Below are 124,941 nucleotides of genomic sequence, written 5' to 3'. Positions count from 1 at the left end.
CTTGACTAGGTGCAACGTTTTAAATTTCAGTTTTAAATGGGAATTCTCTCTCAGTTATTGAAAAAAATAATGGCCAAGCTAAGTACGAACTGTGACTTTCGTATGTACAATCAGTATCTGTAACTCCTACTCTATGAAGGTTTGGTGCCACTATTCTGTTAGCTGCCAGTGGTCATTAATAATGCAGATACGTACTTTAGTCCTAAAAATACTTATTGTTTTCTTTATTTTTGCTTGTAAAACTGTTTCTAATCATGATTCTCATTATCCTGTGTTTGAAAGAATCCTAAAAAGACGACTTTTTAGATTAAATGGCATCACATCTAATTATATGCAGCGTTAACAAGTTTATATTACATTCATGTAAGCAACTGCATACAGCATTAAGCTTTAAATACCATACAACGCTTGTTTCGTGCTCTGTTAATTCAGAATTAGAAATATACTTAAATTGATAAACAAAACACAGGGCGTGTTTCTTTTGGTTTACAAATGTTTCACTTATGAAAGAAACAGATGTGTTCTCAGAAAGCTAATTCTACTAATTCTACTGATTAAACATTTATTCACTCAAAATATTTTATTCGACCAGTTTTCGAGACAGTTTCAAGAGTGTACTCAACAACTTCATGATGTGCTGCTGTAAAGAGAAAGTCCGCACGACGCTAAATGATGCCCTCTGTCGGTATTTGACGCTCAGCTCGTCAGACAGTTTGTTCGGCCTGACAGGTTTTCTTTATTTATTTCTCGCTGTTACCATACTTCACATTCTAACACGAATGATCAACAGACTGAACATGAAACAAATTAGACTGGATGACGCTAGCAAGGTTTCTAACATGGATTTTCGTGGGAACAATTCCAACACAAATTGTCTATTTACTTGCATAATTTGCCACAAAACTAATTCGTATGCACTGGGCAAAATGTACATTATTATGTAACAAGTTGGACAGAATAGAAAATTGTTTCCCATATTTAATTGGTCAATTTGACGAACATTAGCCTGTTACGATTATAATTCTAACCGTTTCGTTGTTAATTCAACAATCAAACCGTTGAACTTTTATGATAATAGTAACTTAGTTAAGAATGAGTATTGTCTATTCACAGTCCATAGAAAGTTCATCAACATGAAAGCGTACCAAAACCAGAAGTTGAACTTAAATTAGAACTAGATCTAGAAAAATCAACCTTCCGATATTACATCCCGCCATTATTTCTCTACGTATGCGAAGCATGTACACATATGATATCCCATGGAAATTTGAAATGTGTATGTTGGGAGACATGAGGAAGAAACAACCATGTCAGTCAACGCATGGTGTTTATACTTATAAAGATGCTTATAAAAGTTATAGCCCCAACTGTTATAATTAGAAATCAGTCAGGTTTAAATCCATACGAGACAGTCCACAGTTCAATTGGCTCCAAAACAATAAAATGCACAATGATATAATTTTACGTCACAAAAGCGTTTCGTCTTTAGAGGGCGCATTTCGTCGTGTTTGACATGAGACCGATGTGACGTATGCAAGGTGTGTTGATGGAATGACAGCAGTGTTTAAAACTTGTGCATTCACCGAACATTTAATCTAGCTTGTTTCGCCAGCCGTACAAGTCGCGCCTCGATGACTGTTGTACACAGCTGTTTGGCTACGAAAATCGTTCGATATTTAGCAAAGCATTCTAATCCAGCAACCAATCAGCGATGACACAGAATACTGTGCCGACTATGAAGTTACGTAGCGATTCAACAAGGTCATTTTGGGGTGTACAGGTCTGAATTCCAGGTCATGCATGCAGACAGTTTAGAATCGAAACTGCCGAGGTGATGTTTACGTTTACACAGCCTGTACACCCGTGACCAATGATACCTTATATCATGCTTCAGATCAGACACACGTGATTAGTATTTGTACACACAACACCATTTTCAAATTCTTCGTGGTAGCACCTGTATATATATATATAACTATGCACATGTGTTTGTTTTATGTCAAGAATACCGAATGGTGACAATTTTCGTGCTTAAAATTCATCGAAATTAAACATATCTTTCATCCCGAAACCTAATCTCAGTCGTGCATATTTCATTCGAACTTAGTATCTCTGTGAAAGAAAATGAGTTTTTGTTGCACGTCACGATCCGGTGTCCATACGCGCATACATTTAATACTACTTCCTGATATTCCACGACTAAAAAAATTACGACTTTTTAATACGTTAAAAATAGATAACATTTAGGAGTCATTGTGAGCAGCGGATTTGTCCACGAGGTTAACAGTGTCAATTGGGGTGTCCGTTCTGCACCGAAAATATGATACTTTCGAAAGACAGTATGCGACTTTCTATTTAATGCGAGTGTGCACTGAGAAGCTGCATCATCATTGGTGGACTATTGTGCGAGAATTGTGTTGAATACGAACTTAATCGGTGCAACCTTCTGCTCTACGGACCCGCGGCGATTCTTAGCCCGAAACTCCTCGATGACTTGGGTACACTATTACAGATTATGATAGTAAATGCCACTGACGTGGTCAGTATTATCAGGCCCGTAGCCAGCACTTTTGAATTGGGGGTTCGAAACAACAATAATATATTTGATGTGAAACGTGTGAATTTTATAATATTCAAAAAGTGTCTTTGAGCTCTGTTACATACATCTTTATATTCTCGGTTTTAAATTCAATTGGTTTACTTTGTGTTACGTTGGTAAGTTATTTTACATAACATCTTCGAACTACTTTACTATTTTAGAGAAGGGGCCCTGAGCCATTCTCCACCCACAGACAAACACACCCACACCCTTGATCTACCACGGCAAAATGTTGTACACAAACAAGACAAGACTGTACGTATCTTAGGATTATTGTCTAAGCATTTTAAGGTAGAATGCTACTCACGAGGTTTTTCGCTCTTCGCAGATGTTAGCGCACATAAAAGTGACTCGATTTCATATCGAAATCTGTCTACAATTATTCATTTTAGTATTAGTCAATTTTGTATTATGTAATTTTATTTCTGTAAAGGTCCTCAGCCCATCATACAAAATGTAATGGGTAGAAAAGTGCATAGCACGTTTTAAAAACAATACAACATCCATGTAAACATATGGTACTAAGTTAAGCTGGATTCATATTTATCTCGTCGCTTGAAAACTTTTAAAAGATACAGAGCTAGTTGATATATGGTGTGTCAGTTTGTGTAGCGACGAAGTAAGCCCAGACTGTCAGTATTTCCATAATTGCATAGGGTCGTTGACAAAAGATCAGCCCTTAGATCATTATATAATGGACATATAAAAACAAAGTGAATTTCATTCTCTACCATGCTAAACTCAAACGTATCACTGCAAAATCTACAAATTTATTGATCAAACTGTATTTGTGTGTGTCTGCTTAATTCAACATTATGTTTATGGCCAAAACAGCGGAAACTCGTCAGTATATATTTTAGTCTATAATTGCTTGCCAATAAATCTCCCAGGTTATAATACTACATTGATTTTTTCGAAAGTACACAGCCTGGATGATTGTGAAATTGAGGCATGCCATTCTTTCTGACAACATTTTTTTGTTCTTTGAGTAAATATCTCTAAGAAATTTGCAGTATCTCCAACTTGTTTTTCAAACCAGACAATGCCGAAACCATATTTGAACAGGAGATTTTTATGTGGGTTTCCCAAGTAAGTCTGCCAATCTTGTCTAATCATTTAAGCATGATATAACATGTTTTGGGGTTCCAGCTATTTTTTACTTCAAGTAATTTCAACCAATATGAGATACAACGCTTGAAATAACCACAGCATAATGGCAGCCTTCCACATTCGTCCATATTGTTTGCACAACCATCAACGCTAGTAGATATCTGCAAAATGTTGTCTGTACCCTCTCGGTTTCCGAATTTGTGTACCCCCATATCTCTACCATAAGAAATAGCTGGCACAATGATTACATCAAACAAATTAAATGCACTAACCAATGGCATATTACCAAGTTTCTTACAGTATGTAAATTTGTTGGTTCACTGTAAATCTGTTTTTAAAGGGCGGTAAAATAATATGCATATAGTGGTAGTTTAGCAGCGGTTTCAATAGACTTCAATGACTACATCTCTTGTTTATGAACCCACTAAAATATAGTAAATTTTCTAAGACATCACAAAAAAACGTGTTTGAAAAATATGATTCATTGCACAGTTTCAGTGCTTAAGCAACACTGTGGGTAAATTGTTGGCTACAGGAAGCTCTTCGACCTATACAACTCGTGATGATAAATCTTTTTTTAAATCATTTTTTAATGATCTGTTCAACCCGTAGCTGTACACTATTGTCCAATAACACAGGCTACACGTACTTACAATAAGTTGAATACATTAGACTGATACACTTAGAACAAAACAGTATATATGCCATCATGAACTTGAAGAATACAAAACTAATGAACCAAACTAGGAAAGTACAGTGTCGTGTTTTCGTGTCTATCCCGTTCGATCTCCACACTTCAGTAACTGAGCGAACACGAGCACATGACAAACGGCCCTATTCAGAACCACTACATCCTTTACTGAGTGACTACCATTACATTATTGTTTCAATGTTGTTTTAATACTTAACATCAGCTGCTTGAACGCGATCTTCATTACACCATCTCGGAATCACCGAATCAAAGCTTTCCCGTTTATAACATTTTTTTTATTTGCTGCTGTTGAGCTGAGACGGCGTAACTTCACGATTGACATTTAAAGCCCGTAATTACTATAATACAATTTCGGCCGAGTCTGATAGTCAAGTGATTTAAACGATGATAAATACTTTAATTAATACTGTTTGTTTTATTATGTTCTAATCTACGATCATAAATCTATTCACTTCAACAATTTAAGGGGTTCTACTGAACCCCCCGAACCCCCCCCCCCCCCCAAACTACGGGCCTGATTATATCAACACACTCGGCCTCTTAGCTATTCGTATTTTAATAAAATCACCATATTGAAAAAAACGTAGGAAAGAGTTCATTAGAGCCACCTCATCTCATACTAAACCTTAACACCTAAGGAAATGAAATTGATGTGGTTGGAAGCCAGAATTACTTGGGAATAGTATTTACATCAAATTGAAAGTTTTAAATTTGCTTGTAAAACTCTAAAAGAAAAAGCAATGAAGGCAATGTTTATACTATGTTTAACAAACACTCAATTCTGTCTCAAACCTCAAAATAAGCACTGTCAGCTTTAAATCTATTTGATAAATTGATAGCTCCCATCATTAGCTATGGGTGTGAAGTATGGGGAGAGGAAGTCACTAAAAATAGCGATATTAATGAAAATGTTAACTATTCTTTTTGCAGATTACTCTTGGGGAGTAAAAAGAATGCTACTAAGCCTGCAATCTTAGGGGGATTGGGAAGATACTCTCCTGCCATAACAATTAATATACAAATAATTGAATTTTTGCTCAGATCAAAACTCCCAGAGACGCCCAAGTTAATAAAAGGCACCTTACAATACTTTAGGATTTGTTACCAGTGTGTTCTGCATATAATACATTGTGGGCATGAACGAGACATTTACTTTGCTTCCAAGATAACCATTGTTCGGTGTTTTGTACATCGTGAGTCCCGGCCTCTTTGTGGCATTTGGTAGTTGCCAATTTAATAAAACCCCGATGAAATACGCCTACATTACAATATTCAGCAGCATGCAGAGGCACCAATCAGCGTGGCTCTCTTCCATTACTAAGAACTAATCAATTCATTTGTAGAAACCGGAGAGTTGTGCCGTCTTCTAAAACACGCACTGATTGGTCATTTGCTTCCATGAAGTTTACTGATGAATATTGAAATCACAGTTACTAAAATACAGGCCTTGTCGCTTTACTTTGCCATAGCATGTTTTTAGTGTGGTGAGTGGACTGGGCTGGACTGGGCTGGGCTGGGCTGGGCTGGTGGAACATACTCTGGGCGGTATTTAGAAAGTACGGGAAAAATTTGTTTTGACACTGGCAATTTAGTCCATGCTCCAACAGGGTGTGAGATTGTATCCGCCATTCCCTGTGATGTGCGTTTTATTTCAACGTGCCTATTAAACTTTGTTAACATAAATACAATCAATACTCATTTGTGTACATTTTTAATTTCATGAACATTTACCGTCCCAACATTTCAAAGAACGCTAAAACCGGTGTTAAAGTTAGTGTTTCAAGGCATGTATCTTGTGCCACAGTCTGCACAGTCCGTGCCATATATACACAACCCATTGTCGGGACCGCCGTCGTCACATACACCGTCATACGACGATCCACAAGAATTCCAGCATATGGCGTCAGCTGAGCGTGACCCGCAGTCTCCGCAGTCCGTACCATGTGAGCACGCATTCGCCCCGTTATGGCCGTGTCCACCGTCATCGCATAATCCATCGTTGGCAGCGTGACAGTCGTCTGTGCAGAAAACACGTCGCGGCCCGCAGTCGCCGCAATCCGTGCCGAACGTACATACATTATAGCTGCTATCTTGACCGCCGTCGTCGCACGCACCATCGTAAGCCCAATCGCAGACATCATTACAAACCATGGATACAGGGCGCGGTCCACAATCACTGCAGTCGGAGCCATATGGACATACATGATGACTGCTGCCTGGCCCACCGTCATCGCATTCTTCGTCATCTGGCCACGAGCAGTAATCAGCACATACCGCTGGCGTGGGTTCTGGTTCTGGTGTTGGTTCTCCACAACAAATAAGAGAGCTACATGTATCTGCAAGAAATACAACACAAATCCGTTAAATATAATGGGCAAACCTTCCCGCGAAGAGGCGCCCTCTAGTGATGAAGAGTTGGTGTGACGTAAATGGCTGATAAAACGTCGATATACTAGTAGCTTGATCTGCAGTTGTCACTCAAAAAATTAAAACTTTTTCTCTTAATAAATGTGATGAATTCTCAGTGGCAAACCGTTACACTGCCATACGCACTTGTCTGTATGAATGACATTATTTACGTCCATTTCATGTGATGACGTTACAGACGCGCTTCGTCCCTCAAGAGCCAGACTTAACCAATGAAATTGCGGCCAGTTGTACCCAATACATGGGTGTTTTGTTTATGCTTGATTCTGGTTTATCCGATTTGCATTACATTTGGCCATGGACTTGTATGTTAAAGTGCGGTGGTCGTCGCGCAGCGCGTGTTTGAATTTCATGTAAATAAACAATGTATTTTACACGCGTTGTATACGTCGCTACGAGTCCCATATCGAACACGACGCGACACGGCGACTGCCGCCCTTTAACCCACATGCCAAAATTCCCAAGGAAGGTAACAGACAGCTTTTACAACAGCCAACTCACCGATTATACTCTGTAGGTTTTCTACAAGATATTTCAACTTGTCTTCACATTGACTTGGAGCTGGAGCCGCAGTGGTCAAAGGTGGTTTCACAGGCCGTTTTAACAAGTCGGTGCTACCGTCTTCATGTATTCTATCTTGTGCCGGGTAAATCCCTAGAACTAGCATAGAGAACGTAATGTAATATTCTATTATCACCGTAAAGAAAGTTTGACATTCATGTTTTGATAAAATTGTTATTACATTGCAACAAAGCAAACCTGTTGATCCATGCAATAAACATACAGTTCACCAGTGATGTATACATTGTTTCCGTGTATCACTTTAACTAACACATTACCACACAGAACTTGTACATCGGGTATCTATACATATCGACATTTCCTGCTAATATTTGAATACAACTTTGGGATCACGCATAAAAGTATATCGTAGTTGGCAAAGACACTTTCTACATTGAAGTCCACGTAACTCAGTTGAAGATGAAATCGATCCTCAAAATTGTTCAGAAAAATAACATATCATTACTTAATAGGCTCGTGTGTTTATTTTTTTATAGTGGTCTTTGCGAAATGGTGTTGCTTTCCCTACGACCCAATCATGGTTGGTTAGCAATCAATCAATCAATCATTCCAATCAATATATCTATCAGTCAATCGATCACCACGATACCGGCAAAGAAGGACAACGTGTGATCTGAGTTTCTAAATTTACTTCAGTTGAGTCATTGTCTACTACATGTTTCTACTCACATCGCATCGTTCGCCATGCATACATTGTACTAATTATACCTACCTCGTCTTTCAGTGTCCGTGATTCGACTCTTTTCACCCGAACGGTGGAAATGTGGCTCAACGTCGCAGCGATGTTCTTCTTCGCTAGCCACTGCGTGCACCGCTGATACACAGAATACCAACACCATCAGAGCACAGTTTAAAGTACTCCACATTGTCTGCAGAAATGATAAAACGTGTACTCGGAAATAAAGGAGACCAGATAACTACTGCAAAGAGAGGGCGTGTTACGATAGTACTGCATTCATTCATTCAGTCAGGTTACATTCCAAAATTCATCGACAGGAGCAACAATCACACCGACTGGTCCGATTCAATCACGTGATAGAGCAAGCAGTTTCAAAGGTGCTTATTCTCGATTACCCCATCTAAACAAAAATCAATTTGTTGTCAAGTTATCCTCACCTTTGCTAATTTCAACGCCACGTTTTGATGAAATGCTAACGATTATAATTTCCATGCCGGTGTTCTATTGGTCAACCACTGTGACACAGATGTTTGCAGTGTAAGTGTATGCGTCTCTGTTACAACGCCCTGGATTGGTTGCCGTTTCAGGTAGGGGAGTTCAGTGGCCAATTGACATCTAACTTACACAAGTTCCAATGTCTAGAAATATTTAATGTTGGTCCTTCCGTCTTACGTTGGGTGCAATGCTTTTATACTGACCCGGTGAGCTGTGTAATGAACAGGGGTGAATCAACTGGATTTTTCGGCCTTTCTAGGGGGGTTAGACAAGGAGACCCCTTATCACCAATACTGTTTATTTTGTCTCTGGAGTTTTATTACTTAATCAAAAACACAGTGACGGGATTAAAGGAATAACTGTTGGTGGACAACAAATTAAAAGCTCAGCCTATGCCGACGATCTTACCTGCTTTGTCGCAGATGTAAAATCGGGCGAAAATCTTCTCTCTCTTTTTAACAAATTTGCACTGGTTTCAGGGTTAAAGGTCAATTATGACAAAACTGAAGCAATTTGGTTGGGCAGATGGCGCTTCCGTCAAGACAGACCGTTCGGGGTGAAATGGCCTATGTCTCCTATCAAAATTGTGGGTGTCTTCTTTTCCTATGATGCTAGAGCAGCATATGAAATGAACATAAATATACCAATAAAGTGCTTAAATAGTGTGTTGCAATGCTGGTCTAGACGTAGTTTGACAATTATTGGCAAAATTCAGATTATTAAAACTTTTGTTATTCCAAAATTACTATTTATTTTCAACCATATTCCAATTCTACAACGGGATATTAAACTCATAAAAACTAAAATATATACATTCATATGGCAAGGACACGATAGAGTAGCACGCAGCACACTGATAGGAGACATAGGCCAAGGAGGTTTGGGTATGATTGATATACATGCAATGCAAAAAGTCATTAATGTTGGGTGGGTAAAACGATACCTATCTCCTAAATTTCACCCTTGGAAATTATTTTTTACCAATTACCTGGAATATGTGGGAGGAGATTTCATTTTTAAATGTAATTTTTCTGTTGACTTACTCAATGTTAAACTCCCATTATTCTATTACACTTTACTAAAACAGTGGAGTGAAGTTGGGCCTAGTAAAAACATCTCGCATGAATATGAAATCATATGGAATAACAAAAATATCCTCATTCAAAATAAAAGTATCTTTTACAGAGCGTTTTTTAATGCAGGAATAATTTATATTGCAGATATATTTGACACAAATGGTAAAATTAAAAATTGGGCTAATCTCCATGTACTAGGGCTCAATTATGTTCAGCTACTTCAGTGGTATGGCATTATCTCTGCACTGCCATTAGACTGGAGGAATAGCCGTGCAATTTGTGTACGTCCAGAGCCTCCTATTAGTCTAGTCACCGGTGAACAAATAATTATACTTGAAAATACCACCCAAAAGCAATTACGTAAGCTGTTCACCTCCCATGTTTTTACAACACCCAAAAGTCAACTCTTTCTTAATACTTTGTGTAATCTGGATAACAAGGATTGGGAATTTCATTATTCCATGCCTTTTTTGGTAACTCTATGCAGCAAACTACGGGAGTTTCAGTGGAAATTAAACCACAATATCCTGTACACAAATGAAATGTTATTCTACATGAATTCACCATTAGTATCGTCAGATTTATGCTCATTTTGTCATGGTACCACCGAGAACCTAGTGCATCTTTTTGTTGAATGCGAGTCTATTAAAGTCTTCTGGACATCAATTTCTAATCTATGGGGAACAAAACTAGTATGCCCAAGAACATTGTCAGCAAAACAGATTATATTAGGAGACAAGGACTTCTCCCCTCTACTAAACCATATAATTATAATTGTTAAAAGAAATATCTATACGTGTAAATTAAAAAAGGAACTACCATGCTTTAATCTCATAAAATCTGACATACGTTACACGCAAAAGATAGTTAGAAATTTCAAATAGAAGACATACAATGTCCATTTTCCTGGACAAGTGGGGAGACTTCAATTGTTAATGGGTATTCAGTGTCTATTTTGTATGGGTTATACTAGCTGTGACATTTGTTGTATGTTGACATTGTGCTGTAAAGAATTTCTATTGTATGGAATAAAAGATAGTTAAACCAAAAAAACAAAAAAAAAACAAGTTACACAAGTTTTTGAGTCATAACGTGGTTTATTTTTTTCTGAGATGCTGTCAGATTCACCGTAGCGATACTCTCCCGTTTCGAACGATTGTCAGACATGTATTGATTTAAATTAATTTAAATTAAATTTTAGTTGTGTTGTACAAAATGAAGTGCAATATTTCATGGTTTCTGATGTGCCTTGTGAGGCGATGGGTTGCATCCAGCGAGTTAGGCTGAAGGTATAGGATTCATACTACACTTGACTACGCAGAATGACGTCTGTTAAGGTGGTTGGCTACCATTAAATGATCGCATATCCCCGAGAGTACACACTATAATAGTCTTATTTTATGCTATTGTGTGAAAATGACAAAACCCATACAAAAATATATAAATTGTGTGGTTACATATAGTGAAACAATTATATGTAGTTTATGATGACTAATTATATGTTTCAGGAATTATTAGTACATTCTGGTGATTTATTTTTACGAAGTTACTGTATTGACTTAACACGGCTCCAAAAAATGACTTCTTATTAATATTGTTCCAACAAATTTAATATATGCATATATTTAGGATGTTTTCTTCACAAAAATACTTCATACATAGCCTAGGAAAATTTGAGAAGTAAATTCTTGAAATTTTGAAACACAAACAAAAAATGAGATAAATTCTTCACTGTTGTTTATTAGAGCGAATACCCGCGACCCACCTTAATTAAAAATCAAGACAACCTAGATTTATGAGCGGGTTCTTAGCGAAACCCAATCGGCTTGGAAATGACAAACTGTTATAATTAGTGCTCGGCTAGGTTATCGTTTCTAATATTGACAGAACAAGTGTGGTAGAAATCAGTCTTGGGGTGGGGTTTACTCCTACCACGACGTTGTTTATTATTATTCTCGACATAGCACTATTTTATTTAGTTGCGGGTACTTATTGGCCTTATTGACACCATGTGTAAAATCATAGTGGTCATGGTTTTTAAATGTTTACATTGCCATCTACTGGGAGTTTAATTATGGTATAACACTTGCTGTTAGTTCAAGTAGGGAACAAGGACTCTGAGAATGATTAACGACAACTTGTTAGCAAATCCAAAACAGGTTGATTGCAGTGACCCGAAACGGCAGATGAGGCGCCAGGATGAGGCGGTGCTGTCATGAATTTGTTTTCGCGTATCTGTCGACCGACTTAATTAGCTGATTATTAGCGAATTGCTGTGTTATGTCTGTCATCGTTTAGGCCTATTTGAAGTTTTGGACGGAACTTGGCTCAGTGATTTGGAACTAATTACGAGATATCCGTCGCGATTCTGACAGTTGGTATTCATAGTTATTAATGTAGTGAACGATTAATCAAAAGATATGACGTATTCAGTACTTAGTGTGATTGGCTTTATGATTGAAGTTTACGCCCTAGAGTCTTTTTACTGCATTGTAATTGGTCAGAGTTTTGAAAATGAATAAAGAGAGTTTGAGTTGGTCTTGGCGAAGACTCCACGACAGACGCAGTCCGAGAGAGTCCAGGGGCGAGCCTTGAGGCAGTCCAGTCTTGGGCGAGTCTTGGGTCAGCCTTGCGAGAGTCTTGGGGATTTTTTCCCCAGGGCGCTGTGTCTTATAGAGTGCTCGATTGATCGACTAAGACGAGAGCTGAAACGTATTTCGTTGTGTGTGTCTTATTTGACTGTAAAGTATAAGTGACATTCCCGATCCCGTACCTCAAGGGGACGAGATAGAGAGACGAGACGAGTTTCCCCCTGACAAGTGTGGAGAACCCGAGAGAAAGAAGTTTTCCCCCTGATAGTGCCTTCAGATTTAGCGAATACATGTACTACTAAACGGTTTGAATTCGAGTGCAGAGTCAAACACAGCTTTCCAGGAAGAGAAGAAGCTAAATACAACTGTAATTGCCGAAGAGGTATATTGTAGACATTCAAATTCGCGCAATACCAATGAAATAGTCAGCAGAACAAACTTAGCGGTTGGCCATAACGTAAACTCAATGTAATAGAAGGGGGCAAGGGGGTTAGCTGGTACAGGATACAGGAAATAAAAAAAGACATTTTACGTTTTAAGGGAAATAAAATGAAAATTCAATTTACAGTAAGAAATATTTTTTTTTATATTTTACAGATAAAGCAAATTCCTAATTACGTGTTTATAATATATTTGATTTGTATTTAAGAATCATAATTGGGATTTGCTTAAGAATTGCGACATTTGACGTGGAAAATGTGTTTACATATACACTTAGAACAAATAAGATCGCTGTACAAATTACGGATGCATAAAATTATAGCTGATCACATTTTACACCTTACCCATGTCTACGAATTTACGTTTTTTTTATTTATTTAAGTTACATTATTACGAAAATAAAAAAAACAATTGATTACAGCTTACGAAAATATCCCTTGCCGACCCTCCTAATAGTCTGTTGGTTAATAATAATAACTCTGTGCCGGCTAATACAATTAAATTAAAGCGCGGTAGTCGTCGCGCTGCGCATGTGCCACATTTGTGTTGATAAACATTGATTTTCCCACAATCCAATGCGCTCTTCAAATGGAAATCACAAGTATGAGATTTGACCTGGGCGCGACTTGAACTTATTACCGTCGGTTACTCCTTCAATGCCTTCCAATAACATGAAAATTACTTAATTAAAGCTTGGAAACGTCTCAGTTCGCCATCTTTGTTTATATGAGACCCATATATCTCGCACATGCGCTGCGCGACGACTACCGCGCTTTAAGTTTATTACATTCTAACCTCTGCTTGCCTAACAATCGGATGTCATAGAAACACGCATGCTCGGGATTATGGTTTTTGCACTAGTATACAAATGTATCGCCAAAATTAGGGGCTGATTATTGCAAACTCGGGTGAGGATGGGGGCAAATATTGTTTCCCTTCACTTTGGTTCAATGTAGATTTGTTAAGGATAGTGTTGTTTGTTTTTTCTCTATAAAATGTATTTGAGGTTTTATTAATGAACATATTTTTTCTATAATCCCCCCTCGAAATGTTCTTGTTCTCTCTATGCATTTTTATCAAAATTAACCCAATCCAAGTTTTCCGATTGGAAAACCCCTTAGTTAAAGTTTCGCAAACTCCATCACATCAATATAGAGATAGGTTCTGTGTCCTATACGATTTGTTTTTCGAAATTTGCAGTGCCGGACCGTTAAAGCCGGGCATGAATGGCATTCATTGCTGTTTTCGCCTTCGAATTAAAGGCTGCTTTTAAAGACAGTTTGAGACTCGCATACTTTTCTTAGTATGGTCGCAGAATTGTTGTCATTAAAGTCCTGTATTTTTTTTGTTTATGGGTAATAAAAAATATTTATCACGCGCGATATATATATATACATCTGTTTAATTCGTTTAAAAGATTCCTCTCATTAGTAAATAGCGCCCTCACTCCACAATATTTAGAATGAGTGGTTGGTCAAAAGTTTGATGAGTCAGGTGCATCTATTGGCTAAGCTCAAATGAGTATAGGAACCATTAATGCTGTAGGGTGTACTGGGAGGGGTGGAGGATTTTATGTTTGTAATGACTGGTTGTAATGCGGTATCTCGTTGTTTTCAAGATGCAGCCTGATATTTGTTGCTTTCTTGGTTGTTCAATTGTGGCTAAAATTTGTGTGGTGGGTGGAAGATGTGTTTATTGTTTGTTGAGTCATTGTTTAGACACCTTGCAGCTTGAATGGTATGGTCCAAATCCAAATTCGATATGGCGGTGTTGAATATCTGTGCGATATGGCAGTGTCGTCTAAAAACCACGCATCAAAATGATTTCTGTTTATTTATTTACTGTTGTAGATCCTGAGAACTAGCCATTGAATATGGTGTCGGGAATAAATGGTTTTCTGAACAAGCTTTATTAATTATTGCTGGCAATACTCCAGTATGAATTGGGAGCAAAATGTGACACCAAATCTAGTCGTTGTATTGTTATGCTTCTAAAATATTTTGTTTTTAAATAAAATAAATTAAATAGAAATATTATGTGTATTTTTGTATGTGGAAACATGGCTGGCCCACTCAAAAATATAAAGAAGTGTGGTCTGCAGTTCTTTTTTTTTAATTTTTTTTTATTTGTGAAAAAAAACTGGTATTTTACAGAGTGTAAACAATAAAACACTCACAGTGCAAGGCTAGTTCGCCAACATGTCTATTCTTTTGCTTGAGTGTAAAAGTACATGGTTTAGTAACTACCTCTTATATTTTCAAATTTTAGAATCTCTTTTATTTGAGAAGGTTCTTCTATAAAAATAGAACAGATATATATATATATATAGGCTGCAAAATTATCTTGATAAGCAAATTTATTTTCAAGAGCACAGTTTGGTTTTCGAAAGGATCATTATTATCAGATTCAGAGACAGGACTCCAAAATAGTATTAACAAATTAAACAGTTATTGTGAAAAGTGGAAATTACAGGTAAATATCAATAAAACTATAATCATAATATTTAATAAAAAGGTAGAATCATGGGTCATTATTTTAATTTTTGTTTAGGTAATAGGCAAATACAGATAGTTTCCACTTATACATACCTAGGAATTATCTTTCATAGCAGTGGAAACTTTAAACTAACAATAGATAACTTAGTGATGAAAGCACAGCGAGCCCTAGGTGCACTAAAACAGACACTAAACTTGCACAATTATACCATTTCACCAAAGAATGCCATACAACTATTCAGAAGTACAGTTCTGCCAATCATATTGTATGGATCAGAAGTATGGGCAGCTTTTAACTTTAAATTATTTAAATCAAAAAATTGTAACATTATTGCAAATGATTCATTCATTCAAAAATTATACAATGACAAATTACAATTTGAACAACTGCACATCAAATTTTGCAAGCAAACACTCGGTGTACATAAAAGGTCCAGTAACATTGCTTCTAGAGCAGAGCTTGGAAGCTACCCAATCATCACTGATATATGTGCACAAATGCTAAAATACCAAAGGAGAATATTAAATTCAGAATGCAGCCCTTTGGTTCAATGTGCTCTCAAGTCAGAAAGCAAACTAAATGGCAACACCTGGACAGCATTTGTGAACAAATTACAGGAAATAACAAATGTACATGATAATGCAGAGTTCAATAGTATACAAACAAAAATAAAATTACAGAAAACCTATATTAATAACCAGTGGTTGCCAGCCCTCTAGAAAACAGAAAATAATAAATTACGTATTTACAAAATATGAATTTGAGCCATATCTAGAACTTGTAAAAAAATATTAGTCATAGAACAAGTATAACCAAATTTAGAATCTCTGCTCATACACTGCCAATTGAAAGGTTAAGATACAAAGGCATGCCTTCAGAGGAAATAATTTGTAATTTGTGTGAAGACAAGGCTATTGGTGATGAAATACATGCATTATTGGTTTGTAAGAACCAAAGGTTAATAACTAGTCGTACACAATTTATTAATATTTTGTCATTGTATAATGATAGTCTACTAACATTGTCAGAACAAAACATGTTCAAACAAATTTTAAGTTCAAATGATGGTTTCATTACCAACAGCCTGGGAAAATTCATCAATGATATTTTAACAGAAAACAAAAATTAAACTTTTAATATTTAACATTTTTTTCTAACATTTATTTTATATTTTTACAGTGTTTGTTTATTTGTTTGTATGTTTATAAATGTATATTGGCCATAGATTATGTAATTTCCATGCATTTTTTTTTGTGTCAAATAAAATATACTATACTATATCTTTCATGAATGGGCTCCTTCTCGTCCCACGTGACTGCGTGTCATCCCCGATGTACGTCAGAGAAGCGCTGTAATGTGGAACGCTGTAATGTGAAGAACCATGACCACACTAAAGATTGATCCTGCACAACGAGTCACGCATACGTGTCTTTCTGCCTAAATGTCCCCGGCAGAACCAAAATCGTGCATGTAGTAACGTGTCTGTATCAATTATATGTTCATTTCAAAAATGCGCTAAAATTCAAGCTATTTTGCGTCATTTCCGAAGACCATTGGATCCGGAAAGGGAGGTGAAGTGATGTCATGGAGTTTGAGCATTGCACAATTCTTGATTGGACCTGAACAAATTATTTTGCCTGTCTAAGTTGCTTGAGCACAGTCATTTGGGGCTGAACTTCTCAATAAATCGATCAGTACTATTTTTATATTTTTTTTCCTGATTCTTCATCGCATTCACTATAATATGTTTTGTATTTTATTTAGCAGGGTAATTCTATCTAGGGAATTATGCTGCATGGCACATTCCAATGATACTCCACGATAAAAACAAAAAAAGGTTTCTTCTTTGTTGTACCAATACTTGTTACAAGTACAATTTAAATATGTGTAGACAAAACGGCAAATTTTTAGTCTTGAAATGTACATTGATGGTTCTGATGATGTGTCACACATTACTGGTAAGTTAATTCATTTCAGAAATGAACACATCACGAACTTCTGACAGGAGCTAGTTAATACATTTACAAACATCCTTCAGTAGATAGCAATCGTACGCTTACAAAGTTTTGTATCACATCTCCACAAACGCTTGACTATACCTTGAAATATCAAGATGAAGAAATATGAGAAAACCAGACAGTGCAGCATCAAATATTTTATTACAAACCTATATTATTTATTTAAATGTAGATGCAGAGAATTCAATGGACGGATAAGGCAGGCACTAAAGTCTTTAACACAAAGTATATACATACAACACACAAAATCTGAAAAAAGCATACAAGATGCGAAAAAAAACAAAAACATTTGTACTACCAAAATATTATTTTGATGTATTTTTCTACAAATTTCTTCAAATATTTTGAAAAAGTGTAGCACTTTCTCGGATTAAAAATAAAATTATCGCTAACAAATTAAAAGTCTCTCAAAATGAAAGTTTACATGGTAAGCAGGTTTGTTTACAGCGGCCATTTTGGTTCACACTGGTGATTTGCATTTTACATTTTAATTTATATTTAACTAGCACTTACATGTGGAATGCAGAATATACATATCAAACAATAATATAAACTAAGAATGCACAGAGTATTAAAGTTACAAAAACTGTAAATAATTGATCTGAAATTAATTGCATTGTAAACATTTTCCTGAACAAATTTTTAAACATGTTACATTTTAAAAACAGTAATATTCAATCATGATTGCCAATTATGAAAACATCTTAATACAACTCAAATCAAGACTTTAGACTGAAATTTGTAATTATTTGTTGAAGTTTGAAAAAACTCAATTGTCTTGCATTGTTTTTAAAACATCAAACTTCAATCCTTGAAATCTTGATAATTTTTGTTATTGTATTCTTGTAGCACACACTTAATATATAGCACAGCAAGACAAACCAAAGTACTGTATACATAGCTATAAGTACACATAATAATACTGTGAAGGTAATATATTCTGCCACTGGAAAATACATATTTTCAAAAAAACATACAACGCACTAAATACAGTACAGTTTGTGGGTAACTTTAATCCCAAGATGGCTTTCTGATTACTTCAGTTTGCATTTATTTTTATTCTATAAAAAGTCAAATTTTTTACAGTATCCTTGTCATGAATATTTCTAACATATTCTTTGTAGTATTATTTACGTACATATAGTGTATTTACATAATTATTTACATATGCTAGTTTTGAGTACAAGCTAAGCTGTATTCAAGTCAGATGAAAGCCAGCTAAAAGTTACACTTAAATTGTACAGTACTCCTTAGAACTGTTTGCATAGACAGATCAACTGAAATGCTGATACCATGACCCAAGTCATAACATTTTGGTAATGTAATTGTCAATGTACTTATTATATACATGTATATTAGAATGGACGGTAAATTCTCTATGAAATCTTTGGGTGCATTATGCTGCAACAATTAAGTTCCAGCTGTTATATTACAGAATGCTACATCAGTCACCACCATGTTACAGCGTATATAACGCATGTAAAACACATTGTATATATACACAAATTTCAAACACAAGTACTGCATGCAAACTACAGTAGTTTAAATATACTGTAAAACCATTTAATTTCACTATTTTGATGTTTTGAGCATATTCACTGTGTTTTAATTTCACAAATTTGTCAAGAAAACGATGAGTTTTATTGTTATTTTACATGATTTAATTTAGCGGATTTTACTTATCAGCAAAAATAATTAAATTAAAACCCAGTCAATAACTAATGCATTTACAGTACTCAACCTTATTCCATGTACATAAATTTACTAATCTACCATAGCCTACTGCAGAAATAATTGAAATAAATTGAACAGTATACCCCACCCCAAAACAATCTGCCCACCTACACACACATCCATCCACACATGTCTTGGTGCAACATTTTGTACTTTCTCAAATATTTTTCCATTCTTTTTTTCTCAATTTTAGACCAATGGGTTTGATTACAATTTTCTGAAAAAAAAAATATGGAAAAAATTGTGGAAGATTATTATGTGAAAGGTAACATAAATTGGCTATCACATTTTGTTGAAGAAATCTTTATAAAAAAACACAACATTATAGCTATAAAAGAACTACAAGCCAAAATCTTTTAAATGTTTAAATCTCCAAATGCTTATATTACTAATAGTACTAATGAAACCATCTTATCTCTGTATACAAGTACACTGTAACATTAAAACTATCATCTCAAGTTTTATAAATCTATAATTTCCCTAGAAACAACACAATTGAGAATGTAAACGACTAATTTGCATAGTAGTCAATCAATATGCAGACAATAATTAAAGAAGGACAGCATATTCCTGGATCTTTACAAATTCTATCAATCAGTTTCCAGTTCTGGCAAAGGGGTATGTAACAGACTGTATGCACAAACACAGCAACAATATGGGTAGAGCTTGAAATCAAACCCAATTACACACATTTTTTGGAGATATTGAAATAAAAATTCAATTATTTCACACTACCAGCATGGCCCCATTTACTAAATTTATGCAATTCATCTGTAATTCAGTATCAATCAACTAGAAAGCAATGGAAAACAAGATATCTTGTTCTGCAGTTAAATCTGTAGCTATATTTTCTGAAACTTGAGTTGAATATAACTGGTATCCACGGTGATGATGAGAGGATGTGAAGTGTTCATCACTAGTCTTGCAATGTTTCAAGATGCACTTTATTCATATTTTGTGTTTCTTGAACACTATTCCCATTCTTTCGTGATGTTTCACAATCACTTGCTCTATAAAAAAAAACATGAAGTAGAAGTAACTGCATTACATGGTTCATAATAATAACAATAATAATAATGAACTGACTGAAAAGTTGTCCAAGTACAAAGACCTCAAAATTGAAATCAACAAAATGTGGGAATGACAACTAGAACAGTGCCAGTACTGATTGGGGAACTAGGGCTCATAAAGAAGGGCCTGGAAATTTACACCAGCAAAATTCCTGGAGATATTAACATCTCGGAACTCCAAAATATTTGCATCTTTGGAACGGTCCACATACTAAGAAGAGTACTATCAACATAACATTTTCCATTTTTCATTTTTCCATATACATATGCATCCCAAGACATGAGTGTGTGTGAAGTTTGAATGTGATCAATCAAGCTATGTCTAAGACAGGGAGGAGGATGCGCACACACATGAAGGCAAAGTCCCCGTTTTCAGACAGTAGTGGATGTTTTAACCCATAATAGATTACTCACCAATTAATTTCCTGTTTTTCCACTTCCTTAAGATTTTAAGCAACTTCTGGAATAAATTAGTGTCATAGAAGTTCTTGAGGCTCCAAAGGACCAGCATTTCATAACACTGTTTCTCAGAGTCATCTGCATGATTCTCAGCAATGCACTTAATTTCATAGTTCAAGATGTTGAGTTTTTTGGCCAACGCTGGCCACTTCATGTGATATTTCTTAGCAATTACTAAGAACACAGCAGTCAATAATTCTCCCTGGAAAAAAAAAAAGGAATTGCAAAAGTTATTAAAAATAAAATTATTAAGTGTGAGCAGTGATTTTTTTTTATACAAAAATAACCCTTTTCTTATACATCTGTAACATTGTTCTGTTTTATTAGCTTTTACCCTACAACTTAAGCACAACCTCACATACAACTAGTAAATATAGTTGTAGAACCTTGTCAGCAGTGAAGTAAACCTCAATGAATATTTCATTTTTAAATTCACTGAAAGCTATTTCTAACATTAGTTTAGAACGCAGACAACAGCAATGATAACATACGCTTTCCACATCATCGTAATTATGGTTATATTATGACTCTATGTTTACCTGTGCTTCCTTGGCGACATGGAATATCTTTAATGCTCTTTGTCTGTCTTTGTCAGTTTTATACTGTGGTGATAGTTTAATTAGCTCTCTTGCAGTGATCCCATCCTACAGGATTAAATGTATGTCATTACTGCAGTACAATTGATATCATACATGTATATTCTCCATCAGTACAATTGATATGATACATGTATATTCTCCATCAGTACAATTGATATCATACATGTATATTCTCCATCAGTGCAATTGATATCATACATGTATATTCTCCATCAGTACAATTGATATCATACATGTATATACTCCATCAGTGCAATTGATATCATACATGTATATTCTCCATCAGTACAATTGATATCATACATGTATATTCTCCATCAGTACAATTGATATCATACATGTATATTCTCCATCAGTACAATTGATATCATACATGTATATTCTCCATCAGTACAATTGATATCATACATGTATATTCTCCATCAGTACAATTGATATCATACATGTATATTCTCCATCAGTACAATTGATATCATACATGTATATTCTCCATCAGTGCAATTGATATCATACATGTATATTCTCCATCAGTACAATTGATATCATACATGTATATTCTCCATCAGTGCAATTGATATCATACATGTATATTCTCCATCAGTACAATTGATATCATACATGTATATTCTCCATCAGTACAATTGATATCATACATGTATATTCTCCATCAGTACAATTGATATCATACATGTATATACTCCATCAGTACAATTGATATCATACATGTATATTCTCCATCAGTACAATTGATATCATACATGTATATTCTCCATCAGTACAATTGATATCATACATGTATATTCTCCATCAGTACAATTGATATCATACATGTATATTCTCCATCAGTACAATTGATATCATACATGTATATTCTCCATCAGTACAATTGATATCATACATGTATATACTCCATCAGTACAATTGATATCATACATGTATATTCTCCATCAGTACAATTGATATCATACATGTATATTCTCCATCAGTACAATTGATATCATACATGTATATACTCCATCAGTACAATTGATATCATACATGTATATTCTCCATCAGTACAATTGATATCATACATGTATATACTCCATCAGTACAATTGATATCATACATGTATATACTCCATCAGTACAATTGATATCATACATGTATATACTCCATCAGTACAATTGATATCATACATGTATATACTCCATCAGTGCAATTGATATCATACATGTATATACTCCATCAGTACAATTGATATCATACATGTATATACTCCATCAGTACAATTGATATCATACATGTATATTCTCCATCAGTGCAATTGATATCATACATGTATATTCTCCATCAGTGCAATTGATATCATACATGTATATTCTCCATCAGTACAATTGATATCATACATGTATATTCTCCATCAGTACAATTGATATCATACATGTATATTCTCCATCAGTACAATTGATATCATACATGTATATTCTCCATCAGTACAATTGATATCATACATGTATATACTCCATCAGTGCAATTGATATCATACATGTATATACTCCATCAGTGCAATTGATATCATACATGTATATTCTCCATCAGTACAATTGATATCATACATGTATATTCTCCATCAGTGCAATTGATATCATACATGTATATTCTCCATCAGTACAATTGATATCATACATGTATATACTCCATCAGTGCAATTGATATCATACATGTATATTCTCCATCAGTACAATTGATATCATACATGTATATACTCCATCAGTGCAATTGATATCATACATGTATATACTCCATCAGTACAATTGATATCATACATGTATATTCTCCATCAGTGCAATTGATATCATACATGTATATTCTCCATCAGTACAATTGATATCATACATGTATATACTCCATCAGTGCAATTGATATCATACATGTATATTCTCCATCAGTACAATTGATATCATACATGTATATTCTCCATCAGTACAATTGATATCATACATGTATATACTCCATCAGTGCAATTGATATCATACATGTATATTCTCCATCAGTACAATTGATATCATACATGTATATTCTCCATCAGTACAATTGATATCATACATGTATATTCTCCATCAGTACAATTGATATCATACATGTATATTCTCCATCAGTGCAATTGATATCATACATGTATATTCTCCATCAGTACAATTGATATCATACATGTATATTCTCCATCAGTGCAATTGATATCATACATGTATATACTCCATCAGTACAATTGATATCATACATGTATATTCTCCATCAGTGCAATTGATATCATACATGTATATTCTCCATCAGTACAATTGATATCATACATGTATATACTCCATCAGTGCAATTGATATCATACATGTATATTCTCCATCAGTGCAATTGATATCATACATGTATATACTCCATCAGTACAATTGATATCATACATGTATATTCTCCATCAGTGCAATTGATATCATACATGTATATTCTCCATCAGTGCAATTGATATCATACATGTATATACTCCATCAGTACAATTGATATCATACATGTATATTCTCCATCAGTGCAATTGATATCATACATGTATATTCTCCATCAGTACAATTGATATCATACATGTATATACTCCATCAGTGCAATTGATATCATACATGTATATTCTCCATCAGTACAATTGATATCATACATGTATATACTCCATCAGTACAATTGATATCATACATGTATATTCTCCATCAGTGCAATTGATATCATACATGTATATACTCCATCAGTACAATTGATATCATACATGTATATTCTCCATCAGTGCAATTGATATCATACATGTATATTCTCCATCAGTACAATTGATATCATACATGTATATACTCCATCAGTGCAATTGATATCATACATGTATATTCTCCATCAGTACAATTGATATCATACATGTATATTCTCCATCAGTACAATTGATATCATACATGTATATTCTCCATCAGTACAATTGATATCATACATGTATATTCTCCATCAGTACAATTGATATCATACATGTATATTCTCCATCAGTACAATTGATATCATACATGTATATTCTCCATCAGTACAATTGATATCATACATGTATATTCTCCATCAGTACAATTGATATCATACATGTATATTCTCCATCAGTGCAACTGATATCATACATGTATATACTCCATCAGTACAATTGATATCATACATGTATATTCTCCATCAGTACAATTGATATCATACATGTATATTCTCCATCAGTACAATTGATATCATACATGTATATTCTCCATCAGTACAATTGATATCATACATGTATATTCTCCATCAGTACAATTGATATCATACATGTATATTCTCCATCAGTGCAACTGATATCATACATGTATATTCTCCATCAGTACAATTGATATCATACATGTATATACTCCATCAGTGCAATTGATATCATACATGTATATTCTCCATCAGTACAATTGATATCATACATGTATATTCTCCATCAGTACAATTGATATCATACATGTATATTCTCCATCAGTGCAATTGATATCATACATGTATATTCTCCATCAGTACAATTGATATCATACATGTATATACTCCATCAGTACAATTGATATCATACATGTATATTCTCCATCAGTGCAATTGATATCATACATGTATATACTCCATCAGTACAATTGATATCATACATGTATATTCTCCATCAGTGCAATTGATATCATACATGTATATTCTCCATCAGTACAATTGATATCATACATGTATATACTCCATCAGTGCAATTGATATCATACATGTATATTCTCCATCAGTACAATTGATATCATACATGTATATTCTCCATCAGTACAATTGATATCATACATGTATATTCTCCATCAGTACAATTGATATCATACATGTATATTCTCCATCAGTACAATTGATATCATACATGTATATTCTCCATCAGTACAATTGATATCATACATGTATATTCTCCATCAGTACAATTGATATCATACATGTATATTCTCCATCAGTACAATTGATATCATACATGTATATTCTCCATCAGTGCAACTGATATCATACATGTATATACTCCATCAGTACAATTGATATCATACATGTATATTCTCCATCAGTACAATTGATATCATACATGTATATTCTCCATCAGTACAATTGATATCATACATGTATATTCTCCATCAGTACAATTGATATCATACATGTATATTCTCCATCAGTACAATTGATATCATACATGTATATTCTCCATCAGTGCAACTGATATCATACATGTATATTCTCCATCAGTACAATTGATATCATACATGTATATACTCCATCAGTGCAATTGATATCATACATGTATATTCTCCATCAGTACAATTGATATCATACATGTATATTCTCCATCAGTACAATTGATATCATACATGTATATTCTCCATCAGTACAATTGATATCATACATGTATATACTCCATCAGTGCAATTGATATCATACATGTATATTCTCCATCAGTACAATTGATATCATACATGTATATTCTCCATCAGTACAATTGATATCATACATGTATATTCTCCATCAGTACAATTGATATCATACATGTATATTCTCCATCAGTGCAATTGATATCATACATGTATATTCTCCATCAGTACAATTGATATCATACATGTATATACTCCATCAGTGCAATTGATATCATACATGTATATTCTCCATCAGTACAATTGATATCATACATGTATATTCTCCATCAGTACAATTGATATCATACATGTATATTCTCCATCAGTACAATTGATATCATACATGTATATTCTCCATCAGTGCAACTGATATCATACATGTATATACTCCATCAGTACAATTGATATCATACATGTATATTCTCCATCAGTACAATTGATATCATACATGTATATTCTCCATCAGTACAATTGATATCATACATGTATATTCTCCATCAGTACAATTGATATCATACATGTATATTCTCCATCAGTACAATTGATATCATACATGTATATTCTCCATCAGTACAATTGATATCATACATGTATATTCTCCATCAGTACAACTGATATCATACATGTATATTCTCCATCAGTACAACTGATATCATACATGTATATTCTCCATCAGTGCAATTGATATCATACATGTATATACTCCATCAGTACAATTGATATCATACATGTATATTCTCCATCAGTACAATTGATATCATACATGTATATTCTCCATCAGTACAATTGATATCATACATGTATATTCTCCATCAGTGCAACTGATATCATACATGTATATACTCCATCAGTACAATTGATATCATACATGTATATACTCCATCAGTGCAACTGATATCATACATGTATATTCTCCATCAGTACAATTGATATCATACATGTATATTCTCCATCAGTACAATTGATATCATACATGTATATTCTCCATCAGTACAATTGATATCATACATGTATATTCTCCATCAGTGCAACTGATATCATACATGTATATTCTCCATCAGTACAATTGATATCATACATGTATATTCTCCATCAGTACAATTGATATCATACATGTATATTCTCCATCAGTGCAATTGATATCATACATGTATATTCTCCATCAGTGCAATTGATATCATACATGTATATTCTCCATCAGTGCAATTGATATCATACATGTATATTCTCCATCAGTGCAACTGATATCATACATGTATATTCTCCATCAGTACAATTGATATCATACATGTATATTCTCCATCAGTACAATTGATATCATACATGTATATACTCCATCAGTACAATTGATATCATACATGTATATTCTCCATCAGTGCAATTGATATCATACATGTATATTCTCCATCAGTACAATTGATATCATACATGTATATTCTCCATCAGTACAATTGATATCATACATGTATATTCTCCATCAGTACAATTGATATCATACATGTATATACTCCATCAGTACAATTGATATCATACATGTATATTCTCCATCAGTGCAATTGATATCATACATGTATATTCTCCATCAGTACAATTGATATCATACATGTATATTCTCCATCAGTACAATTGATATCATACATGTATATACTCCATCAGTACAATTGATATCATACATGTATATACTCCATCAGTACAATTGATATCATACATGTATATTCTCCATCAGTACAATTGATATCATACATGTATATTCTCCATCAGTACAATTGATATCATACATGTATATACTCCATCAGTACAATTGATATCATACATGTATATACTCCATCAGTACAATTGATATCATACATGTATATTCTCCATCAGTACAATTGATATCATACATGTATATTCTCCATCAGTACAATTGATATCATACATGTATATACTCCATCAGTACAATTGATATCATACATGTATATACTCCATCAGTGCAATTGATATCATACATGTATATTCTCCATCAGTACAATTGATATCATACATGTATATTCTCCATCAGTACAATTGATATCATACATGTATATTCTCCATCAGTGCAATTGATATCATACATGTATATTCTCCATCAGTACAATTGATATCATACATGTATATTCTCCATCAGTACAATTGATATCATACATGTATATTCTCCATCAGTACAATTGATATCATACATGTATATTCTCCATCAGTACAATTGATATCATACATGTATATTCTCCATCAGTGCAATTGATATCATACATGTATATTCTCCATCAGTGCAATTGATATCATACATGTATATTCTCCATCAGTGCAATTGATATCATACATGTATATTCTCCATCAGTACAATTGATATCATACATGTATATTCTCCATCAGTGCAACTGATATCATACATGTATATACTCCATCAGTACAATTGATATCATACATGTATATTCTCCATCAGTGCAACTGATATCATACATGTATATACTCCATCAGTACAATTGATATCATACATGTATATTCTCCATCAGTGCAACTGATATCATACATGTATATACTCCATCAGTACAATTGATATCATACATGTATATTCTCCATCAGTGCAATTGATATCATACATGTATATTCTCCATCAGTACAATTGATATCATACATGTATATACTCCATCAGTACAATTGATATCATACATGTATATTCTCCATCAGTACAATTGATATCATACATGTATATTCTCCATCAGTACAATTGATATCATACATGTATATTCTCCATCAGTACAATTGATATCATACATGTATATACTCCATCAGTGCAATTGATATCATACATGTATATTCTCCATCAGTACAATTGATATCATACATGTATATTCTCCATCAGTACAATTGATATCATACATGTATATTCTCCATCAGTACAATTGATATCATACATGTATATTCTCCATCAGTACAATTGATATCATACATGTATATTCTCCATCAGTACAATTGATATCATACATGTATATTCTCCATCAGTGCAATTGATATCATACATGTATATTCTCCATTAGTACAATTGATATCATACATGTATATTTTCCATCAGTACAATTGATACCATACATGTATATTCTCCATCAGTACAATTGATATCATACATGTATATTCTCCATCAGTGCAAGCTATTCACATCATTATATTTATTAGTGGATGATATACAGTGTTTGAAATTTGTCAAAATAGTTTACCAGAGAACAGGGCGGGTAACTTTAAAAACTTGCCTGCCCTGCTAACAATTTACCAGCATTGTTTATGTTTTCAATGTTTTATTTACTTTCAATCGTTTCCCTATACATGTATTTAATTTAATCAGTGTCACTGCAGTGGCTTTCATTTAAATAAGAAAAATCTGATTCATAATCAACTCTTGCATAGTGTGAGAGATTGCTAAATCATGTATAGTGTGAGAGTTTGCTAAATCATGTATAGTGTGTGAGTTTGCTAAATCATGCATAGTGTGAGAGATTGCTAAATCATGTATAGTGTGTGAGTTTGCTAAATCATGTATAGTGTGAGAGTTTGCTAAATCATGTATAGTGTGTGAGTTTGCTAAATCATGCATAGTGTGAGAGTTCGCTAAATCATGTATAGTGTGAGAGTTTGCTAAATCATGTATAGTGTGAGAGTTTGCTAAATCATGTATAGTGTGAGAGTTTGCTAAATCATGTATAGTGTGAGAGTTTGCTAAATCATGTATAGTGTGAGAGTTTGCTAAATCATGTATAGTGTGTGAGTTCGCTAAATCATGTATAGTGTGAGAGTTTGCTAAATCATGTATAGTGTGTGAGTTTGCTAAATCATGCATAGTGTGAGAGTTCGCTAAATCATGTATAGTGTGAGAGTTTGCTAAATCATGTATAGTGTGAGAGTTTGCTAAATCATGTATAGTGTGAGAGTTTGCTAAATCATGTATAGTGTGAGAGTTTGCTAAATCATGTATAGTGTGAGAGTTTGCTAAATCATGTATAGTGTGAGAGATTGCTAAATCATGTATAGTGTGAGAGTTCGCTAAATCATGTATAGTGTGAAAGTTCGCTAAATCATGTATAGTGTGAGAGTTCGCTAAATCATGTATAGTGTGAGAGTTTGCTAAATCATGTATAGTGTGAGAGTTTGCTAAATCATGTATAGTGTGAGAGTTCGCTAAATCATGTATAGTGTGAGAGTTTGCTAAATCATGTATAGTGTGAGAGTTTGCTAAATCATGTATAGTGTGAGAGTTCGCTAAATCATGTATAGTGTGAGAGTTTGCTAAATCATGTATAGTGTGAGAGATTGCTAAATCATGTATAGTGTGAGAGTTCGCTAAATCATGTATAGTGTGAAAGTTCGCTAAATCATGTATAGTGTGAGAGTTTGCTAAATCATGTATAGTGTGTGAGTTTGCTAAATCATGTATCGTTCATGGATTGTTGTGTTTATACTTGTTTTAGACCTCTAGATACATGATTTTGAAAACACTCTTGTAAAAAGTAATATTTTATCTCGAAAAATCTACACAACTACAGGGCTAGTAATTTGAAATTGTCACCAGCACGACTGAATAGTTACCCATACCAGACTTCCAGGTGGGCAGTAATTTGTTTTCTTGTTACTTTTGGAGAAATTATATATGCATGTTTATTTTGTGAAAGGCGACAAAATGAAATTAAATGCAATCACAATAAAAGTGCAATTCAAAATTTATTTTCAAAAGCTAAGGGTCAATTCGATTAACCATGTACATTATGCAATTTTTATAGGTTTAATGTGCCACACACCGTCTAGTTTGAATTTTGTGTAAACAGTTTATTTTGCATGCATGGTATATGTCACATGTGAACCATTTAGATACTTAAGGGCATGCTTTAATGATGTTTAATTGTATTTTGATAGATTTAGAAAGATTACTATAATATAACTACTGGGGTCTCAAGCAGCATACATACATGTACTGCTATGAAAACACATATATATATATATATATATATCATAAAATTGATCTTCACAGGTAATATACCAAATGTTTTGATAAATTATTAAATTTATCTTACTTGGTAGTATGAGCTAAAATAATTTGGAATGGAATGTAGCATTACCAATAGTTACAAAAATGTCTGCATATCGATGATATTTACTGTAAAATACTTCATTTTAGTTGGAATTAATTTTTGCTGAAAAGATTTTTTGGGTGTTTTGTATGTAATTTATGTTCACTGATTTTTGACAAGTTTAAAAGTGACAAGTGTAAAATATCATTCCTTCAGCAAAAAATTAAATCCAAGCAAAAATAAACTATTCTACAGTACACTGTAGGTGTCATGTGTTCAAAAACATGCCTCAATTAGTGTTTATGATGTAGTGCAATTTGTAAACTGACTATCAGTAGTATACTTACGCAGTTAACAATATTGAGTTGGCAACCATACAACACGAGTATTCGTATTATAGCCACATTACCAAACATAGCAGCGAGATGTAATGGTGTGTCTCCATCCTACAATGAAGTGGATATTATATGAATAATAACACTATCAATAACAAGCCATGCATGGCATAGTCCCTGTTAGTTATCAAACTTAAGATATATAGTTTTGTTTATACATGCAGTAATATACCATGGTTCAAACATAAACATGTCAGAGATATGAATCCAGAAGCTGATGCTTGCTTATGATGATTTTTTAACATTGAAAGATTGACATTTGATCGTCAAATGAGTACTAGTCCATATTGGAAGATATTGTTCCGGACAGCATTAATTAAAACAAAATGGCCACTGGTCGGCCATTTTGAATACATCTGTATATCTATAACATGATGTATAATAAATATATAAAATTTGAACATAATCAGTCAAATCATGTCAGAGATACGGCTCTAGAACCACATTCATTGAAACAAAATGGCCGTTAGTCAGCCATTTTGAATCCAATTTGAAAAAAATAAAATGACATGCATCAAGGTCCCGTAATGTCCAACGTATGTACCTAATTTGAACAAAATCCTTCCATAAATTCATGATTTTGATGATTTTTGCATTTTGAATCAGATAGTCAAACCAATATATCTGTATACATGTATCTATGACATGATCTATAATGAAAATATGAAATTTAAACATAATCAGTCAAAGCATGGCAGAGATACATTGTATGGCACTAGAACTGCATTCAGTAAAACAAAATGGCCACCAGTCAGTCATTTTAAATCAGATCTGAAAAAAAAATGACATGCATCAAGGTCCCGTAATGTCCAACGTATGTACCTAATTTGAACAAAATCCTTCCATAAATTCATGATTTTGATGATTTTTGCATTTTGAATCAGATAGTCAAACCAATATATCTGTATACATGTATCTATGACATGATCTATAATGAAAATATGAAATTTAAACATAATCAGTCAAAGCATGGCAGAGATACATTGTATGGCACTAGAACTGCATTCAGTAAAACAAAATGGCCACCAGTCAGTCATTTTAAATCAGATCTGAAAAAAAAAATGACATGCATTTGAACAAAATCCATCCATAAATTCTTGATTTTGATGATTTTTCAGCACAAAAATGGCTGCCATTCAGCCATCTTGAATCAGACCATGAAACAAATTTTGAAAGTTTGAATGTAATCAGGCCAGGCATGTCTTAAGATATAAGAGTAGGTCTAGATACACACACAAACACACGGACTGCATCCAACAGGGACTAATAATCACTACTAGTAGGTTTTAATGGGACATCATTGTCATAACTGTTTATTAAGTGAGAGTTTGTCTGCTCTTAGGGTTGCTGTCACCTGCATTAAATACAGTGTAATACAGGTTATCACGAGATATCGCATACACAAAGGTCACAGCAATCCTGTACTGCCTAAGTGTATACTTTGAAAAATTATTAATTAATAACATATTATCACAATACAAACTGTTAAGATTAGCTAATCAATTGAAACATAAAAGTAACTGCAAACAACACAGACAAAAACACAGAATAAAATAGAATCAATGCCACAAAACACCATTTACCAGGTATTTGCATATTATTATCATAACAAGCAGCCTATCGGCTGAGATAGCTCCGCTGTTAGCAATGCACATTTCAATTAAAGAACTGAAGACATCATTAGAAAATGAACAATATGTATAGTATCAAAGCAATCGGACTTACAGTTTTTAACAAGAAGTCGAAAATATCACTTTTTACCAAAAATGACAAAAATATTCACCAAAATTAGAGAATTGAAGATATCATCACAAAATGAACAAATCTGAGAGAGGTTCACATGTAGTACCTATATATGTAGTATCAAAGCAATTGGACTTGCGGTTTTTAACAAGAAGTCGAAAATATCACTTTTTACCAAAAATGATAAAAATATTCACCAAAATTAGAGTATTAAAGATATCATTACAAAATGAACAAATCTGAGAGAGGTCCACATGTAGTACCTATATATGTAATATCAAAGCAATTGCATTTGCGGTTTTTAACAAGAAGTCGAAAATATCACTTTTTACCAAAAATGACAAAAATATTCACCAAAATCAGAGAATTGAAGATATCAACATGAAATGAACAAACCTAAGAGAGGTCTACCCAAGGTACATATACACCAAGTATCAAAGCATTCAGGCTTGTAGTTTTCAAGAAGAAGTCAAAAAAGTAAAACATTGACACGGACGACGGACAATCACTCATATGATAAGCTCCGCTCGACAAAGTCGACAGCGGAGCTAAATATATGCAGTGTTACATAACATATCACCAAATATGTGTTTTATACTTGTTAGGTATTGCAAATTAAGTAAGTTTGGATAAGAATTTGAAAATGAAAAAAATACAGCTCATGTGTGTTTCACAGCATGCCAATATACTGTAAATTGCTTTAATTTTGCAAGAGATTTTTTGCCAATTTCATATTAAAAATCTGTGAAAATCATGAAATTTTGGAACATATTTTTTTCATGAATGCCATAAAATCATCAAATTTCAAAAATTCCTTGCAGTGAAAAATAAGCAGTCTACAGTAGATGTGTGATTATATATAATACATCAGATAGTTGAAGAAAAGAATACAATGAACAAAATGTTAGTTTAAAAACTGTTAATAAAGAGATTATCCATGCAAACATTTATTGAGTTTTATATTCTAACCTTGTTTTGTACATCCGCATATGATATTAGCAGAGGAAATATGTCTAATACTAATTGCTCTGCAAAGTTATAGCAGTTGTGAGCAGCTGCCAAATGCAGCATAGTGTTACCATCCTGTAATGAGTTATTTATAGAAAGATGTTGATTGGTTAAATGTGATTGGGTTAATTTGAATAATTTATGCAGTGATTTGCATATTATTATGAATGAAGGGCAGTGCAGTGCAGTGCAGCATTGTGTTACCATACTCACGGTTACTAAAAAATTTTTTTATTAAATGTGCCATACTGAAAGAGCGAGGCTATTTATTGAAAGATTTTGATTGGTTAAATGTGTCATATGATATGGTTAATTTGAATAATTTATGCAGTGTTTTGCTGTTGTGTCACCATCCTGAAATAACAAGGCTATTTATTGAAAGATTTTGATTGGTTAAATGTGTCACATGATATGGTTAATTTGAATAATTTATGCAGGGATTTGTATATTGAAGGTACCGTAACAAGGTTTGGAAGGTTTGGTTTGGTTGATTCAAGTCGATCAGTTCACATCTATCTGGTCAGGTAAATTCAAGTCAGGTTTGTGGTGCTATTAAACATTTTTTTAATTATTTTTTCCATTTTTTGTTCATCTGTGAGTGAAAAAAATCATTCAATAGAAAAAAATGCTTGTGTGTCTGCAAATGTTTTCATTAGTAACCACATCCTTGGTTTTTTTTGGTCAGATCGTGTCAGTTCAGGTCAAGTTGGGTCACTTCATTTCAGGACAGGTCAGGCACAGATGTGTTTATAATAAAACTGACAGCAGGACTCATATCGCATGGGAATATAGATGTTAATGACAGAAAAAAAAACTTGTACCTTATTTTCTGAATCAATTCTTGCATGATGTTTAACCAAGAGTTCAGCCACATGTTCATGTCCATGGACGACTGCTAAGTGAAGAGGTGTTTGATCATGCTGAAATGGAAATATTCAAAAACAATCACATTTTAATGTTTGTTAATGTTTATAATACTGTAAAATACTTTATTTTAGCTGGAATTAATTTTCTCTTAAAAGACTTTTTTGGGTGTTTTGTATGGAATTTATTTTCACTGAATTTTGACATAGGAAGTAAGGTATATTCGCTGGATTTTATTTTCACTGAATCATTCCTTCAGCAAAGTAAAGTATTTTACAGTACCTTTTGTAACTGAGAAGTAATGTTAATTTAAAGGTTTGTATATAAATGGAAGTGACTTTAGGAGAAATTTTGATAAGATTAGAATGTGCTGACTGTGCTTATCAGCATTTATGTTTTAAGCTTATTATGGTTGAATCAGAAAATCATTAAGCAAGCAATTAGAATATCTTTGATAAAAATAAATAAAAATATAAGTCAACAGCTATAACATACCATATCATTTCTGACCTCTACATTAGCACCACAGTTTATAAGCACTTTACATGTCTGAATATGACCATGGAGAGCAGCTCTGTGTAATGGTGTGTAGCCATACTGTTAATAAAACAATACAATGTATCAATTAGTGAACATTATGTGTTCAATTCAACATCCAATCAAGTAACAAAGTAATGTGTCTTCTGTACATGCATTGCATTATGTGGAAAAGACTATATAAACAGACCTGCATCATATCTACTATTACCGGTAATCACAAGATGCTTGATAATGAATAGTAATTGCCAATTAAACCTCATTTGAGGGCAACGTGTTACCGGTATATCATGTTATCCTATTTACTCTCTCCAACAGAAGCACACATCTGCAAAAATTGGGTTTATTGTGTACTGTATCCTTAACATACAAGACTTATTTTGTGACATAAGATCATGTATTACTATCATACTCGTCTGAATTAATGCCCACCCGACTAGAACAGGAGTGTACCCTGGGTGCAATATATTTCAGCTATTAAATATACCCCACCATGAAAATAATGAAAAGTTGAAATTATCATGTTTCATTTGAGTGAACATCTAATACAAGATCAGATATTATTTCTATTGGCCAAATAATAAATAGTATTCAAATTCTTCATTTATAATATTGTTTAATACCTTGTCTTGGGCATCTATATATGCATCATACTTCAGAAGGACATCAGTAGTTTCGTCATGGTTACTATTGGCAGCAATATGTAGTGGTGTCGCCCCATGCTGTAATTAGACAGCAAATAACAGATTATACAACAAACCCATAACTGTTACAAAGGTGGAATTGACAGTTGTCCTGGACAACCACATTTACCAGATATTTTTTTAAGTCTAATTAATCTTTGCAACATCGGTGCCTATGCCAAGTAACGCAATCATCAACCACAGAACTAAAAATAAGACTCAGATTTTGTAGAAGTCTTCAGTCAAAATTGAATTAATAACAATTATTAACAAGTCATTGTCAATGACACGTCCCCGTTCCGTTCATATTTGAGTGACATATACATTCAAAGCAGATCATGACCGAAATGCACCTGCATATGTACAACACATTGTGCTAAATCTGAACAAAATCCATCCATGCATGACTGAGATCCGGTTCTGGAATTGTGAAAATACGTGATTTTGATGCATTTTCGGCCTTAAAATGGCCATCATTTCGCTATTGTTAAGCAGATCATGAAACAAAGGCACATATCTATTTGTGACATGATGTACCATGTGTGTGTGAAGTTTGAACTTGATCAATCCAGACATGTCTTGGATACGGATCCAGAAGTGAATTCTTTAAAACAAAAAGGCCGCCAGTCGGCCATTTCGAACTTGATCCGAAAAAAAAAAGACGTGCATCAAGGTCCTATTATGTTTAATGTATGTACCAAATTTGAACAAAATCCATCCATGCATAACTGAGATACGGGTCCGGAATGGTGAAAATGTGCGATTTCAATGCATTTTCGGCCTTAAAGCGGCCGCCATTTGGCTATCGTTAATGAGATCATGAAACAAATGCACATACATATTTGTGACATGATGTACCTTGTGTGTGTGAAGTTTGAACTCGATCAATCCAAGCATGTCTCGGATACGGATCCAGAACTGAATTCTTTAAAACAAAATGGCCGCCAGTCGGCCATTTCGAACTTGATCCGAAAAAAAAAATGACGTGCATCAAGGTCCTATTATGTTTAATGTATGTACCAAATTTGAATGAAATCCGTCCATGCATAACTGAGATCCGGGTCCGGAATGGTGAAAATGTGCAATTTCAATGCATTTTCGGCCTTAAAGCGGCCACCATTTGGCTATCGTTAATGAGATCATGAAACAAATACACATACATATTTGTGACATGATGTACCTTGTGTGTGTGAAGTTTGAACTCGATCAATCCAGACATGTCTCGGATACGGATCCAGAACTGAATTCTTTAAAACAAAATGGCCGCCAGTCGGCTATTTCGAACTTGATCCGAAAAAAAAAATGACGTGCATCAAGGTCCTATTATGTTTAATGTATGTACCAAATTTGAATGAAATCCGTCCATGCATAACTGAGATCCGGGTCCGGAATGGTGAAAATGTGCGATTTCAATGCATTTTCGGCCTTAAAGCGGCCGCCATTTGGCTATCGTTAATGAGATCATGAAACAAATGCACATACATATTTGTGACATGATGTACCTTGTGTGTGTGAAGTTTGAACTCGATCAATCCAAGCATGTCTCAGATACGGATCCAGAACTGAATTCTTTAAAACAAAATGGCCGCCAGTCGGCCATTTCGAACCCGATCCAAAAAAAAAAATGACGTGCATCAAGGTCCTATTATGTTTAATGTATGTACCAAATTTGAACAATATCCGTCCATGCATAACTGAGATCCGGGTCCAGAATGGTGAAAATGTGCGATTTTGATGCATTTTCGGCCTTAAAATGGCCGCTATTCGGCTATCGTTAATCGGATCATGAAAAAAATGCATGTGCATATGTCCCATATAATGTGTGACGTATGAGTGAAGTTTGAACTCAATCGGTCCATGCATGTTCGAGATACAGGTGATCACGGACGCACGGACGCACACAGGGCAAAACATAAGTCCCCGTTTTCGGACTGCGTCCGAACGGGGACTAAAAATTAAGCGTAATTGTGACTGATGAGGAAAGAAATATTTAAACTGATTGTATGTGACTGTCAGGAACTTTTGAAGGCACTAAACTGTTGAGGAACCATCATTGGTGCCTATGCCAAGTAACACAATCATCAACCACGGAACTAAAAAAAAGACACAGATTTTGTAGAAGTCTTCAGTAAAAATGGAATTATTAAAAATTAAGCATAATTGTGACTGATGAGGAAAGAAATATTTAAACTGATTGTATGTGACTGTCAGGAGCTTCTAAAAGCACTAAACTGTTGAGGCACCATCATTACCTTTTTTTAACTTCATGAATACAATGTGAATTTTTATTTTCCCAAATAACTAATTTCATAACAATAATAGTAATAGATGTTTGTTCAGGTATACTGTATTAACGTATGATTGTCTGTTGCATTATTGGAATGCAGGTGACAAGCATAGTTGGTAGTTGTGATTAAATATATCAGTCACTTATCAGATATTAACTGATGTGAAATATAAAATAGAATTAATCACAAGTCTCAAACAGTAACACATCTTATAATCAGTAGTTTTTCAAATGAGTCACCCGTTAAACTACTTCTTAATTTTTTACTTACCACATAGTCTCTAACTTCAGTGTCTGCGTTATTTTTTAACAGTGTCTTCACTGCTTTGGTGTGTCCGAAATGAGATGCTCTATGCAGCGCTGTATAACCCCACTGTAAAAAAAGAAAACAACTCTCAGTGTATCATAATGACTTTGGCAGGTGTTTAAAGCGGGAGGGTTGTCACCTGCGCAAACGACGATAACAACACACGCTAACAATGCAAAGGCTTATGGGTAAATGCTTGTTCGTAAACAATGACATGCTATGGCAATCTAATGCATGCGCATGTGATGACTCCCCCGCTTTAACTCTAAAACTCAAAGTTTTTGAAAATCAGAAAGAAGTGGTTTCTCTAGTTCTGATACCGGTATTAAGTTTCAGAAGTATTGGGGCAGCAATGTTAGCTAACTTAATTGCTCACTTATTTGCCAACCACTTTGGTTTTGACTTAAGAGGACAATCTACAATTTGAATATTATACCCTTCATTCTGTTACCATTAAATGCAAGTAATATTTTTAAAAAAACAGTATTTTGAATAAGTTTTTTAATGTGTGCAAAATTGTTTGCGGTGGTCAAATCTGCTTTGTCAAAACTAATTCACTGATAACTTTAGTAAGTAAACAACATCAATCACAGTACTTGACTTTTTCAAATTTTGACCTAAATTTTGGTGGAACTTTTTTCTCATCTTTAGGTACATTTCTTGTATTTTGTTGTTAATTAATTTTGAACCAAAATAGACATTATTTCCTGTTGCCCACAGGTTTTGATCAACAATTTTTTTTTTTAAATCTAGAAAAATGTCATATATATTTTCCAAAAATAAAGCAAATTTAGGAAATGCATATCCCCAGATGAGTATTCACACTAAATATGTCAAACTACAATTTCAAAACCACAATTTCCACATCCCACTGATACCAAACTAGATAAAACAGTGAATATAAAGTGAATATAATGTATTTTGGTGAAGAAGGAATCAGGAATGTCATACTTGTGGTGTCTTGACATCGACATCAGCGCCATTATCTATTAACACATTAATGACATCACCATCACCTCTCTCAGCAGCTTTATGGAGCGGAGTCTGCTTGTCACTCTGAATAAATAAACAAGATTTAGGTCAGAATTTTTACCATTAAATTATCATTGTTTGAATTTGTTGATTTGATGGCATTCATGAAGACAACATTTCACAACACTCACTCACACTCCATGTTGTAGAAATAATTTCACTGCTAAAAAATCTTATTTTCTAAATAATATATTTTTTATAACTATTTTTTTTATGTAATGCGCTGTATAAGAATTTAAAAAAATAATAATATTATGTGGCCGCGTACTGTCTCAGTGCATATTTTAGTATCATAGTATCCTCGTTATTATACATCTTTTTCCTACAAGGATACATCATTTTTGACGAAATACAAAAAGTTTATACCAGAATCAGCGAACTTTTTTGTTTAGAGTCCAATCAAACCCTAGTGGTAGCCATGTTTGTTTTTATTATTAGAGGACGCTTACGTGCGTAATCATTCCATATTTGGAATACGTATTTCCTTATACCACAAAATTATGGCACGCTGTAACTTATAGTGTTACGGTGACAGATGTACCAGGGTATAATAATAAGGTTACTACGAGAATATCTCAAAGTAAGTATCGAGTGAAGTGGAACGGAGGTTGATGCGCAGCGTACTGTCTGAGTGCATACTTTGACGTATTCTCGTAACAACCTATTATTATACATCATTATACATACTTCCAAGGATACACCATGGGAATGCCGAAATCCAAAATGTTTAGAACAGAATCAGCGAATTAGAAGACGCTTACACGCGTAATCATTCCAAAATTTGAATTCGCACTTCCTAATATGTTAAGATGAAAATACACCATAAAATACCGCAAAATTATGGAACGCTGTAACTTATGGCGTTATAGTGACAGATGTATAATAATAAAGATTATCACAATCATACATACATGTATGCACGTAATCATTCCATATTTGGAATTCATTCGCATTTCCTTATACCGCAAACTTGTGGCACACTGTCACTTATGGCGTTACGATGACAGATGTATAATAATATGAGGTTATTATGAGAATACTGCAAAGGATGCACAAAGGAAGTACAGTGATATCTCATAAACTGACATGCAGCGGTGGTTGATGCTTTTCTGTACTGCACTGTATACTTTACTGTATTTTCATGATAACATTATTATTACACATCTTTTCTCTGCTTGTAGTAATAATTTAATGAGAGATAAGAGCTGAATATGGCAATGAAGAAATTTTTTGCACTGTGGGAATGTTTGCGTTCAGCACCAGAATCATATTCCCCTCCTGCCACTGATAATGCTTCTGAGTCTGAAGTAAACAAAGAAAATGTTTGATTGTGACAGAAACATGGCACATATAATTTCCAAATATGGAAGTCATTTGAATGTATTCAGCTAAATTCAATTGTTTTCAGTGTTTCATGCAAAGTATGCACTCAGACAGTATACAGCCACACTGACCTCAGTTACACATCAGTCGGTACTCCCACTGTCTTCATGTATACTTTGCAAAATCCGTGCAATAACCAAATATACTACAAGTATATAGGTGGAAATCAACCTAATTTAATTAATCCAGCTTCTTACGTCATTTGTATTTTCATAATCCACTTCTAGCATAACATTGACACCATCTTTTAAGCCTGAACTGAATTGTTTGACTTGATGAACGTCTCCACTTGAAGTTGCTTCATGTAATTTCTGCCAAGAGAAAAAATAAAGTTTATTAATGAAATAAATCCATTGCATTAGATTAATACTTAAACATTGCATTCCCATTGGTATCATATAAAGAATCTGAACTTTGAAAAATCAATTGGTTTGGCCAATCCTAAAATATTGGAGCATTAAAGCTAGCCTGCACTTAATATAGAGTTAATTTGTCATTGTTGCAATCACTCAAAGCTCATTTGATGCATTTTAGGCATCTCTTCTAAATTTCATTTCAGGATTCTGTTGGATAAGAGTTTTACAATGCTTATAAGATCAGTGAAATGTTTTCTACAGAATATACTTATAGTGGGAAGTAGAAGAGCAAGTACTAACTCCATGGCAAGTAGGCAATAATGGGATCCAAGAAGGATGCACAGGCTTCAAATAAAAGGAAGAAATAGTGGGATTGCAACTTTAATAAATGACAGTAAACTTTAAGATGATCCTATCAGTGTTTTTTGTTATCATAATGCATCAAATATTTAGATGTGATCTTGCATGAATTAAAGAATTAATTCTTGTCACATCAAAACAAATGTACAATTCGGTGAAACAACTGATTATTATTCAACTTGCAATTAAATATGTGAATTTGAATATATATGTTGATAATCTTCATCATGAATTTTCCAGCTGAATGTTCCAACAAAGCACTCCACTGTCACATTGAAGTATTTAACTAGGACTAAGTGCATGTGTACAAATGTATGTGACAGTGCCCTCACAGTTAAGAATCAGTTTATCAACAGCCAATCTGATTGCTTCATGTACTTGGCAAAGCAAGGATGTTGAAGCAATACAGCGGCGATATCAAGACAAATCAGATGTTCAAGTATCCGTGTGATGAATGAACATGTGTTGCGGACCAATTAGCGATTGACACAATTAGCCATGTGATGGCAGGGTTTTTAAAGACTGAGACAGCGTGGTGCTCGGTTGTTGCTGCTGGAGATCTTGACTAACATCTACGCTTTGTACGACCCTGGAAGCGGCGAGCAGTACCACCACATACTACCATAGTCGAACCCGGCGTTGAACACCAGTCTGAAGTCTAACTGGGAAGGAAGCCTTGGCGCTGTGGACGAGAAGGGAGAGTTCAAGTCGCTAACTACCATCGCTGGCTTCTTATAATTCACCAGGCGACGCAGCTGACTGACACTTTTCGACACATTCCTACACACCCACTAGTTAGTCTTGGGCTTTAAGTTATTATATTACCTTGTTAATTACTAGAGTTGTTATTTTCCTGGCCAGTTTATTTATGTAACATTTTAAGAGTGCATGACACTGATAAACGTGACTAGTAGGGTACGCCGTTCCTTCCCTGGTCGTAGGGTAGTTACCGACTTTGCCGTGGTGTCTACAGTGCGAAATATCGTAACCCCCACCTCTTACCAACAACATAGTTGCGTTGGTGCGTGGTGAGGGCCGCGTGTTGTGCTGTATCTCTGCAAGAGCGGGCGATACTGACGGAGAGACTGTAGCAAGTATATGTTTTGTGTACCTAATAAACTATGGTTTCACATAATTCATGTGTAGTGTCGTATGTGTAAGACTGGCTGGTGTGCATTATTGCTGCTTATATGTGCATATAGTCATATTGAACTCCACTGGAGCCCATCAGTCTAAATTATACTTGTGTTACACGAATTGTGTAATTTTATATTGGTTAAGAACCCGCACACGAGATAGTAAACGTATTGCATACTATTTGGTATTTTGGCTAATATTTGACCCAGTGACCCATTTCACCATACATGGTAATAAAAATTGCATAATTTATAAATCCTCGCAAACATATATTCGATAGTATGAAATATGCTGTTTAAACCTCTACATAAAACTAAAATTAATGGGCTACAAAGTAATGGGCTACAACTATTTTTTGTGGTTTTGAAATGATGGTTTCAATGTCAAGTTTTGTCACACTTCATGAAATATAGTATAGAGTATTTTTTGTCAAGGTACATGCTTATACTTACCATGACCTTGTTGGCTGAATCCAGCATTTTAATGACTTGCGCTCTAGTGGATTTGGATTTATATTGGTTAGACTCCCTGGCAGTGTCCTGAGGTGTTCTTGCATACTGAAGTGAAAGAAAACAAAGCATTGTGGGAAACAAATTTCAAGTGAATGCAATGAAAAAATATTATCTCATTTGATAAATTTAAATCATTTTGTGAGATCTTCTGTGATTAGGTTGATAAATGAGTGTGTCACAGATCATTTTCTATATTCTAAATTCTAAAAGTTTACGCCGTGACCTTCAATTAATTTGAAAAATCTATGAATAATAAACAAGTCTGGAGGGATTTGGGCGGGCCTTAAAGTACGAGTCAGTCTGAAAATTCCCATGGTAATACACTGAAGTCATGGAGACAGCCAATCAGTGATGAAGGGCACGGTACTCTGAATCTTTGGATTCTAAACGATAAATAATCACACTATCATTGTTGTCCGAGTATAAACCCCTGCTCGAGTATAACCCCCCTCCAAATTTACAGCATTTTACAAGTCATTTATCCGATTATAACACGTTGGTATCATCCAGCAATTTGATTGGTTAATTAGCGATTTGACCTATTAGGTCAACTCTGCAAGAGAAAGAACATGGTAGATATCCGACAGCATTGAGCGTTTATATGCAACCGGAATCATTTGCCTATGATGAAACTAAGTTGAATTTTATTTGCATTTCATAATAATTCAACGAATTTATTTTTTGTACGCTATTATAATCACTACCGAGTATTAATCAACAATTGTGAAATGCAACATGACCGGATTGCGCAACCGTGATCTTTTGCTGCTACGCAATACAGTTATGTTAGTTTTTATTTGAAACTTTGTTTAGAATATATTTTCGATACCCCAAAATGTACAGACCAATATTCATGTGAAACGCAGGGTCGAATGCTGTCCCACTTAGTAAACGCACCCACGAGTGATTAGTGACCCCGGGGCGTAACGGCCGATCCTCAAGTTAATTTGGACGATACTAGTTGATGAAGACACTCATGTACACACGACATTTTTTTTATGAATAAGTTAGCATTAAGTATCGTTCGAGAGAAGTTTTAACTTTTATCCGTTTATAACCCCCCCCCCCAATATTTCGTCAATTTGCCATTTTACGGGGGTGTGTGTACTCGGACAACTACGGTAGTTATATAACAGCACATGTTGTTACTTGGGAAGGAAAGCGTTGTTTATCATGTGATTTTGAATGTTCTAAACCTGCTAAATGTGAGGTCTCATTAGAAGCTCATCATATCATATCATGTGACTTAATATCATATCATGTGGGAATTAATTTTCGCTGGAATGACTTTCTATGTGTGTTATATGGAATTTATTTTCACTGATTTTTGGCGAGTTGAATGTAATATATATTCGCTGGATTTCATTCTCACTCAATCACTCAATCATTCCTTTAGCGAAAAAAGCGAAAATCAATTCCAAGCGAAAATAAAGTATTCCACAGTATTTTACTCTAAAACAACTTACAAATGTATTTAATACACATTGGTATATAGAAGTATGCACATTAAGTTGGAAGGGGGTGGGCATTTTCAAAGTCATTGCTGAATAATTTTGGTCCAAAACTTGCAGTTACAGTACCCAATGAACACAAAATTAAAACTTGAAAGAGTCAATAACTATATTCAAGTGCTGATATAAGCCACAACTGACCTTGTTTGTGACTGTGAGATCGGCTTGTTCTGATATCAGTAGGTGTACAATGTCTGGATGACCAAACCATGCAGCAACATGTAATGCTGTGTTACCACTCTGAAATATAATAAAATATAGTGAAACCAATACAAAAATTACTGAGCACCTTTATGTTGGTAAAAACAACAACTGAGCACCCCTATGTTGGTGAAATTTAAGTTACCTTGTTCTTAGCATTAATATCAGCACCATATTGCAATAGTAATTCAGCCGCATCTACATCACCGCTACTAGCTGCAGCATGAAGTGGAGTGGCTCGAACCTACAAGTATTTAAAACAGTTTGATTATGTGATAAAAATGTGTGTCTAAAAATATTTCATTGGCAATAAATCAGACACGTATTTGTTACAACAGGTGAAACTTCAAAAATTTAATTGAAATACAGAACAAAAAAAAAATACAGAACAACAAAAAGTCAATGTACCATCACTCAGAATATGCTCTGAACGCATCCCAAACAAGTGACATGGCAGTCAAAATATTTCTACTGTTCTACATTGCTGTAGCCAAGTTGAGCAACGCACACCCATAAAAGAAAAAGCGGGTAACTCACAAAAATGTAGTTTGTGTGTAATGTAACTTCATCAAACAAATTGTTCCCAAAAATAATGCACACCTCAAATATCAAAGCAGTCGAGTTGGTGGTGCTCAAAAAGACAAAATATTCAATTATCAAAATATACCATTGGAGATATTGTCATGAAATGAACAAATGTGACAGAGGTCCACCCAAGGTCAATACATACCAAATATCTATAACTATTTAAGCCAGGTGAAAAACATGGATTTCCAGTTGAAAAAGTAAATTTTCAGAGAAAATGGACTGAAATAGAGATGGTACATGTGTGTTTCACAGTGTAAATATATGACCGTGACATAGTTTTTCAACTCCCAAATTATGAAAATATTACGCTATAGCCAAAGATAATTCGGTGTACTGCGACTGTGCGTTTCAAACGTTCAAAATATGTACTACCTTCTGGCTTGTTGGCTCCAGGTCAAGCAATATGCGCCAATGCATGATGAACGCGCAAATGCTATCAATTCGGGAACTGGGAATTGAAGAAATTGTCCCAAAATGAAGAAATCTGACAAATCTGTATCAAAGCAATTGAGCTGGTAGTTCTCAAGAAGAAGTCAAAAAGGCAATTGTTGATGGACAACGGACGACAAACGAACGACAACGGACAATCACCTACATGAACAGCTAAAAAATAAAAAAATTAACTCACCTCAGAGTCCCTTGCAATTACATTGGCACCCTTATCAATCAACAACTCAATGACTTTACAATGACCTCGTGCAGCTGCCAAATGAAGAGAAGTCTGTCCTTGCTGAAAAAAAATGCACCAACAAAACTTTGATGATAATCATTGGTTACAAGTACAAAAAGTATACATCAGACTGTTTTCCCATAATGCATTGCTGTATGCTACAGTGGAGTAGAGAATCACCCAACTAAATTTTGAATATTTTTAGTTGACCTTTAATTAATGATTGGAAAGTAATAACTAACAGCCTTTCTCAACGCTAAAATGCTAATTTTTTGACCATTAAAGGTCACACTGATACAGTTTCACATTTGCCAAGAATTGATTGAATAGCAAGATTGATCACCAGCACTTCAGTATAAACTGAAATAAAAGCTGAAGTTTATTATTGTATATTTCCTACAATTTGTGCATATTCAGAATATCCCATAATAATCCCTCAACCTCATTACAACTCTATGAATGCACTCAGAGTTCAACTTTAAGAAAATTAAGCAGAGCCAAGGAAAACTGATAAGCTGGCAACCATAACAACTATTAAATTGTTTTTGTTATGATCAAATAATGAACAGAATAAATTTCCTTCCACATAGTGCACAGCAATCACATGGAAACAAGTCTCATATACTGAATAATAAGAAACAAAAACAAATATTGCAATAATGATGTACACTACACCAAAACAAATAATAACACATATTTACCATTAACAGACTATACATGCATGTTGACATTTACAATAAAATGTATTACCAGTTTGTTGGCATATGAATTATCACACATTTTATACACACAAAAGCTAATATTACAATAATATTCAATCCCAGCATGCATTTTGTTTTACTGCAGCAGCAGCAGCTATTATTAATATTGTGCAAATTTCATTTTAACATGCATAGGTTAAAGTCTACCAATTTAATGTGAAGCCACACACGCGCATCATGTGAAGCCACACACGCGCATCATGTGAAGCCACACACGCGCGCGCGTATCATGAGAAGCCACACACGCGCGTATCATGAGAAGCCACACACGCGTATCATGAGAAGTCCATGCATACCTAATTTCTAAGGGCAATTAACACCTGACTTTTGCCTAAATCCTATCAAATCCATAAAATGGTCTCAAGACTAAACAATATATTGCAAGTAAACTGTTGAACCTTTGACAAAATAATAAGTTAATTACTTTAACATAAATTTTAATCAAGATTTTATATGTCCATTAGATCCAAAATTAACAACGAAATTATGGAAAAAACACATGAAATTGTGCAAAATATTTGTGGGAAAGTTTATAGTATTCAAAGATAGCGATTATTTTATATTTTTTTCAAAATTTTGTGATTTATTCCATTCAACATTGCAGATTAACCATGTTTGTTTTGATGTTGATAAATTATAGGGATACATATACATGTACAATGTATATATATCATCATAGACCCTTTGTTGAGGGTCTATGATATCATAGACCAGATTTGAGAACAACAAAATCAACTTTTCATCTGCAGTGTTTTTAGTCTCAATTAATGCTGTTTTGAGGAAGACATTAATGTGTAAGCTCTAATAATGACTTTACATGAAAGTTTAAATATTGCATCTATCATAATACAATAAATACAATGTTTGTGGTAGACAATAGATAAGAAAGAGTACATGTTAGCTCCAGTTCTGTACATCTTGGTTTCAATTGATCCCAGTCCATTTTTGTTATCGTCCACCCATTATTATCATTAGTCATGGCCAGAAATAAGACAATTTATGAATCAGTTCAGGCATGATTAGCAAGCTTTCTACAATTGATGGTTTAGCAAAACTAATTTTTCACACACGTCATTTGAGTAGGATGCTCTAAAATGATTGATTACTGAACCAAAAATGGTGATAATTGCGCCTATACTGTTAGTTTAAGTGAGATGGTTGCTATCTTGAATATGGTATTATTATATTACATATCTTTTCACTGTTTTGTGTTTTGGGGGAAGATAATCAATCCATTTGGGATATCTCCTCCTCATTAGGTACAATGTACATGATGAATTAATGTTTGAACCCATCAACTGTAGAAAAGTTACTAGTTGAGGCTAATCAGAACAATAAATAGCCATCTATCCGAAACAAGTTTTAGATAGCACGGTAACAGTATTGTTATGGTATAGTCTTGTATTGTAGTTCTATGGTTTTGTGAAATAACCTTCTCAGCACTGAAACCGAGTTACAGTGAAACAGAACTTCTTTAATAACCACACATGGTGATCAATCTAGTTGGATCCCATTAAAAATTAAAATGCTTGTGTTAATCATATCTGTTTGGACCAATAGCATACGTGCAGTTAATAGAATGTGAAAAAACAGATTAGTTTATTCTAATGTGTTTGTTGTGACTTCTTGTGATCAATGAAATCTTCATCTCATATGTCACAATAGTTACAAGCTCTTATTTTTAATCTACCCTTGATTCCATGCAAGATTATAAAAACATGCATTTATTTATTTTTACAATAAATTACTTTTTTAATTTACAATGTACCACAGCTCAATATAAACATGCATAACACAGAAAGCACGAAAACAAACAATTTAAAAACTTTTTTCGATTAATATTCATACATTATGCTAAAAAAAATACATGTTTCTAATCTGCTTTAATATTAACATGCATGTGTGTTTTGTTTCAATTAATTGTTTTATTAGCCATTAGTACAGTGCTTTTATTTTGATTTTCTATGAAAATTGAATTTATCTTTTCAAGTTCTGACAAAATAACCTAAAAAAACCTGTGACAGGCACAGTTTTATACACATATGCATGCAGTGATCAGAAACATGAATGTTTCTTTCTCTGCCTTATACTATAATCGTGCAAATAAAGTGAGTATAATATATATGTGAGAAAGCACAGCATAGCAGTGAAGGATTGTGGGTATTTTAATCCTTTGAGTTCCAATTTTTTTTCGGCTTAAATTTGCTCACATTTTCTGTAATTTTCACTGAATTCAATCTAAATTTTGAACCTAACAAACAAAATGAGACATTACTTCTAGTTTTGATAAAAAAATTGAAATCTACATAACATTTCTTGTGGAAAATAGCAGATTATAAATATATATTGCCTGAAGCTGGCTTTGGTGCTCAAAGGGCTAAGGAATTATGGGTATTGGAAGGGAAATGGGAAATTACCTTGCTATCGCAAGCAGTGACGCTAGCACCATGTTTTAACAGTGTTCTGACTGTTTTATGGTGACCATACTGAGCAGACCATAGCAGTGGAGTAAAGAAATACTGTGCGAATAAAGAATAGTATCACATGACTAGGATTGGCCAATAGGAGTGGTAACTTGCATGGTGAATTGTTGACCTGATTAAAATCGGGTGTAGATACAGATTCTGGTTATATTTTAAACATTTTCACTGGTGTACATGTACGTCTACCTTATATAGTATAGTATGTATAGTATGCCAAAGTTTATAACAAGTTAATTCCTAGTTCCTTCACGCCATTGTGTTCAAGAGAAGACCTCCTTTTTTTGGCAGCGTTCATCTGAATTTTAGCTTGAGGAAATATTTTTATATATATATAATAAATAAATGAATAAATGAATGAATGAATGAATGAATGAATGAATAAATGAATAAATGAATAAATGAATAAATAAATAAATAAATAAATGCTCACGTCTATGAGATTGATGACAGTATTTTGTCATATCCAAAAGCACTGCATGATGGGACATTTAAAAAAGGTATATCATATTTAAGGTAAAAGACGACATATAAATGAAAATACCCAGAATTTATCTACCGTATTTTGTATTTTGTACCAATAAAGAATGTTGATATAAGAAAAGTTTGGAGTCACAAGCTTTTTTTTTTGTGATTGTTTTTTTTGTGAATGATAGCTGTTTTGTCATTAGAGCACTTTTATGTTTAGTTTCTATGGCAGAGATATTATGCCATTTTTCAAATGGTAGGATGGCGACTTAAATTATACAAAAAAATGAAATAAATTATCAAAATGTTAAAGAATGTTAAATGTTATCATGAATTGTAGATACAAAATCTGGGTAGTAAAAAAACAAAAACATTTAGTTGTTTTAACATTGTACTCTCAAAATTTTAATTTTTTAATAATATTTGACCAATGTTCTCAAACACACACAAGAAAACATGTAACTATATATAGCTCCATGATTGTACATAATAAACCAATGAATATTGCTGCGAGTTACTCAATTGAGTGGGGAAAAAGAAACAATTTACAATTGGTGAAATTAGATAAAATGTCTAACTAATGACTGATCATTACCTTGGTGTCTCGTCCTTCCAGTGAAGCACCATGCAAAAGAAGGTATTCAACAACATCGCTGTGTCCATTGATAGCCGCTTCATGAACTGGCATCAAACCGTGCTAAATTAGGAAAATATGACGAAAAAAAAATAAGATTCAACTGCGAGGGCAATGTTTTACATTTTAATATGAATCATAAGTAATATGCAAAGAATTAATAATTATGATTAAAATGTACTACAAACAAAAAGTGAAATATGTCTTTAACTTACACGCCATATTTACAAATTTCACTATAAACTTATATATGCACAACCAAACATTGCCAATAAACAAATGCAAATTTAATGACGTCAAATAAAATGAATCAAGCGTTACCAGAAACTCCACCTACAATATTCTATAAAAAAAAATTATTTCATACAAATTTATTATAAAGGTTATAATTATTTAATTAATATATATTGAAAATTCAACTTATAAATATTATTTTTATCCATCATTTTTCATATACCGGGTACTATGATTATATAGCCTAAGCTCCTTTAATAGCAAAAAGAAAATAATTAGACAAGCCTGCCTATCTTCCCACTATTTTAAACCAGTTATTGAACACATCAAATTTGTTTAATTTTGCCTGAATACGTACATGTATTTACCAAAATGAACAGATTTTATTCATTTCGTGAATATTATAGAAATTTCACATCAAATTTATATTTTTGTGTAAAGAAAACTTTTTTACTTTTTATCAGAAATGTTTCATGGTTTTCGGTATATAACAACTACATGTAAAGAAATGGTACACTTTTTTTTAATGGCTTGACTTTAACCGAAGTAATATTATGTATGACAATGACTGTATGACATGCATGGCCAATTTACGACACTTTCACTCTTGAGGTAAATACTCATACTCATGAAGACCAATTTGTTTGTTAGGTTTTGAAAGAAATAAAAATACGCTATAAAGAAAAAGCAACAATGACATGTTGTTCGTCACTACTATTGTTCTCATGTAGGACTTAACTGTATAGACTGAACTAAGATTTGTTTCATATATTGGCTTTTTTTAACTTTTGTTCAATGCTATTCATTTTTTTTTTTTCGCTGTAACAAATTATATATTATGATTTTTGCGATTTTTGGATTTTTGGAATTGAATTAAAAAAATTTTAAAATATGACTTAAATAAGAAAACAATCCAAAAAAGAAACAATTAAAGAATAAAATGAAAAAAAAAGCCACCTAAACTTTGATTTTAAACAGATTGCTTGCAAAAGGGATTTAAAAAAAAAAATCTTCTATTATAAATTGAAGCACTGATAATTCACCTCAGCGAATGTCACTATGCTTTCAATATCTTACAAAAAAGACCTCACATTGTCACAATGTGTTATATGTGGAATGAATCCAGGTGCAATTGTTTGTTGTTGGGGAGACTCTTTGTTATAAATACAACAAAGCTTTTGAATTGTCAGAGCTGCCGAACAATGCAGTATATGTCAAAGGTTTACTAAAGTGCATGTTTTCATAACAAAAAGATTTACAACGACAATACTTGTGAAAAGTTAGGGATGAATACAATAAAAAAACGTCGCATTTTATAATTACGGTGGCAGGAATTTAACTTGACAATATAGCTACGTGCAGTTTATAGCGATTCGTAAACTGTATTTAAATTCAGGAAAAATTATTTCTGAGCGTAATATGTATTTATTTTGATAATAAAGTACACATGAAGGCAGTAAGGTGATAATGTGTATTAACACAGAACTTATGATGTCTGGTCTAGAAATGACCATTGATTTGAACTTCAACTTTGTACAATATTGTTTCTCACATGTACATCAAAGAGTGTGAAAGATATTCCATAGACATCTAAGTGATTAAAATCCCCCTCCAACTTTCCTGACTAAGTAGTAAAAATCTGAAAATGACTGATGTTTGGATATCTTGAAGTCAGTTTGTGCATCTGCATGAATGGGTCCCAAGTTTTTATTTTCAAATCTCTGTTATTTTTTCCATAGTGGGTGAATTCTGTGTGCAGTTTCGTGTTCTGAGCAGTGTGCATGTTTATTGTCTAAAAGAATTATTTATTTATTCATGATGTGCACTTTTTGAACAAATTTGTGTTTGTTTCCAAACCGGTCTATCGACCAACAATTAAGAGCTAGAGGTTGATGTGATCTTGTACTGCCTGAAGGCATGCTTTGATGTATTCTCATAATAACCTTTGCAGCATACTTTGCAGTATCCTCGTAATAACCTCATATTATTACAATTTTCTTTCTGCTTGCATAACAATAATTTAATGAAAGATATTATCAGCAACAAATATTTTACCAGAGCAACTGTTTGGGTTAAATTGATGCATTCTTTTCGCTAAATTATATATATTGTTTTATGCTAGAATACACAAGATACATGTAAACCCTGATAATATTCTGCCTGCTTGTTGCTATGGCAACACATCAGTGACCATGCCATAGAAAAGTGTTAATTCTCCCCAGAATGTGGTGCTAACAAATGTTATACTAATACTCTAAAATACTTGGACAACATGCACTTGTTGTGTTATTAGCTAGACCAGTCTGGCAGTAAAAGCAAGCACTGTGACGATATCATGTATATTGTACCACAATGTCTTGCCAGTAAAGTTATTTATGCAAAGTCTTTCCAGCATGTTCAAACATTAATTCTAGTGTTTGTGTTTTTTTTAGCATTGTGAATTATCATTAACTGAAAGCTTGGTCACCATAAAAAAAATTGTCAGATTTCACTGAAATTTATCATGTAGTTTTTAGTGCAACAAACCTCCAGTCAGAGACGCTGAATTTATTTGGACAAATTATAATAATGTTTGAGAATTTCCATCACTGCATGACTTTAATCCAAATCCCTGAAACAGCAGTCAATATGTCACTATGAGTATATAAGGGGGATTTAGATATAGGGTAATTGTATGCAATTTATGTATCGAAACATGGAGTCCACAGCAACAGAGCATATACTGTTCTTACATTCCATAATCACTATGACTGGGGCGATACAATTTCAAAAGAACTGTCAGTGCATAAGTAAATAAAATCATGTTATATTTTGCTTGAATGCCCCGAGGGGCAAAGTTTGTAACTTAGAAACTGAGAGTTGGTACTCTGAAATACTGTAAAATACTTTATTTTAGCTGGAATTAATTTTAGCTGAAAAGACTTTTTGAGTGTTTTGTATGGAATTTATTTTCACTGATTTTTAACAAGTTGAATGTAAAGTATAGGAAAAAAAGTATATTCACTGGATTTTATTTTTACTGAATCATTCCTTCAGCAAAAATAGCGAAAACAAATTCCAAGCGAAAATAAAGTAAAACTGAAATTATTTTTCTGTCCCAAAGCTACTGAAATAAGATTATTTCTTACCTCTGTTGTCTGTGCATTGATATCGGCTCCACTTTCCAACAATAGCTTCACTATTGATAAGTCACCCTGGCTAGCTGCCCAGTGAAGTGGTGTACACTGATCATAACCCTGAAACATTGAGAAAATTATAATAGTAAACATGATTTTTGAAAACAGACACAATAAATATGTTTGTTTAACTCTGTGACATATAAATGTACAGTGAGAAAAATACTGTAAAATACATTATTTTAGCTGGAATTAATTTTTGCTAAGAAGATGTTTTATGTGGAGTTTTCACTGGTTTTTGATGAATTAAATGTAAAATATAGAAAAAAAAGTTGTATTCGCTGGATTTTATTTTCACTGAATCATCCCTTCAGTGAAAATAACAAAAATAAATTCCAAAAGATAATAAATAAATATATTTTATAGTATAATGCTAAATCCTTGTTTGAAGATTGTGTTAATAATTTACAAAACTAATCCAATTGCCATTGTTAAATTAAAAACTACAATCCACAAATATGAAGTCAATGGCATTCTGTCTATTCTATCCTCTCGACGCATGCATCTTTTTTAATGCTGTCTATTTCTCTATTTGACATCAAATTTTCACCCAATATGTTTGTAACATTCAAGTTCAAGTTCTACTTACATTTTCAGCAGTGACAGACATATTAGCATGCTTAGCAATCAACTTGTGTACTTTCTCTGTATCCTTGGATACGGCTGCTTGCCATAGCGCCTGCCAATAAAAATGAAAGTGTTGTTTATCATTCAACAACAAAACAACAGATAAACCTTGCAGTGTTTGAAGCTATTTTAAAGCTGCAAATATAAGGACTATTTAAATGGTGGAGTTTTTTTAAAACATATCTGCACCTGGTAACTGCAGTTCCAAACTTTGAATGTCACTGTTACTGACTCCTTTACATTGCAAGCATATTCAGTGCTCACAGTACATACATTTCACAACAGAAACTACCGGTATATTGTGACTGACCATCTTTCTTACAACCAGTGACTTTCCTGTAATATTCTATTAAATTTGTGAATTGTTTAAATTTTGCAATTCCATCAAAATTTGTTGAAAAACACCAGTAGGTATTTCTTCATTTAATACTGGTATTATTTTTGCAGGGGCTTTTATGATATAAAAGCTCATCACAACTCTCACCTCTGAAAAATTGTTGTCACTTCTTCGTTTCTGCTTTCTTGAACTCATAATGGTAACAGCACAAACTGATTGTGAGTTTAATAAATTTATTCACACAATCTGAGGGGAAGAGATTATTGATAATGTAAATTAATCATAATAATTGTCAATATTTATATCCAAAACAATATACATTTTTTCTTTGATTTTAATGTATTGACCAGTAAATGTAGCCCTATCCTAAAATGGGAATGAATGAAAATTACACAAAATGTCATATCACCAGTAGATCAACCACCACCCTACTTCAGCCTTTCTTGAGTTCCATATTTTCCGTTGTATACCGTCCAAAACTTCACCAAGGCTTTTATTCCTACAGCGTATATATGTTGGCCTGGAGCTCTGACTGAAGCCAATTCACATGGCTGGTTTTTGACCTCATACTTGCCCCACATTTATCACCCCAAAGGTGTGGAGCGTACACATTATGGTGTACAATTTTTGAATAACGATCAAAGCAAATTTGGCATTGAGCTGATTTCTCCAGAAAAACAAAGTAATATTAATATCAAACATTAACCTTTTCACCACCAGTTCCCTTTTTTCGTCACAAAATAGTCCAGTTTACAAAATGTATATATTACTAGTATATACTTTCCTTCAGAAGATTGAAACAAAAATAGTCAAATATTTTTTAATAAAAACTAAAATTTGTTGGCTCCAAATTTAAAGTTTATTTCCAGAAATATTGATGAATATAAGAAACAAGTGCAGAAAAATGTTGGCACAAAAGTCTGGTGGTGAAAAAGTTACCGGTACAGCACACAAGTTTGTAAATGATGATATGGTCATTCACTTCAAAGTTGTGCTTAGATGGGACACTGTTTATACACATGTCCGAACTTTCTTATTTTTAATATTGCTGTATATGCATTATTTATGCCTTATTTTAAAGAACTCACTGAATAAAATATTAAAATGCAGCTGACTCTACCCCCCCCCACCAGTTACATGTGTTAGCCCTTCGAGGTAATATTTTGCTCAACGCTCAATACCTACGACAATAAATTCTTTGTCTGATTCGCTCATCGCTTACTACTCACTATTTACCTAGTCATGGACTGTTGGTCTAAAGTAAGTTTCGATTATCGTCATGCACCTGTTTCTCATTTTTGATTACTATCGGCTAGTTCCCCTATAATCAACTGCCAGACTCCACAAAAAGGCACTTGTTTTCAGAGAACCTCAGGCAAGGTAGGTGTAACCTGGCGATCTCATACACAGTACTGTGCTAGCCCGGTCATGCAACACTGAATGTGCGCGTCGAATATTCAGCAGGGTGACGATGTGCACGTTTACAAGTGAAGCGAAATGGCTCCGTATGATCCCAGAGGCAACTCAGGGCAAACATCAACTTAAAGACTGACTCCCGCGTAAACCTACCTGAGACATTGACTGAAGGTTCCCCCTTGGCGAGAACTCAGATCGCAACAAATAATTCCAATAAAGTGGTGGTATGTTCTAAACAAGTTGACAAACAATCCAAACAACTGTTGCGCTAACGGGAAGGAGGAATTTTACAGTCTTGATTTACAAATGGCGATTTCCTTGGCTACAAGGCGATTCCACTTTACAGTGGGGTTGCGGCAAATAATTCTCACAATATAATATTCTTTTGTTCAAAAATTGAAAATGTACTTTAAATAATCTTCATAGTTTTGTTGCGTTGATTAATTTATTCGCTTCTATCTGCTGCTCGATACGGAAAAAGTTGTCGCCCCTCAGCTACCCATAAAGAAGTCGGATCATACCATTTGATGTTCATTTCCCTTTGTAGGGAAACGCATCAGTAATACATTCGGGTCCACCTCCACATTGTTATTTAATTTATTTGCTGCTGCCCTTTTTTTAAAAAAAATAGGGGGTCGCTATTTTTGTGAATTATAATATCTCAAGTATTTATTTTAGTTAGGCAATGGCTTCTAACAGGATGATTTTTTTTTCACTATTTGGACGTGTACATCACTATTTCGCAAAAGTCGCCAAACCGATTTAAAAAAAGTGGTTAATAATTTATATTAAAGCGGGAGTGTCGTCACCTGCGCAGGAATTGAGTCCCAAGTGATGATAACAACACATGCTAAGAACACAAAGGCTCATCATGGGTAGACGTTTGTTTGTAAACAATGACACGTTATGGCCATCTGACGGGGTTGCTAAGTGGGTTAAGGGTGTGAAGCCTACCTCTCGTAAACATACTCACTTCTAAACTATTTTTTTTTTTATTTATATACCCACTTCTAAACACAAGTGTTTTCAGCAAAAAAAAAACACCCAGCTCACAACTTTCGCAACCAGTGAGCGCACCCGGCAATGCATTTTATTCAGCTTTTTCCGGTATTTGGCTTTGAATATAAGAACCGGTAAAAAAGTAAATAAATGCTACACACTTCTAAACCAAAACATTGATAAATGACCACCCACTTCTAAACAAAATAACGTGAAATGGCACCCCAGTATACTCGTATTGCACTTCTATGCAAGTAAGCCCCCCCCCCCCCGGCCTGACGCATGCGTAGGTGACGACTCCCTCGCTTTAATAAAATAACTTCCTCAACTGAAGCCAGTTAATTTTTATAGGCATTGTTCAATCTGGTTACCGATAAAACTTCTGTACTTTACAAGAATTGAGGTACAAAGTACCCCAGCAGCCTCCTCTGCCGCCTGTTTTCTCAGCTAGTATATTTTTTTGGTAGCGATGTGCAGAAAACTGACGGAGACTGCTGGGGTATGTGCAAGGCCACATTTGATTATTATATTTTCAGTCAAGTTAGAGGGTCGTCAAGGGGTATTTTCGTAAGATGTAATCTATTGTTTTTATTTTCGTAATAATGTAACTTAAATAAATAAAAAATGTAAATTCCTAGACATGGGCAAGGTGTAAAATGTAATCAGCTAATTTATTCGTCCGTAATTTGTACAATGATCATATTTTTTGTAAGCGTATAAAGCATTTTCCACATTAAATGTTGCAATTCGTATGCATTTTCCAATTTTGATTCTTAAACACAAATGTAAAAGGGAATTTACTTTATTTGTATATTTTACTGTAAATGGAACTTTCATTTTATTTCCTGTAAAAACGTGAAATGCCTTTTTTATTTCCTATAACCTGTACCAGCCATTCACCCTTGACCCCCCGCAAGTTAATTTCATTAACCGGTAACAGTAACCTAACATTTGTTCCACCACTGTCACGTCATGTCAGCCGTTTCATTTGTGACTTACAAGTCACATCTTTAGAACCCCAGTGAAATGTTACTGGTACAAATCAGTCCCTACAGGACTGGGGGATTGTGTACAAATATACCGCAACCATTTTAAGACTACCACCAGTTTGCAAAGATTTACTGTGGCAAAATAAAGCAGTTGACATATGTTGTACTTGCGTGCAGTTTGTCGCTGGATTTTTTTTCAATGACTTCAATGCAAGGGACAACTCTGAATTGATCAAAAAAAAGATTTCCATAACTCACTTCCAGTTTTCAAATGGGTAACTAAACAAGCTTATCGCAATTTCATGGAAAAATGGAATTTTTAGAGAGTATAACTTACTTCATTTGGTATAGTACCTATGTTACCAAGAAACATTTAGGCAGATTAATACTCTACACAAAGGTCTTTGTTGAAGACACGATTCCATGATTGTCGCTACCACTCAGTATTACATGACCCCTAGGGAAATATTCACCGCTACAAACTTTTGCCATTTTCATGAAATAGTGAAGATTTTTCTTCTGGGAAATTAAAGAGTTTCACAGGATAGGCAGTCCATGGCATATGGTGGCCATTCATTTATTCTATTGCATAGTGCGTTATCAAACTTGAGATTAGGGCTAAATGTCAAAATCCTAATGTCGAAAACGGTGCACAGGTTTTCTATAAACCAATATTTTGCCGTTTTATTTATTACAAGATAAGCAACTTTTGAAATTAACACATCTGGTGGCCAATCACAATAGACTTATAAGAGATTCAAAAAAGTAAAATTCTAATGATGGTTAATTACTAGTATAATGCATTGATTGCAAAGTGTACAACCTGAAAATAAAATTTGGAAAATTCTTTGCAGCAACAAATTATACAATAAAATATACAAATGGCCACCATATTCCATAGATTATACGCTTACAAGAAAATATTAAAGCACCAGTCTCTGCATAGCATGCATCAAATTTTGTGTAAATAATCACAATTTACTTGTGTTGTGCACTTCCAATGGGTCCAACATTGAACATGTGGCATGATTGACGACTTTGGCACTTTCAGCCAAACTGTTTCTGGTCAAATAAATTTATGTATTCATGTTCTTTTATATACATTATACAGTTTGCCGTTTGCTGAAGAATGACCACAATAACCTTTGATTTGTACATCAGTATCTTGGGAAAAACAACAAGATTTCTCTCATTTCCACCTCAGAGGGCGCACTTTAATTAAATTTTTCAATGAATAAAGTTGAACACTCATTGATCCTTTAAACCTTTGTGTCAATTGGCTGTCACAATGACAAGTTACAATTGTAGTAGTGTTTTGAAGCCAACTGTAACATACAGGCTATTATGTATACAACTATTGCAGTACAGGAAGGGCAACTAACTTGTCAACTCATGAAATTCTAATTTTATTACAACTATACGAGGCAACTCATAATCTGAATACAACTACTGACTAGAGAAAAATTGACAAACAGTCAGCAGACTAATTTTGGAAAATTAATTGATAATCAGGAGAACGATTCATTCAGTCATTTATACAAGTACGAAATTGAGTAATTTAATTAATCCTTTTACTTTACTTTAAAGTACACAAATTTTGTGGTGGAGATGGTGGGAAAAAAATAGATTTATACAAGTCTTCAAATTAATACATATATAAATCCACATGTCCTGTAATATTTAGCAGTTTTATTTCATCTGGGCATTGTATGCAATTCAAGGCATAGCAGCTGAAAATGAAAATTAATTTGATATATGAACATTCTTGAGTATTGAACTTTTTGAATAGACTATTGTATCCAGTTTTTTTTATTATTCTGCAAACTTATTTTCCAATTTTCACAAGCCAGTTGATTCACATCGCATTGTAAAATGAAAAAAAAATTATGTACGATTTTTAGACTTATAAATCTCGCCAAGTATTGTAGATGTAACACTGAAAGTAATTCCAGTCATCCCTAAAAATAATGGAGGAATCCAATTATAACACTAGGATCAGAAAAAATACTGACTAAACCATTAACAAGTGAGGGATGCAGATATAATTCACAGGGGCTTGTTTTAAGAACTACCACTAAGGAATTCCTTGATCTTGTCAGAGTCGCGTTCTAACCACTTTTTGTTTAGGCGTATGTTTTCCAATGATTGCTGAATAGTACGCTCAGCAGCAGGTGCAGAGTGAGCCGCAAAGAATGTCTCTACTTCCTTAGCTTTGTCTTCAGTTGCAAATCCTTCTGTGCAGTTCTGAAATAAAACAGAATACAAGTTAGGAAATATATCTGTCAGTGGATTTGCAACTCCAGTTTATTTTTCTCGTATGTTGAGAACAATCCAGTGATTTTAGATATTTAATAAAACACACATAATTTCTCACTTTTGTATTTTGAAGCAAAAAAAAAAAAAAATTGATTCCCTTTTCTTTTTACGAATTCAACAACACAAATTTTTGTTGAATCTATGTTTAACTGGAGAAATCTAGAACAATTCTATTTGGTCCTTGTGGTATTTTATTGAATATTTTGGGAGTACAAATTACTTTGAAAAGTATACCGCTACAAAATGCCATGATTTTCTCATGAAATTAAAGCATTTTATATAGAAAACGACTGACTTCATCCGTGATACTTCAGTTACACCCCACTAGGCTGATCTTACTTCTGGAAGTTGGCACATCCAATCAGACCTTGCTGATTTCAGAGAGCTCAGTTACACCCCACTAGGCTGATCTTACTTCTGGTAGTTGGCACATCCAATCAGACCTTGCTGATTTCAGAGAGCTCAGTTACACCCCACTAGGCTGATCTTACTTCTGGTAGTTGGCACATCCAATCAGACCTTGCTGATTTCAGAGAGCTCAGTTACACCCCACTAGGCTGATCTTACTTCTGGTAGTTGGCACATCCAATCAGACCTTGCTGATTTCAGAGAGCTCAGTTACACCCCACTAGGCTGATCTTACTTCTGGTAGTTGGCACATCCAATCAGACCTTGCTGATTTCAGAGAGCTCAGTTACACCCCACTAGGCTGATCTTACTTCTGGTAGTTGGCACATCCAATCAGACCTTGCTGATTTCAGAGAGCTCAGTTACACCCCACTAGGCTGATCTTACTTCTGGTAGTTGGCACATCCAATCAGACCTTGCTGATTTCAGAGAGCTCAGTTACACCCCACTAGGCTGATCTTACTTCTGGTAGTTGGCACATCCAATCAGACCTTGCTGATTTCAGAGAGCTCAGTTACACCCCACTAGGCTGATCTTACTTCTGGTAGTTGGCACATCCAATCAGACCTTGCTGATTTCAGAGAGCTCAGTTACACCCCACTAGGCTGATCTTACTTCTGGTAGTTGGCACATCCAATCAGACCTTGCTGATTTCAGAGAGCTCAGTTACACCCCACTAGGCTGATCTTACTTCTGGTAGTTGGCACATCCAATCAGACCTTGCTGATTTCAGAGAGCTCAGTTACACATTTTCACAGATGAAACTGTGCAAATTCATACAAAGCTGACAATACATTAATTTTGATGACAAATGATGTATGACAACCAACAACACATGGGATGGACGATGATGTTTATTACCAACGACTTCCAGCTGCAGGCTGGCTACCTCAGGGCTCTAGATCAGCAAGACAGTAAAGCATTTTTTTCATGCTTGAATTTTGCCAAATCTGTTCACATTTTCAGTAATTTTCAGCAAATTAAAAATTAATTTTGAAACAAACAGACAAAATGCAACATTGATTCTAGTTATTGCTAAAAAAAATTTGAAATTTTTGCATCACTTGTTGTGTTAAAGAGCAGAATATAAATAGAAATATTTTGTTGATGGTGTTGATATAATAAAGACATAATTTCTGTAGAGTTGTTAACATAAAAATATGAAAATACAAATACATATTATACCTTGACAAGTCGGGATAATAAAAACCCTCCTTCATAACGGCGATGAAGCACATCCCATTTCTCTTGTAAAAATTTCCACGCCATTTCTAGCCCGTCCTTGGAACCGACCACCCCTGTGAGAACAAACACCGTGTCTTGTGACCGAACCTCGTCCTGAAATACAAAGGAAAATGTACAAATAATAGATTGATTGATTCCCAGGAAAATTAAACATTAGGTCATAAAAATAATTTGTTACTCGCATTGGCTATTGTGGCGAATAAGGCAGCGCTAACATAGAAGATATTATATGACCAAATTATAACATCTCTGCTGAATTGTGACTGTACAATATATTGTTTGGAATGACAAATGGTATGTGTCACTGACTACTGTGTAGAAATTTTCATAAACAAATCACACACCATTACTAACCCAGCTTTATTGCATAACAACCAGCAGACTTACACTAAGTGAGAAATCCAGTACTTGTTTAATGAGTGCAGGCTCTTTCACAGCACCAAGGGCTCTCATGATTCGCTCTTTTTCTTCATGCAGTTCTTGTTCACGGAAAAACTGCAACGAATGAATATATTATATAGTGACTCATGTGCCCTCTTGGCTGACACAATGTGACTCAGAGATTTGCTGCAACACAACAAGTTATGCTAATTCACTGAATGACTATTACCACAACAGAAAATCATACATAGATATAATGATCTTGAAGAAAACCTCACTATAGTTACACAATTTATGATTTGGTAAAACAAAATTCTTGTGTAAAAATGAAGGAAATCTTTGGTCACAACACACTACTAACAGAGCAAATTGGTATCTGAACTAGTATTTTTGCGTCTGGTGTAAATTATGAACACTAGAAACGGAACTTACTTTCAATACTGCCTTAAATGTTTCTTCATCAGCGTGGGCCAATACAGAGTGATATACCTAAGAAGTATAATAAAAAATGTATGTATGTATGATGTATGCGATGGTGAAAAGCAGTACATTTTTCTTGGTCATGACTGAACTGTTTCAGCTGGTGATTTCAAACTTACCGAGCCTCTAAGATCTGCTGGAATGGTTTCTTTTCCACATGTATGGTCATTAAACTTAACTTTAGCTTTTGATACTGTGTCTGTATGGCTGAAACGACCCAGCCGGAGTAGCACCATACTTCTCAACAAGGAGTCCAGGTGACCTACAAGAAGTGGATGAGTAAATATCATTATTAATGCAGGAACATAAAACTTCAGATTTCATCTATTTATTTCATAAAAGATAAGGCCAGACTTTTATTATCCCTTGCGGCTGATCTGCACTGGCTCGGAAGATGAATTCTGATTGGCTAAAAAAACAAAAAAACTTGTGGCGTTGAATGCACGTTCATTGTCAGTATTGTTATGCAAATTCAAACTAGCTAATCATTTACAACCTTCCGAGCCAGTGCAGATTAGCCCATCCCTTGTTTTGCAAGCACACCGAATGAACAGGAGCCGAAAATGAAATAAAAATAACATTTTATTTCACCGTAATTTCTCGCACCCGCCAGCTTGTAAATGCAAAAAAAATTATTATTGTTATCTTCATTTTTTCCGCCCGCCGCATAACAAATCCAAGTTGCATTTTCATGGGAGCATCATGATCAAATTACTGAAGTCTCGCGCAGATCTATACTAGGCGTTGGTTGACAGTGAATCTCGGTTATTGACCTCTATGTGAGCTGCTTGAGACTACTAGGCGAACATGGCAGCGGCGTGGTTTGTGGTGACACGCCGCAAAACTCTGTCATCAAAAACCGAGAAATCCCTCATTAATGCTGAAAATTGTGCCACAATTGGCGAAATTGCCAACCAGGTTATACATGGAATGAAATTTTATTTCATTTCCTTTCTCCAATCAAATGATCTCACTTACAATTCTTTGAGAATCACACAAATCTAATGTAAAAAAAAAATATTTTATTTTTTTTATTTTTTTTTCCACTTTCTCAAAAAAATTAACTTTTAAAAACTTGAGAAACAAGGAATAAAAAAAGTCTGGCCTAAATTATACGACAAATTATTATTATTGTCGCAGATAAAATTTCTCAAGTAACTTGTGCTTTGTGAATTCCCTTTTATAGTAGTGAAATTTTAAGATTTACCGAACTTACCTGATCATACAATGTAAGCCCACCCTTCCATTTTTAGACATTTAACAAGTTGAGGGCATTCCCAATTAGAGACCCAGGGTGTTTTTACTGGACTGTTGACATCATTTATTAAAATATGCATGTAAAAAAAGGGTATTTCATTGCAGATAAATTGTGATTGGTATGGTAGTTTGTTTCATGTTTCTATGAAAAAACTTGCATTAATTTCTGAGTGAATGGCACATAGTTCACACCCTTTGTATTCTGTTATTTACTTTTTGAGTGCTAGATTTCGAAATACCAAAAATGTGACCGCCAAGTTATGAAGCCTGGTCATTGGACATTGTTTTAATTACATTGTAAATAATCAAACAAATTCCTCAGTACGACACATTATTTTGATTGTTAATCAAGGACTTGACCTGTTGAGACAAATTGTGTTGAAAAACAAGGTGGAAAAACATTGCTTTGCATTGAGAGTTTGCAGACGATTGATCAAAAACATCCCATCCCATCCCATCCCATCATGGTGATCGAAAGATCTCATTTGGATAATAGTTTGTGGGTGGTAAGTTGTTTACAATGTTAAACTCAAAAAAATCATCTTTTCTGAGGTGGTTCTCAAGTACAAGTCCATCCTTTACTTTCCCTGATTTTACATGTTGAGGCCCCTTGGCTTATGATCAGTGAAGTATGGTAATTAGAAAAAAAATTCTTAGTATGCACAATTCAGTGACAGCATTGAAAGCTTCATAATGGCAACCATTTTGGGGGCAAAACATAGTTTAGCAAAACTCTACATACTATACAATACCGACCAAATATGGGTGTTCATGTTTGAGTGCACAAACATCAATATTTGGAATATAATATCTTTATTACATGCCCCTCCAAAAAATCATATACAAAAAACCAGTCAAAATTTGTCCAGCACCTTGAACAGTCTGTACAAATGGTCAATACACTGTTTCTGGATGTTCCCAATCTTTTAATTTGCATGATATGAAGCCAAATATGCATGTGACATCACTGGGCAGAAATCAGCTTATGCAGTCAGTATTGAGAAATATGTGTCAGAGAACCAAAATGTGCTAAATCCTTTGAATGTCATAACTATTCTACCAATATTTTTCGCATTTTAATGAGTTTTTGTGTTAATTCTGGAAATAATTTAATACATAATGTTGAAAAAAATATTCAAAAAATAATCAGCAGCTTGATGCATCATATAGACTGACACAGTTCGGGTGATTTCTTTCTTTTTAAAGTTAAATTAAATAAAAATATCGCAAAACGGAGGTGTTACTGGGTAACAAAAAAACCTGTAAATGTGAAATCACCCAGATTGGATGCAACTGCAATATTAGCCGGTATTGCAATTAAATCAACTTTCTTTAAAACTACTGTGTCTACATACTGTGTGCCTACATATCACTAACGGCTAATAAACTAATTTAAACCTAAAAACTACTACACTTCCTAAAAGAACTGGAAAGTACATTTTGCTTGGATGCTTAATGTCTGCAGACAAATGCGGAAATAGCTGACAAAATGACCTTTAACCTGACCCACAATGTTTACCTCATGTTTACCCCAATTCTATTTTTGTATTCATTCAGTGATGTCACTGCATATCCTGAATATCTAATAGCAATAGATAAGCTGCAAATAAAGACCAGTCTGTGGTGGTTTCATGCTCACCCCAAATTTCGCAAAACTATTATCTTTCCAAGTATTTTATTATTATAATTTAACTGAAAAAAAAATCACCATAGCTGTGCCAGTCTATGAATCAGTAGTTTGCACTGACAAACAACAAGTCTCCTGATTGGCTTAATGTTCAGGTGTTCAGATTGGTCAGCAAATCTGTGACAAGGTTACAAAACCCACCTTCTCCTTCTGCAGCCTCCCATCCCAGTTTATCAGCAATGGGAGATAGGAGATTTCTGCCGAACGCTTTCAGATTATCATGATAATCAGTATGTAGTAACAGGGCAGAAAGACTTCCCAAAGTGCTGCATATGTCATTCCACACAGTGTAGTTGGTTTCATTCTTGTATGCGTCTATTAAACGTAGAACTTCAACTGTGCTCACTTCCCCTGCTTTAGCCTGCAATAAGAAACGATATACCATGCATTGATACAAGCTCAGATTTGATTGGTTGAAAAATGTCACTAGCATGATTGGCTAAACTGAGATTTCTCAAACATGAGCAATCTTGTACAAAATCCTTTTCTAATACCGAATTCACTATTGAAGTATGGCAATGTGATTACTGTAAACTTTGAAAACTTCTCAAAATTCTTACTTCGGAATCGTTCATGAAAAACAACTTTGTATATGAAGACATTCAATCAAGACAAAGAAGTAAACTAAAATAGTGACAGATGTATAAACATGTTATGGTATTGATGATGTTGCAAGGGTGACAGTGATCAGGTGGTGAACATTCCTGGAATGCATAATAAATCACTGAAATTTTTTTGCAAAAAAGCACAGTTGAGGTGAAAGATACATGTAACTTACCAATGCAAACATGTCATTTATGAGTCCTAGTCTGTCTCTTGGTGGCAATGATTGGTCCTTAATAGACGGCAGTAACAAATCCAACATCTCTGGTGTATACTGTGTTCGGTAGAAACCGACAGTTCCTGGGTTCAACTAAAAATATGAGAAAACAGGTAAACTACAAATGTAAGAAGAATAATGCCTGTTGTCATACTGTGCCATGTTGATACTGGTCCCATTTTAAGTTTACAACGTGTGATAAATGTATCGTTTATCCAAAATATCAACTGCACAACAGCGCTCAAATTATCTAGTCAAACAAGAGTTTGATACTAAAGCCTTATAATGGCAACAAGGTTATATGGGACTCACCTTAATCCATTGGTCTGCGGATACATTTTCAATGGTAACTGTAGTTGATGGTTTGTCTAACATTATTTTGACGGTGGCTTTATTAGGATCTGCACTCGTACTGATGGAGATTGGAACCATCCACAGGGAATCACCTGAAAACCAAGCATGTCAATGACAAAAACAAAAATATGGAATTCATTGCAAGATGACCTTGTATCAAATTTATCAGCTTTAGAGAGAATTTATCAAAAAAAAACTCACATATAATTTTATCCAATTTCACATAACCTATTCCTAATATTTGTTAAGGAGGCAAAAGATGAAAGTAATATGTCGTGAACGAATATGACGACAAAAAAGATCTTCCGTCATATTTGACCATGAAAGAAACTGTGGTGAATATAGAAGCACATATACTAATAAAGTAGAATATTGAATCATTGTTGAAAATTGAATCATTAAAGAGTATACTTATTTTTACCATGAAAATACCTTTGTAATTTGCATAAGCACATGTGCTACCAATCGAGCAAATACTACACTAACAGATATAGTATAACAGGTTAAACTCCTGTTACCAGATACAATTGACAAAAAGTTGTAAATGGATTATAAAAACAAAAGGCATGGATTCTTTTGTTTTTATGGGACAATTTTGGTTTTCGGTTGTGCATTTTCTACATCATGCTGTGCATCGGTTGATACTCCCGCTGTACTGTCTTAGTGCATACTTTGCAGTATCCTCGTAATAACATATTAATTGTGTGACTTGTTATAACTATACAGTGTTATTTTTCTGCTAATCTAGGCATTAGGAAAGTTTGAGTCACTTGTGAATCAGATTCAGAAGAATGCCGCAGACATTGATCAAAGATTAATAGTGATGAATAATGCTGATTTATTCAGAGAACTATCAGTTATGTTTACAGATGTGCTGCCTAGTGCTAAGGTATGGTCTACCATAGGTTTTAAAATGGCAGATAATATGTACACTACATGATTGGAAATGCTTATTATGAACAATGCCATACCTCCAGCACTCCCATCAGCACAGAATTTTCTTTGCGTCAATGTCAACTCTCTGTTGTTTCCTTTTTGTTCAGCTGTAACTTTTATAACAGGGAAACCCATCTGCTTGGTCCATGTCGACATGACATCATTCACTGGTTTACCACTCGCTTTTCCAAGCGATTCCCACAGGTCTTCAGTGAATGTATTCTTATATTGATGCTTAGATAGGTAGTGATTCATCCCATTCTTGAAATCCTGAAAAGAAAGATATCTCACAATAATATCATTTAGAGTCTTTAATCTTCAACTTTTGAAATCCATTTTGACACAAAATCACGCCAACCCTAACCATATACCCCTAACAACACACCACATTAAACTATAGTATTCATCCAAAAAAATATTGGAATATTCCCTTTGCCCTGACAATATACTGGAATATTCCTTCAATCCCCATCTCCAACCTCATCACAGATACATTCATATAACAATCAAATCACTACACTACTTCATCTTTTCTCTACCCCAACAAGATATCAAAATCTCCAACCTCATCACAGATACATTCATATAACAATCAAATCACTACACTACTTCATCTTTTCTCTACCCCAACAAGATATCAAAATCTCCAACCTCATCACAGATACATTCATATAACAATCAAATCAACTGCACTACTTCACCTTTTCTCTACCCCAACAAGATATCAAAATCTCCAACCTCAGCACAGATATATTCATATAACAATCAAATCACTACACTACTTCATCTTTTCTCTACCCCAACAAGATATCAAAATCTCCAACCTCATCACAGATACATTCATATAACAATCAAATCACTACATTACTTCACCTTTTCTCTACCCCAACAAGATATCAAAATCTCCAACCTTATCACAGATATATTCATATAACAATCAAATCACTACATTACTTCACCTTTTCTCTACCCCAACAAGATATCAAAATCTCCAACCTTATCACAGATATATTCATATAACAATCAAATCACTACACTACTTCACCTTTTCCCTACTCCAACAAGATATCTAAATCACTTACCTCATCACCGATATAGTCGTGTAACATTCGAATCACAGAAGCTCCTTTACTGTAAGATATTAAATCGAATATTTCGTCTACTTCGGATGGATGACCGACAGCAACCTATGAAATCAATCAAGGTAACAAAGAACAAGTCATTCATACTAAAATATCAAAATAAGACCATCTGATGTAAAAAGTTGCTGATATCTTGTTGAAAGTCAAATAGTGTTCCCCCCCCCCAGACCAAATTTCCCATTTTCTCCTGCTGAGCGAACCTCCTGTACCTCGCAAGTGCTTGAAAGCTACCTAATTCTGTTTTTCTCAATGGAACATACAAAGTGTGCTTATGCACAAGAGATAACTAGTTCCAAGATGAGTTTATGTGAAGCAATGGGTCTGAATTAGTTTTAATAGTGATTACAGAGTTCTTTGAGAAACAACTTGGAACTCAATTCACTACATGCTAATTTTTAGCCTTTGTACCTCAATAGGGTGACTGTTCTTCAATGCATCCAGCTCCAAGGCTCTGGTATAATCAGAAGTCACAAACTGAGTCCATATGTCATAATCTTTAAAACAGAAATCAACACACAGATACTCAATCCAGGAAGCAAAGCCTTCATTCAACCAGAGATGGGTCCACCATTCCTAGAGAGGCAATCATAAGTGAAAAACATGACATACTAGTCACTAGAAATTACTCCAAAAGCAAAACATTCTGTCTCAGCTGCAAAGTACTTTACATTAACTATCTGGCAATGGTAATGAATGCATCCAAAAATTCTCATGGCAATTGGATCTAGTGCTTGCCCACATAAACCCTATATAAAGGAGCTCATGAAAATCTGTCCAAAACTTTTTGAGTTATTCTGCTCATGAAAAACAAACCAATACTGGCAAAGACATTTTAATTTAGTTTTCTTAATAATTGAGATTTACTGTGAAGTTTGATTTTTGAGTCTATCACCCCCTTTTCTATTTTGTTCATTGTAGAATGTAGCTACAGTATAGGGGCTTAATTGTTATCTTGGTTTTATTTTCCCTTATTTACCTGGGTATCATATCTAAATAAACTAAAAACCTGTGAAAATTCAAATTTTAAAACAGAATGTATACAAGTCATGCAGTTACCTTCACAAACCAGTAAATTTAAACTGAGTAACTATTCCAATGATTGAATTAAACCTTGTGAATACATCTTGTACAATAATTGCATTACAATCATAAATATTATCTGACAAATTTATACATATATCTAATCATGAAAACTGTATTTGCAAATGTTGATATGTTGGAGCTGGTGGTATGGGAAAATTACAGAGAAGATATATTGATTGTTAAATAACAGCTTACCATGGTTACAAGATTACCAAACCATTGATGAGCTAACTCATGACCTGTAAAGAAAAATCAAATGATTTTTACTCGAAGCAGCAAAGAGAACTTTTCACGTGTAACCAGTACTAGTGTGCCCCAGTCAGTGTTCACATGAATGCTGAATGAATGCAAGGCTACTACCGGTACACAAGTTACTGTAAACCATTGTCACTGCTAGAATGATTTAATAGCTTTTACAAAGACATAACTTGTGACACTTGGTATCGCAGGAACCATGCTGAGTATACAATGCTACAAAATTTCAATGGTTTGTGAATATTTGTCCTATGACTAATTTAAAAATTCGTAGAAATAACATGTACACTTACCAACAACCAATGCCACCCATTGTTTGGCTGAGGCTGATGAGTTCTTAGGATCCACCAGTAAAGCTGTTTCTCTGAAAAGTATGTCATGTAATTACCTCACAATTTGTGTTCACTACCAGTTCCCTCATTTCACCACAAATTCACAAAATTGTGCCATTCATAATCTGCACTTTTTTTCAGAAGATTGTGATAAAAATAGTAATTTTTTTTGTAGTAAAAAACTGAAAACTGACTCAAATTTTGTCTGTTGGCTTCATAATTAGGTTTCCTTTTCAGAAATATTGAAGAAAATAGAAAAAGGGCAGAAACATTTTGGCAAGGAAGTCTGGTGGTGAAGAGGATATGGCAGTGTGACAAACTTATCATATTACAATTGTGGTAATACTATAAATGCTCAAACATTTCAATCTTTTCTGGCACCTAAATTAAAAATCAAATTTATTTTTTACATAGTTACTGATGTCTATTCAATACTACAATCTTTATCGTGACTAGGGTGAATCTGGTGAATGGTTAAATATAAAATGAAGTGTTAAATGGTTCTTCAATACTTCAAAAATTAATAATTTCCTGATTATAAAAGTCGTGCCTTTCCCCATCAAAATCAATGCCGAAAAATCGTACTAAAATCTCTGTTGTGTTCGTCAACCACTGATTAACATATTTGAACGAGTTATCATAATAGTAATTCAAATACTGTGGCACAATCCAGCTGCTGAGTGATCAGTTTAAAATCTGCTTAACCTATCAGCACAAAGATCAGTTTCAACTTGTGAATAAAAAAAAATACTGATGCTGTATCGCATCAAGCGTTTGTACTTGACCGAAAGCATTCTCTTATGACAAAACTAGTTTGAATTGTACGTGCAATTCATAACAAATTAATGAATTCACTTTTTGTGCATTATTTTAATCATGAACAAGTAATAATAAACATTTGCAACAATTCAAAAACATGTTATTCAGTTGTGAAACACAGTATGACTTACACTACCATGATCATTTGCTACCAACCAAGGCATTCATCTTTGTTTTTATTTGAAACTTCCTCTAAACTTTTTGTTACCAACGAAATTTAAACCAAAGCTTATTACATCAAAATCAAGTATTTTTTGTTATCGTGTGAAAATACCACATGATAACATAACAAACTATGACAGTTTGTGATGCCCAATTTCAGAACCAAATTAAGGACTTCTACTTTTCCCTGTTGCCTAAATTTGATTATTTATGGTATATGAGGTTAAAGTTGCATTCCTATTTAGTAAATTTACCTGTACGTAACCAAACCCCAGTTTTCCATTGCTCCAGCAGCAAAATCTGGAATAGCTATCAGATCAATCTTTGGCAGAGGATACGCGATGTCAAAGTAATCTTTGTAGAATGGCAGAGTCTTTACAGCCACCTATAAGTATACATCAATCACATTTTAGCTATAGTTGACGTAAGTATCGATACTGTAGGATTATCACCTGATATCACTTATTTGTAAAACTCCTTGATACAAGACATCATCAAGACATCATGGGCTAGTAATATCCACAAACTGAAGGTAATAATGTCACAAGTATCAACCACCCGTACGAATAAGTACCGTACTCGACCGCGTTAGCGCCCAGGGGCCTCAACTCAGAAAATCACGATTTTGTAGGGGTGGGCGCTTACCCGAGCACCCCCCTCGAAAAAGAGTGTAAATGAAAATTTTGATTCATCAAGTGACAGATTACGTCTTTGAGGGAAAATCAAATTACTAAATTAGTTGCGTCGTCATTGATTTTCACAATGAAGAAACAGAAATGATCACAAAAAATACGCACATTTTATTACAATATTAATTACATACTACCATAATTTACGGAATTAAACACATTTGAGTCTGTTGGAACACAGTCGAAGTCAAAATTGTCAGATTTTTTCCACTGACGAAGTTGTTGGATCGTGCGCAAACTCTCGATGAAAATCACTTTCCGCCATGATGCAATTGCAGATTTGACCTACAGCAGCGTCCTTTGACCTAATGGGTCAAGTTGGTTATTAACCAATCAGAATGCTGTGTTGTACTGACGCAATTCTTCGGAAATTCCCGAAGACTTTCCGGTAACGCAATGCGGAAGTGAATAATCGATGTCGAAGTACGATCTGTTGAAATTGATTTCAGTGAATAAACGACATGGTTTTTCCAAAAAACTAGTAACTAGCCATTTTTGAGAGGTAAACTGAATATGGCATGAAATATTTACCACATTTTACTTTTATTAACAGGTCATTGTCGAAGCGTAGTTTACGCACAGTTACCGTGTTCTACGCATTCACAACATGTTCACAGCGATCGATATCCACGCTGTATCATATAAAAACAATTACCAAGATTCGTTACGCAAGACCAAGTTTTAAATTAGTTGCATTTAAAAGGGGTGGGCGCTTTGCCGAATGTGACCCCAAATATAATCAAAGAAAGCTTAGAAAGAACTCCCATGTGCTGAGAGTATTGGAGACACATTAAATATAATTTGAAATTACTTAGCTGAAAACTAATTATGCAAATCAGAAAATTAACATGAACAGATTTGATTATAAAACTAATGAGGTCTGCGCAATGTAACAAAAACTCTATGTACCAAGTTTAATTGAAATGTGATTAGAACCAAAAAATTATGAATTATTATGCTAATTGGGGAAATAATATGAACAGAGTTTTACCCCAAACTAATTAGGTTTGTACATTGTCCTAGAGCATCTTTGTACTAAGTTTCATTAAAATGGAAATTAGTACTTTAGATATCAGTGTGAAAGCTTAAAATTGGTTAATTATGCAAATTGGGTAATTAATATGTACAGATTTTAACCCACAATTATCCAGGTCTGTCTATTGTCCTACAGCATCCATGTATAAACATTCATTGATATGTGATGATTACCTGAGTAGTACCTGAGATATCAGTGTGAAAGTTGGAAATTGGTTAATTATGCAAATTAGGTGATTAATATGCACATTTATTTACCAAAAACTAATTGGGTCTCTGCATAATTTTAGATTCATTGAAATGTGTACTTTAGATATCAGTAGAAAAGCTGAAAATTAATTATGCAAATTAGGTAATTAATATGCACAATTATTTACCCTGAAACTAATCAGGTCTCTGCATAGTCCTAAAGGATCTATGTACCAAGTTTCATTGAAATGCGATGATTAGTACTTGAGATACCCGTGGAAAAGCTGAAAATTAACTAATTATGGAAATTAGGTGATTAATATGCACAAATATTTATCCGAAACAATCAATCTCTGCATAGTCCTTGAGTATGTAAGTACCAAGTTTCATTGAAATGTAATGCTCACTACTTATATCAAAAGCTGAAAATTAATTAATTATGCAAATTAGGTAATTACATGTACTTAGGTAATTAACGAGCATGGATTTTAACCAAAAACTAATCAAAACCTAGCATTAGTTCAGAGCATCTATGTACCAAGTTTCATCAAAATCCAATGAGTGGTTCTTTAGATATCAGTGGAACAGTCATAGAACAGCTAAAAATTAGCTAATTATCATGCAAATTAGGTAATTAACGAGCATGGATTTTTACCAAAACCTAATCAAATCTGCGCATTGGCCCAGAGCATCTATGCACCAAGTTTCATCAAAAACCGATGTATGGTTCTTGAGATAGCAGTGGAACAGTCGGACACACATACACACATACACACACACACACACATACAAACACACTAACTACAAAGACTCCCATTTTGTGCTTCGCACATGGGAGTCAAAAATTGCGCAAAAGTGGGGGGTGGGTGCTTGCCCGGGCATGGGCGCTAACGCAGTCGAGTACGGTAATATCAGAATATCAACACAAATAGAGAAATCATGATTTTAGGAGCCATTCTCACAAATAATATGCTAATTTAGGATAATAGTAGGGTGGCACATTTACAGTTTCAACCACTGATGATTTTTAAAATCGAAAATATTATACTTTCAGTCATTAATAAGAGTTATTGTTATTGCACTATTCATATCCAGAAATTCTCATACTGCAGCGAAAGAAATGGTACTATTGCATGATTTTTTTTGTAAACTGTCCAAACACACAGACTGATACATTTAGTGAATATTTTTAACTCCCATCTAGCAGGAATGGCATTCTGAATCACCTATAGAGCAGAGCTGACTTCATCTTTCAACCCACATATCATGTTCAACTCACCTCTAAAGCAAAATCTCCTTGTTCCTTCTTTCCTAATGGCGTGTACACTCTGACAAGAACACCATCTGATGAAGTAGCTTCAACATAATCAAACTCGCCAACAATAAACGCTAAAAGATATGTTGACATGATTGGTGTTTTGCCATATTTCACTTCCACCAAGTCTGCGTCTTTTTCGCATGGTTTCTTCTCTGTTACTTGCTGCAAATATAGTTATATATGATGTAATATTTACAAGGTGCTGACCAAAAGTATGCCTTTTTAGTAACTGGGAAATGTGTAATTTTTTTACCAATTAAATCCAACCTTCGTGTAGCAACACATGAATATGTGATGCAAAACTAACCATTTCCTGTACAATAAAAAAGTAGTACGACCCGGTGAACGATGCAAGCCATTGTTGCCTGTGGGGTCATGGAAGGTAATAGAGGTCAAATCCGCGAATGGATGTGTGATTCTCGCTACCCTGGATAAATATTACGTGAATGTACATGTAATCTCAGACAATTGTACAGTTCTTTTAGTTGTCTGAGGTAGAAAGCAATCTTGAAGAAACCATTGCAAGACAGAATGGAAAACAACCGATCGTTCAGAGACCAGGTAGAGCAAAATACAGCCGAAAATATTTATTTACTCCATGCAACAAGGTTTATGTCTATGAATATATTTATTGAACATTGCAGCATAGACCACGTCACTCAAGAAGGATTGAACTGCGCATATACTGTACCAACTTGAATTTGAATTCCAAAAAGCCACCTCGTTACCAGAAATTAATTGTTTAGACCTTTCACAGCTCAGATCAGTAACTATACACTTACAGTACAGTTCTCACGGAAGCTTTGGCTTTTGTGGCTTCATTGTCGCCTCAGCATCGCATCATTGTGGCATCAGCTTCGCGTCATTGAAAATTGAAGCTGTGTTCGCCTCTTATTTTGTGGCATCATCGTGGCCTCAGCTTCGCAGTCTCATGGCATCAACATGGCATCAGCTTCAAAGTATTGTGACATGAGTATGACCTCATTATTTTCACACGGAAAGACAGTAGAGAAAAAACACATGTACAGAAGTTCGATATGTAATCGATTTGAAATTCAAAGCGATAAGGGAAATAAAATAATATGACCAAGAGTAAAATGACATTTTATAAAGATATCTTGTTTAATTATTTAATGTTGCGAGTATTGGGTACCAAAAACTATGTGAAGTACATTGCAATCTGCAAGGTGACGAGTGTCATATTGACTGCAAGGAACAACACAATTTGCTATACGAAATGCAACTGTTCTTGTTATAAAATTACCTTATTTCCGTTCATTTTATTTGCTGGTAAGAGAACAGATTCAGACTCCTCATTTTGGTGGTATTTTTCTGTGTTTCGTTTAGTTTTAGCCGAGTCCGATCCCATGCCCGGACTACTAATACATGCAAAACAAGCGAACGCCGCCTGGCGTTGTCGCCTGCCATCTTGATACAAAGTTCCAAAACAAGTGCGTACATTTCCAACTATGATTGGATGGTTGTGGTGGCGTCGGTCGGGTAAAATTTTACATCCAATTTTCAAAATTAAGTCACGATCAGTGACCTGAGCTCGATCTATACGTACTTTAAAAGTATTCTCACAAAAAAATATTTTCGAATAAAAACGAGCCACAGGCCTGGTAAAAAAATCGAATAGCACTTGACGTGCAGAAATAATTTATTGGGCTTCAATAAAAAAGTGTTTATTTAGTTGTAGCCGTAAATATTTTGTGACCAGTCGATGAACAATTTGAAACTCTTTATACACACGGAAGTCCTTCGATACTGAATATCATCGACTCCAATCTGGTTTACCTTATTTCCCAACTTGCAAAACTGATTTGTATCTCAGCCCAGTTTTTCTTTTTTCTTTTTTTGAACTGAGGTCAAATCCCAGCCGTTTGTCAAAATATACCAATGTTTTTCAGTGAATGATTGTGAAGCCTGTCACAGCACAGTGAATCGACGCCGGAGATTGGACAGTACGACGACCCTTCAATTAGCGTCAAATATGCTTTGTTACAACATCATTGATTTCCTGAAAGTCACCTGATCGGAGCACGACCTGGGTCACAGAACCATATTTGTCTGTATTATCAACGGGAATTTGCGAGAGTACCACACCCACATTTTCAACCATTTTTAGCGCGGAAGTTGCCAACCAATGTCAAAAAACTCGTGAATTTTATGAATTTGAATAAAATAAAGCTAGCGATTGGTAAGACTGGTTAATAATATATCCCCGATGCTCTTCGAATTTTTTTAATTTTATTTCAAAGCGAGAAATGGATAATTGAAGTTCCATCAATTTCAAGGCGACTGTTTCACCGTGACAACTCTACGCTGTGTTGTAGTTTCACGAGGTAAAAAAATATATACAATAAATAATACATGTTTAATTATTTGGTTTTACAGCCCGCAAATTACGGGACATGATCCCCATGAATTACGATAAATAAATGCTGATTGTGTTGAATAATGGACGTCGGGACCGTTTGGAGAAACCAACAGGGATCGATATTCCAAACAAATTATTGGGACACGGTCGGTAGACATTTCAAACAAATTAAATTATTAACGAAAGACGAGATTTTTCCAAATATTTACGAACATACTGTCATATCAAATATATGCAAAATTGACAAATACACACAGAGATATTAGGTTTTATTTTAGCCTTAGAAATATTTTCTTTAACTCAGTCCATGCGTGGGACTTCTATTTAGCTTCATGGTCCTTCGACTTGTGTTCTCCTTGGGGAAATAACAATAATTATACAAATCGTAAACTCAACACAGTCAGGAAAAGAAACCCGGACAACCATGTCGTACTTCGGTTGAAATACATTTTGTAGTAGTGCGTCACGTCAGAATATTGTTTAATATAGAATAGTCAATCCCAGCCAAATCTAGGTCAAAGGGTCAGATTACGTGCATATAATTATAGATAGTTAAAACAAAAAGTATTTGAACTTTTGACGGTTGTTTAACATCTATGCACGGTTACTAAACTAGTAACCGGGATCTATGAAAACCAGAAAATTGTTAGTGGTCCGAATTTTTGCACAGTCGAAAATAAAGCGGAAATTCAACAAGCGGTCGCAAAAGCGAGTTCTGTACTTCTTTGTTTGATGAAGCGATGCTGATGCCACATTGTCGCCATAATGAGGCCACAATGAAGCAAAGCGATAACCACCTAAGTTTTTAATGTCGCGACACTGAAGCCATAACAATGCCATAATGATGCGATGCTGAAGCGAAGGTGAAGCTGAAGTGAAGCCAAAGCTTCCGCGAGAACTGTACTGTAAACGAGAGATTAGCACAGACGTCCACTATCTGCATACAAGGAACGATTGACCGTTGCTGTAGTTGTCCCACAGGACATAACTGTCAGCCTTTAAATAACATCTTACCATATTTGAGAGAGCGATCCTGTCTTTAGGTGCCACCAATGTTATTTCAAATGTAGCTTTCACAGCTGGCTCATCCCAACAAGGAAATGCACGGCGGGCATCAGTGGCCTGAAATAAAAGATTATAATCCAATGAAGTTGAAGGTTATACTGTATAGAATGACATGCACAAATTAGTAGCTTATCCTTGCCATTGTCTTATAATATAACATGGAATTAAATATACATGTACTGTTATTGATATGAATCCTAATACTAGTACTACAAGTAGTAACAAAAAAATTCAATCATTGTCTCCATGGAAAAAAGTTCAGGTAACCCAACTTTACATTTGTTCATTGTCAATTACGAAATAAAACTTCTTACTCAGCAAAATATCAACAATCTGCTCATTTTTTTTACTAGAGACATTGCCCTCATAAATGTCACTGACACACAGTGTTATACATCACAAGAAAAAATATTCAACACTACAAAATTTAGGAACTTAGGAAATTCATGCAGATTTAAAAGGTTTACTGGAGATTCAAATTGTATTACTGCTGTAGGACACAATAAGAGTAACACTAACCTCAAACTGAGTGCAAGCAAGGTATCTTTCCTCTCCATTTGGTGCTTTATATTTACTACGATAGAAACCTTTCATTTTATTATTTAACTCTCCGGTAAACTCCAGAGTCAAATCACCAGTGCCAACACTAAGTGCCTCTGGGAATGTTAAAGTAGTCGTCTCTTCTTCCTTGTTGTAAGTGATAGTTGGTGTTAAGCCTATTGTGATTATGCAAATCATCTTATTAGTATGCATAGTTAAACAAATTATCTTGATGGTATGAATATATATGCAAACTAATTCAACAGTAAACATAATGAAGCAAACTATGCATAATTATGCAAATCATCTCATTAGTATGCATAGTTATGTGAATAATCTTGTTGGTATAAATAAATATGCTAATTATCTCAGTGGATAGGATACACTATAACTGTATAAAATATTGCCCAGTTTGTCAACAAATATACATTTGTACAGATGTTTGCACATTTAAAGTTAAAAATAAAATTTCATGAAATTAAAATTTGCACCAATGGGCAACGTGTATCAGTATTGCTTACAGAAAATATGATATGATCATGTGCAACCACAAATTTCAATGTCTGTTTTTGCATCAAATTTACGTTTGAGTATCTGCAAATTCGTATGTAGAATTCATTATTCATTATAGCACAGGCATTAAAAGTCTGTTTCTCAGCAATTAAGTCCCATCAAATTTGAAAAAGTTTTATTCAAAAAACTCACTTTTGTCAGCTGCAGTGTACGATGCCATGGAGATTACAATATCGAGGCAATTCATAACAATTTTATTGGTTGCTTCTGTAACCTGCAAATATGCAAAAATACAAATTTGTTAAAATTGCATTCCTAATGTGCGCACAGCAGAAAAATTCTCACTAACCCCTGTAAGCATCATAATGGCTTTTTAGATTGTGTACAGTTCATGAGAAATATTTATCGACAGAATTCAAGAAATTAGCAGGGATTGAGCAAGTACAAAAATGAAAATTCAAAACTATCTACCCATTTACCAATTTGCTAAAAGTGAAATTTACTGATAAGATGCTAAATAAAATCAAAGAAAGCATAGAAAGAACTCCTGTGTACTGAGTGTATTGGAGGCATGTAGTACGAAAAAGGAATACTGTATTTACTATATTAGAAGCAAAAATTGTGTTTATTGCATGCAAAATCATTGAAATGCGTCTCATTTTGACCATATACTTTCTCCTTTATATTTACAGTAAGCACATGTGCTTTTAATAGAGCAATTACAGCAATGATTAGGGTACCATGTAGCTACATTGTATGGTTTTATTAACAATTATAAATATTTTAGAAATAATGACCATATATGATAACTTGATATTTTGTTCATACAATATATATCTTGTGAGACAACAACCTTATAGTAATGGTTGAATCTGCAACTTAGAGTACTTAGAAAATTACAGTTATGCATATTGAGGACACATGAAACTAATAACAGGTAATCAAATATGCATGGATTTCAACACTGAGGTAACCAGATCTGTGGATTATCTAAATCATCAATATATACATGTACATTTGTATGTACCTACATGTAGTTTCATTTAAAATTTGATGAGTGATATCTGTGGAGCACCTATAAATTGGTTAATTTATGCAAATTAGGAGATTATTAAGCACAAAATTTAACCACAGTCCCTCTATCCCCGGTCTGGAAACGACTAGCGCTCTTTTGTCTCGAACCGCGGTGTGGGTAAACAAACATTGCTAAACAAATCTTGTCAAAATGGTGTCGTTCATGTTAACGTAGTCGATCGAAAAACCTGTGATATTTCTGATTCTTGGGGGGTTCATAACAGTTCAAGTCAACTATAGAACAACTAATGACTTTATTCTATGCAAAAGTATATAACAATGCTTCAATGTTTGTATAGAAATGACTTTTTTTGCACAGAATTGAGTACATTGTCATTTCAAAACGTCGCCATTTGCATTTACGATCTAAAAAGCATCCATAAAAGTCGTTCAATTTAGCATTAATAAAAAGCGGTGTGACAAATTAAACAAATCAGCCCACCAATTTGTAATGATATGTTTTGATCATAAAATGTCAAAATCGAAGACAAATATTGGTTTCGCACCGAGAAGTTTGGTAAATAAAGTAGAGTTCATTTCAATCACCCCAAAATCAAAAACGACAAATATCTGGGTAAAGGTATGAAAATTTGTTGCAAAAATGTGTCGCTGCTGGTAAAATAGATAAATTAAAGAATTACTCGCCGGCTAAAATATGACCTTATACAGATATCCTGATTAAAAAATTATGTGAAAAAGCACAAATTCTGGAATAAACAACTAAGTTGTAAAAAAATACATAACACTGACGATGTCAAAAATAGTGACCGGCTGTGTACTGATCATGTGACAATGTTTTGCCCATGCCCGCAATGCGCCTTTGCCAGGGAAGGAGGCCAATTCACACCTAATACAATGACTGTTTTCAGACCGGGGATAGATGGACTGTGGTCTGAACAGCATCAGGGCTCATTTTAGATAAACCTTTGATTGGAGCAGTTTATTATGAGCCAAATTATTAAAAAATTGTGTATCAGCAACGTTTGACTGCTAGATACTTTATCCCGCACAAAATTCAGTGCAAATACTTCTACATTTTGTGAACTTGTCACTAAATTTTTCATCATTTTGAACGAGGTATTTCAGATATTGCTTTTAGTTTTTGAACAAAAGGTTTATCAACATTTCACGGAAGGAGCAGACTGTACACGAGTATTTATAATTACAATTATTTTGTCAATGGTACCAAAAGTTGACAATGACGCTAAAGGGTTAACATCCTCACTTCGTGCCTCGGTTACATAAATGTATCCATGTACATGTATACCACTGGGAGAATGTATTTAATAGTGGGGAAATGATGGTCGCTTACGCACAGCGCGACGCGACGTTGCCACCCTTTATAACAATAGTGGATTTATCTTTAAAAAAATTAAACACTCAATTTAATTGACTTTTCTGTTATATAAACTGTCAGTTTTCATTATTGTAATAATTCCACCCAGTACATGTTTTTACATGTACATTGTAGCTCTACGAATGTTCAGGATATGTACGAAAGTGAAAGTAATATTGCATGACAAGTAGAGCATGATATGAAATAAAATCCTGGCATAACAGCGAGTGATACATGTACATGTACATGTATGGGGGTGAAAATGTAAAATTTAAGACATAGTACTTAAATAATCTAAAACTTTGATTTGAAATACTGTTTAATTTTTGACATTATTGATTTGAATAACAAAATTCTATGAGACTACATGTATATTTTCGAAAAATATGAATGAACAAAAATCTGAATGTTTTAGAGTATAAATCTGTTATTATTCTATAGGTTTTAGCATAAAGAAAACAAATGTTTGACTGAATTGTATAAATATATACCAGCATGTAATTCATACTATAAATAATAACAGGCTTAACCAAAGAGACCATTTATTATAAACCTCAATCTCAGGGTGATGTCAGAGCAAACGTTTCACTTTATTTGGTACCAGAATAATATACTCAGTTGTGCATTTTGCTTGTCAGTTGTGCCAGTAGATTTTAGTTCAGGGAAAATTTAGTTTTTCTAATTGACTACCCCTGGATCCATTGCTTGTCAGAGTATTATTTATAGTCATTTGTCGACTGCCCACTCAAACACTGCCATGGAGGCAGCAACAATGTACAATATATACAGAAAAATGAGGTGAACGTTCAAAGCAGAATGCACATAATATGCATGCACCTTTATGAAACACTTATATAAAAACTATAGAATTTATATGGATTATTCTATAGAAGTAAATAGAATTTTATAGAAATTAGATAAAATTCTATATAATTTAACAGAAAATTGCCACCTTTCTATAGAATTCTATAGAACTCTGAAGTTCTATTGAAATTCTATTCAGAGAGTACCTAATTAGTCCCCGTTCGGACGAAGTCCGAAAACGGGGACTTTAATATAATTCGGTCTCCGTCCGTGTGTCCGTCCGGAGTCATACATGTATCTCAGAATCCCTTGGACCGATTCTGTTCATTCTTTGCATGTGCCTAGTACTTTATCTGGGACATATGCACATGCAGTGGTTTAGCAATTCGATTCAAAATGGCCGACTGGCAGCCATCTTATTTTTTGAAAATGTTGTATTTTGGACATGCTAAAATGTCAGTTTTCATTAAAATTTGGTACATATATTATACATGTTAGGATACATGTCCATGACGATTTATTTCACAATTGGATCAAAGATGGCCAACTGGCAGCCATCTTGTTTTTTGAAAATGTTGTATTTTGGACATGCTTTGTCAGTTTTCATTCAAATTTAGTACATCGATCATACATGTTAGGATACATGTCCCCGACCATCTGTGAGTTCCTGAGTCTGTCTGTCCGTCCGTCCGTGCGTCAGTCTATCAAGAGTAATATTTCAGAATCCTGTGGACTGATTCCGTTCATTCTTTGCATATGCCTAGTACCTTATGTGGGACATATGCACATGCAGTGGTTTAGCGATTCGATTCAAAATGGCCGACTGGCAGTCATCTTGTTTTTTGAAAATGTTGCATTTTGGACATGCTTTGTCAGTTGTCATTCAAACTTTTTATTCAAATTTGGCACATACATGTACATGTACTTTATACATGTTAGGATGCATGTTCATGACTATTTGTTTCAAAATCTGGTCAAGGATGGCCGATTGACAGCAATCTGACTTTTTGGCCTTACTACTATATTTCCACAATTTATGTACCATTTTCATTCGTATTTGGCACATACATCATACATATCAGTGTGTTTCATAATCAGATCAAAGATGGCCAAATAACGCCTGTTTTTATTTTTGGCCATACATGTATTACTACTACACGGAACACGTATTTTTATGTAAATTAACAATCTGTTGTATACGCCACTTGGAACTAAAGTTTCAAGGACACACTCGCAGGGTCTGTGTATATTCTGCACACAAATCAATGTAGCAACAATTTTGGACAATAGTTTTCAAGCAATATTAATATTAATCACTTGGCTTTAGTTTATAGGGAAAATCAGCTACATGTAAAATAAAATGCATACAGTATATGAACATGCAAAGTTACATGTACAACAGAAATCATTTTTTTTTCTAGAAACCATGTGAATTTTGAAACTTAGTACATAAGTTAAAGGATTAAATTATGAAATTAAATACTGGTGAAAATAATTCTTTTACAGTACTTAGATCGTCAAGACCCTTCACATTTTACCACTCGCATATGTCGTTTTCACCATACCTCTATTCTAACCCTAAAGTGTCAAATACAAGTTGTATATGGGTGCAGTGACGTAAAACTAAGATTCGGTCATGTCGTAAATTGAATAATTTACTAGTAGTATCACGACAGAAAAATAACATAGCGAAGGACAAAACGAAAGTAGTCTAATATAACATGTCAGTGAAAAAAACCACGTGTTTAAATTGCACAGTCATACCTCAATGGTAACTACTTCATTGCCGGCGAACGTGAAAGCCTTTAGGTCGGGTTGCAACCGCAGACTGTAGTTCTTGGGCACCACATTTTTAGGCAATCGCTCGAACGTTTTTTTCTCAGACATGTTGATCGCAGACGACTGGCAGTAGGCACGAACTTGTCCCTGGAGACGAACACGGAAGTGGATACGACTGACAGCAAATAGTTTGTTGGTTGTGTCTTTTCTCAGCGTCTGTTTCAGGAAAGCGTAACACGAGCGCGAACTGTGAAAGCTGGATGTGAATAAGCGACTGTATAGCATGCCAGTATGAAACTGTAACTTGCATATACTATATATTCATTCGACAGAAATGTCGACGTTGAACATATAGGCGGAAAATTACCGATGAATTTAACAGTGTGCTGAAGAGACATACAACCCCGGGGATACAACCCGCTCACAATAGAGCGCCATCACACGACATACTTTGATTCGCCTACTTTGTCATGGCGGAAAATACAAACATATCAATTTACTGATATTCGATAGAATATAATTTTATTTTTCTTGTGTGTGGAAAGTGTAGTAAACATGCATATGACAACCGAACTATGTATTAAAGTCAGATTTCTGTAAAATGCAAATACGAAAAATTTTATCGCGGACTACGTTTTGCAAGGTAATTGTAGTAAAAAAAAACGCCCTGTTTACGTATATAGTTGGGAACAAAAAAATAAAGGGCGGTAGTCGTCGCGCCACGCATGCGCGAGATATATGAGTCTCACAAATACAATAATATAATAATGAATTTATTGCCACCGCGTAAAAAGATTTACATTGAATATGTACAACTGTTTTTACAACAAAAAGTTTTAAAATAATAACAAGATATATGTAAAAATAATATAAAACAAAAATATATAAACAAAGATGGCGATTTTGACTGTTGCGCAGTTCAACGAGTACAAACTGAGAGGCGACCAAGCTTTAATTAGGTAATTTTGTTTGAAGGTATCGAATGAGTTGCTGGCAGTAATTAGTGCACGTCACGCCCATGTCAAACCTCATACTTGTGATTTCCATCAGAAGAGCGCATTGGATTGTGGGAATATCAATGTCCATCAACACAAATGTCATGCGCAGCGCGACGACCACCACCCTGTAAAGGGATTTCCTAACACGTCCGTTCATAATGTTGTCTGGCGAATATTGCATTACTATTTCTCGCTTGAACGGATTCAATTCTCAGCGTCTAACAACCATATAACAGTCTCGAGCCCCAAGTAGTCCGATAAAGTAGTCTGGCAGACAAGCTGACCAACCCGAATTTGGAAACCATACATAATGTTTTGATGGATTTTAGTCCACTTGATGAACGTCCAGTATGTCATAACTGTGTACTTGTGATTAACAATGTTGCGATGATACACAATGAACACTACGATAAAGACTTTCCGTTTTCGACATTGTGAAATTCTTTCGTTTTGGGGGGAGAAAAACCCCTGCAAAAATTGATTTTTACAAGATAATTCAGAAATTTATATTAAGAATACTTCATAACGAATTGTATTTCCTATGCAGACATCAAAATTTGCAGTAGTTATTTTGACCGACGAGTAGAGCTGTCTGAAGTTGATGGGAGTTTTGATGGAGCTAAGGACTTAGTGATGAGAGATCTATTGATGAGTACTTTTGGTTATGAGTTGTCTATTTTCATAGGTGAAAGGTCATCTTAGTCAGTTAAGGAAATGGCTGAATTAGCTGATAAGTTTAGAGATGCACGTGGACAGACAGGTGGTAAAAATCAGAAATCGAGCCAGTTTCAAGGTGCTAGTCAGAATCAGAAAGGACAGTCCTGGAACACAAGTCAGAAAGTAAAATGACTGGGTCGATTTGGCCAGTCTAATCCAAGTCAGCCTGTTATTTTTGTGGTGATCCAAATCACTGTACTGTCAGTTGTCTTAAGTGGTATAACAGTTTCAAATCTCAGGTTAAGTCAGCTGCTATATTGACATGTGAATAATGGTAATGATTCACAGTAAATCAGTGCTACTTGTGTAGTTCACGAAGTCACAAATGCAAGTAGGCATCCATGGTTACAGGATGGTGAGTGGTATGCCTGTTGTTCAAGGCTTTATTGGCAGTACTGTGGTAGAGGTCCTTCGTGATAGTGGATGTAGTTCGGTTGTAGTACATAGAGAGTTGGGAGAGGATAGTCAATTGACTGGGGAGAGTCGTACATGTATGATGATGGATGGTACATGTCGGAAAGCCCCATTAACTAGACTATATATAGATACACCTTTTTATGTTTGTGAGTGTTAGAGCATGGCATAGCAATGTGAAAACAGCAATTAATAGCTGATGAAAAGCTGATTTTATTATCAACATAGAACCGCCATACTGGCTGATTCCAGCACGAGGCTAATACAAAGTTAACAGGATGGCGGTATCACTACATCACCCCTTTAAGCCGAGTTTGTTTAGACTGTTAACTGGATGACCGATTTACAGAGAAATACAGTTTGTTGAAAGTGATATGATGAAAATATCACGATGAGAACGCGCAACTTTAAACTTAAACAGACAAACGTTTACGATATATTCGAGTAAATAGTCGCAAAATCTTTAGAACATGTGTCTATCAAAAGTCATGAACACAATAAGTACAAACAGTATTACATGGATTTTACAAGTATAATAGTGTTACCAGTCTAATTTACTTCCTGAACGAGTAGTGTATGGTTTAGCAGTTTCTTGCATTAGTGGTTGAGAAGAGATTGCCTTTTCATAATTAGCTGTCTCCTTTCCAACACTCTGCTGTTTGTGCGGAGTGTCCTGTTTAAGTGGTATTTCAGGTTGAATGTCCGTATCTTCACGATTATCAATGAGTGGTGTTGTTTCAGTTCCTTTATTTTGCTCAGATCTCAATGCTAAGTGACGACAGTTTCGTCTAAGCGTTTCTGTTGGCGTTTTTACTATGTATGACCGTAGAGTCCCAGCAGTACGAATGACTGTTGCAGGTATATTATCTCCCTTTACATACACTGCATCTCGGTACTCACTAGAACGAAGGACCGCGAAGGACCGAAGGACCTAACCGAAGGACCGAAGGACTTAATGTAATGACTATAAAACCTGATACAAATAACGTTGTTATACGTTTCATTTGTTCACAAATTATGCAGTAGCGATTAAATTTACAAAAATACCTTGATAAATACATTACATGAAAAATATAAAAGCGAAGGACCACAATTATATTATAAATATGAGCGAAGGACCTCGTTTTTATTGTAATTGAGCGAATGACCGTGATTACGTGGCTAATGTGAGCGAAGGACCACGATTATATTATAAATATGAGCGAAGGACCACGATTATATTATAAATAGGAGCGAAGGACCATGATTACGTGATAAAAATGAGCGAAGGACGACGTTTATATTATAAATATGAGCGAAGGACCATGATTACTTGATAAATATTAGCGAAGGACCATGAGTACGTTATAAATATGAGCGAAGGACCATGAGTACGTTATAAATATGAACGAAGGACCATGTTTATATTATAAATATGAGCGACGGGCCACGTTTGTATTATAAATATGAGCGAAGGACCACGATTACGTGATAAATATGAGCGAAGGACCACGTTTATATTATAAATATGAGCGAAGGACCACGTTTATATTATAAATATGAGCGAAGGATCGTGATTACGTGACAAATATGAGCGAAGGACCACGTTTATAATATAAATAAGAGCGAAGGACCACGTTTATATTTTAAATATGAGCGAAGGACCACGTTTATATTATAAATATGAGCGAAGGACCGTGATTATGTGATAAATATGAGCGGAGGACCACGTTTATAATATGAATAAGAGCGAAGGACCACGTTTATATTATACATATGAGCGAAGGACCACGTTTATATTATAAATATGAGCGAAGGACCGTGATTACGTGACAAATATGAGCGAAGGATCACGTTTATATTATACATATGAGCGAAGGACCACGTTTATATTATAAATATGAGCGAAGGACCGTGATTACGTGGCAAATATGAGCGAAGGATCACGTTTATATTATACATATGAGCGAAGGACCACGTTTATATTATAAATATGAGCGAAGGACCGTGATTACGTGACAAATATGAGCGAAGGATCACGTTTATATTATAAATAAGAGCAAAGGATCACGTTTATATTATAAATATGAGCGAAGGACCATGTTTATATTATAAATATGAGCAACGGGCCACGTTTGTATTATAAATATGAGCGAAGAACCACGATTACGTGATAAATATGAGCGAAGGACCACGTTTATATTATACATATGAGCGAAGGACCCACGTTTATATTATAAATATGAGCGAAGGACCACGTTTATATTATAAATATGAGCGAAGGACCACGTTTATATTATACATATGAGCGAAGGACCCACGTTTATATTATAAATATGAGCGAAGGACCACGTTTATATTATAAATATGAGCGAAGGACCACGTTCATAATATAAATATGAGCGAGGACCACAATTACGTGATAAATATGAGCGAAGGACTACGTTCATATTATAAATAAGAGCGAGGACCACAATTACGTGATAAATATGAGCGAAGTATGAACGTTTATATTATAAATATGAGCGAAGGACCACGTTTATATTATAAATATGAGGAAAGGACCACGTTTATATTATACATATGAGTGAAAGACCACGTTTATATTATAAATATGAGCGAAGGATCACGTTTATATTATAAATATGAGCGAAGAATCACGTTTATCTTATAAATATGAGCGAAGGACCGTGATTACGTGACAAATATGAGCGAAGGACCATGATTACGTGATAAATATTAGCGAAGGACCATGATTACGTGATAAATATGAGCGAAGGACCATGATTACGTGATAAATATGAGCGAAGGCCCACGTTAATCTTATAAATATGAGCGAAGGACTACGTTTATATTATACATATGAGTGAAAGACCACGTTTATATTATAAATATGAGGAAAGGACCACGTTTATATTATAAATATGAGCGAAGGACCATGATTACCTGATAAATATGAGCGAAGAATCACGTTTATCTTATAAATATTAGCGAAGGGCCACGTTTATATTTAAATATGAGCGAAGGACCATGATTACGTGATAAATATGAGCGAAGGACGACGTTGATATTATAAATATGAGCGAGGAGCACAATTACGTGATAAATATGAGGGAAGGACCGCGTTGATTTTTATAAATATGAGCGAAGGACCACGTTTAAAAGAACGTAGATTCACTCAATAAACTTAAATAACAACAATCACTTTAATGTATGCTATTCAATATCACGTATTGTCGGATCCGCTCCGCTGTTAGCAATGCACATTTCAATTAAAGAACTGAATATTTCATTAGAAAATGAACAATATGTATAATATCAAAGTAATCGGACTTTGGTTTTCAACAAGAATTAAAAAATATCACTTTTTACCAAAAATATATCGTCACGAAATGAATTAATCTGAGAGAGGTATACATGTAGTACCTATATATATATATAATATCAAAGCAATCAGACCTGCGGTTTTCAACAAGTCAAAAATATCACTTTTACCAAAAATGACAAAAATATTCATCAAAATTGGAGAATTAAGGATGTCAACACGAAATGAAAAAATCTAAGAGAGGTCTGCTCAATGTACACGACACCAAGAATCAAAGCAATAAGAATTGTAGTTTTCAAGAATAAGTTTGAAATAAAAAAGTTGACACGAACGATGACGGACAATCACTTATATGATAAGCTCCGATCGACAAAGTCGTAAGCGGAGCTAAAAAAGAGAAATTATTATACAACAATTATTAAATTAATCATTTATTTTTTTCTATGCTAAACTGTCACGTGACTCTATTCGAATGACCGAGGCACTGACGAGTACATAACACTAAACGCGTAACAAGATTAATAAATGTACTGGCATTTCCTTTAAACCACATATACAAAATACACTGATGCTGACTGTTTGTGTTTACAATAATACAGCCGTAGTTTTGGCTAGCACACTCTGTCCATTTACGAGATTTTCACTAAAACCTACACTTGCTCGTGGCGTTTCTAATACATATTATTATAAAACACACGCTTAGTTAGAGTACACTCAGCTTCTTGTATTGTAATATTTGAAGAGTTGAAACCAGTACAGATACTATTAATAAAGTACATCCATCGGGAAACTTCCAGCAAAAATGAAAATACAACAGTATCACGTTATTTGAAGCGATGACAAGGAAAAATAATTTGGGATTTGATTTTTATATACATACATATATTTCGAACACAGATTAGTTTAATTATTTTGAGCGTTTGAGTAAAGCACCAGTTTCCGAGACAGTGGGCTCTGAAATTCCCACTCATGATAATACACGACAAGATTATATTGATACTGTACAACTTGATATGGAGATTAGTACGGAGGAAGTGATAGTTGCAATAAAGAAATTAAAAATGAAAAAAAAATAACCCGCATTTGATGGCTTTAGAAATGAGTTATTCAAAATAGTAATCAAGATTTGATTACTGATTTGTCCAATTTTTAAGAAAAGTAGCATACACGACCCCGCTAATTACCGTGACATTTCCCTATTGAGTTGTTTTGGTAAGTATTTTACAATTATTATTAACTAAAGAATAGTCAAATGGCTTGATACAAATAATATTCTCAGTGATAATCAGGCAGGCGTCCGGGCAAATCACAGCACTGAGGATAATATTTTACCCTGTCAACGCTAATTGAGAAATATAGAGTCGCTTGAAAGAGATTTTACGTTTGTTTTGTAGACTATAAAAAGCGTTTGGCTATGTTGATCGAGCTAGTTTATTGTTAAAGCTTGTTAGAGTAAGCTTTAGTTGTAAAATAGTAAATCTTTTAAAGAGTGTGTACAGTGTGGTTAAATATTATGTAAAATTACCGCATGGTTATACAAAAACTTATACATCTGAGATTGGGGTACAACAAAGGGCATATTAAGCCCAATTTGCATTTTTTCTAAACGATTTAGAAAAGGCTTTGAATAAAGCACCATTTAATGGGGTTGAATTGGATGATTATCCACTAACATGTCTTATGTATGCCGACGACACCGTTATTGTATCTGATAGTGCTTCGGGTTTACAGTTGTTACTTGCCAGATTTCAATTTTATTGTTATACGTGGAAAATGTTTGTAAACATCACTAAAACTGAAATTGTTATCTTCAATAGTATATTCTTGACTGTGATGACGATAACTTGGATTTGAAACTATTTGGAAATCAAATTGATATTGTTGTAAATTATACATATCTAGGTGTTGTCTTTGCCGAAAATGGTTCATTTAAGTTGGCATGTGCAATTTTGGCCAGAAAAACTTCAAAGGCAGCGTACGTGGCCAGGAAAGGAATTGGTAACGAGATTTCTCCAAAATTACTTCAAAAAATATTTAACTCTAAAATTAAACAAATTTTAAACTATGGAGCGGCAGTTATAGGAAATCGGTATTGTAAACCAATTAAAGATGTTCAGTTAAAGTGGTGTAAATATATATTAGGTGTGGTGTGATAGGTATTTTTGATGGTTAAAAACCTTTCACTTAGGTAACCGGGATTCGGTCGTTTCCACGCTAGGCTGACAAAAGACACACACAAGCTTCGTTCATGTTCCCAAAACGATTCTCTGCCAAGTTCCTGGTTTTCACCCGAGACAGCATTAAATCCATCTTTATTTCTTGTCACCCCTTAACCAATTACAATCAGTATAAGAGACTCCAAGGCCTTGCCTTCCAACAAACAACCAATCACATGAAAGTTTTACACATCATAATCAATTAATTACTCGTCAAGCTGTCTAGAGAAAACATTTCTATACATTGTCAACACTAACTAATATTGATAGGGTAATAATCTCGCACTAACATTCCACCAAGATACTACCTTTTTTAAACTCGCAAACAACATTGGTTTAGAATTACAGCTACTGTCTTGTATCTTAAAAACTGCAGAGTCATAAGATGTTTTTGGTTGATTTCGACCAGCTCGCCATCTGGTCTGTCATTAACCTTTATCAGTATATGTCATGACAACCACTGTCAAACTGACTGAAATATAAATCATGATAGTGGGGCAAAATACAACCAGCAATGCAGTTATGGGGGAACTCGTACGATCTCCACAGAAATATAATCCGTATTAAATTTTGGAAACGTAATCTAGAAATGTCATCTAATCCACTCGTTTACAAAGCCTATAGAGAGTCCGAAAAATTGGCACTAGTAGAAAAGCCATCTTTTGCTTTAGCTATTAAGAAATTATTAATTAAACAAAATATGCATACTATTTGGGAGAATAGGTTTATTGATGAGATGAAATAACGTTGTTAATTGGAAAGAAAGGGAGAGATTGTTATTTCAAAAGTTGGAAAGTGCTTTATTTGACGATGTTCGTAAATCCCCAAACAATAGAAATAAGTTACGAACGTTTCGCCAATTTAAAACAAATATTTTTTATGAGAATTATTTGGATATCGTTCGTGTTCTCTTGTACAGACAAGCTTAACTAACTTTCAGTGCTCTAATCATAAGTTACACATTGAGATCGGTAGATATTATGAAACGCCAGTGGTCCTTCGCTCATATTTATATTATAAACGTGGTCCTTCGCTCATATCTATAATATAAACGTGGTCCTTCGCTCATATTTATAATATAAACGTGGTCCTTCGCTCATATTTATCACGTAATCATGGCCCTTCGCTCATATTTATAATATAAATGTGGCCCTTCACTCATATTTATAATATAATCGTGGTCCTTCGCTCATATTTTTAATAAAAACGTGGTCCCTCGCTCATATTTATAATATAAACGTGGTACTTCGCTCATATTTATCACGTAATCGTGGTTCTTCGCTCTTATTTATAATATAAACGTGGTCCTTCGCTCATATTTATAATATAAACGTGGTCCTTCGCTCATATTTATATTATAAACGTGGTCCTTCGCTCATATTTATATTATAAACGTGGTCCTTCGCTCATATCTATAATATAAACGTGGTCCTTCGCTCATTTTTATCACGTTATCATGGTCATTCGCTCATATTTACAATAAAAACGAGGTCCTTCGCTCATATTTATAATATAATTGTGGTCCTTCGCTTTTTTATTATTTTTGTAAATTTAATCGCTACTGCATAATTTGTGAACAAATGCAACGTATAACAACATAATTCGTATCAGCGTTTTATAGTCATTACACCCGTTTAAGTCCTTCGGTCTTTCGGTTAGGTCCTTCGGTCCTTCGCGGTCCTTCGTTTTAGTGAGTACCTGCATCTCCTGGTGACAGACCTTTGCGCTCAACAACGCGGTGACGAATGTCATAATTGCGTTTTTGACGATTTCGCATTGATTCTTTCTTAGCTCGAAATGTGGTGGTGTCAGGAAGACAAGGTTTTAATTTCTCAGGCATAATTGGAACTGTACTACGTATTCTCCTGTTGAACAATAACTCTGCTGGAGAGTATCCATTTTCCAGTGGCGTTGAGCGACAGGCTAGTAAAGCCTTATGTGGATCATCCGATGCTGATAAGTTTTTAACAGTCTGCATGGTTCTTTCAATCGCGCCATTCGATTGCGAATAGTGCGGACTGCTTGTTACATGTGCAAAATCGTAATCTGTTACGAATTCCCGGAATTCATCTGCAGTATACTGTGGTCCGTTGTCTGACATAACTGTTTCTGGTATACCGTGGCGAGCGAAGATTGATTTCATGGATCGAATCACAGTGGGTGAAGTTTTGCCAACTCTACATAACGTGAATAATAATCCACGAGTGCAAGATAAGTTGATTGATTCCACTCAAGAAAATCAGTGGCAACACTTTGCCATGGACGTTGTGGCAATTCGGTTGGAATTAATGGTTCAGCTCGATCTTTCTAACGCAAGTGTCACAATTTTTCACTAAGTTATTTATTTCACGACTCAGTCCCGGCAACCATATTGCCGCCCTTGCACGAGCACGACATTTTGATAAACCTAAATGGCCCTCATGAATTTTTTGTAGCAATTCACTTTGCATTTCTCTAGGAATAATGAGTCTACCACCTTTCTCCCCTTACATGCCAATACTGTTTCGCAATGGGGTTCAGGTTTGACCATTCAGGCCATCCTGTTTTTATGTACTGTCCCATAAGTTGACATGCTGGATCATTTGATTGGCAAATGCGAATCTGTTCAAGACGTGAAAAAGATGCTCGTATCCCCTGGTATACTGCATTTACATATGCTGCCGTTTCATCTTGAAACATACGATCTTCAGTCCGCAATGCTGACTTTATCGGTGCACGTGAGAGAGCATCCGCTGTAACCATATTTCCACCTGGTACATGTGAAATTGTATACGAATATCTCATTAATCTGAGTCTAAAACGCTGGACCCTGGGGGGTAAGTCCTCCAAATTCTTGGTCCCAAGTAACGGTACAAGATGTTTCGATATGAAACTGAAGTCCTAGCAGATAGCAGATAATTATTGAAGCATTGACATGCCCATGTGATGGCTAATGCTTCTTTCTATATTTGCGCATATCTCTGTTTTGTGTTTGTCATAGCTCACGAAGCATACGCCACAGGCCTCCAATATCCGTCAGTCTATTTTTGTGCCAAAGTTGCCCCGAGACCATATGACGAGGCATCTGCAGACAATACTGTCTCGGTTTGTGTGTTATACATGGCGAGCACAGGAGTAGAACGAAGCAATGTTTTCACTTTGGTGAAGGCTTGGTCTTGGGCATCAGACCAATAGCATGCATTTTCTTTGACAGAAGATCTCTGAGAGGCTTTGTTGTCTCTGCTAAGTCTAGGGTGAATTTGCTCAGTTGGTTTGTCATTCCTAGAAATCTCCTAAGTTCAGTGAGGTTAGTGGGTTTTTCCGCCTCGGTAATTGACTTGACTTTGAGAGGATCCACACTAATTCCATTTTCACCCACAATATGTCCTTTGAATTTTACAGAGCGAGTTGAGACTTCGCACTTCTTAGGATTTAAAGTTAGACCAGATTTCTCAGATTTCACAAAACATCCACCAGTGTTTGATCGTGTTGTTTCTGATTTTCTCCAAAGACAAGAATGTCATCCATTTCACATACAACACCGTTTAAACCCTCAAGGATTCTGTGCATGCGTTTTTTGGAAATGTTCTGGTGCTGATGAGATGCCAAATGGTAGGCGATGAAATGCAAATCATCAAAAAGGGTCATAAAGGTTGTAAGTAACTGAGAGTCCTCTTTTAAATCGATTTGCCAGAATCCGCTGTTAGTGTCAAGTTTTGAAAATCTGTTTGCTTCCTGTAGCTGCGCTAAAGTTTGATCTACTGGTGGTATAGGTTGAAGCTTCCTGCGTACAGTCTCATTAAACCTTTGTAGATCTACACATATGCCAACTACTACCATTCCAGCACACCAGTCAGTTGGCTAATCAATTGGTTTGATTACACCAAGGTTTTGCATGCGTACAAGTTCCTCTTTAACCTTTGACATGAGTGGTAGTGGTACTTGTCTGGGAGTAGTAATTGCATATGGTTTTGCATTATCAATGAGGTCAATTTTGTATGTACCCTCAAGTTTGCCTTGTCCATTGAATAATTTTGGAAATACCCTTTTGTATTCCTCAAGTTCTCTATCCTGTTGTTCAGAAACAGTACTGAGGTTGGCACTGGATAAAATGTGTAGTGCTTCAATAGCTGGCCTACCGAGTAAGGCTTGTTTTAGATATCTCACAACGTAGATATTTTGACATGACCATTGACGACCATTACAATTTGAGTTCAGGTTTAGTACACCTTGAATTTGGTTTGTCCTGGCTCATAAAGTATTCTGTTAGTGGGTTGTAGTTGTGACGACTTGAATATTCCCATATCTTTTCTGCTATTGCAGTCAGATCTGCCCCTGTGTTAATTTTGAAGTGAACCTTAGAACATGCGTGGAAAGTTGCATCCTTAGCTGGACACTATCATGATTCCACACCACGAACATCTGTTACTACGATGATAGCTAGAATTATTGGGTTTTTGATTAGGCTCATCTCGTCAGAGCTGCTGTCTTCTTCGTTCGTTCCACATTTTCCCCTTGCTAGACTTAACAGTGTCCACATTATCATTACTACAAGCACTGTTAGGGTTACAAATTGTATGCTGTTGGCTCTTAACTGCCCCACTATGACGTGCTTGGTCGTCTGCTTTTACTAGAGTCAGATTAGCTTCTCAGAAAGTTTCTCATCGCGTAAGCACACAACTATTCTATCTCGAATTTCTTCCTGCAAGGTGCCATATTTGCAGTGTTCAGCCAGTCCATGCAATGCCGTAATAAAACTGTGAACAGGCTCGCCTGGCTCTTGTTTACGGATATATAATTTTGCCCTTTCAAATATTACATTTCGACAAACAATGAAATAATCCTCAAACTTACTTTTGACGACTTTAATGTCTTTAAGTTTGTCCTCAGTCAATCCAGAGGATGGCAAAATCTCGTCCGCTTTGCTTCCCATCGTATATATGAGCGTATTTACCTGGAGTGATGCGTCTTTTGTTGACAGACTTTATGCTACGCAAAAACAATCAAATCGTTGGATCTACTTTGGCCATTCGTTTGGCTTCAAAACCTATTACTGTGGATGCAGTGCGAGAGGCACAGCAGTATGATTCCACATTATAGCGTGCTAGGAAGTTAGTGAGTACAGGTGAGGAGTTGATAACAGGTCGTAACAATCGGGCAATGTTTGTGATGAACAAGGGTTTGATGTATAGAGAGTTTCAGTCACCTCATGTTGACAGAAAACGAGTGTGTTCCCAATTAGTTGTACCATTGTGTTACCATGATCAAGTACTAACACTTGCTGATGAGTCAGTTATGGTAGGATTATCTGGATGCTAAGAAGACTAGAGATTGAATAGCAACTCGGTTTTATTGGCCTGGTATGCAGGATGGTGTTATTAGATATTGCAGGTCATGTGATGAGTCAGAAGACCAATCCTATGGGTCGGGTTAGCAAGGTACCATTAAGAGATATACCCTTGATTGAAGTTCCATTTCAATAGCTATGGATCTGATTGGTCCGATCAGTCCAGTCACTGAGAGAGGTCATAGGTAAATTTTAGAGTATGCTTCACGATACCCTGAGGCTGTAGCATTAAAGAAAATTACTTCTGAAGTGGTTGCTGATGCATTAGTCAATATACATAGTGGGGTTGGTGTAGGTTAAAACAGTAGGTTAATGCGGTGGGTCCTATATTTGCAATCGTTTAGCTACCGCATTATAGCAATTAAAGGTAAAGAAATACAGGTGCAGACTAATTAAGCCGAATTGAGAATGCTTAGAATTACTGTATATTTTTGCAATTTTGAGAAATGTAAATTTATTGGCAGTTGATGCTGATTATTGATCTGAGGGGGCAATGTCAGCATCCTTTATTCTATGTTTTTGTCATATTACCTCAAACCCTGAAAATAGAAGTGTGCATGGAATCATGGGACGAAAAGGTGTGCAAAGACAGCTTTTTGACAGCAAGAGTTGGATGGTCATGAATTGGACAAAATTCTCGCCTCTCCAGTGAATGCTGAAGACTTGGGTGTACTAAATCTGTACCCGAAAACCGATCGTTCTGGGTCATGAGAACGACACAAAAATACTTTTACCTATAATGATGATCAACCACAAACATCAATAGAGTGATACTACTTTGTTCAAATTAAATTAAAATGTTCTTAATCTATTTATTCATACATCTATGGAATAGTATATTTGAGTACGAGTTTAACATTTTGGTTATCTAATAACCTCTTTTTTGGTATCTCACACCTGAGAGTATCCTGAGTGTTTTGAATAATCAGTGACCGTGTAAACGATCATATTGCTAGTGACGCATCGACCAACCAATGATTGGCTCAAAATGACGCGGAGCCGGAAAACTTTTTTTAGTGTGAAAGTTTTTGTTTTATGATGAAAGTAACAGCAATCAAAAGAAAATATGAGCATTTCATGATGACGGTAGATAATAAAGTACATTTAAGAGAATGTTCATTTTAAATGTTGATACGATTAGAGAGTAGCACGGAGTCTTATCGTCAGTTCATTTTTTTCTCGAGTACAACATGTCTTGATGTGCTCGCGTTGATTGTTATGTTCGAACACAGTCCCTCAGGTGTTGAGGGACTGTGGTCCGGAATGGTATACCGAAATAAATAGTAGCCCGTGCTGAGTGTCCACGCACGTTTTCTTAACACGGGTTAAGGTATTTGCCCTTTAAGCCCGTGCTAACGAGTTGTACGTGAACGCTAATATTGATTGATAAAATACGGAATGGCCCGGTCGCCTACTAAATCAGTTTCTGCTTCGCGGCATAGGCTTACAAAAGAATCTGATTTGTTGGGCCCGTCCATCTCAAAATAGCAAATATACTTAGAAATATCTCATTACATTTTATCGGTTGCCGTCCTGTTACATTATTGCTTGTTCAAAAAATATATTACATTATCGGTTATTTTGTGTTACATTATCAGTTGTGTTTTTTTGTTACATTATTGGTTGGTTTTTTGTTACATTATTGGTTGCGAGTTGTTACATTATCGGTTTTTATTACAATATCGGTTAATTCGTGTTACATTATCGGTTAATGATACATTATCGGTAATTATTACATTATCGGGTCCAACATGGGTCAATCAAAAATGTTTTCATAAACTAAATGCCCAGAAACGATTGACAAGTATTTCAGGGGGGCAAGGGTTATTTTAATTCAACGTAATTGCAATATTTTTTTGTTCGTACAAGTAAGATTCACGCCCGCTGAATTATTTGGCTGTCAGAGGACGTAAGGATCACCCATCGGTTAATCATATTGTCGTCAGAGGGCGTATTTATTACTCATCCATGAATTATTTCGTCGTCAGAGGGCGTAATGACCACTCATCCGTGAATTATTTCGTCGTCAGAGGGCATAATAATCATGCGTGAGCCATTTTCGTCACTGCTACCGTTACTGTCGTCAGGGGCGTAAAATTCCGCAGGAATCTCAAATTAACGGATACTCGCTCTCCATCAGGAATAACGACCCCCTTACCCTAACTTTGTGGTAAATATTCTATTTGAGGAAAAATCGTTCATATCGGTTACATACAATGCATGTTGAGGCAAAGAGCTGCGCATTTTGAAAGCTTTTTTTAACAATCATAACTGTATCTCTCCAATGGCACAGTGAACAAAACAAACAACACACAAAGCGCCCACTGAATACGTGTCGATGAAATGGGTCCAGTTTTCAAGATTTTAGGTAAAAAGTATGGGTCCGGTTTCCGTTTCGCCTCAACGTACATTCTCCACGTACACCATGTTTTAAATTATGTTTCAGACACCAATCTAGCACATATAATCACATATTTTATGCAAATTTGTGTAATATTTTATTTCTGGCGCTTTTATATGGACATCAAACTTTGTATTTGACACCAGGGGTGGTAAAATGTTCACTTAAGGAGCAACATAGACATAAATAAGGTCAAAGCCTTGAGAGCTTGGTGTGGCACGTCCTTTCGGCTATATACCCCCCTCCCATCCCTCCCGAAGAGCTCAGCGGGGAGTGGTTGATGGCAATAACACAATTATACTCTAAGCAATGAAAATAAATATATATATTTTTGAAAAAGACTCAATTAAAAAATGAACCAACAAATAATGTTTTTGAAAAATCTTAAACACAACACTCCACTGATTCCAAGTCACCCTTATGATATCGGTCACAGTGGCTTAAATGGCCGCTTTTGTGTGACGTCACCAGCCAAATCATTGTTTCTGATCTATACATTGTTAGATACGGGGGTACGTCAACATGCCTGAAACAATCACCGTTCAGGGTAAATCGTTCTGGCTCATCGTAGCCGCTGTGGTCTTCATTGTAGTTATTCTGCTTCTTGTTATTTTACTGCCGCTAAGTTTTGGATATGTGAATTACTATGAGGTAGGTAACCTTTATTTTCTCGCACGCAATGATGGAATGAACACGATAATGTAACTTCCTCATTGAACAGGGATGTATTGCCAGCGCTCGCTGCTTTGGAATTGTTACAAAATGCGAAGCTTTTGAGCGTAAGTTACTACAACAATGCAATGTTCTGGCACAGTGTGTCGTTATTTTTTTTTTTCATAATTCATCTATATCCGGTTTTGATTTGTCGATGCAAGAACACACGATGTTATCAAACAAAAGTGCACACCTGGTTGCCAATAACAACATTATGTGTTCCCTTCGTATATCTCGACACATACGTATATAATATCAACACATCTCACTAAATAGATCTTTTTTAACAATTTATTTTATTATACGAAAAAGCAGAGTAGAGTCTGGCCTTGTATGGAGTTTTTGTTATTCAATGTATTTTCGTCCTAGGGTATTTACTCTAAGTATAGCGTGCTGTATATAAATTATAACTTATGCCTGTAGTATTTATAACAAAAAACGAGATTAGTGGAACCAAACAGCAAACTGTGCGTTCATTTTCGGTAGTACGCTGTGGAAAACCTGGATATCGTATCTGCCGTGTTTGTGTTAGCGCAGCACAGACCATGTCGAACATAGCCCAGGGTGCTACTTAGATGATTGTAACAAATTGAACCCGGGACGAAAGAGAGAATTATGGAAATAAATTAGATATGTTTTTTGTGTGAAATCAGTTTGTCGTAAAGAGAATAATTTGGTTTTCAAATTATCGGCATCTGTAAAGTCAGTGATCAATTTCAGTCTGATCACGTATAATAGACCTTGTTATGTTTCTGAAACGAATATTAGTAAAAATTAAAGTGCATACGGTAGCAGACGACAATATCACTCCATTGTGGGGGCGTTATGAATCCCCAGGTACTATGCCAACCAATTGACCTCATCAGTAATTATTAAATAAATCATTAATTATTTATTTTTAGGTAGGACACTGTGACTCAGTTATATGCTGATTTGTGTGTTTTCGAAATATATAATATATATCTTATTCTCAAAACACTATAAGCTTTTATAACTGCTGCGGATATATCACATGACAAATGTGTAACAACCCAGAATATATTACGGCGCTAGATGGCGCTTTACATGATGAGACAGCGATCTACAAACTGTTCTGACCATTTTTCTGTCTATTTTATCTGCCTCTATCTTGTAGTATGGTTTAACGAGACATCAATTCACAGGCGAGGTGAACGATGAAGAATTCTACACAATGGGCCGGCATTTTATTGGCGTCGATAACAAGTTTGTGAAATTTCCAGCGACTGCGCAGATGCTGCGCATCGACGACTTGGTAATTTTAACAAGTGACAAAGAAGAGGTGAGTTGTTCGTCACCATGGCAACAACAATGTTTATCACAATTTTATTTTGAATTTGTACATTTGTTTTGACTTTTAAAACTTATAAAGCAATAATATTGTCACGCAATACTGTCAGATTTTATGCTTTTCCTATGTTTGTCACAAAGTATACGACTGAGACAGGTTTAAATCCTGTCAGATCAGCTCTATATGTCTTCACATCGCACACACAATCTCACGTATGCTAACTACACATGTAACATGATAGTACGTAATCACGTGATTTTATAGAAATCGGGTCGGTTGATTGTGTCGGCGGATGATAGTGATGACCAAACTTATGTAAATAAATACTTATATATAATAGCAGTATGTATTTTTTTCTGCTGTAAAATACGACATGATACACTGCTCTAAACATATGTGGTTGAATACAATAAGCAGTCAATAGAACCATGTATTTCATATAAATCGCGCCCTCTAGTGGCGAAACAATTTTGTAATGTAAAACCCTTCTTTACCTTCGTACATTTCAGGTTACTCTAAACATCACCTTCGAGTACTTCATACGAGGGTATGACCTACATTACCTGTACAAGGACTATGCGATGAACTATGAAGCCGCAATTCTAGCACGAGCTAGGAAGGCAATTTTGGAAAAGTCTGCATCGCTGAAATACCACCAGTTTATTGATGAAAGAAGAGTCGTTGAACAGGTTTACTTTGAACATTTAAAAAACGAGGTTAACGGGTACTGCTGTGAAAAAGGATGCAATGAAAACTATAGACGTACGTGTTGCATTTTATTTGTGTGAGAGTAAACTCAAGAGTGAACCCAATCCGACAATCAAATTATCTCCCTTTTAACAAATGATTAAGAAATACTATTTTTGTTGATAATAATTAACTTAGAGCAAAATGGCGTACGCATGGCTAATGTTGAACGTCTTCTTACTTTCTGGAGACAGAGATTCACGCTCCAAATTTAATTGTTATTCACATTCAAATAGTCTAGCTTGGCAACACGTGTGGTTTAATATTAGAAAGTATTGTTATTATTATATGACAACACCCCCACATTCTTGACTGGATGTTTGGTCTTTCAAAGTCATGACGCTAGTTGTCAGTGATTGCCGATATATATCAATTGAAGCGTATTTTTCAATGATTAACTTTTCCATTGAAAATAAATTGCAAGCGAAAATGACGTAAAAAATGACAACACAATAATATTATAACGATTTATAAAATGATTGAAAGTAAAGTTAATTATCGCCCTTTTGATAATTTCTGTCTTCTCCTCCTCAGTGTGTGAGCCTCGATGTAGACCGTATGCAACATGTACAGTAAGCGACAAAGGAATGTTTGTGAGTGTACGGTACATGCAACTACTTGGAGTGACGTGGAATCCCGTGTTATATAAAATGTACCTAGGGCAAGCACTGACTGAAGTCTTCGTGCAGACTCTGCATCACGATGAGGTGGCAAGTATGATTCGGAAACAGACCGAGTTCGAGGTAATGTAATACTGGAAAATGTGTGTAGTACATACCGAATAAGGAATATCACAAATTTGGGTGCTGGTTATTAGAAACGTGATATTGAAGTGGGGCTATGAGTATGCGAATCTTCTCTTGGGTTCACTCAGCTTGCTGTCCGTCGTTTACGTCATGTATAAGTCTACGATACTATGTTTAGCTAAACTATAGTCGAAAATGCATGATCTGATGTGTCGCACATTGGTTTTCCTGTCCACCAGCACCATGAATATTGCAGGTTCGACACCCGAGTTCGGCTGCACTCGGCAGTACAAAGAGAGAACATTCTGCCCACTTGCCAGAATGGCGTCTGGTCGAAAAGGACATGAAGTTGTGCTCGGTGCAGGTAGCAGAATGAACCGTGCATGGTTAACCACCCCAGTTTATTTACTAATGTTATTTTTATAAACACCACGTGCATTTGATTAACATGATGGATTTTTTTTTCATTTCTCAGGTCGGAGAGATATTAAACGGCGTGGACGAGTATGTGCAGGCAAATATGTCCGTAGCTACAGAAATACGAGAGAAAGCCAAAGCGAATGCCAGGGCAATAACGGACAATGCCCATGTTCTGGGTATGGATGTTGTCTTCGATAATTTGGGGCTTGCTCTTTCCGTCGAGCAGAAGGCTTCGTTCTTGTATCTGCGCACCTTGACGTATATGGAGAATGTGTATTTGAGTGTGGACTTCAGCCAGCTGACACTATCTCCCAGTGTATTGATGACGGCAAAGAACGCAAATAGCGAAAGCATGAACAGCGACGCTGTGAATGGGAATGCCGCCAAAGGCCTTGTAACTTAAAATGCCCGGATTTAGATAACACGTGTCACTACTGTGCCATTTCATGTAACTCACAACATCGCCAATCCCCATTTTATTCAAGTTGTTTTTATTTGAGTTTTATTTTTAAGTTTTCTATTTGTGTTTTCGCATGTGAGTGCTATAGTTTGATAAAACAATAGATGGTAGTAGTATCTTTAAATGTGGATGTCAGTATAAATGTTTTATTTTCGCGCGTTGCAGTTATTACAATGAAAATAATATACCACGGTTATTCATGTTTAGAAGTAGGCCCAAAACAAGAATAGCACACAGGATGGATAACGCATAGTATCAACTGAACTGGCCGAAATTATTTGTTTTTTGCGATGCGAGCACCGGAAGTAATGAAGAATTTCGATTTTGGGGGTTATACGAGATATACGAAAAAATACATTTTTTGTCAGAATTACGCAAACGACGCAAGAATAATCCCGTGTGTATATGTCGTGGATTGTTCAAAATCTCGTGGTATACCAAAATCTCGTGATACACCAAAATCTCGTGGTATACTCGCTTTCGGTGATGGTTTGTTGCTTCATCATACCATGGCTTGCATAACTGATGAAAAAATCCCTCTCGACCAATCAGAACGACTTATTTAGGCAATTGAAATGCTGATGCAATATGAACGGACGGACACAGCTAACTGGTGTAGACATATTTTAAAACATTAATGCGGATTCTCGATGTGTTCCATCAAATTGATGACAAAGAACATGTAATAAGTGAACTTATTACCTTGGAAACAATGACTCTGTGATTCGTTAAGAAATACTCTGGTGATCATTTGTAGCTGTAAATTAGTCAAAACACATGATATAATTGAGATTTATAAATTAAAAACATTTTTTTCTTTGGAGTTTCAAATAAAACCAATCACAAGAAATAACTTGTAATATTTCATTTTGTAAAAGTCTGCTAACCGCGAATTTTTTAAACTTTAATTTTAAATGCGTTTTTTCTCCTAAATGATTCGTACATTCCACCAACAATTTGAATATTTGGTCAAACTGACCTTTGTTCGGTGGTCAGTTGCTGTGGATACTGAAATTAAAATGTTTGAGACAATTTTAGTGATATATGTCTATTGTTTGTTTAACCGTCTTTATATTAGAAGTTAAAGGTATATTCCAGATGTGCAATATAGTATTATTTTTACAAATTTCGATTCGTTACCGTACATTTATATCTATACTAGGAGACGATCAAATGGTAACTCAAACTATAACAGTCAGTGAATTACTACAATCGGTAAACAGTGGTGTTTGGTGAATGTGTCACAAGCATATTCAGCGCTCAATAATATACCAGTGATGTTATATTTTTTTTTAGTTAGTATTTTCATGATTAATGAAGTTCGAGCCGAATTCATAATTTACGCTACAGAACATGTTACTGGGCAAAAGTGCAATGCATTATGGAAAGAACACATAATTGGACAAATTATTATCACACCCGAAACTTGTTTAATTAAACACCAATTTTCTTGAAAGTTCAGAAGGTTCCCCACAAATGAAATAAATTAGTGTGGAAATATACATTCAAAAGCGACAATTTTGTCATTTTCCGAGACATTTTTATTCTTTCGCTTCTGGAAATATTATTTTATTACCACGATTTAGCATTCTGAATGTAATACCATGAATCCATTACAATGGTGAAATTATGAGGAAAACACAAATAATCTTCAACTCGGTTTGAACCTCTTTGAAAGTAATATTATTACCTCTACGGCACCTGTAGCTTTTAGAAATCAATAAATTGAGCAATTTAATTTTTTGTTGGTGTGTCGTTAGTGTTTTTATTTATATGTCATATTTTATAGGATTTAACCATGTTATATGTTATAATGAACATCAGATATGATAATTTATAAATAATCAGCTTTTACACCAATTATCAATATATCATGAAATTTCGCAATGGTGTAATATATTTGACATATAGTCAACAATTATTTATTTATAAATAATCACAATACAGTTATATATAAATAACTGTTGACTGTTAACATTATATACATATAACTACAATATTTGTATCTTGTCGTATTTTTATATTATTCCAGTGAATATATCAACAGTTATTTTATTTGTATTATTATAATTGTTCTGGTGAATGGTCCTGGTTTATATATAATTGTTGAAAAAACTTTCAAATACATTTCTAGAGTGAATTGTTTAATTTTATGCATATAATAATATTTTACATATGTATTACCACATGTACAAGCCAAATTATTCCCTTTCTAATAGAAAATACGGATTTTATGGCCCGTTTGTTCTGCGTCATTGAAACCAGTGTCTATGTCATTAGTTCTTCGAAGACGTATATTTCCAGTTCCAGTTCCTGTTATACACAGGAATACCGTTTTTGCCTTCAAACATTGGAACAGAAAAAAACGAAGAAAACTACTTTCAACCAAAGACACCGTGGTACTGAAACATCGCACCAACGCGTTGTGTGGCATCGTTGCGACGCGCGCTATCACGGAAACACCGCGAGCCTATGGAAGCTATACTCAATTTTTCTGTCTTTGTTCATACCATTCAGGGAAGTATCAAGTTCAAATATTATAAACTAATTCCGCGTTCAGACAAACGTCAATAGCCTTACAAAATTTGTAACATGGAAATGAGAAAATGAAACTAAATACTCAGTACATTGGACATAATACATTTTGCAATATTATATGACAGTATAACACGGCCAGACATTCACCATCTAGATCGTCATCGTGACCTAAATGTGCGGTTGACTGCCGATCGTGAAGCCCTGTCCAGCAGGAATTATATTTGAGGGGATGGTGGAAGTGGCTGCTATGATTGACACAAAAATACAATTGCTAATTAAATTTCTGCGGCATAAGAAGTGTATTTGAATGTAACTATTGCGTACTTGATTTGCAGTAACATTTAGATTGACTTCAGTATTATTACTGTCACTCGCACCTCAAATTGTTAAAGTGTGAGAAGCACATACTTTTCGCAGTTGGGCAAGACTTCATGTTCTCATGGGTGTTGGTGATAATTTGTTTCTCCTGTGCATTTCCTCACATATTTTTGCCGCCCTTTAATAATTCTCACAAATCATCAGTGGGAATTCGGATTCTTGTCATTACACTGTTTTATTTCAAAATTACACACCACCACCACGTCGAAAAAATATCGGTGGCGAGGATAATATCAAGTGTAGATGTTGTGCGAAAAAGTGTCAGTTTCTCACTCGTGTATGACTTTTTTTGCAATTCATATTATGCGGTTAATTGTCGTGTTATTAAACCTTCATCTGAGGTACGAGGGATCGGGGAGTTCGCCACCTATCGATCGAACAAAGACACACACACACACACACACACACACACACACACACGCACACACACACACACACACACACACACACACACACACACACACACACACACACACACACACAGGTAGAATACGTGTCAACTTCTAGCCTTAGTCACGTCGTGGAGAACCCCTAACGGCCAACTGCCTCGTGCAGAACTCCGCCATGGACTGTTCAAGACACGTGGAGCTCCCTGTGACAATGGACTAAGACTCTGTTTATTGCTTATCAAAACTCAACCAATTACAATGAAGTATAACATCTTTAAGGCGTAACCTTCACATATTCTACTCGCACACAGCTAATTACTCATTATATCTACTGATTAATCGTCTGCTATATTACTACAAGACTACACATACCAAACTGTCAGAAATAGTTCCAGTCAATGTTTTCAGTTCCGACCAAGACGCCATGTAGGTCTGAATGGTGACAGATTATGAAAATGTGTTGAATTATATTAACCTGATATATACTAGTACAGTTATCAAGTCTTATCAGTGACCGATCTTTAAACACATAGAAATAAATCACGACAATATTATATTTTGACCACCAATTCAAGTACAGCTCAAAAAATGTACTTGCATAAACCATTAATAGAAAATTACTAGTATATTTTTTTTAAACCACAATATTAACATAAAAATCATAGTTGACTTTCGTTGCATTTGACAATGATAAACTTAAAAAGCCGCGTTTTTCCCGATCGTTTTCATCGCTAACGTTGGTATAATCCTCCATTTTATTTGAGTGTGTGTGTGATCTGATTCTGACAGGTTACGTCATCAAGTGCGTTATAGAAGGAGGTCTGTGATTCGTTGACTGAACCAGTCAGATGAGGTCTCGTTGAAATCTCATCACATAGGCATTGGTTCAGATGTATGTGGCGATAGATAAACATAACAAATACAAAATAATTTTAAAAAAATAGTAAAAGTGAAAAATAAATATATGAAATAAAATACATACCGTACAATATATCAAATTTTAATCATATTGCTATTGTCTGTGATGTCAGAGATATGTCTTGCGCAGTCGCATTAGTCACGGTAAGTGTGCGCGAACACTGACGTTTTGAGGAGACACAGTGAGATGGGCGTCGCTTACAGTTACAAAAAACTTTGCAATGGTCGGGCGTTCGAATACCATTTTGCGTGTTTGCATATTCTAATAGTAGCTGATTCACATTGGGTTAGAAGTACACAGTTGTAGAGCCAGTGTTGTCACCGTCCCCATAATAGCATAATTTGACGTGTACTTTGCTTTCCTTCTCTGGCTTTTCAATTCTGCATTCCAAAAATATGTCAAGAGATCATCATATTTGTCACAAAAAATAAATTTAATTTACATATATAAAAAGAAAAAAATAATCATGAATATGTACTACACACATTATTGATTTCCACTCATCAATTACACTGCTAGAACTACTTGGCATTATCACTGTATTCAAAGCACTACAATATATATATATATATATATATATATATATATTCTATTTTTTATAAAAGGACCTTTCCAAATAAAAGATATTTTTATATTTGAAGAAATAAGAGTTAGTGACTAAATCGTGTACTTTCACTCGAGCAAGAGAATGAGACATGTTGGTGAATAAGCCTTGCACTCTGAGTGTGTTATTGTTTGCAGGTTTAAAAACATCATTTTTTTCACAAATAAAAATGAAAAAGAAAAAAAAAACTGAAGACCTCACATCATTATATTTTTGAGTGGGCTAGCCAAGTCTCCCACCTTCAAAAATACACATACTATTTCTATTTAATTTATTTTATTTTATAATGTTTTCACTGAATTCTTTAAAATTATCAAAAGCCCTTGCTATTACATTAAAAGGTCCGCCCCAACTAAGAACGTGAGTGTAAATTATACATGACTGTTACCATATTAATTTGTTGGACATTATTTCATCTTCATATTTTACAATCCTTAACCTTATATTTAAATTTGTTTCAAGACTTATCCAGAATTTATTTTAGAAGCATAACAGTGGCGGCGGCAGGGGGCGGGGTCGCATATGCTCAGAGAAAACTTTGAGTTCGACTTGAGCTCCCTTGACAACAAATAAAATTGAAACAGCATTTCATCGCAGATGTATGGTTGTTTTGGCATCTCCTGGGAAGAGGGTGTCCGTTTTGGCATCACCACCAGAATTTAACATATTTAATAAAGTGCCAATGTAAATTCCTTTCCACCAATGGCAAATCTACCATGATGATTTTGATAATAATTCAACAGCATCTCATAAATGTATCGCATGTTGTACAAGAAATGGACATATTATTTACTAGCAATGTGTCTATTTTTGGAAACAAATAATGACCTATAATACTTGGGGCAACAATTTGTATTGGAATGCTAGCAATCTATAAGATATTTGTAATACAATAATAAATGCATTGCGGGTCATCGTTTTCTAGTTCTGCATCTGTTTAATTAAAGACGTTGTCAGCACTTATGTCCTGGGCTGGCTTTGCTAAAGTCCCTTCAACTTTACCATTATCTGAACAAAACCTGGACCCATCTAGGGAGGATTTATCATCAGAATATTATTAGGGGTCCAAGCCCTTAGAGGAGTGGAGCCCTTCTGTTATCGCTGGAATTTGTCTTCTTACCGTCATTTTTTTCGTTAGCTAGTTCGAGAAAATGGCTGAACAGAATGATTTCAAACTTGCTGTGCTGATTGGTGGTGATGTGGACTTGTGCACTGAACTTTCTAAATTTGTATTGTTAGCTGGCATGGCCGCTACCGAGGGTCAAAATTCGACCAGAGGTGGGGGAGGGTAATAACCCCTTTCTGGGGGTCTAGGGCTTTCAGATTTGTTACTGTATATAGGACTGCCTAAGTGCAATAAATATCGCCAATACTAACTTTAGCGGTCACGTGACTTTTTTTCTGTTATGTCCATTTAAAAAAATGCTGACTCAGCCTTTTTCCATTAAAATCTCTTCTTCTCCTGAACAACATATAAAACTATAAAACTTAGTATATAGCTTCTACTAATCTATATCTACTTAGTTTGAAAAACATAATTTGATTAGTCCATTAATTTGATCGCCATTTTGGATTTAGTGAAAACCGAATGCGACCATTTTGATCACTTATGGCGGTCTAGAAGTCCCAATTTTTGTTGGGTTGCACCTGCAGCTCATGCTTATTCTTAATGAGGTAAAATAATATTAGAGGTCAAGTGACTCTTGTCGCTATTTGTTTTGTTTTTTCGAAAACGAGGCTAAATCTTTCAAAAATCTTCTACTCATAAAGTTGCATACCGATTGACATGAAATTTTGCATAATCTATTTACATGTATAGCACTTTCAAGTTTGAGCTCAAAAAGTTGATTGGTCACGTGGTTTGCCCGCCATTTTGTATTATTAACAAAATAGACCAAAAGTTTGCACACTTTTTTCTCATTGGTGCTTCAACCAATTAACTGCCGATTTTGTAAAAAACATGTCTGGTCAAAGCTGTATATGAGAAAAATAATATATTTTCGACCAGTCACGTGGTTTGGCCGCCATTTTGGATTATAGGAAAAACTGACCAAAAGTAGACATTGTTTTTTTTCTCAAAGGTGTATCCACAGATCAACTAAATAAATATATATGTGACATGTCTGGTCATAGTTTTATATGAAAAAATAATAAAATCTATCTTGGATTTTGTGAAAACGGGAAATGGGCAATTACACGTGTTGTATTGGTTCGATTGGGGTGAAAATTTGCATGTGTGTTCTAATCTTGAGATACATTCTTCCAACTGAATAGCATGAATGGCTAGGTCCTGTGGCTTGGCGCCCATGGGGTGGGGGCTTCAAACTTTATTAATATGTATAACTGTTATATCTCAAGCACTGTTGCAGTTAGGAAGATGATCTGTGTTATCATGACAATGTTGAACAAGAGATTTGATTAAAATAACAGATGAACGTATATTGTCATGTGAGCTCATTAATATGCATAACTATTATATCTCAAAGACGGTTGTAGTTGGAAGATAAATCCTGTGTTATTATGACAATGTTGAACAAGAGATTTGATTATACAGATGAATAAATACTAGATGACTGTATATGGTCATGTGAGCTCAATAATATGCGTAACTATCATATCTGTAATTCTGTTGCACAACGGAACATGCAACCAGTGCTAAAATGAAGGCATCGAACAAGAGATGTACCTGATATAAGAAATGGCCATATATGACCATCAATATGCATAAATATGCATAAGCAATAACCCAAATTTAACTCCAAAATTGTTATCAGTAACATGGTTATGCTGATGTTGAATATACAGAAAATATTTAACATGTTTATACTTCATTATTATTATTAGTGTGTTTACTGAAACTCAAACTTTTTGTCAAACTGTAAAAACAATATCTAATAATTATGAGTAATGAACTGAAACAAACAATAATATCCTTAAACACTTTGTTCATTGACATAAATGAACATAAATGAGCCCAATCTCTTGTTTTGTGGCACCGCCACCACCGTTCAATGCCTATTATCAAACACTAGTAAGCCACGGAGAACTTCGCCACGGGTCTTGATTAATCCTCGACCACAACATTTAAATAAAATGATAAATTCGTCCCTATAAATGTGTCCTATGGCAAGATAAAACTTGAGCACTACACTAACCTACCCTCACTCAACGCCTTTCACAAATAAATTCCACACGCAATGCTATTTCAAACAAGGTATGGGCGGTTTTTATGCTCAGTGGAGTTACCTTATCTGGTTTTAGTGATTTTTATAGAGCAACACATTTGTCGTTGGTTGGATTGACTCTGGAACTGTTTATTCAATGGACAAAATAGAATAAAATGGTATTCATCCGCAATAACTTGAGTTCCAATACTCAATAAAGACAAATTCTCAACCGAAGAGGAATCATCGGATTACTATGCCGTGTTATCCTCACTTCTAGTTTATGACTCGATCACAAACGTCTTGCCAGAGCGAATTCAATTATGGCGCATAAAAAGATTAACATAACAATTCCAAAACCATATGTACAATAAATTTATAATCTCTGTTGTCCGCGTAACCCTCTTTGTCGAGTCAAACGCTTTAATAACCATTTTATAACAAGCCCTAGGATATCGATGAAATAAAACGTTCCATGCAAGTACACCTAAAACCACTTCAGTATTTAAGCTACAGTTACCCCTAATGAAAATTTGCAAAAAATAAAAAAATGCACCCGATCGACACTTATGAGTTAAGTTTGCATAGTCAGTACTGTCACGTAAACGATTAATGTTGTCATAAATATGTTTTAGACCTGCACATTCGTTTAGATGACTGCATTGCAATCTGCATCTCCTGTCGAAAAAAGCAACCATACGATATGGTATGGTACGTTACGGTAATGTACTCTATGATACGTTACTAGCGGAATTGTGTTGGTTCAGTTATCCCAAAAACTAATTTCCCTCTATCAGATACCATGAGAGTTGTTCGAGTTCAACTAAAAAACATTGTTGATGTTAACAAGACTTAGCAAGTTGAATTAGGTATTACATTCGTATCACAAAATAGACAAACAAAAATGCATAAAATTAAGTGCCTATCTGCCTTATGTGTATCCACTTTCAGTCGGTAGGAGCAACATTGATGAAAGGACGACATAAGAGAAGTGGTGGTAAGTAATATAATGAGTTAAGCCCATGTCAGTTTAAGAAAGTGGATTTGTTATGAAGAGTAATTGTGGAATGGTATAGATTAGTGCTGTAATTTTTTAACATTAAGTTTATTTCCGAGTACAGAGACACGTAAGTACGTTTTGTAGCGAAATTACATATAAATAAAAAAATACCACATGCAATTGTGTAGAATATATTATGATTGGATGTAATCATCGTAATACAATGTATTTGATATACGCATTCGTAATTACGAACATATGCGAATTTACAGAAATAAAACACTTGTTTATGTTGGCTGAGTAGTTGACGCATCGCATACTTTAGCAATAAACTAATTTTGCATGTGGCAAATGTTCTTGAGAATATTTTATGGATATATTTTGTTGAAATGCAATTCATCCTTTGCACATAACGGAATTTACATTGCCAAATACCGGCCAATGTGTTAATTAATGGCGTTCACGATGACATAACCCAACTGATTGAAAACAAACTTTACACTGGCATGGCACTTTCACGCGTCTCAAGTTTTGATTCGAAATGGCTCAATGGTCATGTATGATTTACCATACTCCACAATAGTCAGTCTGTTGGTTATGTATACGTACATACTTGTCAGTAGAGCTACTACACCTACATACTCAGACTTTTCCTGTAAACGTTTATATTGTATAATTGCAATGTGTTTGCAGGTTACGTACGAGTTGGCTGTTATAAAGACACTAGTGACAGGGCTATTGCCACACTTGAGGGTACAGACTCGCGTTTAGATGGGAAATACACTGCCAGGACAAATGCAATACAAAAATGTGCCGATGTTGTGGCAGACCGAGGTTTTCAGATGTTCGCTCTGCAAAATGGGGGCTGGTGTGCATCAAGTAGCGATGCAGTTGAGACATTTGGTAAATATGGCGCATCCACAGCTTGTGCCGACGATGGAGAAGGTGGACCATGGGCAAACGAAGTTTATATATACACAGACGACACAGGTATGTGTATCAGAATATAAACGTTGTATATAAAATGAATGACTCTACGGAGAGAACAGAATTACTAAATTACATGTGTTCTTCTGTGATAGCAGATAAAATGGTATAATTGAAGTTCTTTGATAATTAATTATTTTAATTAATATTTTCTCAGATTACACTAGTCTTGGTTGTTTCGGGGATACAGGAGATAGAGCCATACCAACCCTTGAAGGTACTGATGACCGCCTGGATGGTTCTTATGTATCACGCGCAAACCCCATCGGAAAATGTGCTGAAGCAGCTCGTGCTCGTGGTTTTAAGATGTTTGGTGTGCAGAATGGTGGTTGGTGTGCGTCTAGCGAGAATGCAGAAGAGACGTATACTAAATATGGAACATCTACAGCCTGTAAATCTGATGGAGAAGGTGGACCATGGGCAAATGAAGTGTACATTTTTCTTGACAACTAATGTGCGTGGATCGTAATATTTCGTTTTATTCCGTTTTCAATATACATTCTTTTCTGATAGTTGCATGTTGTGTTTGCGGTATTTGCCTTTATTTGTTTAATTTTATCGCCATGTCTTAAAATAAGAATATTTAACCACCGTCCCTCAACGAAATGAAATTACTCACCTTGCCTTCAGACGTATAATAGAAGTGTTCGGTATTAGAAGTTTCTTTAAAATTGTTGAACGAGACGATAATAAAAGGTCAGATCGCAGACAAGACGTGAGGGTAACAACGTAGAGTTGAAAGTGTACAGTGACGCTGATGACGTCACTGTTAGTCGATTTGAGCGAAACGCGCATCGCCTGGTTGATTAAGGAATTAACACCTTTAGACAATAGCGTTTCTTAACCGGGTGTTGAGGGACGGTGATTTAACGTATTATGGTAATCCATTCCAACCATTATCTCTTATAGAAACCTTGATCGGCACCACGACACCTATCATACGCCTCCACACCAATCAACTGCCGATCACATCTAAACATATCATTTAATAGAATATAGCTTAGATGCTTAGAGGTACCTCGTTGCGACATATAACTGTAATTTCGAATTCTATCTTGTCAATCTATAGATTTGTAGAACGAACTAGATTTGATATCTGTCTGTGAAACTAATGCATGACTGTAATAAAATATTACATATATCATAAATGATACTAGGTAGTTGTTGTATGCAAGACTGTGGCATCGGTATTCTAGAACCTGGCGACCCATTTCCCAAGACATATTTTTCACTTCAGTAGATGTGGAGTAATGTGTACGGCCCTACACAAAATGGTTCTGATAAGATAAATCCCTGAAAACATATTTTCCTAAAGGATTGCTAAAATAGGACTATATTATAGGATTTTGTCGTATAAGAATCCTATAGGATTTTGTATCAAAATTCTGTTGGAATTTCACAGTGATTAGTTTTATTGAATTTTTTTAGGATGTTGTGCAAAACATGACGTTTTTTTTCCTTTAGGATTTCTATAATAGAGATAGAGTGAAAGAGTATGTTAATCATTTACATAACATCTTAATCTAATTAATTATACATGAGCACTTTATTTCTATTTATAAAGCCAGACATAATTGAAGTGCAACTGAAGGATAAATTATTACCATGAATATATTGCACAACATTTAAGTTACTTGAAATACAATGAAAATATTAAGTGTTGACAATTTAAAGAAAAAATAATTCCCCAACTCTGACATTGTTTCAAAAGACTTGATTTAAAAAGAATGTATTAATTCAAAACAAAAACAAACAAACAGTAAACAGTGTCTACGATTGATCACAAATATATAAGCTAAACACAAGATTTCCAGGAATGTTTTAGAAAGCAAGTTTCTTTTTAAAGTCATCTATATTCAATAGTGAAACAGCAATATAATCTGTAAGGGTATAGGTACTGCTTCTCATATGAATAACTGTGGGCAATTAACATGTGATAAACAGACAGCGAAAACAAAGTAACACAGTTCTGGCGCCACCATGAACGCATAAATAAAGTATGTATTCATATCAACGAATCGCGTACATGCAATAAATTTAAACAATTGTGAAATGAATTGATCATTCGAACCCATCTCCTCAACACTTTTCAATCAATCTACACTGAAATAAAGTTTACTGCCTTGAATAAAATGAAATAAATGCACAGCTTCATGATAAGAAATATATGTAAGGTATAATAATTATAAAAATAATAATATGCGTATTGTTTTTCTGAAGAACAAAGCACTGAACACTGAATTCGAATTCATTTGTCCTCAATATGAGAGAGAGTTTATTTTTGGGACAGAAGGTTCATTTTGTCAGAAATAAAAAATTAGGAACGAGTTATGTAAAATGTAGACCTAGTTACTGCATCCTTCCATTTAAAAAATACAAATATGCTTTTACTTCTCATCGATGTAATAAGGTCATTCGTAGGATTGAGGCACTAAACCTGTAATACAAAATTATTTGCTTCCAATTATGTAATGTTTCAATTTTAATCCTCAAACTAAAACGATATATCATTGACCTCAACAGTAAGCTATTTAGTTATTTCAGTTTTACTAATCTTTAAGTATACCTGCAGTCACAGTATCTTCGTCTTCACTTTTCTGCAGCTAAAACACATAAAAACACCAAGATATACCATAATACTGTTACTAACAAGTTAAGTACAGGTACACACTCCCCATTACAAACAATAGGCGGCTTAGTGAGTAAAAAAAACAGTTTGTCTAGGTGATTTGCTCAGATGGTCTCCAATCAAGTACTTGGTCTGCCCAATAGAGCTTCACATTTTATACTGGCCGACAACATAATCACTCGTAGAGGTCTGCTGAATTTTATTCTATTTGGTGGGCATTTAATGCTTTGAAGAGCTTGACCCATGACCTACACATACTACATTGTTTTTCTCGAACAGAAAAAACGATCACTTTGGTGAAATAAAGCAAATTTGCAATCGCTTTAAACAATTTTGTTTGCTATTTTTGAACCCTATACGTTCTATTCGTATCACAGTTTTGTGATATATATAAGGATTCTACTCGTCTCTTGTTTTGTTTTGTTTTTGTCCAGGCAACTAATAATAGGATGCTGCACTTTGTATGGGGATATTCATGAAAAGTATGGGGGTATTCATAAAAAATATCCAAATTTGAAATGTTAAATTTATAATTTTGGCAGCATGGTTATAGTCAGGGAGACGGGAATAGGTGACACTGAAAATAATATAGATTCTTATATAATAAACCATAATATGTAAATAGGATTCATCCAATAGCGTCACAGACCTGTCCTCACACCCAGCCAGTCCACTAAAGCAAGGAACAGCTTCTAAATCCCGATTCATCTGTTATCTATTTTGTATGTGTTCACGGTTATTTAGGTCAAGGTATTAGTCAAGAAGCAGATTTTCGTAAGTGGATTACAATATTAGCTTCGTTCAACATTACACACCAGGTCTGACACCACAGTCTTTTAGGGAGATTTATAAGAGATATTTTTAGATACCTTGTACAGTTGTTTGTTTGTATCCACAACGAATCTGGTCATCGTTACGAATACTACTATGAAATGTAGGCTTTCTTGTTCCATTTGTACACATACAACCAACATCAAGTAGGCATTAAACAATTATTTTGGAATCAAATATGTATTTGGATGCATATAGATGCCTTCACGAAAAGTCTTTGTAAATAATTTATTTAGACTTTGTTGAGAATATGTAAATAATGTCTGAGCAGAACATCATTCAGACTCATTGCTAACATCAAACCATGACTGAAATATTAAAAAAAATATGCAAAAAAATATCAGTTTAGATTTATAATTTACTAAATTTACAAACATAAAACATAGTTTAGCGATTTACCCAGACGGTCTCCCATTCAAACACTTGCCACACCATTTGAAACATGAACACTCTGCTATGGAAGTCTGCTGATTTTGATTCTAATTGGCGGACATTTATGTTTGGAAATTTTTCAAAATTACCATCGATTGTACTATGTTTTGGGATTTGACCAATGATCTCTAAATGGTTCTGAGGATAATAAAACTATTTGTTTTTCGTTTGCCAGGTTTTTCATCGATTTTTCAAATAGACAAACGCTTAATAGGTTAAATTTCCAAACAAATCTACCAACTTTCCAATCATTATTGACAACTTTGTACGATATTTTCAACAGATTGGTTTCATCAATACCGACGACAATCAACGACATTTTATTGAATTAAATTTACAAATATCTACGATTTTCTACAAAATGTTCGACATCATAGTCACAAAGTACATAAATTAAAACGAAATGTGAAATTATAATATTTTAATGTGCGTTCTAAAATATAAAATAATAGTAAAGTACTTGTTTCACCAAATGAAGATCAACATTTCATACTGTGACGTAAAATGTACAATGTTGCGTTCCTTCGTATCTGGCACACTGTCAAAGCAGCTGCAATACAATGTAAACTCGTGATCTGTGTCCAGAGAGTATCGGCAACTGCACAGCTATCTGCTGCTACTAGTAGCACCGGTACAACGGGAGCATTTCGGGCAGTGAGCGTCATTGGTTCCTGTTGATTAGCAGGGATTAATGCACAGCACGTCTGCATATGTACCCCTGTACTGCTCACTGGTGTCAGGAATCAGCATCACAGGATGTTACAAGATCCATAATTGGCGGAACCAGCGCAATGTAAACGTGACCTTTATAATGGGAATGGGAAACACAAGACAAAAGTATTGGATGAATTACAAAGGAGGCTATAGTTAATATGGCCAAATGATTTTCCGGAGCCATTGGTAAATTTATGGAATTTATTTTGCTGTGACAATGAATACATGTATGAACAATTATGTGAATATGGTGTTGTGTGTTATAGGAAGCCTGTTGGTTATGCCATTTGAATCAATAGGGTGAGGTTGAAGTACTTGATCGGAATAAATGATCATATTTGTTCTTCGGAGGTGAATGGCTTATTTGTACTTGACTATGACCCACCCACCACTCGATTGTAATTTTGCCAGTTGCTATCAGACATCACTAGCATGACTAGTTGGAAGACAACCATGTAAAGATAGTGTAAATAGTATAAACATATTTACATTTTAAACTCATTTATGTAAATGTACATTATAATGAGGTACATTAGTGTTGTAAACAGAGTGTTGTGATTAAATCTGGTATGATGCGCACGAAACGACTCGTGATGCAAAAACGCATAAGTATTGACGGAAGATCCAAATGATAGGTATCACCACCGACAACCAATTTGGTAATAGTCATATTGTCAAAAATACTACATCTTGTTGTTTTCAATAAGTAAATGTGTAGCAAAAATAAACTGTACAAAACCAGTAGTTAACTGTTTACATCATTGTACAAGAGCCATATCATGCAATGTTACAGGGTGTCGTACAAATATACCCCCTTACAAAGAGTATATATGAAACGTAATTATAAGAATATCACTGCCTTATATGAATGATATCAATCCCATCAGACTGATAGAATCCGTAAAAGTCATGAATTTATCGCATGGCAATGGCAATGTGCCATCTGACATATAACTGGAATGAATTCACCATGTGCAACGGCAGCATTGTTGGTTTGCATAAGACAACCCACACACATGCTATAGGAAGTAAAATCCTCATTCCTCATTGTTTATATGGACCAAGTTAAAAAGATCTCAAACCATTATGAGGCGAATGAAAACAAATTCGGTGTTTCCAGTATTAGGGTAAAAAATATTGGGTAGTTAGGCAGGGATTTTATTATTATTTTAGATTGCTTTCGAACATGTTCAGTCTGTGTCAAATACAATCGTTTTAAACATTGTTTTTGACACGATGATAATAATATCAACTTTTGTTCATTTTAGAAAAAGGTAACTCATTTCCATAACAATATTTGGCCTTAATAACAAATGCCAACACATCTCATTGTTTCAGATTTAATTGAGTGACAAGAACTGTTGATCGATGGCACCATTTCAAGAATGGCAGCTGGTGACAGCAAAACTTTCACTGATGTGCATGTGTATGTAGACATCAGCACAAGGAATTGTCCCTATCAGTTACTGCCTAATAAATAACAGGTATGTACATTCCTGCTGTGGCCATTTACCTACAATAGAAACATCACAAGTATGATAAGAGCATTTTTGATGTACACATTGCAGCCCTAGCTGTTTCTCGCATGTGACAACAATCAGCCTAAATCAAAAAAAAAATTGTAGTGGGCCAAACAATGGCCATGAAAAAGTAAGAATGGGTACAGCCAGCCATGCCAATTTATGTGGTGAATGAAATGCAATTATTGCAATACTTTCTGCTCAATATTGTGCAGTGTAGCCTATGCCAAATACTCAATGGCGTGGTTACAAATGATCATGAAGATTAATCATGATCACATACTCCATAGACACTATAACATTACATTAATGGGCGAAGACTATACATCATATCCATGCCCTAGACATGGCTACATTCGAGGTCATCATTTTGCCAATGCCATTCTTGCAATTTCATTATTGCTGTCTGCATAGACCAGACTATTAAGTATTTACACATATCGTCCCTAAATTTTGGTTTTAGATGCTAAATTGAGATGCATCGTGAAAACGGTGGCCGTGCAGGACCGGTTGGTCAGGTAATTGTTACTAGTCGCACCGTGCATGTGCACATAACAACAATCATTCACAGACCATAGGCCTAGTAAATTGCTGTCATAATTTATATGCGATGCATTGTTTGGCGAGTTTTAGAGGTAAAGCAATTGTTAAGAATATATTTAAATTTGTGGAAAATTTCCATGACGTTGCATTGCATGCGTGGATTCGACGTCACGATTTTTGCGTGTCAATTTATCTCCACTTTTTTCAACAAATAATTCACTTTTTTCTCCCGGAAATACGTTGTCAATCTTATTTTATTAACTTGCACTTTGTCTTGACAGCGCAGATTACACCGAAATAAGCGCCTTTGGTTGATTTCTGGCACCCAAAATTCATTCTCGATTCAGTCCTAATTACCCGTTTAGGAATGACCTGGTGTTCCGGAATTGACCTCGCATAAAAATACTGCCGCCTACGGCGGTTCCCGGGATCATTGCATCAAGTCAGGAAACATTGTGTCAACACAAGTGGCGCTATTCAGCACAGACCTGTGTATTATGTCGTATAACTAGCCTATGACGGCTAAATATCATCTGCCAACTATATACAAGAATTTTCTTGTTTTGAACAAATTCTCTCTCGATTTTTAGTAAGATTTATTCTTTAATGAGTTGATCAATAAAAATAAAGCACAGCACTCATCAAAATGTCTTATTTTATTAACATTAAAATGCCTGTAAATTGGGAGGTCAAAGGTCTATTTTTCTCAATATTGACATTGGCACGTAGATCGCAAACCAACCGAATAGCACCATCTGTGTTGACACAATGTGGAAATAGTTCCGAGCATATTTCCCATAGTTCCACGCGCGGTATGTGTCAGATCGGTTGGTGTGCGGTGATCTGCGTGTCAATGGGCAGGAAACCTCCCCGACTGAAGGTTTTCACACATGTCTCAACTTAAATACTACAACTAAATTATGGCCATGCAAGCAATAAAATGTATCCAACGAAATGATTGGTTATTTCGAAATAGCGGACAAATCAGTGCAAAGAGGATAACAATTTTGTATTGGAATTAACCACTTTTCATTCAAGCTCTACCAATTTAAAGTAGGAGACTCGGGTCAATGATGTCATATCTATTGTCATTGCCAACAACGCTTGGCTCAGCACATTCCAAGATATTTCACAATTACCATGCCCATGTCTCACCATTATGCCACAGGGGGAGACAGGATGTATGTATCTCAAATTTTGCTGACAACACAATCCAGTGACTGTATACAGCAGTCTAAATATAAACACGTGTAATGGATTGTTGCAAAGTATCCAAACATGTGTGCTTTTCATTCACACTTAAAGTACATGTACTTACTAAAAGTACTTTTCACTTACAAATTATGACACAATAACTTAACTTTGTTTGCAATACATGCATTTATGGCTTGTGTGCGGTGCGTGTGAATGAGAATATTTGCTACACGCGATATCCCGTTGCGTGTTGTATTAGGACCAACGGTCTTTAATTAGTTTCCAGGGGGTGCAATTCGTTTATCTATATATATTCAATGCTTCAACCACACTCCCCTATACATGCTTAGTAACACGCACCATAATGAAAAAACTATAATTCAACCGGGCTTCGAGTGAGGACAAATATTGAAAACAGCATCACCGCCACATTTATTAGCTTGACCGGTGGAATTTAACACATACAAAATAAATTACCATCTCGATAATATTTTTAAGGAAACTTGTAAATAATTGCGCGTGGTACTACATTTGCAAAGAGAAGGTACTATCGACGTATCTATTCCAAAAACAGATGATTTACGATATGTCTCTTTTGTTCTCACGTGCATGGACATATGCTGGTATATGTGAAACAATATAAGTGTATATTTCTATTAATTGTCACTTTGCGACAGTGCGGTCTGGACGTTCACCAGATAAGAGATAATAAGTGAGTACTGTCTTTGAATACATCTTTTTTTCCACCTCCCTTGGTTATTAATGTTTAATGATTATACATATATCCTCGTCATCTTTCGGATACACCTTTAAATAACTAAAACAGAGTTAATATACTTTGAACTGCGGACTGTGAGGTGGTTGAAACAAACGTTCAGCCCCTTGTCGACGTAACAACTCCGTCAGTACTGATTCGACAATACAGCCACGATGAAACCCGCAGTTGCCTAAACTTACGCAACTCTCTCTAGATAAAATGAGTCTTTAGTTCTCACAGCTTCCTCAAAAAAATTCACCATTTCAAAACCATTGGATGGCCAATCAATAATGTTAGTGTAGTCATCCCGGATGCGCTTACAAGCAACTTTACTGTATAATTTACATTGGTGGCGTTTCGCGATTACCAGCGGTTTCAATAACTGACGATTCATCAAACCAATGAATATGTTCAACATCATAATTGGTGACAGTATACATAAAGTTCACTTGTCGTTACGTTTTGTTCTATACTCGGCGGTAACACTGGTTAAAGCGGGGTAGTCATCACCTGCGCATGTGTCAGATGGCCATAGAGTGTCATTGTTCACAAACAGACGTCTACCCATGAGCCTTCGCGTTTTTAGTGTGTGTTTTTATAATTGCTCGTGGCTCAATACTCACGCGAGCGCAAATGACGACCCTCACGCTTTAATTTCTTTCGGCTCATCCCAAAGTGTTCGTGATAGTACCATGAACGGTTGACAGACGCGGGGCAGTAACGATGGTATAGACATTTTCGGCGACCAACTTTCTTCTAATCTATTTCAAAATGTATTGATCGTTAGGTATAATTCAATATAGTAATGTAATACGTTGTCAGTAAGCTTCACACATTACGAGGGACCGCCAGCACCACGTTGAGTTGATGTGAATTTATTGCATATATTATACGTAGGTGATTTCGTCACACCAAACATTTCGCTATGTTAGCATAAGACATTCCGTCCAAGAGCATTTCGTCTGTTTTTTTGTGTTTTTTTTTTTTGCAAGTCGCGGGCGGGGTCGGCAATCCTAGCTTACTCTGCAACATGGTGACTGTGAATTGCCACATTCAGTACGTGGTCCGATATTAGTGACAGAAAAACTGGGTGCGTCTCGAATGTCTTAACAGACGGGCTAAGAGGAAACCACAAATCTAGACCACTCCCATGTGCTGCATAGTATTACAATTATGTTAATGAGGTATAATGGTATAAAAAGTATGGACCTGGTACTAGGGATTTCAGTCACTTGGTTAATGAAATCGGTAGAAGTGGGCATGGGCAGCTACCCTTTCAAAAAATAAAAAATATGTAAGCAAAACTAAAAGCAAAAAAAAAAAAAAAAAATTATCAGGAATTCTAGCTCTATATCTTATGGTCATTTTCTGAAAATTGCAATCCATTGCGAGTAGCCGTTTTGACAATACGAGAGAATAAAAATTGAAACATTTGAAAATCCTGGCAAGCGCCGTGAACGCGAGCATGACCTCCAAATTTGACCCGGTGTTCTAAATCTAGAGAAGGTTGCTGCGTTTTCCCCGCGTTGGCGTGGACCGTACGATTTTGAAAATGCCACTGAAATCAAGTAGGTGATGACAGCTATAGAATGAGAGGTGATAGGTGAGAATCGGCCGAAAATTGGCGAAACGGCAATAAAAACAAAAGTTTAACGGCAATTTTCGTATCGACTTACACCATTTTGGCATATCTATCACTCATAATTTGAAAACAAATATATTTCAATAGTAAAATAGTTAATAGTTTTGTGAGTATGACACCAATTTAGAGAGTGCAACAAGCCCATTTTAAAAGTGGTACCTTCGTCGCTTCACCTCCATCCCAGTATTTTGTTTAC

General features: G+C 34.9%; 6 protein-coding genes across 6 annotated transcripts in view; 3 read left to right on the top strand and 3 right to left on the bottom strand.

Annotated features, from left to right (window-relative positions):
• Positions 1–6,115: 6,115 nt before the first annotated feature.
• LOC102810084 (uncharacterized) lies at positions 6,116–8,645 on the bottom strand. The gene is made up of 4 exons (XM_006813016.3): positions 8,547–8,645; positions 8,143–8,299; positions 7,350–7,508; positions 6,116–6,757 (listed from the first exon to the last, which is right to left on the bottom strand). The coding sequence occupies exons 2-4, from the start codon at positions 8,294–8,296 to the stop codon at positions 6,201–6,203; spliced, it is 870 nt and encodes a 289-aa protein (XP_006813079.1). The 5' UTR covers positions 8,297–8,299; positions 8,547–8,645; the 3' UTR covers positions 6,116–6,200.
• Positions 8,646–19,072: 10,427 nt separating this feature from the next.
• On the bottom strand, positions 19,073–55,124 carry LOC100373654 (uncharacterized). Its single transcript, XM_006813019.3, has 20 exons — positions 55,077–55,124; positions 54,555–54,644; positions 53,918–54,025; positions 50,517–50,618; positions 49,391–49,492; positions 46,171–46,272; positions 45,100–45,198; positions 44,895–44,993; positions 43,183–43,287; positions 41,075–41,188; positions 39,414–39,518; positions 38,427–38,528; positions 35,809–35,907; positions 35,144–35,245; positions 34,606–34,704; positions 33,746–33,859; positions 30,986–31,084; positions 21,029–21,133; positions 20,445–20,691; positions 19,073–19,970 (listed from the first exon to the last, which is right to left on the bottom strand). Exons 1-20 carry the CDS (start codon positions 55,122–55,124, stop codon positions 19,909–19,911), a joined length of 2,103 nt encoding a protein of 700 aa, XP_006813082.1. The 3' UTR covers positions 19,073–19,908.
• Positions 55,125–59,387: 4,263 nt separating this feature from the next.
• On the bottom strand, positions 59,388–84,904 carry Npepps (puromycin-sensitive aminopeptidase). The gene is given in 19 exon segments (NM_001184849.1): positions 59,388–60,577; positions 62,243–62,395; positions 62,690–62,797; positions 63,116–63,172; positions 63,283–63,425; positions 66,249–66,468; positions 66,886–67,020; positions 67,240–67,373; positions 68,253–68,487; positions 69,300–69,404; positions 69,768–69,932; positions 70,638–70,681; positions 70,991–71,061; positions 72,265–72,395; positions 75,203–75,403; positions 78,636–78,743; positions 79,206–79,402; positions 79,932–80,013; positions 84,718–84,904. Coding segments are annotated over 19 exon segments (2,595 nt in total). The 5' UTR covers positions 84,841–84,904; the 3' UTR covers positions 59,388–60,394.
• A 15,709-nt stretch (positions 84,905–100,613) lies between these two features.
• On the top strand, positions 100,614–106,657 carry LOC144345431 (uncharacterized). Its single transcript, XM_078006862.2, has 5 exons — positions 100,614–100,759; positions 101,958–102,122; positions 102,641–102,893; positions 103,413–103,621; positions 104,100–106,657. Exons 1-5 carry the CDS (start codon positions 100,631–100,633, stop codon positions 104,445–104,447), a joined length of 1,104 nt encoding a protein of 367 aa, XP_077862988.2. The 5' UTR covers positions 100,614–100,630; the 3' UTR covers positions 104,448–106,657.
• Positions 106,658–110,483: 3,826 nt separating this feature from the next.
• Positions 110,484–114,993, top strand: LOC146728627 (uncharacterized). The gene is made up of 3 exons (XM_085496126.1): positions 110,484–110,610; positions 114,190–114,486; positions 114,641–114,993. The coding sequence occupies exons 1-3, from the start codon at positions 110,484–110,486 to the stop codon at positions 114,934–114,936; spliced, it is 720 nt and encodes a 239-aa protein (XP_085352252.1). The 3' UTR covers positions 114,937–114,993.
• Positions 114,994–123,010: 8,017 nt separating this feature from the next.
• LOC100374260 (uncharacterized) overlaps positions 123,011–124,941 on the top strand; it is an 11,757-nt gene continuing 9,826 nt past the window's right edge. The window contains exon 1 of the mRNA XM_002731966.4: positions 123,011–123,058. The gene's annotated coding sequence lies outside the window, so the exon portion shown is untranslated. The remainder of the gene's footprint in view (positions 123,059–124,941) is intronic.

This window comes from Saccoglossus kowalevskii, chromosome 22 (genome assembly GCF_978046115.1).
Source record: "Saccoglossus kowalevskii chromosome 22, keSacKowa6.1, whole genome shotgun sequence".
In the NCBI taxonomy this organism is placed as follows: Eukaryota; Metazoa; Hemichordata; class Enteropneusta; family Harrimaniidae; genus Saccoglossus; species Saccoglossus kowalevskii.
Note: the sequence above shows the minus strand (reverse complement) of the source record. Positions and strands in the feature narration are given on the sequence as shown.

Excerpts from the sequence above, each read along its gene's own strand:
- LOC102810084 (XM_006813016.3), bottom strand. The coding sequence starts at position 8,296 with ATGTGGAGTACTTTAAACTGTGCTCTGATGGTGTTGGTATTCTGTGTA. Across the intron at positions 7,509-8,142 it reads CACGGACACTGAAAGACGAG|TTCTAGGGATTTACCCGGCA; the intron begins GTAGGTATAATT and ends TCTCTATGCTAG. Across the intron at positions 6,758-7,349 it reads AAACCTACAGAGTATAATCG|ATACATGTAGCTCTCTTATT; the intron begins GTGAGTTGGCTG and ends TATTTCTTGCAG.
- LOC100373654 (XM_006813019.3), bottom strand. The coding sequence starts at position 55,124 with ATGAGTTCAAGAAAGCAGAAACGAAGAAGTGACAACAATTTTTCAGAG. Across the intron at positions 49,493-50,516 it reads TGGAAGGACGAGACACCAAG|TATTTCTTTACTCCACTGCT; the intron begins GTAATGATCAGT and ends TTATTCGCACAG. Across the intron at positions 43,288-44,894 it reads ATCTCACAGTCACAAACAAG|TATGCAAGAACACCTCAGGA; the intron begins GTCAGTTGTGGC and ends CTTTCACTTCAG.
- LOC144345431 (XM_078006862.2), top strand. The coding sequence starts at position 100,631 with ATGCCTGAAACAATCACCGTTCAGGGTAAATCGTTCTGGCTCATCGTA. Across the intron at positions 100,760-101,957 it reads GATATGTGAATTACTATGAG|TATGGTTTAACGAGACATCA; the intron begins GTAGGTAACCTT and ends TCTATCTTGTAG. Across the intron at positions 102,894-103,412 it reads ATGCAATGAAAACTATAGAC|TGTGTGAGCCTCGATGTAGA; the intron begins GTACGTGTTGCA and ends TCTCCTCCTCAG.
- LOC146728627 (XM_085496126.1), top strand. The coding sequence starts at position 110,484 with ATGGCTGAACAGAATGATTTCAAACTTGCTGTGCTGATTGGTGGTGAT. Across the intron at positions 110,611-114,189 it reads GGGTCAAAATTCGACCAGAG|GTTACGTACGAGTTGGCTGT; the intron begins GTGGGGGAGGGT and ends ATGTGTTTGCAG. Across the intron at positions 114,487-114,640 it reads TATATACACAGACGACACAG|ATTACACTAGTCTTGGTTGT; the intron begins GTATGTGTATCA and ends ATATTTTCTCAG.